The following is a 144,179-nucleotide window of genomic DNA, read 5'->3' as shown; positions in this document are numbered from 1 at the left end:
CTCGGGAAGATGGTGATCGATGACCCAAAACATCCAGTGACACGATAGTGTATTTTTTGTTGAAACTAATGAACACGTTATGATAAGTTTAAGTTACGTCAGCTGTGTATAAGTGCAGAGATTTTGTTGCTTGTAAGCAAAGGAAGACGTTTAAGAAATATATTCGTTTTGCAACAAAAAAACAAACATGGGAAATGTAACCACCTCGTTCTAGATTAAAAGTAGACCCGTGAAGATCCGGGATAGAATAGGTCTTCAGCAACCCATGCTTGCAGTGAGTGAGTGAGTGAGTGAGTGAGTGAGTGAGTGAGTGAGTGAGTGAATGAGCGAGTGAGTGAGTGAGTGAGTGAGTGAGTGAGTGAGTGAGTGAGTGAGCAAGCGAGCGAGTGAGAACACAGTCAAACATATTTGTTATAGTAGCCAGTAAATTATGCAGTTTGGACCAGTGTGTAACATGGGTTTAGTCGTACACTGTAATCAAACATGGGAAATGTAACCAACTCGTTCTAGATTAAAAGTAGACCCGTGAAGATCCGGGATAGAATAGGTCTTGAGCAACCCATGCTTGCAGTGAGTGAGTGAGTGAGTGAGTGAGTGAGTGAGTGAGTGAGTGAGTGAGTGAGTGAGTGAGTGAGTGAGCGAGTGAGCGAGTGAGTGAGTGAGCAAGCGAGCGAGTGAGAACACAGTCAAACATATTTGTTATAGTAGCCAGTAAATTATGCAGTTTGGACCAGTGTGTAACATGGGTTTAGTCGTACACTGTAATCAAACATGGGAAATGTAACCAACTCGTTCTAGATTAAAAGTAGACCCGTGAAGATCCGGGATAGAATAGGTCTTCAGCAACCCATGCTTGCAGTGAGTGAGTGAGTGAGTGAGTGAGTGAGTGAGTGAGTGAGTGAGTGAGTGAGTGAGTGAGTGAGTGAGTGAGTGAGTGAGCGAGCGAGCGAGCGAGCGAGTGAGTGAGTGAGTGAGTGAGTGAGTGAGCGAGCGAGTGAGTGAGTGAGCAAGCGAGCGAGTGAGAACACAGTCAAACATATTTGTTATAGTAGCCAGTAAATTATGCAGTTTCGACCAGTGTGTGACATGGGTTTAGTCGTACACTGTAATCAAACATGGGAAATGTAACCAACTCGTTCTAGATTAAAAGTAGACCCGTGAAGATCCGGGATAGAATAGGTCTTCAGCAACCCATGCTTGCAGTGAGTGAGTGAGTGAGTGAGTGAGTGAGTGAGTGAGTGAGTGAGTGAGTGAGTGAGTGAGTGAGTGAGAACACAGTCAAAGATATTTGTTATAGTAGCCAGTAAATTTTGGACCAGTGTGTAACACGGGTTTAGTCGTACACTGTAATCAAACTATATATCTCGTTCTAGATTATAAGTAGACCCGTGAAGATACGGGATAGAGTAGATCTTCAACAACCCATGCTTGCCGTAAAAGGCGACTATGCTTGCCGTAAAGGGCGTCTAACAGATTCGGGTGGCTAGACTCGCTGACTTGGTTGATGTATGTCATCGTATCCCAATTGCGTGAAACGATGCTCATGATGCGACCGCCGTCATGTAGCTGGAATATTGCTGAGTGCGGCGTCAAACAAATGTATGCCATCGTCAGTTAGGTTTGTCATTTGTCAACACTAAACTGTCTAAAGGGGGCGCGGGTGGCCCAGTCGTCTAAAGCACTGCGATTCGCTGTGCAGAGTTGCGCCCCTTGGACACACCAGAAACCTATGATTGTGGGTTCGAATCCCGGTTCGCCCCAATTATCTTTCTAGGTTTGTCAGCACCATACCCGTGCTCGTGGGTTTCGCCGAAGACCTGCATCACTTCGGGCTTTTCTCCCACATTAAGCTGACACGCCGTGATATAACTGGAACACTGTTAAAAGCGGCGTTAAACCAAACTCACTCACTCACAAAACTGTCTAAATATGTCAGTCTAACTATCAAGTATACTAGATTTCGGAAATACGTATCATACGAATATTAATACAGTAGTGTCATGATGGAATGTGAAACATCCTAAATGAGCCTGTGTACGAATCTTGAGCAAATACGTAAGCGCTCCTCTCCAGTGTGATATGGATTAGAAAGCTCGAGGAGGATCGCTGACCTTCCTTCACCGCGTGGGCTTCTAACACGATGCATTTTACACCAATGTGCAAACACTGAACCAATGGGCCAGGGGCCAGCCACTGAGGCCCACCGTGAGATCTCACATATCTGGTACCTATTCCCTGCTCATTTGAACAGAGGCACATTTGAACTACCGTATTCGACGTAATAAGCGTCCGGGGCGCTTTCAAAATTAGAAATAGGGGGCTCTTATTAAAATATTATTTAGGTGGAGAAAAAAAACAGTGTTGAAAGGTCAATTTCGTGGTTTATGCAGACAGCCTGAAATGTTTATATACGACAGATATAATTTTCCAGAATTTAATTGCCCATAATTAAGGGTGCATATAACACATGGGTGCGTATTATACGCGAATAAATCATTCTTGTGTACATTGATCAATCGGAAGGGGTGCTAATTGTGATTGTTCACTAGCCAATATATTAGCAAATATCGCCATGGGCGCTTATTAGAGCGGGGCGCTTATTACGTCAAATACGGTAAGTCACTTGGCCAAGGTGACATCACACGTTTGGACACTTGTGTTTCGGGGTGTAAGTACGTATTCGTGTTTCCAATATCTGGCCATCTACCATCGGTTCAGTGGATTCTTTTGTATGTACTATGCACTAGGGGTAGTGACAACTCTGTAAAGACCTGTAAACACTATTGGTCTTGAGGGTGAATAACAACCTGATCACTAGCGGGATAAGATCTCAGCACCTGGCGCTTGCTGTGTCGCCAGCTTGCTTGCCTGGCGCATTTGACCGCTTCTGAACATGAAGGTCCTGAAGAATCAGAGTGTGAAGAGAGGCGATTGAGATTCATGGTGAATTGTTTGTAACACTCTCTGTGGTATCCCCGATGGTCTGCTGAAGCATCCGGTTTAAGTTCATATGTCTCTGCCATTCGATGAACAGAGCCTGTGGGTTGAGATCGTCTCTTCTCTCATTCTCTCATTCCTCCTTCAAGTTGGTCAGTCTGTTTTGAGCATGCTTCATGGCAGATAATGGTTGGAATGTTCTATATTCCAATCCTGGGACGTGCACAAGGCATACAGGTTTTGCTTCTTCCGACATTTTGGTGGTGGCCCTACTTCCTCATGAGTCTCTCGTTTCAGACATCACTCACACTGAGTTGACATCAATCTGCATTATCTTGGCATACACATATGTATGGCTATTCTTCATCCACTTATTTAATTTTTTTCAAGACTGTAGTATTATACGGTTGAGGAATATAGTATAACAGGTTGTGTTGAGTTGCGCTGCGAAGAACATAAATTAAGAAAATTGTGAATGGCCTGCAAAGCATTTACACCGCCAACTCGTTTTCAATAGATATTTTCCAAATCTTTTCATGTTTTTAATCAAGGTGCTCACGTTATTTGATGCACTTCGCGATGTAAGACACGTATTATCACAATATATATCTTGATTATCGATCAGATCGGTTGACTGGGCGCCGCCATTTTGTTTGAAGCAAATTCAAGTGATACAAGAGGTGGAATCTGATTGGTCCATTGGAGAGACATAGAAGGGACATAACTCGTAATATCCACTGGTGGCGCTACGATCGATCCCAGGAATTCCAGCCTAGTTTGGCAAGGGTGGAAACTTGACTTTTAAAGTCAGTTAACTCTCTTGCCTCGGGAAGATGCAAGATTAATGATACATGAGCACGGGGAGGTGCACGGTGGACCTAAGTAGCCGATGGCCTACAAGGCTAAATCGAATCGCCCAACCTCGGCAGGTACAAATACTGAGTAGTTACAAAACAAACTTGCTGAAACAATGGACATAGCATACCCAGCAGTTGTAACATCACAAAGTATACTTACGGGCAGAAATACACTGTTCTTCATATAAATTTCAATAAAAAATAAATTTCATCTGAAATTAAATAATGCATCTTTCAATACATATCCATGACGACATCTCCTTGACTTTAAGGTGATGATTCATAATAAGCACCTGCATGTTCATGCACGACGCACAATTTGGATGTTTCCGTGTTTGTTGGTAGCATGAGACTCACACATGTGGTTTGTTTATGTGAACAGCACACACTGATTGTTTAGCTATAAGGTGCTCATAAAAAAACACTTTTGTTTAATCGGGAATAACACTTACGCAATGCCCCGGCTTGCTGAAAATCAGTGCCAACACGCCGTGGATGTGCTGCAAACAGGAATGGCTCAAAACGAAGTTGCTAGACATGTTAATGTTCATCGAAACACAATACCATCTCATTGGAGGCGTTATCTACAGCAGGGCAACATTCATGGCTTGCCGAGAGCTGGTCGCCACCGTGTGATGTCACGTCAATAAGACGCGTACAGGCGTCTAGGTAAACATTTTACCGACGCTTGCCTTACTCAACGTCGTCAGTTTGGGTCGGAGGTGTAATGATACGGGGTGACATCGACTCATGGGAGAACACAACTCGACATTGTTGATGGAAATTTGATTGGCGTACGCTACCATGACGACATCGTTCGTGATCATGTTCGACCTTTTGTGCAAATACAGGGACCTAATGTCACGTTGCACCAGGTTAATGCCCGCCCACATGTTGCACGTGTTGTAACCGAGTTTTTGAATCTGCATAACATTGCTGTACTGCCATGGCCGGCTGTTACGACAGACCACTCCCCAGGAAGAGTTGGAACGACGCCTACGACAGGACCAGAACCAGCCGATAACGCAAGAACAGTAAGCCCAATCTTTGCTTGACATTTGGAACAACATCCCCTTGCTGTGTTCAATCATCCGGTGTCTTCAATGCGCCGCCGCGACCTCGCCTGTATCAACGCAAATGGTGATCACACCCGATATTGACATTGTTATTTGAGTTGTCACCCCTTCCCTCTATTAGGGCGTGTGGCTCTGTCTCCTCTTACTTTGTATGGGTTTTGTCAATGAATTTATTATGACAAAACGTTGATAAGACGAATGACGAAATGTTAGGTTGTTATTTTAATATATAGAGAATATTTCATGTGTCGAGTGAAAAATCATGTTTCTCTTATCGAGGGACGGAGGGAAAGGAGATACTTACACACCTCCTCCTCAACTTAAACAAAAAATATTCTTGAAAACTTCGAGACCGCTGTACTAAGCGAAAGAATACACGCTGGTCAAGTAACAATAATGGTGCTTTGCGAAACGAACTGTCCCGATTGACGAGTTAAGGTAGAAATTTACAGTTTTATAACGGAACATTTTCAAGAGAATAACAAACTCCGTCAACATAGATTGACTCCATAAATGACCATCTGTCATTATTTTGCCTTGTCAATGTGGAACTAACATAAACATGGGCCAGACACTTACAACAATGGGAGACACTTTGAGGGGAGGTCACTCTTGTATGACAATAGTTCCGTCAAAGTGATAGGTTCACAGCAGTGAAATATCAAGTGTTATGTTCACTGCAGTGAAATATCAATTGTTATGTTCACTGTAATGAAAATATCACTTTTCTCAACTTCGGAAAGCTCAGTCTTCCACACTTAAGTATATAATAAAACATTTACAAAAACTTATATAGTTCTGCTGATGCAGCAGTATATGCAAATAAAAGCGACAAAAACATTTCCATAAGCATAAGAAATTTCTACTAAAAACAGAGTCCATTGTAAGCCTCCGACAATATCATGAGCATGTGTTTATGAATCACTATCAAAAAGTGATGATATCAGGTGTTCGCGAAAATGTGAGCATATCCTCCTCCGCCGGTGGCACCCGTCACAAACACATGCAAATGCTAGTCTATTGTTCACCTAAAAAACGGGAACATATAGTACTTTTCAAAACATGCAATTGCAGAGGACATATTTTTTGTCACTGATGCTTCAAAATGTCCTCTTCATGTGAAACTTTTTGAAAGCGTTACTGAGGCCTAGTTTGTTTGTTTGTTTGTTGTTTAACGCCGCACTCAGCAATATCCAGCTACATGGCGGCGGTCCACTGAGGCCTTGCATCAGCTTTGATCAAACGAACTGCCACTTTGCACTTGCCTTGTGTCCCTTTCAGAAAACCTTCAATCATGATTCAGGTTTCGCTGGTTTCAAACTTACGAGAGGTGACCTTATAAACAGACTACGGTCATTATTGTCGGGTCGATTTTCAGTCAGAATGTATTACTATTGCTCGAACATTTGATATTGTCTTATATTATTGTTTAATGTTTGTTGTTTAACGTCGCACTCAGCAATATTCCAGCGATAGTACAGTCTGAATCCGACAATCCAGTGATTCACATCATGAGCGTCGGTCTACACAATAGGGATACGATATACGATGACTTGCATCAACCAAGTCACTAAGCCTGACCACCTGATTCCGTTAGTCGCCTCTGACGACAAGCACAGTCGTCTTTTACGGCAAGCATGGGTTGCGGAAGACCTATTCTACCCCGGATCTTCAAGAGTATTATTGTATAATGTCCCGTCCCTTGTTTGCAGATTCTATATTTCTGTAGTTTTGAAATCTCTATGTCTTCAGGCCCTCAACAATGCGTTACATATTTGTTTAGCGACTTCAGCAACCTTTTCTACATATTTGACCAAACGTATCTTATTCTGATACTGGTTAAAAAGTATTATTTTAAAGGTTCTGGTGAATATAAGGAAATCAATAAACTAATGCGCCTGCATTTCAAAATGTGTCTAACGAGTAAAAGTGAGTGTTTATGAAAACGTCTTAAAGGTGTGACAAAGTATGCTGACTTTGTTGTCAAGTTCTGATCAATGCTGATTTAACCCAGTACAAGTATTTCAGTGTAAACGCACGTCAGATTTTGGACATTAAATTTGCTGGTAAAAATGAACATAGATTCTGTGGCTGATGTGAATAATATCCAACCTTCCTTAATGGGCTGTCGTTCATGCGCGTTTCCAATTGTGGGTGTTTTGGAGGAAACCATGATACGAATCACAATACCATAATTAATTAGATATTAATTGGGTTAATTACAGATGGTAGAGTTTTGTTTTGCCTTTTCGTTTTATTTGGGTTTATTTTGTTTATTTTGACAACTGTATCGACAACTGTATTGCCTTATTGTAGAACGGACGAAAACACATTTATATTTACAAAAAGAAAGATTTATTTTAAAAACATTTCAGAATTATTATTATTATTTTGCAGCTGGCTCTGCGTCTGTTATGAATCTTATGTAAAAGCCGAGTGAAGACCAGGGATCGACTATAGCAGCCATGAGTATTATCCTGACGTATGTGGACTAATGGTAAGACTTGTTCAAGCTAAACTTACGGCCAAAAGAATCTTTATTACTTTAAAAATGAAATTGCAAAAATGAAAAAACACAAGCTCAAACTAAATCAATGAAAAACACATCGTCCAAACACAACAATGCTCTATACAGAAAATGATACACGTCCACGTCACGTTATATTTTAGAAGAAAATGCGAATAGGTGCACACGTCCCGCTTGGGCAATCGAAACTGCAAGTGCAAAAAGGGTATATAGATGATACAGACGGAACAACACGAGCGGGTCCGGGGTACGATACCCATGCCACCATTGACCGAACCTTTGGTTGCTCCCGTGTTGACGTAACTAACCTGATGCAACGTTGCAGACAGACCGGGTAGGTATTAGACAGGCCAAGAACAGGCAGACCCTGGGTAACTACGCCCAATGAAGACCGGTACTTGCGTACTCTGCATCTCCGGAATCGATTAATGGCAGTGACGTCAACAGCGACGAATGTTTTAGGGCACATGGTAAGTCGACAGCAAGGCCACTCAGGCCTCGAGGAATTAGGGCTTACAGACCTTACAGAGGACAACTATTGACAGCGCAACATAGTCGTCAGAGACTGAGATGGGCCCCGGACTGTATGTCGCTGTCAGCGACGTAATTGGCAGGGGTCGTCTTCACTGATGAAGCCGGTTCTGTTTGTTCAGAGCTGATAGAAGACAACGTGTTTACCTCAAAAGTGGAGAACGAACGGCGGCATGTTGCGTTCAGGAGGTCGTGCCATATGGGGTGGGGAGTTGGGGGGGGTGGGGGTGGGGGTGGGGGTGGGGGTGGGGGTGGGGGAGCTGTAGAGTACGCTAGAGGTCTTCGTTAATGGAAATTTCAGCTTTACATGGAGGGCATTCTCCGTCCTACTGTGACACGTGGTGTCCTTTATCAGCATGATAACGCCAACCCCCATACAGCCCGAATCGTGCAGAACCTACAGCCAACAACGTCAACGTATTGCCGTGGCCTGCAAGTTCCACAGACGTCTGAGATGCCATGGATCGCCGTGTTCCACAGCGACCACATCTTCCAACCAACCGACAAGAACTGATCTATGCCCTCAAGAAGAATGGCAAACGTATACAACTTGACGTCATCAGACGACTGACGTTTTATGTGGAGAGTTTTGGCCTGTCTTGTTGCAGGGGGTGGTCATACATGCTATTCCAGTGATGTGTCATTGAACTTGATCTATATTAGATGTGTGTGCCCTTTGTCCATTACATTGAAAGCTTGTTTTTGCTACCCTACCTCAATTCGGGCAACTGTCATGCCAATATCGGATGTTGTATGACTGGCATTTTAAATGTTGATTTCGTTGAGATTTTGATCTTTCCAATACACGTCTTAATCGTGTGTTTTTGTGTTTTTTTAAACTATAGTAATTTAGAACTATGGTAAAGTTTCTTTTGCTCGTCAGTTTATATTTAAAAATCAAGCGAGATCTAATTGAAAACATGTTTGCATTATGAACACACAATGCCATTTAGAAAGTGGTCAAAAATTAGATAACTAATTTAGTAACATTATTGGTGTTATGATGTTAAATATTATGGTAAAAAAATGTCCACTTAATTAGATCTAGTAAATATTTTCTTTTTTTATAATACAAACACGTGTGCTCACCATGTTCAGGAACAAAACAAAGAAAATAGCATAAAAGATGACATGAAATAATCATCATTTTACATATCAAATTATTCACTGTAAAGTTAATTTTAAAGACGAAATTTCGTTTAAAAATATTACAATTCATTGATGGAGTTGAGAAGATTTACCTAGCAGTCATAAGCTGATCAGTTGCCCGAGTTGGTATTTATAGAATCTAGCCTGATCAATCCTGCTGACAGTTCCTATGGCCCTTGTTTTTCGTTAACATGTTACAAAAAAAAGACAATATTTAATTTCCTCATATTTGGGTTTATTACATTAGTTTCTTACGGACAAATAAACGAATAACGTATTTATATACACTCAAAAGGTGGGCCTATTTAGTGTTGCCCATTGAGAATGATAGTCACGGCGTGACGAATGCAAATGTAGTTATGCAACTTATGGGCCGAGTACTCTAAAGCCATCAACAAATATCAAATCACATTGATAATTCTCAAAACGTTATTCCCATCGACTTATAACAGTGAACAATGAACATAACATGAATGCTAACAAGTGGCTTGCCTGACACGGGAAAACTCGTGTGGGTTGTCTTCGCTAGATCCTTTTTACCTGTTTATGATGCAGTTGAAGAGCTTAGAGCTAAATTATTGCATATTATTGAATAAATAACATCTATGTGTTCTTGTCTACCTGTAGAAAAAAATACTGTATGTTTTCATTGATGCTTTTTTTAAATATAGCTACGTAAAATTATATAAAAGGGCCAAAGTCACTTTGCTCGATTTTGGCCCTTTTAGTTCTCATTTCCGTGTGCGGTTGAGACTGGTTGTCTGAGAGAGATTTTGAAAGTTTGTCACCTTATCATATTTTAACTATTTCAACAAAGTTGGCATTAGTTTAAATCATTTAAAAGTACTTCGATAATATGTGTTTGCACTTTCAGTAGTAGTTTATCAATCTCACATGTTAAATCCCATGCAACTGCCTCAGGGTAAAAAAGGGCCAAAATACAGACATTGGCCCTTTCAGCCCTTACACAAATTAAAGACATAAGTTTATTTCCTTTTTTGAATGTTTTTTTTATAACAACATTTATATCTCTGCTGTCAGAATGCGTTAATGTCTAGGAAATTATCGGTAAGAAAAGTTTATTGACATGCATAATATACACCTCGTCATACTTATAGCATCACACATTTTAAAGTAAAAGTAGAAAATATAATTTTCGGTTTTTTAAACTACAAGTACATATTTCATATACTACACCATCTGTGAACATAATATCACAAACACACCCTGTTCCGAGCTGCACGTGCATGCATGCGTTGAGCATGCTTGTACCGGGGGTCGGTTTGCTAAAAATGCAGTATGCACATAGCCTCTTTTGGCGTATGTTATGTTGGCAGACATAGCTAAAATTTGGTTTTAGGCATAAATTAAGCTTTATTTTGACCAACCAGTGAAATGTCCAAGCGTCCAGTGCCTCTGAACCAAAGATGGCAAATTAATGGTATGCACCAGACTGGCGTGTTATGTCGTGCTATTGGAGCACAACAGCATTAATCACACTGTCATCAGCAGGCTAATACGTAAGCATACTGCTTCCGGTGAAGTGAAGGATGCACCGAGGTCTGGATGTCCAAGAAAAACCAATGACAGGGAAGATCGTGCTCTCGTACGCCAAGCCAGACGAAGCCCAAAGTCTACTTGTACACAGCTGCGACATGGATGACATCCATACAACAGAGTGTCCATCAGCACCATCAGACGACGCCTAAATTCTGCAGGATTGAGAGCAAGACGACCAATCAGACGTCCACTCTTCACAAATCAGCACCGCCATGCCCGTTTAGCCTGGTGCCAAGCACGTGCTCCCTGGAAACTGAGGACATGGAGAAGGATCCACTGGTCCGATGAAAGCAGATTTCAGAGGAACATTCAAGCTGATGTTCCATTAGGGGGTGGATCCGTCATGGTGTGGGGGTGTTGTTCCTACGATTGTAAACCTGACCTCATCACAGTTCCCGGAACACTGAATGGACAGAGGTACCAGAACTTGATCCTGGGCGATGCTGCTGTGCCTCATTTCTTCATGGACGATAATGCCAGACCACATCGTGCTAGAGCTGTTTTTCAGCATCTTCAACTCAACGCCATTGAGACACTAACCTGGCCTGCCAAAAGTCCGGACATTAATCCTATTGAGCATTTGTGGGACATTTTGGCGAGCAAGGAATCCTCCACTTCAGAACCTTCAGGAATTGACCCGTGCATTACATGATGAGTGGCAGCAGATCCCCCAACAGAGATTCAGACGTCTGGTGACCAGCATGAGACGGCGTGTAGAACATGTTATCCAAGTGCGAGGCAGTTACACCCGATACTGAGTTAGCCAGTCATTGTGGACCTCACTAGTGTGTTCGACATTAATGAAATGTGAACTGTGTTGTGTGTCTGTTGTAACGACTCCGGCGGCCATATTTATTTCACCTTATTTCAAGGTGATTTTAGTGACCTTTAGTTTGCTACAATTAAACCCTCAATTAGTGCTCAAATTCGGCCTGTGTTGTCAATTTTCTGACTGAACGCTCACATGAGGCCATATAAACAGTTTAATGTGCTTTTCTAAGCACCATTTTTATGAGGTTGGAGTTCCAAAAAAAAGTGGGTGGTGCGATATTTATGACGATGTGTATATTATTTTTCAAAACAGACTCCACATGACGTTGGCCCTTATGGTTCTAAGCTCTTAAGTTGTCTTACTGAGCATATTCGAAAACGAGGCTGAGGTGAATCCCGAGTGGTCACTAAACACGGGAAATCTTCAACTACGAGCTCGACTTTTTATGGCGTATTGTTATGGGGGAAAAAAAGATTAACAATGAAGGATATTTACCATCCCCAAAGCCACGTTCCAATCGAGACAGATTAATCACTCGTGTGTAGATGTGTAACAATCGAACACAGGGGTTAATCCTCGTTGTATCACTATATAATTGTTTGTAAATGTATATTCCACGATAAGTATCACAACAGCTAACCAATCTTTCAGACGTCTATGTAAATTGAAAATGTAAGAAAATTGAACTATATACACTCTAACATTGCTTCTCCGGCAACACCGATATGTTACAATAACGAATTTAGGGTACTGTGCTAGTGTCCGTGAATTGACTGGCGTGATGGTATTGCACAGAAAAGCTTATCCCCATATTCGATCCTTCTCTTATGTCTTAATATTATAATTTACTTGTAAATTGCGATTTTGGCATTTACGTGGCTTAGCAAATTTTACCGTGACAGCTGAAACATATTGTTTGCATATCTACTCTGAATTCATGAAATATAGTACGCATACTGTCTAACATACACTTGTATACCTATCTGTAGCAGACCTATCTATAAACATCGCCGAGATCGGTATCCTCAGTATTCCTGTCGTTCTTGTTAATACATATATACATACTCCTTTGCAAAATGTGGAGATGCATGATAATCAGATAGAGCACCAGTGCCTGTCACCCTCCATTTTGTTTGTAATTATAAGCACGGTGAAAGATTAATATGTGCATTGTTTTACCAAAACAAAGTAGTATATACACACCAAAGGAGACCAGGAGATTAAAAACTATAGATATCAAATGCAATTACGCAAACAAAAATGTTGACATATGAACTAAAATGTCATTTGTTATTTTATTAGTTATGTCTCAAGATATTAAAAATATTTTCTGTCCTATATTTTATTAGCTAAACTACCTAGTGAATGAGGATACTTAGTACCCTAGTTTATAGTCACCTGATACATTCTGTGGCTAGTTCCATACCGAGAGGATAGCCGCGAATAGCTGGAATATTGCTGATGCGGCTTAAAGCAACATTTACTCACTCACTCACATACCGAGAGGAATTTCTGGAGGGTGGGATGTGCTATACTAATTACTGGATAACACCTTTACTGCTTTTGTAAGATCCTAAAAGATGAGCACTCTTGCATTTAGCCTAGGATACGACTGTCGTAAGTCCATGTTAAATAATGGGAGTTCCGATCACCATAGCGCTACGGTCGCTTTGTGGAACCGGCCCAGGGCCCACTCGCACAAAGCGATCTTAGTGCTATGACTATTGTAAGCCTATGTTAAAGTATGGGAGTTACGATCATATTAGCACTAAGATCGCTTTGTGCAAGTGGGCCCTGGAGACGAAAAGGCCCATGTACCTGGGAATGTCGTTAATACATTCATGCGCGGCACTTGGCTACCCAAAAGAGAACCATAGCACGGACCTGAATAACATGGATAGCGAGGGAAGGTTCCTGATCAATTCCGCAACGCTACCGCAGAATGTTTATCCAACTATTGCACGCCGCTGAAATAGTTACGCCTTGTCATCCAAGATGGAGACAAGTGAAATTGTGTGATATTTGACTGTTTTAGGTTGATATATGTCTTACTTAAATATCCCATTAAAGTCCTTAGTTACGCGGTTGAAAAGAAGCTTACAACTTCAAAACACTTGTTCATATCATTCCAATAGAGCTACCGCTCACAGAAAGCTGTAGTTATTATCACAGGATTAAAAGCCGGAGTTTTATACGCCATTGAAACAAATGCAAATACATCATGTAATATTCTCAGGTTGTCGTATCAGCTGAGAACTGCATAACGAACGCTGGGTTTGGTTAATCACTGTTTACTGAGATACTAAGAGACGTCTGTACTGGGACTCACGCCGCGCATGCGTATAGATGTACAATGCTGATAGTCTAAGATGCTAGTATCCTGACGGATAATTATGGATCATATATTATTATAGGTATATTAATGTTAATCCGTTACACATGTTATGACCGGATATGTACTAACTTTAGGTGTTTATTTCATAGCAAGCTACACCTTTGAAACATGATCATTGTGTATTGTCTTGCACGAGTATCATTGTCATGAATGCTATATTATCGGATTTGCAGACATTTCCAAGAACGAATTCAAAAGTTGATACCTCAGTAAATACTTGATCATAAAGTATGTCCTATGCATTCCTTTTAATTCCAATAGGTGTTCAAACACCAGACTCCTTTCGAAGTTTACTGGGGATTTCCCGTAAAAGGACGACTATGCTTGTCGTAAGAGGCGACTAACGGAATCAGGTGGTCAAGGCTTAGTGACTTGGTTGATGCAAGTCATCGTATATATACAAATATGTAACGCATTTTTGAGGGCCCGAAGACATAGAGATTTCAAAACTACAGAAATATAGAATCTGCAAACAAGGGACGGGACATTATACAATAATACTCTTGAAGATCCGGGGTAGAATAGGTCTTCAGCAACCCATGCTTGCCGTAAAAGACGACTATGCTTGTCGTCAGAGGCGACTAACGGAATCAGGTGGTCAGGCTTAGTGACTTGGTTGATGCAAGTCATCGTATATCGTATCCCTATTGTGTAGACCGACGCTCATGATGTGAATCACTGGATTGTCGGATTCAGACTGTACTATCGCTGGAATATTGCTGAGTGCGACGTTAAACAACAAACATTAAACAATAATATAAGACACTATCAAATGTTCGAGCAAGAGAAATATATTCTGACTGAAAATCGACCCGACAACTATAACCTTAGATCTAGTCTGTTTATAAGGGTCGCTATATGGCTGAGATAATGCCGATGCGACGTTAAATTTGAACTCACTCACCCCCACTGTTTATAAGGTCACCTCTTGTAAGAGACTGTTGGATTTTGGAAACCAAAATATAACGGGATCGGGTAGTCAGGCTCGCTAGCTTGGTTGGTGCATGTCATCGTTTCCCAATTGAGTGGCCGCCGTCATATGGCTGGAATATTGCTGATTTATTTGCGGCGTTAACAACACAAACCGTTCTGCTACATTTTTATGCTGCACGTGGGTGACCTCCCTTTATGCGAGGAGCTTGTTCCCCACAGCGCCAGAAATATAGGGCTCGCAATATCGCTGCCACAAGTTCCTTGATAGAATCCCACTATAAATTCGGTCATAAGTTGACCGCGAGTGACAGCGTTGTTGCAGTGTGGTATATCACGGTTTATGTGGACTGTGGTGTTTTGTTGTATCATAGTAATTTATTCTCCACTTTAATGAGGTATATTGGGCTTTTACCTCATCATATATTGACCAAGAAGTCACTGACGTTGTCATGTTGGGAGATTAACACTACCGGTACGACGATACGACAGCTTCGCTCCTACACTCAAGCAAGGAGCTTGTTGAATCGGGTATCCTTAGCTAACCGCCCTCTAGAATCACCCTCTGTCTTCAAAATGGGTAAGTCGGGTTATCTACACAATGGTAAGTCGGGCCTCGTAAAGTGACTATTTCATTATCGGTCCCAGCATGGGCCCCGCGGTTCACAAAACAATCGTAGAACTACGACGGGACTTACCTGTACATTGTAATTCCAGAGGAACTCGATGATAGCGTGCATTGGCGGATACAGAGGGAGGGGTGCGGGGGTGCGCACCCCCCCTTTTTATTTCGAAAAAAATCTTTATTTCTGTATAAATTACCACCAAAGACTATAAATAGATCTTAATTGTGCACACCCCCTTTTCAAAAAAGCTCTATCCGCCCATGGCGTGTATATAGATAATCTCACCCAAGTGTCTTTTGATATCAAATATATCAGTTGATAAAAGTGGGAAAACTCCAAAGCTAATTGACGGCAGTCGGGTAGCCCAGTGGTTAAAGCGTTAGCTCGTCACACCGAAGACTCAGGTTGGATTCCCGACATGGGTACAATGTGTGAAGCCCATTTCTGGTGTCCCCTGCCGTGATATTGCTGGAATATTGCTAAAAGAGGCGTAAAACCGATCTCACACCTCACTCACCAAGGCTAATTGATGCATAGTTAGACACGCGTGAGTAGGACTCTTGACCCCAGCAGTGACAATTCACAGAATGTCCAAATGCTAGTGTTTGAATGACATTGTCATATACTTGTTACAAGTGCTGCTCAATAAACAGTGATGTTGGTATTTCTGCTATCCAAAATGTAAAGTGAGGCCATCTTATCGTTGATAATCGTTTTGAGATATAAATGCGATGTTTAATCAATGCGAGCAAAGACCACTTGCAATTTTTTCACATTTACTTCATGCTTGCATTAATTTCAAGATTTACAGTATATTTATTTTTAACTGTGTTTACTACAGAATTAGACCGCCTCCGTGGTCTATTGGTAGAGCATCCGCCCGGAGAGCGGAAGGTCCAGGGTTCGATCCCCAGCCGCATCATACCAAAAGACGTTAAAAGATGGTACTTGTTGTTACCCTGTCTGGCGCTCGGCATTAAGGGGCTAAAACAAGGACTGGTCGGCTCGGAGCCAGTATACTGTGTCTGAGTAGGGTATTCATGTTAAACTGCGGCATGGTATCTCAGTAAGCTAGCACTATAAAGCGGCATCAGTCCGGACTAGTACAAGCAGCCACACAAATACACACACGTACATGCACGTCGCTATAAAAGTGCAATAATCTTGGACGCGACGTTAAACCCCATTTCACCTCACCTTACTACAGAATTGACCAGTAGAAGTATGCAGGTTCAAGTCCTCATGGACACTCACATATATGTAAATGTTACTGATCCCTTTGTGGATTCCTGATTAGGTAGAGCTAAAACATACAGGGACAGATAATGTGCCTATACAGGGACAGAAAATGTCCCTTTCAGCTCGCCTCAGTGAAAGTCAAGTGAGCTTTGTTGTGGCAACCACCTCCATGGTCTAGTGGATAGAGTGTCTGCCCAGAGAACAGCAGGTCTTTGCTTCGATCCTCTGGATCATGCCAAAAGTCACTATGAGATGGTACTTGATGTTTCCCTGCCTATCACTCTGCGTTAAAGGGACAAAACAAGGACTGTTCGGTTCAGAGTCAGTTTAGCTATGTCTGAGTATGGTTTCCATGTTAAACAATGGCATGGTATCTCCCTGGGCCTCACTTTGAAAATAACATTGGTTGCGGCATGTCGTCAGTTATCCTTCAGTTGTTGTAAGTTGCTGTGTCAACTTTAAAGTGAATCAACAAGAAGAGTGAACTTCTAATAAGCCTTCTTTACTTGGGACCATGTGTTTTCATACAAGAGCACGGTTTCTGGTGGTTGGCCATGTGCTGTGCAAGGGAGGTAACCCTAGCTGTAGCTGTATGGCCCTTACCGCTAGTTAAGATATAAATCTACATCCTTTCTCCTTGCACAACATGTATCCTGAGATACATCGTCAATACGATTAGCGTGATTAGTGGAAGATCAGTTGTCATTGTTATGGTTACCACTAGGGCTGCAACGAATAACCTATGAGGCGACTACGATTCGTATCATGAATATAGGGTAATAAATACGAATATTAATTCACGAACACAATAATAAGTCAGCAGTTTATGTATTATTTGTTATATTCAGTGAAACATTAACAACATAAATTATTTGACATGGTTTGTTAATTATCTATATTGTACATTTATATACTGCACTTGTCCAGGTACTTAGTCTTAGTATCTGCTCAAATGCTACAATGACCAGTGACCAAATTCCTGTCAAATTAAATATTATAAGAGTGTTGTCTTTAAAGAAATCTATGCATATCATATGTTCTTATGGATGTTTTAGGTACAGGGTATGCAAATGCACATGATTGCATATTCATAAATATTCGATTCTAGTGGCCACAAATAACGAATTCAATTCATGAATGGATACGGTTTGATTCACCGAATACGCGAGTGAATCGTAACGGCCCTAGTTACCACGACCATGACCACAGCCCCTGTCGCGACCACGACCACTGCTGTGACCACGACCTGAAGATCTATCATTCTTGGCGCTGCGAGAGCGACAAGCTCGCTGGATATGACCAACCTTATTACAGTTGTTACACACAGTGTTTTTGTAATAGCACTGACTGTTGACATGATTTGAGCCCCCACAGTGATCACACTTCCTGTCTGCATTATTTCTCCTGTAATCCTCTCTAATCTTGTGCACTGGCTTTGGCACCTGATCTCCCCCCTTATTATCATGCACTTCCTTCGCAGCCATTTCCATTCCTAAACACAAGGAGTAAGCCTTAGCAAAGTCCAATGTTTTCTCAGTTAACAGTCTTTTTTGCATTGCTTCATTGTTGATACCACACACTAGACGATCCCTTAACTGAGTCTCTTAATCAGTATATTCACATGTCGATGCCAAACGACATAACTCAGCCACATATGTCAATACATTTTCATTAGGCTGTCTATCACGCATATTGTACCTCCTCCTTTCCATCATAATAGTGGGTTTCGGGTGTAAATGTGACTTCATCAGCTGTACTAACGCATCATAAGAATGATCGCCAGGTTTCTGTGGCGTAGACAAGTTCCGTAGTAACTTGTATGACTTCGCACCAATCACACTCAATAGAATAGCACGTTTCCTACCCTGATCTGTAATTTCGTTTGCTGCGAAAAAATGTCCAAGTCTCTCGACATATTCATTCCAGTCATCAGTCTGAGAATCATATTCATCTATTTTGCCAAAGGTAGCCATGTTGTTTTGAATACCGAGGGAACGCACGTGGTCTGATCAAGATCGTTGTTACAGCTTGCCGGCACGACAAACTAGCTAAATTGACCTCGTCGCCAATATATGTGGTAACCCCAGACTACATACAGTCCTATCATCAACAAGACAACCCGGTATTAGAGGGATAGTCAAGATGCACATTTACTCTTCTTGAGTGTTTCGACATACAATCATGGCGGAAGCAGACAGACCGAGGTTCCCAGAAATCCCTGCTGAGGGAGCAGTTATTATGCTTAAGTGGAAATCGTGGGGAGTGGCTTATTGTTTTAAACTGTTACTCTATGACATCAAGTTATTCGGTTGAGTTCCAAGTGAATAGATCTGATGCAAGTATTTGCCAGGGCCTGGTAGGAATCTCATGACATTTGAGAGGCTCCTTCTGCTGTTGAGATTTGCAGCTGTTGCACACTGCACATTCAGCTACCCACTGTTCAATGTCAGAGTTCATGTTACACCAATACAGGACAGACATCTCTTGCTCTTCCTTTACACCGCTCTGCATTGAGGTGTCCTTGATGAATATGTTTCATGTAGTCATGCCGCAGTGATGTAGGGACAATGACTTTGTCTCCTTTAAAGAGAATGTTGTCGCATTCTGTGATTTCATCTCTGAATGAGAAATATTTCCATGCCTCTGAGTGTACATCTCATTTGTACTGTGGCCAGCCATGTTTGACATATTGGCATATTAATGCAAGTTCCGGATCAAGACCAGTTTCAGCCTTGAGTTGCTCACTTCTGGCATCTGTCATGGGTAAAACTGTCATTACCTCAAATTCCTCATAGTCCGGTACATTTGAATCATCCTTCAAGAAGGCTCTTGACAATGTGTCCGCAACATGAAGTTCTTCACCCTTTTTATAGACTAACTTCAGGATGTACTGTTGCAAACATAAAAGCATTCTTTGCAACCGTGCCGGTGCAGCAAAGAGAACTTTCTTGTATATGCTGATCAAAGGCTGGTGATCAGTCTCTACTGTGACTTCTTTTCCAAGGATATATAATCATGGAACTTCTCACAAGCAAACACAATTGCCAGGAGTTCTTTTTCGATCTGGGCGTAGTTTACTTGTGTTTTCGTCATAGCCTGTGAGGCATGAGCAATGGAACGACCGCTTTGGAGTACAGCCGCACCCAGTCCATTCTTCGAGGCATCACATATTAGTGTGACGGGTTTCTAAACATCATAGTACTGTAGTGTGTTGGGCTCACAAATGTCTCTCTTGATACCATCCAGAGCTTGTTGGTGAGTTTGATTCCAGTGCCACTGAATGTCGCTCTGTAGCAGGTCTCTCAAGGGTGCCACTTTCTCACTGAGATGAGGAATAAACTTGGCAAGGTACGTGACCATACCTAGACATGCTAGAAATCGTCTGAGTGATGGAACGTCATCTGGAGTCCGCATTTCAAAGATTGCCGTGATCTTTGCAGGGTCTGGTTTGACTCCTTGATCAGTTAACAAATGTCCAACATAATTGACCTCTTTCACTTTGAAGTGAAATTTGTCCTTGTTGAGTTTCAGACGTATTTACCCAGCTCTGTCCAGCACTTTCACTGCATTCTTGTCATGCTCGTCTTCGTTTTCACCCCATATTATGATATCGTCCATGATACTCTCACATGGCAGACCACTGAAAAGCATGTCCATGTTCTTCTGGAATACCTCACTTGCTGAGGTGATACCAAACGGCATGCGCAAGTAACGATATCTACCGAATGGCGTGTTAAAGGTGGTAAGCAGTCAAGTCTCATATGTCAAAGGTATCTGCCAGAACCCTTTTGAAGCGTCCATTTTGGTGAATATCTTTGCTGATGGCATTCTCGACATTATTGCCTCAATCGTTTTCATTGGATAATGTTGTCTCATCAATGCACGGTTGAGATCTTTGGGGTCAATACATATCCGCACACTGTCCGAACCCTTTTTCTTTGCCACTACCATTGCTGACACCCAATCAGTTGGTTCGTTGATTGGAGCTATCACTCCTTCTCCAATCATTTTGTTTAATTCTGCTCTTATCTTTTCTCTCATGGGTATAGGAACTCTACGTGGAGGTCTGACTACCGGAGATACATCAGGATCAAGTTACGCATTATACGACACAGGCAAGTTTCCAAGTTTACCATCAAACAATTTGGGGTATTTGTCAATAATGTCCTGTTTGGTCATTCTTGTTTCATCTTTCACATCATGGATGTCAAGTTTCACCATTCCCAAGGCAATGCTGTCTTGTATGCCAAGGATGGGTTTCACTGGGCTGTCAGTAATGTGGAATACTAGTTTGTGTAGTTTGCTCTTGAAGCCAATATTCATTTTGCATGTGCCCAAAGTCATCATGGTGTCACCACTGTAAGCTACAAGTTTGACTGATCCTGATCTGGAAATCAGTTCTTTGTCTCTCATCTGTTTGAACAAAGAGAGAGGCATCACATTGCATTTAGCACCGGTGCATGCTGCTTTGTAATTGTTGTATGTGCTTCTGATGGCATGTTGTCTATACCATCTATCTCTCTAGTGTCAATAAACAAGCACTTATTTTCATCTTGTTCATACCAGTCGTCTTGAGTTTCACAATTACCAACTGGCTGTAGATCATGGATGGTTCGCAATCCTTGATACTTTGGTGGCCTGGCTCATGCATGAAATCTACCCCTGCCTCTTGGACTTGATTTCCATGTCAAATTTCCACTGGCACTGTGACTGTATGTCTCCTGGCAAGAGGGACTGGACTGACAAACTGACTGGAAGTGGTTGAAATTGTGGCATCTGTGACACCTTTTTCCAAAGGCCTGGCACCGTCCTTGTGAGTGTTTCCACCCACAGCGTCTGCAGTCTCTCATATTAGTATTTCCTTGAATCGGGTGTGATTTAAAACTTGGTTTCTTTTGACTCACAAAGTCAACTTTTGTTAGTTTCTGTGTAATTTCTTGTACCCCTTTTTCTGATAGTTCGTTGACATTACACAAGGTCACAGCTTTAGTTAATGTCAGGTCTGTCTCCTTCAATAACAATTTTCTCAAATGATCTGATACTTTTCCACATACGATTCTATCTCTCAACATTTCATTTTTTAGAACTCCATAATTACACGTATTTGCTTTGGTGCGTAAGTCTGTGTAAAATGTTTGAAAACTTTCACCTTTCACCTGTGTTGAACTTGAATCTTTCGATTGTCGTGTTTGTCTGTGGCAAACAAAATTCTCCAAATTTTCATTTCAGGCATTTATATGATTCTCAGATTCACCTTCAAATGTCTTTTCTTTCTCTACTGCTTGTCTGCCGGCAATGTTCAGAAACACATATGAACGAGCTTTGTCGTTCTTGTCAGCGTGCGCCGCTTTCATGAATATGGAAAACCTGAGTTCAAATTGCCGCCAGTTGTCTGAGATGTCTCCTTCGAAGGATAATGGTGCAGGTTTGTTAAATGCATCAGCCATCCCGCTTCTGACACCATGTTAGTTGCTGTGTCAACTTTAAAGTGAATCAACAAGAAGAGTGAACTTCTCATAAACCTTCTTTACTTGGGTCCATGCGTTTTCATACAAGAGCATGGCTCTCGGTGGTTGGCCATGCTGTGCAAGGGAGGTAACCCCAGCTGTAGCTGTATGGCGCTTACCGCTAGTTAAGATATAAATCTACAGTCGTTACCTTTTACATTTTGACATCTCTGAAATGTCAAAGACCCTACTGGTATGTGGACAATGGGTATGAAACATCATTTTAATAATCTCAACTGTGGTGTTTTTAAAAATTGCTCACAGAATTCTGATCCGACTTTAAAAATGCCATTGAATATGTATTGCTCATTACTCAGGCATATCTGCAAGTATCATAAAAATATTGCAAAAACATGTCTTATTTGTTATGACATATTCCATGTTTTTTGGCATTTTCCAAACTTCTATCTTTGACTTTTGAGTGATCCTGCTTTAAACAATATTTTTTCATAATTCAGGCAAGCTGAAGAGCCTTTATTGTGGCTTATCTTTTGTCAAGGGTGCCACGGGGCACGCAGAGATGTTGAGATGTGCCCCTTGGAATTAAAGTGTGCCAACTAGAAGAAGAAGTTTCATCCATCATTGAACTTGTTGAATGTCTTTTCACCGGTGCTAAATAATAAGCAATTTTAGTTTTGAAAGTTAGCCCCAGCCTCTCTTTTACATTGAGACTGATCATATTTTTTTCAGTTTCTGAAAACCAAAATCTTAATTTTGTTATTCATACTGTGATTTTATGAAGATTATTCACAAGTTTAACACTTTCAGGGATTTATTTAGGATTCCAAACTAAGGGCCCTTGGCAAAGTTGTGAAGTTGTTCGAAATTTGATTATTGCAAATGATCTTATTTTCGTAAATTCTTAGAAAGTTTTAATTTTAAATGGGTTTTTTTAACTATCATTTGGTGCAGACTTGGAACCAAATATCAGCCTCTGAGCAGGTGGAGAGAAGCCGCTGAATTTCGATGTGTTTGTCACATCTATTTGTGGTTTCATTTGATATACATTGATTATGATCTCAACTCTATCTTTATGGAAATGCAAATGCTACAGCAAAAATTAATTGAGAAATTCTAACATCTGTTCATAATTTCATATCAGCCTCTGGCAGGTTTCCAAACTTTGTCTAAATGCTAACTATCGTTTAATTTCTCATGTTGCTGATTTTTGCTTACAGCATTTTACAGCACATTCAGAGTCGACAACTGTGTTTTATGCAAAAATAATACTTTATTACTTACCCTGGAATGCAGAGCTCAAAATAAGCTGCATATTTGCATAAAATATGCATAAAATATACTGAAATATGCAGACAAATCAAATCCAAGTTTACGCAGACAGGTATACTACTTTTCACATAGTTTTAAATGATTTACAGGGATTGCTACGAAACAGGTTTTAAGTTAAAAACCCAAATGTAAAGAAAAAGATCGGGGGGGGGGGGGGATTTGAATACCCTCTAAAACTTGTGGATACCCAATCATAATCAAACCCTTAGGTAAAATACCCAAATGGTACTAAAAGCTTATCTCGAGCTCTGCTTGAGTGTACATTATAACTGATGACAAAGTATGACAACTGTAGTGGTATTCACATAAGTCCTTACTAATTTACCAATCCAGTGTCACACATTCTGTGAAATAAATATGTTTAAAACACATACATTGTCTCACGGTTACTAAACAGGTTAATCTATAAGCAGCGACAAGTGTATATCTGGGAAATAAGCTATTAGTACATAAGCATGTTGCGAGAATTTGTGGACACCACATCAAATTTGTAAGTATGTTTCAGGTAAATGTAATATTAAATGGTGTGCTATCATGCTAATGAGATTTTATCATGCATTATCAATGCTATCAGAAAACATGCTGCAACATATGCTTCATTCATAATTCATTGTGTGATATGGGATCAACTATCTACAAAGTAGACACAATTTATAGATAAATTCTTTTTTTTACTGTAATTGCAACGAGGCGGTATAGGCCAAGGTGATGGTACAGAATATATATAGCAGGATTAACAGTAACAACAGCTGCATACATGAGAGAGAGAAACACGAGTAGGTTCCATAATAACATGAGTAGGTTACGTTGTCACGACCAGTTAGCAACCCATGCTTGCCGTAAGAGGCGACTAACGGGATCGGATGGTCAGGTTCACTGGCTTAGTTGGTGCATGTCACCGTATCCCAATGGATCGATGTTCTTGATGTCAATCACTGGATTGTCTAGTCCAGACTTGATTATTTACAGACCGCTGTCCTATAGCTGGAGTATTGCTAAGTGAGGGTTAAACAACAAACGAAAAACACAAAAGAAACAGACTCTGTCATAATTAGCCTTTGGAATTAAATGTTCTTTGGGACATACCGGGTAATGGACAATGGTTGTCCTAAATCAGTCCCTATGACAGTAGACAAAAGATTTAGACACAGTTTGCTGTAGACGGTTATCAAGGAGCAAGTTTTTTTGGTTCTATGTCTCTTTGAAGGTATATGAGACCTATAGTTTAACTTGTGTCTACTTTGAAGGTATATGAGACCTATAGTTTAACTTGTGTCTCCTTTGAAGGTATATGAGACCTATAGTTTAACTTGTGTCTACTTTGAAGGTATATGAGACCTATAGTTTAACTTGTGTCTACTTTGAAGGTATATGAGACCTATAGTTTAACTTGTGTCTACTTTGAAGGTATATGAGACCTATAGTTTAACTTGTGTCTCCTTTGAAGGTATATGAGACCTATAGTTTAACATGTGTCTCCTTTGAAGGTATATGAGACCTATAGTTTAACTTGAGTCTCCTTTGAAGGTATATGAGACCTATAGTTTAACTTGTGTCTCCTTTGAAGGTATATGAGACCTATAGTTTAACCTGTGTCTCCTTTGAAGGTATATGAGACCTATAGTTTAACTTGTGTCCCCTTTGAAGGTATATGAGACCTATAGTTTAACTTGTGTCCCCTTTGAAGGTATATGAGACCTATAGTTTAACTTGTGTCTACTTTGAAGGTATATGAGACCTATAGTTTAACTTGTGTCTACTTTGAAGGTATATGAGACCTATAGTTTAACTTGTGTCTCCTTTGAAGGTATATGAGACCTATAGTTTAACATGTGTCTCCTTTGAAGGTATATGAGACCTATAGTTTAACTTGAGTCTCCTTTGAAGGTATATGAGACCTATAGTTTAACTTGAGTCTCCTTTGAAGGTATATGAGACCTATAGTTTAACCTGTGTCTCCTTTGAAGGTATATGAGACCTATAGTTTAACTTGTGTCCCCTTTGAAGGTATATGAGACCTATAGTTTAACTTGTGTCCCCTTTGAAGGTATATGAGACCTATAGTTTAACTTGTGTCTCCTTTGAAGGTATATGAGACCTATAGTTTAACTTGTGTCCCCTTTGAAGGTATATGAGACCTATAGTTTAACTTGTGTCTCCTTTGAAGGTATATGAGACATATAGTTTAACTTGTGTCTCCTTTGAAGGTACATGAGACCTATAGTTTAACTTATGTCCCCTTTGAAGGTATATGAGACCTATAGTTTAACTTGTGTCTCCTTTGAAGGTATATGAGACCTATAGTTTAACTTGTGTCCCCTTTGAAGTATATGAGACCTATAGTTTAACTTGTGTCCCCTTTGAAGGTATATGAGACCTATAGTTTAACTTGTGTCCCCTTTGAAGGTATATGAGACCTATAGTTTAACTTGTGTCCCCTTTGAAGGTATATGAGACCTATAGTTTAACTTGAGTCTCATTTGAAGGTTTATGAGACCTATAGTTTAACTTGTGTCTACTTGGAAGGTATATGAGACCTTTAGTTTAACTTGAGTCTCCTTTGAAGGTTTATGAGACCTATAGTTTAACTTGAGTCTCATTTGAAGGTATGTGAGACCTATAGTTTAACTTGTGTCTCCTATGAAGGTATATGAGACCTTTTGTTTAACTTGAGTCTCCTTTGAAGGTATATGAGATCTATAGTTTAACTTGAGTCTCATTTGAAGAAGTGGGAGAGGGATTAGGAATGGGTGCTGTCCATCACTTTTTTTTCTGTGGCATAATTCAAGTCCATTCAATATTCTTAATTAAACTTTGCACAGATGAACTGGTGCCTTTTGCTTAAAGTGGGGGTCCACAACAATAAATTTAAAGGGTCCTTGCAGGCAAGATGAGGGTTCTGTAAAGTAATGAAATGGTGTCGTGTACTGTACATTTAGATCATTACTTTAGAGCCTGGAATGAATCTGTGATCGTGTGGACAGTGATAATGATTGAAGTGTGAAATGACAGACGCCCTAAACTGCTCTTGATGCACTGTTGGTACAATGAATATTGTTGTGCATTCCTCGGGACACAGTAGCCTAGTGGTTAAAGCGTTCGCTCGTCACGCCGAAGACCCGGGTTCGATTCCCGACATGGGTACAATGTGTGAAGCCCATTTCTGGTGTCCCTCGCCGTGATATTGCTGGAATATTGCTAAAAGCGGCGTAAAACCATATTCACTCACTCCTCGGGACACAGCATTTCCTTTTTCTGTGTCCATTCTCTACTTTTGCGTTCTGGACGTCCATTTGTGACCTTGAAAAATATCCAGAACTCAGTTGAAAAGCATTGCCCTTCTGTGACGTGTTTCTTCTTTTCTCCTTACAGACCCAATGGCTCCACCTGATGGGAACAGGGCGCTGCCGCCAATGAAGCACTTCTACCGCAAAGTCCTCCCGCAGTCCTGCATCTCTTTCTCCTCCGAGGATGGCAAGAAGTTCTTCAAGGCGGCCATTTTGGAAGGGAATATGGAATGTTACTTCAAGCTTGCTGCACAGTTTCGGACTCAGGATGAGCCTGCGTTTTGTGGACTGTCCACTATGGTGATGGTCCTGAATGCCCTTGACATTGACCCCGGTCGCATTTGGAAAGGGGTATGGCGATGGTATCATGAGAACATGCTCGACTGCTGTGTGCCCTTAGAAGTCGTGCAACAGCAAGGCATCAATTTTGACCAATTTGTCTGTGGGGCCAGATGTAATTCTCTCGACGTTGAACCAACGAGGATGGAAGAGGGTGTGATGTCTGTTGAGGAGTTCCGAGAACTGATCAGAAACTACACGAAGAGGGATGATGCATTCGTTGTACTGTCATATTCTCGCCGTACCCTTGACCAGTCTGGGGAAGGCCACTTCTCTCCAGTTGGAGGCTATCACCCTGGGAAGGACCTGGTGTTGATCCTGGACACCGCCCGGTTCAAGTACCCACCACACTGGGTGCCCCTGGACCTCATCTATAAAGCAATGAAAGAGATCGATCAGGACACAGGTGACTATTTTGTGTAGTATCCTCCACAGATGTACAGGGATGTTGGGATCCTAACTACCATTTAGCACATTCACTTAATTTGAACACAGGTAGCCTGTTGGGATTCCAGGTCAAGATAGGCTGATTCTGTTGGTTTGTTGTTTAACACTGCACACTACAATATTGACAGTGGTCTGTAAATAATCAAGTCTGGACCCAATCCCATTAAAATCAGATCTTAGTCCTCGCTACAGCTAAACAAAGATCTGAAGACATCCCATTAGGGGTCACGTCAGAACGACCTTTCATCCGATCAATCAGAGCATCGCTTACCAGATTATGAAAGTGACAGTTGGAATGTGATTGGGTGACACAGGGTATTCCGAACGTTAGTTATGGCTTTAACGACTGAATGCTTACAATCTAGACAATCTATTATCCATTCCAGAATGTTTTTTTGTTCAGGTTTCAAATTTGTAATCGCGAATTTGTCAAAATATGTTTTAAAGCATAATCGCCAATTTGAAATTAGTGCCGTAAAGCACGAGAAAGCTGCCTTCTGATTGGTCATTCCATTGGTTGGTCAAAGTTTGCACAAGGTTGGTCTGACATGACCCGTAATGGGATGTCCTCAGTTCTTTGTTTAGCGGTAGCGAGAACTAAGGTCTGATTTAATGAGATTGGTCTGGACCAGACAATCCAGTGACTGACATGAGCATCCATCTACACTATGGATATGATGACATGCACCAACCAAGTCACCGAATCTGGCCACCCATTCCTGTTCGTCACTTCTTACGACAAGCATGGTTTGCTGATGGCTGTGATCACTTCTAATCCGGGTTGTCCAATTCAGTCGCCTCTTTCGTGCTGGGTGCCGGGGACATAGTGGCATATCCTACCCTGTTCGCCATGGCTGATTCTGTTTCATCTTACATGGATTGTTGTTCATGCTTCCAGTCACTGGTTCGAATATTTACAGGTCGTCATGATATAGCTAAATATTGCTCCCTCTCTCTCAAACGCAACTCCGTACTTCAATAACTGCAACTCCATCTATGTGTGCAATTTTTTCATTACAAGTTTCATTCTACAATGTGTGAAGCCCATCTGGTATGCCACGGTCAGTCACAGGTATCAAATCACAATAACCACCTCTGATTTAAACAGCCAATGTGTGAGGCCCATCTGATATGCCCCTGTGCTGTATTGCTGTAATAGAGCTCAAAGTGGATTTCCATATGTCAATCAGAGGTATCAAATCACAATAACCACCTCTGATTTAAACAGCCAATGTGTGAGGCCCATCTGATATGCCCCTGTGCGGTATTGCTGTAATAGTGCTCAAAGCGGACCCCATATGTCAATCAGAGGTATCAAATCACAGCAACCACCTCTGATTTGAACAGCTAATGTGTGAAACCCATCAGTGGTATTCTATGATATTGCTCAAAGCAAACCCCATGGGGATTCCAAGTTGAACGCCCACAGCGTTATTTGCTAATATATTGGCTAGTGAACAATCCCAATTCGAACCGCTTCTGATTGATCAGTGAACAAAACACTTATTTATTCATGTATAATACACACTTGTGTGTTACATGCATCCTTAATTATGGGCAAATAAGTTCTGGAAAAATATATCTGTCATATAAAAACATTTCAGGCTGTCAGCATAAACCACAAAATTCATCTTTCAACTCTGTTTTTTTTTCACCAAAATAATATTCTAATAAGAGCCCCCTATTTTAAGTTTGAGAGCGCCCTGGGCGCTTATTACATCGATTACGGTAGTTACTTACCACAATGTTGCATCTTTCAGGGAAGCCCCGAGGCTTGATGGTGATGTCACGCAAGAAAGAAAGCCATCCCCTTTTGTTGTTCCGCCTGTCAAGCAACATGAGTGTAACCGCGCGGGTTCTGTTCAATCCAGCAGTCCCAGAGTTTATGATGAAATTGAAGACTCAAACAGACAGAACACTAGAGGAAACATTGTCCGTAGACGCCCTTGCCGACAGAGCTGCTCGGGACATGATTCAAGTTTTGGCTGAAATTAGCGGCCATGTGACAATAATGACCACCCAGCTGGACATCACCTGCCCACAAGATGTGGCTGAAAAACATGAATGTTTCATACAACATTTGATCAAAGCTCTCCAAGAAACTGTCATATTTGAAAAAGTGACGAATATTTGCAAATCTCTTCCAGAAGACAAAATGGAAGTAATGGAGAACTTGTTTGAACCGGCATGGCCTAGTTGTAATGGGAAATGCCAGCCTTTTAACAAGCTAAAATGTGAACACTTTATCACTTTCTTCATCCTCACTTGGCCGTACAGGACAGGGGTTTCAGGGGAGACAACTCTAGCAGCCCTCTATGACCAAATGGTTGAAGATGAGCTGCAGAGGATTTCTGTGGATGTTTTAAGTATGGAGGTGAAGTCATTGAAGGATCAGTTGCATGTTCTTATGGAATTTTATCAAAACAATCCCAAAGGTCCTGAGCCTTGTTGCAAGAAAATAAAACTTTGAAAGCCTTTTCCAATCTGAGGGAACAGTTTATTTTAATTAGTTTACATTTCATAAAAAAAATTAAAAATTTGGTAATGTCATTTTTCACAGTTCTGCATAAAAAAAATTAATAATTTATTCTGTTTTAATTATTTTAATTTAAAATTAAAAATTTTAAAAATTAAAACAGAATAAATTATGAAATAATTTTTTTTTATGCAGACCTGTAAAAAATGACATTACTAAAAAAGATTTGCATACCTAGTGTAGCGGCCAAAAAATTTTAGAGTCCTGTGATGAGATTCGAACCACGGACCTTCTGACGACAGGTCAGACCCCTTGTCCACATGACCAAAGAGGTTAACCCCATCAGCAAGCTGACAAGGTAAGGATGGGATGTGGGATGACTCCACGCCCTGCTACCTACTCCCTTATCAACAGAAGGCACGTCACGGGCCGCATAGTAGGGTACTGAGGCTTATTTTGCTCAAATTTAATATGAACGTGCTCAGCCCCACGCTGGGCGCCAATGTAGCGGCCCTCAAATTTCTGAGTCCTGTGATGGGATTTGAACCACGGACCTTCTGATGACAGGTCAGACCCCTTGTCCACATGACCAAAGAGGTTAACCCCGTCAGCAAGCTGACAAGGTAAGGATAGGATGTGGGATGACTCCACGCCCTGCTACCTACTCCCTTATCAACAGAAGGCACGTCACGGGCCGCATAGTAGGGTACTGAGGCTTATTTTGCTCAAATTTAATATGAACGTGCTCAGCCCCACGCTGGGCGCCAATGTAGCGGCCCTCAAATTTCTGAGTCCTGTGATGGGATTTGAACCACGGACCTTCTGATGACAGGTCGGACGCCTTGTCCACATGACCAAAGAGGTTAACCCCGTCAGCAAGCTGACAAGGTAAGGATGTCATCTGTGGGATGACTCCACGCCCTGCTACCTACTCCCCCGTCAATAGAAGGCACATCCCGGGCCGCATAGTAGGGAACTGAGGCTTATTTTGCTCAAATTTAATATGAATGTGCTCAGCCCCACGTTGGGCGCCAATGTAGCTGCCATACAATTTCCCCGTGATGGGATTCGAACCACGGACCTTCTGATGACAGGTCGGACGCCTTGTCCACATGACCAAAGAGGTTAACCCCGTCAGAACAGAACACAGCCACCTCAAAGGTAAATACCTATACATATATAACCTATATAAGTTCCAGCACTGAAGATGGAGCATCTGCCCATGCAGGCAGGCTTGAGGCTGTTGAAAATATGTAATTCACTTCCGGAATTAACAGATTGAACTGATTTCATAATTCAGGGTTGATATTCGATTCCTCTATAATTTTAATATTTTCATTGCAGTGAACATAAGGCTAAAAAAAAAATAGTCTTGGTTCTCAGGCACTGCCCGCATCATCCAAAAATATACCGCACGTTTCATTTTTATTTCCATTTTAAATTTTTTTTTAAATAATTCAAATACTTAAAAACAATGCGATCCAATGTAGCATGCAGTTACTTCCCTTTACCTGCCCACTGCTTTACTACACATCTCGTGTTATGGTCATGGCAGCAATAGGAATTTGTATGCTTTTTTATGTAGGGAGGCACTTTGCAAGGTTGATGGTACACAACTGTTTATTTGGTTACATACTAGTTTGAACAAGCAAAAAAAAAAAGAAATCACACGCCCACAGTATATTTTCAAAAGACATTGCCTGAAAACCAATTCTTTTTTTCTTCAGCCTAATATTTGATATTTCACTGCTCAATGGTGAGAATCTTCCGTGGATCCGTGAATTTTAGTGACCACAAATTTGTGAAAATATGATGGCTTCCCCCATAAACATCCCCAAATTATGGACCACGCTTCATTGCAAAGAAGTTTCAGCTGAAAAGGAAAATATCCATTCTCATAACTGACTGCCATGAACATAATTGATAATCACTGCAGTGAACATAACACTTTGATGAAACTATCGTGAGCCAGAGTTCCATATTGACAAGGCAAGATTATGACAGATACCGTATTCGACATGATAAGCGCCACGCTCTAATAATCGCCCATGGCGACATTTGGTTAGATATTGGCTAGTGAACAATCACAATTAGCACCCCTTCCGATTGATCAGTGAACTCAAGACTTATTTATTCACGTATAATACACACTCGGGTGTTATATGCACCCTTAATTGTGGACATTTAATTCTAGAAAAATATATCTGTCATACATAAACACTTCAGGCAGTCAGCATAAACCACGAAATTTATCTTTCAACTCTGTTTTTTTTCACCAAAATAATATTCTAATCAGAGCCCCCATTTCTAATTTTGAGAGCAACCTGGGCACTTATTGCATCGAATATGGTAGTCAATTATGGAGTTTTTTGGTTCTTGCTGTTTGTTCTTCTCTTGAAAGTGTTTCATTATAGACTGTACATTTCTCATTTAATCTGTCAATCTGTCAATCGAGTTCGTTTCACAAACCAACATTTTTGTTTCTTGACCGATGTGTGTTCTTTCGCTTCCAACAGCAGTATCATAGAGTTGAAGTATATTTTTTGTTAAAATTGATTTTGTACATAATCATAAATATATGTATGATATAATTTTATTGGCCTCAAATATTTATTGTTACTTTTGTTTATGTTTTAAGATTTTGCAAACAAAGAACTACTTTTTGAAATTTCTATTACAAAACGTAATTATAACTTTTTGTGATGCAGTCTGTGTATATATAGGGGATATAGGTTTTTTTTATTCAGCCTATATGTATATAGGGGATATAGGTTTTTTTTATTCAGCCTATATGTATATAGGGGATATAGGTTTTTATGATCCAGCCAAAACGTATAAAGGGATAAAGGGTTTTTTATGCAGTCTAAATTTATATAGGAATATATGTTTTTATGATTCGGCCTATATGTATATAGGGAATATAGTTGGGATTTTTATTCAGCCTATATCTATATAGGGAATATAGTTGTTTTTTTATTCAGCCTATATGTATATAGGGCATATAGGTTTTTATTATTCAGCCTATATGTATATAGGGGATATAGGTTTTTATTATTCAGCCTATATGTATATAGGCAATATAGGTTTTTTTATTCAGCCAATATGTATATAGGGGATATAGGTTTTTATTATTCAGCCTATATGTATATAGGGAAAATAGGGTTTTTTTATTCAGCCTATATGCATGATATGTATGTAGAGAATATAGGTTTTTATGATTCAGCCTATATGTAATATCTTTGCTCTTCAACTGTCGTATGTCTGTGTTAAAGAAAGGAAGTAACGTTTGTCGTAGCACTAAGAACGTCCTGGTGAGTTACTGTGTGCGGAATAGATCTCACAAACGATGTATCAGAGCATCTGTTTAAAATTTGGTGTGTACAGTCGATGTTGACTCTTGGACATACGTGTATGTATGAAGATCTCATATTACTCCTTTTAAACCTTATGTTTTACAACATTTCATTTCATTTCATGTACTGTTTATAAAGAAAGAAATGATTTTGCCATTTCCTGCCAAAACATTGCTGTATTGAGTCATTAAGCATTGTCCATTTTGGAATTGACTTCCAGAAGACAAGTGTTTCTTTTTCAGCATTGAACAGTGAACACCCAGTGTTCCATATTGTCGACTTCCAGCCACTACCTCTACTGTTTTTTTCATATTTCTCACCGGCACAGATTTAATAGTCCACGTCATCACCCGATGCCACTTAGCACTGAACACAAGTCAAACTAGTCAAGATTATAGTCCATAATAAACAAATTTTGAATCCACCCATCCATATTTCAATACTTTCAAAGTGGGAGTGTTGGTGCCCTTTCATAAATGGTGTTTCTATGTTCCTTTGAAGAAAGCCAACGGCCTGAACTTCAAGTGTATTTTTTCTCCACAATACTTGGCAAATAAGACAGTTATGTAATAAGCAATTTAGAAGCTTGATAGATTTAGAGATTGAAACAGCAAACCTTTTTTGGACCACAAATTATTATGCAAATTATTTGCATTCAGACATATTTTCTTAATGCTTAATGGAGAAATGGTGTCGTTCTTCACTCTTCGTGTGCACAGGTGGCCCAGTCGTCTAAGGCGCCACGATTTGCTGTGCAGAGTTGCGTCCCTGTGATTGTGGGTTCAAATCCCGGTTTGACTCGATTATGTTTCTAGGTTTGTCAGCACCATACCCATGCTCTTGGGTTTCACAGAAGTGGTAAACATCTGAGAGCTGCATCACTTCGGGCTTTCCTCCCACATTATGCTGGCACGCCGCGATATAACTGTAATACTGTTCAAAGTCGCGTTAAACCGGACTCACTCACTCATAACCAGATATCCTGGTTCGCCCCGAATATGTTTCTAGGTTTGTCAGCACCATACCCGTGCTCGTGTGTTTCACCAAAGTGGTAAGCGTCTGAGACCTGCATCACTTCGGGCTTTCCTCCCACATTAAGCTGACATGCCGTGATGTAACTGGAATACTGTTAAAGCAGAGGTAATCCCCACTCACTCACTCATTTATTTTTGATAAGTCTTCACATTAAGGTAAGCACATTTTGTGAAATTGTTGACTTTCATTTAAAAAATATCATGAAACATGAAAAACTATTTCCATTTGCATGTCAATCCTTTGTTTATAATAATTTGCATAATAATTTGTGGTCCAAAAAAGGTTTGCTGTTTCAATCTCTCAATCAAGTGCGATGTCAAAGCACTATAGTTACCTTGTGATACTGTCAAATTTATGTGAACATATATATATTTTCTGTCTCCTCACTGTTGAAGTAATGGTAGCATATCTTTATGATGCAAAACAATCTGTCCACACTGAAAAGGTTTTTCATATGGCTGGACTGCTGTGATTTCAGATAAGCATGTTTGTTTACAAACAAGAGAAAAGTCTGATGACATGATATGCGAATTAGCTTGTGGCAGTGGTATAATGCCAACTTAAACTGCAAAGTCATCACAACCCTGGTGTGAGACCCTCATGGAGCTTATCTTGCTTCTATGTACTCACCTCCAAAAGAAACACACACCGTAAAGTATGAAATTCCCAGAAACGAAAAGGTTATATATTTATATACCTTTTTGTTTTAAGACATTTCATACTTTAGGGGGAGGGGGTGGGGTTCACAGGTGGCATCTGAGGCGCTGTGATTCGCTGTGCAGAATTGCGTGCCTTTGGCACGCTAGAAACCTATGATTGTGGGTTCGAATCCCGGTTCACCCCAATTATGTTTCTAGGTTTGTCAGCACCATACCCGTGCTCATGGGTTTCACCGAAGTGGTAAACGTCTGAGACCTTCATCACTTCGGGCTTTCCTCCCACATTAAGCTGACATGGCACGATATAACTGGAATACTGTTAAGAGCGGCGTTAAACTCAACTCACTCAATCACTCATACTTTAGGGTGTGCGTTTCTTTTGGAAGCGAGTATACTCTTAGCTGACATTGAAGGTCAAAGGCAACAGTTTTATCTTGAATACAGTATTAAGTTTATTTCAACCCATGACAACAGTTATCATCAGGATGTTTCCATTGGATTATATTTTGGCTGATTTCTCGAAGTGTCAAGGTCATCAGGGGTCACATTGCTCCACATGGCTCAATCCCTCAGACTACTGTTGTATGCTTCATTTGCTTGATAGCCTTGTCTGTGTGATATTCAACCATCAGGATTGTTTTAACTCAATATCATTTCTGTGATGATAAGAAGTGTTTAACAGTGACACTATTTTCACAGAATTACAATTAAATGTTTATGATATGGTTGGAGATGGTATTGTTGTTTTTTTAAAAGGGGCAGAATTGTGATCAGCACCGGTTACAGTTTCAAATGGCTGTAATAGAATGTAGGACACATTCTTGTCGGAAATCATATCTTGCTTCATCAGTGAGCTGTTGCCAAGCCCTCTTAGGTGCTCTCTGCAGAGTTGTGAGGTTAGGTGAGGTGAAATGGGGCTTAACATTATTGCACTTATATTGCAACATGCATGCAAGTGTGTGTGCCTGCTTGTATTGGTTTGGACTGATGCCGATTTATAGTGCTAGCCCACTGAGATACCATGCCACAGTTTAACATGAATACCCCACTCAGACACAGCATACTGACTCCGAGCCGACCAGTCCTTGTTTTAGCCCCTTATTGCCGAGCGCCAGACAGGGTAACAACAAGTACCATCTTTTAACATCTTTTGGTATCCTCTCTCCTGGCAGAGGCTCTACCACTAGACCACGGAGGCGGTCGCAGAGTTGTGTCCCAGGAAAAGCGCCCAATACATGATCATCGTTCTGAATCCCAGATTTGCCCTGATTGTGTTGGTGTTGAACAGAGTTCATTGATTTCACCAAAATGCAACAGACCTGCGTCATGGCAAACTGACCCACCTTTGATAGAAGTAAAACAAATGCTCTGGGTATATTGATTACCTAATGAAACAGTTTGGTAACTGTTCCAACATAGAAAACATTAGTTGACAACCCTTTTATTTAATTGCTCTGCTTCGTTGCATTAGGATGACAGATGGTGGTTGTGAGCATCCATATAAATGTCCAGTGTTCTTGTGATGATGTCTGAGCAGGTGTCAGTGGCAGCTTGCCTGTTATCAACTTGAGGTCTGTATATGCTACTCAAAAGAAGTTAAGGAACACCTGCTTTTTGCATGTTACTGTAGTTAATCTGTTTGGGCATCAGAAACGAAACACCTGATTCTTTCACATTACTATAGTAATCTGTGACTTGGTTATCTGAAGACCGCCCGGAGAGCGGAAGGTCCGGAGTTCGATGCCCCACCACCTCATACCAAAAGATGTTAAAAGATGGTACTTGTTGTTACCCTGTCTGGCGCTCGGCATTGAGTGGCTAAAACAAGGACTGGTCGGCTCGGAGTCAGTATACTGTGTCTGAGTGGGGTATTCATGTTAAACTGCGGCATGGTATCTCAGTGAGTTAGCACTTTAAATCGGCATCAGTCCGGACTAGTACAAGCAGCTACACACACACAAACGTTCATGCACTTTGGTATATAAGTGCAATAATCTTGGATGCAACGTTAAACCCCATTTCACCTCACCTCACCTGGTTATCTGAAAGAATCGGATGTTCTTTAACTTTTTTTGAGTGGTATATGTAGATATTTCCAACATTGTCCAAAAGAGCAAGTGATATGAAAACAGAAGGGGCCGATGCTTAAGTTTCTTCTAATAGTATCTCGTGGGCTACTGGTCTGGAAATCACTATTGTGATAACTATTGATATTGCAAGCAACTATTGCAGTAAATATCGATAGTTTTCAGTGTATCATTTTAAATGGATTCTAGAGTTGAATTAAACCTTGGAACTGAAGTTTCCTTTGAATGTGATAACCATTGCAAATAAATAAAAAGTAAAGTTTGAGATATGACTAATTTGTTGTTTCTTTACCCTAATAATTTAAGAAAAAGAAATTTCAACATTACCATGTGTAGATTACTACCAGACATGATCAAAAGGAAATCAAATTTAAACAGCATTGCATGTATTTTATTGATATGGTAAATACAATCGAAACTATCAATATTCCTAACTGAAATCAATACTATTGATTGGAAACAGATTTAACAATCGATTTATTGACTTAAATGCTTACCAATAGCAATATATCGATAGATTTATCCTAACACCCATAGTATTTTGTGTATAATAATAAATGGATTTTAGCATCACTACAGCAAAATAATTTCAAATAAATTAATCTTTCTCCACTAACTCTCATGTAACTCGAGCCACACAGTGGGAACTTTAAGATTATTTGGATTTTCAACTATCAAAATATAATGGATCAATTGAATATTCAGTAAACACAGTTGAGAATATACTTGTAGTTGATAGAATTAGTGAGGGGTGAACACACTGCATATGCCGTACTGAGTTGTGTTCACAAGGGTTAATCAGCGGTGAGACATTACATCATGACATTATTTTCTTTTCGATATATAGTATGTGATGTTACCCTGCACATTTCGTAGTGTCTCCATGAGATCACAGGTGGAAACCTATATTGAAAGAGGCAAACGTAAAATAACCCTTGGCTGCACAAACATCACTGGTGACAAATCTACCGCAGATGCGTGCGTGGAGTGTACTATTTCAATAAATATCCTACATGGCATAACCACTATAGCACAATGGTGTTATGTTGATTCAAAAGGTGTGTCTGTCTGTCTGTCTGTCTGTCTGCGTGTGTCTGTGTCTGTGTTTGTGCGTGCGTGTGTGCTTTTTTTTTGCAGTAGCGGATCCGAGATGGTCATACCCCAAATATATTTTCGCAATTATTAACAAGCCACCGTCGTGTAGCTGAGTGTTTCGTTAACAAATAAACTAAGAAAATATACACTACCTCAAGACATGAGAGCCCTGAAAGAGGGTCTCCTATATACTGAAGCCCAGGGCCCACTTGCACAAAGCGATCTTTGCACTAAGATGACCGTAACTGCCATTCTTTAACATAGGCTTGCAATAGTCGTAGCGCTAAGATCGCTTTGTGCAAGTGGGCGCTGGTCAGCTTGTGAGGTCATCTTGGAATGTGTGCATCTTGTGTTTCTCACGTCTCATGTCCAGTATGGTTGTCGAAAGAGTCAGCCTAGTTGGGCATCGTGTGGTCCTGTGACATATAATTATTTGAATATAAAACTTCAATGCCAGAGAATAACCAGTCTCGATTATCCACCGAAACAGATTCCATTGGGCGTAAAAGGCAAACTAGCGGTTAAGTTATATTATGGATCACTGTTAATCAGTGATGACACCAGGTGTTCACGAAAAAGGGTAAACATGTCCTGCCCTACCGGTAGCACCCGCCACTCACACAATATGCATAAAAAAGTATGTGTTTTTTGCCTGACACCGCTCAGCAGTACTGCCATGCCACGAGCCACGACGGCCTGTAAACAAACCAGACAATCAAGTAATGATTTTTGGGGGGTTTGGTTTGGTTTGTTGTTTAACGCGCAGAACTAGCAGATCTAAATTCATTATGAATTGATTTTCCTAGAAGCCATGTGTTGACTGAACTACCAATGACATTGTTACCCTGGTAGGTTAAGTAATTGGCTTTAGATAAGGTTGTTATTAATTTAGGCCATGTCTTGACAATCTTGACAATCTTGACAATATGCTGACTCATCTCAACACAGTACATGATATTCAGGTGGACTTGCAGTGTTTGTTGTGGACTCGTAAGAAGGTTGGTTGGATGGTTTGTTTGTTGTTTAACGCAGCACTCAGCAATATTCCAGCTATATGACGGCGGTCTGTAAATAATCGAGTCTGTGCCAGACAATCCAGTGATTAATATCATGAGCATCGATCCACGCAATTGGACTCAATCACATGCATCAACCAAGTCAGCGAACCTGACCACCCGATCCCGTCAGTCGCCTTTTACGACAAGCATAGTCGCCTTTTACGGCAAGCTTGGGTTGCTGAAGACCTATTCTACCCCGGATCTTCACGGGTCATCGAGTAATGAACCAGATATCCAGTCACACGTTTGTTCATTTACTGCAAGGGTTGAAACTAAAAACAATTCTTCTACAGTGTAATGTCTCTTGTACATAGGCTGATCTTTTTTTTTTCATCACTGCTTATAAAATATGTGTATGTCTAAGTGGCCTTAATTGGAAAATAAGAGCTTCACTACAAAGAGCAAAATAACTCAATATGCGCAATCAGAATTGATGATTCAGCAAGTAATTAAAATTTTCGGATCCGGGCGATCTTTGTGGTCGGTGAGAAGCAAGGAACTATTTTGTTGTGACTTAGATAGTCTTCGTGTGGATGAAACCATTTTATGCACATGCGCACGTATACCTAATCTACAGGCGATGCCTTGTATAAACATGTGTTACATTGCTTTAATTATGGTAAATGGAGGTAGAATAAAATCAATATATGCAGGTTAGTTCGTTAATGTTTGTCAAAATAAATCATCGAGGCGAAACAGCGACAGTCACGTTTTCATTTATTATCGTAACGGTTGGTTCAGCTTTGATAATTTCACACAGTGTCGATGTATCCAACATATTAAGTAGGTTCAAAGAGATCTGGTTGTATAGGGAAAGTTCATGGCACTGGGGGAAAATAACAGTTTGGCAATAACAGTTTTTGGTCTCCAACAAAACCAATTAAAAAAAGCCACAAAAAACATTTCCACGATCATAAGAAATAACTACTAAAAGCAGAGTCCACATTACGCTTCCGACAATAAAATAAGCATGTGTGTATGGATCGCTATCAAATAATGAGAACAGGCGATCGCGAAAAGGTGAGCGTATCCTGCCTCACCGGTGGTGCCCGTCGCAAACACATGCAAAGGCACGTGAAAACAAAGTGTGCGAGTCTTTAAACATTGACAGGGGGCTCAAAGGGTTGTGTTGTCCAAATCGGCGTAATTGGTTGTGCAGAGTTTGCTCCCTTAGGCGTGCCATGATCCTATGATTCCTGATTCGCTCTGTTTGTCAGCACTATGCCCTCTTTGGTTCCTTACACGTCAGACCAGCTTCACGGAGTGCAACCCTTTTACATATATAAAGAGTAATATAGGAGCATGTGTGTCATGTTGATTTTACGAAACGAATGTACCAATTCTTTGTATTTCCCGAGCGAGAGCGAGTTTTGTAAATTCAGTTATCACATATTGATATAACTGAAATACTGTCCAAAATTGTTCCAAACAAATTCACTCACTCAGCCATCTTAACACTAACTGGTTGACCGTGTGAGAGTTTCTCTGACCTTTCGAAATTGCAGCAGTTCATTATATTACACTTTCTTGTCATCAAACGTGTCATCCTATTTCCTATAGTCAGCTTAATGTAGCATTCCCTGCATCATTTCAAACAGTGGAAATATTTGATTGACGCCATCAAGTTGTCATGTGTATCCGGCTACAGCAGTCGGTGAGTGAGTGAATGTTGTTTTACGCTACAGACACCAATAAAAGAGCTACATCACTGGGTACTGTAGCCATGTGCGGAACACCTACATAAGTGGTTGATTGTATTAAGGGCCCCTGATAGGGGGGTTACTGTGAATCAGCCACTTTGTAACCGCCTGACTCTCCGTTTTTGGCCATCTCTTGCGAAAGTCGGGGCGGTCGGGTAGCCTGGTGGTTAAAGCGTTCGCTCGTCACGCCGAAGATCCGGGTTCGGTTCCCGACATGGGTTCAATGTGTGAAGCTCATTTCTGGTGTCCCCCGCCGTGATATTGCTGGAATATTGCTAAAAGCGGCGTAAAACCATACTCACCATACTCACTCATTCACTCACGAAAGTCATGAAGGTCGTGCGGTCACGGGGTTACAGTCATGTCAAGTTTCTTTATTTCAGAATTCAAGGCCACGTGGCCATGAAGTCAACTTATATACACAATGTTTACAGCTATAGTGACCAATCGTGAAGGTTATGTCTGATGCAGTCATAGTTGTCAGTCATGAAGGTCCTATCGTGATGAAGTTGCAGTGGCCAGCCGCAAAGGTCATATCGTGGTGAAGTTACAGTTGTCAGTCATGAAGGTCATATCGTGGTGAAGTTACAGTGGCCAGCCACAAAGGTCATATCGTGATGAAGTTGCAGTGGCCAGCCGCAAAGGTCATATCGTGATGAAGTTGCAGTGGCCAGCCGCAAAGGTCATATCGTGGTGAAGTTACAGTTGTCAGTCATGAAGGTCATATCGTGATGAAGTTACAGTGGCCAGCCACAAAGGTCATATCGTGATGTAGTTACAGTGGCCAGCCACAAAGGTCATATCGTGATGAAGTTGCAGTGGCCAGCCACAAAGGTCCTATCGTGATGAAGTTACAGTTGTCAGTCATGAAGGTCCTATCGTGATGAAGTTGCAGTGGCCAGCCGCAAAGGTCATATCGTGGTGAAGTTACAGTTGTCAGTCATGAAGGTCATATCGTGATGAAGTTGCAGTGGCCAGCCACAAAGGTCATATCGTGATGTAGTTGCAGTTGTCAGTCATGAAGGTCATATCGTGATGAAGTTGCAGTGGCCAGCCACAAAGGTCATATCGTGATGTAGTTGCAGTGGCAGATTGTGATGACGTTGCAGTGGCCAGCCATGAAGGTCGTATCGTGATAAAGTTGCAGTGGCCAGCCAATCCGACAATGATGCAATTGCTTGAAGGCCTTACCGTGGTGACGTTGTTGGCTAATGACGAACCTGTTGAGGGACATAGAATAATATATCAGGAAAATACCTACATGGTATTCGGTCCTTTTATGGTTCAATTCAGCGGGCATAAATTAACTAGGTGTCTGAATCGGGCAAATCGGAAACACTATAAAATCCTCATGACATGCATAGCCTTTAGATCATTTTACTGGATTCATTGTTATTGATCCTCCCAGGTCGTTTTATTGAACGAGTACAACCTTTCAGGAATGTACATTTTTGGTAAATAACACACCATGAAGCAGACCGGTTAATCGTCGCATGTACACGTGACACAAACCTTCGCTCAAATTTGTCTTAAGTCCGTTTGATGTGTTTGGTGCAAATGGTCCAAGTGCCCCCCCGCCTTCATCCATATCAATATGTCAGCATATGCATGTGTGATCAGAGGCAAACTCGTCAATGTAGTGGAAACATCAATACTGCCGTCTGGAGACGGTGACACAATCGGCAAAATCATAACTTGAAGTGGGTGTTGAAATAACACATCTCAAAGGACAGTCAATCCTTTTGTTTATCATGTGTGTACATATCTGTATCCGGGGCTATATAAGCAGCCTGTTACGGCCATTTCTGTCAAGGGACCTAGCCTTCCCGGGAATCTGCTCAACGTGAAAAGGGCCATAGACCATGGATAAAACTAGTGTGCTCCTGCAAATAGATCAGCTTGCATGTTATTACCGACGTTCGATTGTTCACATGGGTACAATCTGACAGGCCCATTCTTGGCATCTACGCTGTCGTCATATGACCGAGTACAATGACAGAGGCTTAAGACATCATCATGTAAACAACACTGACACATGAGGCCCATCTTTTTCATTTAACGGTTTGCGGATTTTTCTTTACCGCTTGGGTTTGACGAAAGTTTAAAAGAATATTTTTGTGTGGTTTTATTTTTTTTGTATTTTGAATGAAGATGTTTCCGTCTGTCTGTTTGTTGGAAAAGATACACGCAAGTACTGTTGAAAGAGAAAGTCGTGTATTATTTTTACAGTTACGTGTACAAAAAAATTTTTAAAGTGTCGCCTTAGGTATACATGTACATTACCAGATTAAAAAATCCAAACACGCGTAAAGAGGGACGAACTATTCTTTTTTCTTAAAGTTTCAAATCCATTTCATTTCAGAATTGACTTTAATATACTCGTGAAGTTCTGGGTTAGAATAGGTCTTCGGGAACACATGATTTAAAAGGCGACTATTGGGATCGGGTGGTCAAGCTCGCGGAGTAGGTTGATTCATGTCATTGTATCCCATTTGCGTGGATCGATTGTCATGGATAGTCTGGATAGTCTGGTCCATACTCGATTATTTACAGACCGCCGTCATATAGATGGAATACTGCTGAGTGCGACGTTAAACAACAACAATGACTACATATTGTTATTATAGATGTATGAACGAACAAAATGGTTTACACTCGCGTAGAAACATAAACGCTTGGTGAGCCAATCAAATGCCATGGAATCACTTGCAATATATGTATAATGGACACACACAATACAGTTCTATATGCACACACACACACACACACACACACACACACACACACACACACACACACACACACACACACACACACACACACACACAGACACACACACACACACACACACACACACACACACACACACACATATATCTAGTCAAAGATACAAGCGTTACCTGCTGCAAGGTTGGAAAAAACATTTTTATTTTTTTTGTTCTCTAGTACTGTTTCATTTCATATGATCGCTATGCAGAGTTGCGTCCCTTGGGCACGCCAGAAACCTACGATTGTGGGTTCGAATCCTGGTTCGCCCCGATTATGTTTCTAGGTTTGTCAGCACCATACCCATGCTCGTGGGTTTCACAGAAGGGGTAAACGTCTGAAACATGCATCACTTCGGGCTTTCCTCCAACATTAAACTGACACGCCGCGATATAACTGGAATACTGTTAAATGCGGCGTTAAACCCCAACTCACTCACCCATATCATATGATCCATGGAAACAGGTAAATGTAGTAGTCAATAACTATTGTCATAAACAGTTATAAAACATATTGATTTCGGTCACTTTATCTCATTTTGAGGATGTATCTTCGTAAAAAATGCGTTTCAACAGTTTGGTGAGTGGCGATTTTACGGGCACTTCCAGCATTGCATATTTCGCACCCGGGAGAGTTTCATGTCCTTTCTCTGACCAGGGTGGTCATTGGTCTCAGGTGTAACTACTGATGACCGAATGGATAGAGAGTGTGACCTTTGGCTGTCTTGTTGTGAGTCATCGTGACACAACACGACGATCGTTTAATTGTGTTATTGTTATATAATCACTGCATTGCCAAGCCAAAGTGTGACAGAAGGCTCGAATATCGCTGACCGACATTCACTCACTCGCTCATTTACTGCACTGTACCATGTGGGTTAAATCTAGTCTCGTTTATTAAAATGTCTCCATATGATATGACCTGTAGGTAATGACATTCGTATAGCTGTATGTATGGGATTCAAGAATCCTTCAGAAATCCTCCTGTTTGCTTAAATGTCGAGAGGGGGCACGGGTGGCCCAGTCGTCTAAGGTGCCACGATTTGCTGTGCAGAGTTGCGTCCCTATGATTGTGGGTTCGAATCACGGTTCACCCCGATTATGTTTCTAGGTTGTCAGCACCATACCCGTGCTCGTGGGTTTCACCGAAGTGGTAAACGTCTGAGACCTGCATCACTTCGGGCTTTCCTCCCACATTAAGCTAACACGCCGTGATATAACTGGAATACTGTTAAAAGCGTCGTTAAACCCAACTCACTCACTCACTCACTTAAATGTCGAGTTTGCTAAATAAGTTGTTCATTCATGTATAGGTAGTATGTTCATTTATTGTTCCCAGTTACGAAATATTCGTTGTCATTTTTTTCGTTATCCGTTTAATTATTTTGAGTTTTGAGTCGATACAAGTAGCACGGACGAAAGATTCCTTAGGAATCCATGCAGTATAGACGCCCTATTTGTGTGTGTGTGTGTGTGTGTGTGTGTGTGTGTGTGTGTGTGTGTGTGTGTGTGTGTGTGTGTGTGTGTGTGTGTGTTGTGTGTGTGTGTGTGTGCGTGTGCATGCCTGTGTGTTATGTAATTTATATAAACATGTGCCTAAGGCGTTGGGGTGGGGGGCACGGGGCGGGGCACGGTGTCCTCCCAAAACGCCTACGTGCCAAAACACCTACAGCTTATAACAATAAAGTTCAAAGTTGAATGCACACCTAATCCCCTGCCTGTCATTTTAATGGAATAACCACAAGAATATTTATATACATTTTATTTTACTAATCAGTCAGATGATAATCACAATAATCAAATTTATTTAGAACTAATCAGTCAGATGATAATCACAATAATCAAATTTATTTAGAACTAATCAGTCAGATGATAATCACAATAATCAAATTTATTTAGAACTAATCAGTCAGATGATAATCACAATAATCATATTTGTTTAGAACTAATCAGTCAGATGATAATCACAATAATCAAATTAGTTTAGAACTAATCAGTCAGATGATAATCACAATATGTCACTTGCCAAGTTTGGAAAGAAGACCAACAGCATCCAAGTATTAGTATTGGATGGGTGTTTTTAATCCCTGGGCCAAATGTTCTTTCAAGCGGCACAAGCGATTCTCTTCCTCTCGTCTGAGACGCAGCAATACACTATGCAGAGTTGCGTTCCTTAATTAATTGTGCACGCCAGAAAACCTATCATTGTGGGTTCGAATCCCACTGTAGAATATGTTCAAAGCGGCGTTAACCCAACTCACTCACGTGTACCTATTCTTATTTCTTGGATTACTACATTCTCCGACATGTTAACTTGCACAAGAACGAATACAGCAAAACTTGATGGTTAAGAGGGCATATATTTATGATTAGGATTAACTTTCAATATTGAAGTTTGACAATGTACATCAGGTCAGATATATAGAAAATAAGTGTGGAGGTGCCGGTTAAAATATGACGTCTTGCGTAAATACACGAAAGGACGGATTGTTCGGTACAAATGTTTATCGAAATTGAGTAACTTAAACCCTGTGTTATACACGCAAGGTTAATCTACTTATATACTTTGTACGTAAAGAGCGGTAGAAATATTTTCAGGTTTTGGCACGAATGAAATTCCAGAATTGCAGTAAGTGCGTGACTAATCTTCCACCACTTCCGGGAAGCACTGACGTCATGCATGCAAGTAAAATATGGCGGACACAGTTGTCACTGCTGGCCAAAACCAAAAAGGTAAACGGTTTTACCTAGTTTCCAACTTTCTGAAAAGATATTGAACTCTGTAGATATGAAATCACAACACTAAATATTCCTTCTCGTTAGGTATTCTGTCTGAACTGTGCGTGAGATCTATGCTACGTGCAGAAGGACGCGGACAGTCATATCTCTGGTGACCGCGAGGGTTGAGCTGTGACCCAGGTCTCACATCTGTCAACATCAACAAATATGGTTTTTGAACCCTCTAGCAGTTTCGGTTGGTCACCTCTTGGTCAGTAGGAACTCTGTTAAATGTCTGCTTGAAAAGACCTACCACCAAAATGAATATTGAATAAACCTAGGTCAATGTGGACTAGATTTTGCCACTGTTGAGTCATGTTATAGTCAGATGATCTGATTCAACGAAGTAATAACAAGCCTGTCTCATTATGTTTAATGTTGTTCAAAATCAAAATTATGATAATCCTTTCACTGATCTGACCAGAAGAATACTTTATGGATGCCTCACTAAGTCGACAAATGTGAGTGCACCTCGACTTTAGGCCCATATTGAATATTCAGAAAGCCAGTATTGATTTTTTTTTAGAATACACCTTGATTCTGGTCATATGGTTCCTTCCTTTCAAGTTGTTGATGTTGTTCATGTTCATTCATTCTCTCACACCACCCTGATATCTGAGAGTAATCAGCATGCATCATTATCAGAACCTGAAAGCACTGACCTTCTTGATTTACAATGATGATTTGTAAGTTTTGGAAATCAATTTTAAGTTTCCTGTAAAGGATAAAGCAATCTGTTCTGATCATGATTATTGTTAACAGCAGCTGCCCAGTGGAAACTGTAACAGTTGGTCACAGTCTTACTTGATGATTCAGTTTAAGGTATTGAATATGTGCTTTAAACATGAAACATGAAACTGATCAATGAAGCACATGGTTGCATGTGACCATGCAAGTATCATGATGTAGCCAGTGGCCAGACATTGTCACCATAAGGCATTAGCTTATACATACAATGTCTTCATCATTGTCTATGTCGCCTCAAGAAATAGCATGTGATAGAAGTAATACTAGTAAGTAATACTATACAATATATATTAGCCATGTTGTCATGGTGATCGTTGAGGAATGTTTATATATCAAAGGATAGTTTTCTCTTTGTTATGTTCACAGATAGATACTTCTAAGAGTTTTGGAGTCAGTTGACATTATTTGATTTTGAGATTATTTCACTAACCAGTTCATGTGAGGATTTACAAGGGAAAGTTAATCTGTGATATCATGTATTAATCATTTGTTGCTGACTGGAGTTATAAGACTACAAGTGTTTACCATGTTTACCATGTTTGCTAAGTAAGATCAAATCTGATACAGTTTTGCAAAAAAAATGCAATTATTTATCAAGAGAAAACATGTGTAGGTGAGAGGGCTAATGCCACATATTTTTCTCCTTGCAAACATATGGCATTCTTGAGTATGAGTATCCTCAAATTTTGTTATGTCAAGGGTCACTTTGTGATACATACCATTACAATTTATATGCATAAATCATATAGTCACCCTGAACCCCGGCTTTCAGTGCTTTTGAAAAAATTCCCATTCCTACATACTATATGACATAACATCATCAAAATCCACATCTTATTCACGTTCCGGGTTGCAGATATCCCTGCTATTGTCCCACATCTAAATACATGAACTGTTGTCATTATTATTAGTTCATTGTTTAATAACTTCAATTCACACAAATTGATAGCACCACCATCATGTAGTTACTGGACAGCAGAATAATGTCAGTGTGTTAGCTAAATAGTGAAACTACATGTATGTAGTAACACAAACGTTTAGTTAGTATTGAGATCTACATATATTGTACATAAACATTACGCAGAAACTACTGCACTGACCTCTGCCTATTTGGATCTTAACATGTGTAATGGAAAGTAGAGTGTACTTGTAGTATTTACTGTAAACTAATGCTCTCGCAATATGTTGTCTTGTTATTTGGTCAAAGACCTTTGGTTATCTTAATCACCTACTAATTACCCGTTTATTGCCCTAAATGTGTAAATATGCACTGGCTGTTGTGGACTAATGAAACCAGAATATGGGTACACAAGGAATATTGACAGTTAATTGGTGTGATTAAAGCTTCTGGATCTTTTTGATGGTGCCTATCATTTATTTGTTCGTTAATTGCTTTTTTTCATGACTGGTATATTGAGGGATATTTGAACAAGTTCAGGCTACAAGGGATAACTGGTTCCAGTATATAGTTTGGTTTTACATACATTTCATGATTCGGTTTTTCACTACTGTGCATTTTAGTTAATGTTTGTTTTCTGAGTTTGTGCAGTAAGATGATTGTCACCCTGTGGAGAACTAATCTCATACCATTAACCTGACAGTAGAAGCTTAGCCCTGTGAATATTATGTTTGCAGTGTCTGATTAATTTACCGTGATCCAAGGTTTTTATTCACCATTTTCAGCTGTCTTTGTTGACATTGTTGAGTTGCTGAATGTCAGGCTCAGTAATGACATGCTTCTGAAACAAGTAAAATATCATTGGAAAGTTTTGTCATTTGGTGTAGTATCGTATATATACATGAAGGGCAATATGACCTAAACCAGAGCTCCAGATAACATTTTGAGCAATTGAGTTTTTAGTACTTTTTACTCTAGGGTTTCTATTTTAATTGTGTTATTACATTTTTCATTGGATAACCAATATTTATTTACTTATCTATTCATAACTCTATTGGGTTTTTACCCCATAGAGTGAACATTTTAAGTTTTAAAGAAAATGAAATAATGTTTTAGATGTATATAACCATGAAAACAGTTCTAAATATATAGGCTTGACTTGGAAAGTACAGTAGCTCGTAATTGTGCTTCGGAAATTAGTTCCTTTGTACACATGCTGAAAAATCATTGGGTATTTACGTGTGCTGTTTTTATACGGTTGAGTTTTTTATTTAAATAAATGCATGTGTTTCTGTATGCAAGTTAATTGAAAGTAATTGGGTTTTGAACATTTTTTGGGGGTACTTTATGCAAATACGCTGCTTATCTGTAGCTCTGTGAACAATGATGTGGTTCCGATTACCAGATCAACCCTCTTATACATGTTATAAGGAGCCGACCCAAACATATTTTTAGTGATACTCCCTGTTTGTGACATCTAAAAACAAAATCACACATAAAAATATGTACCACTGCCAGCCCTGTTTGGAAATTAAATGAAAATCTTCCAAACTAGAGCTGGGACAAGTAACTCGGGTACTTGGGTTGGGTGGGTACTGAGTAGGACCCGGGTACCCACAGGACTTCCCAAACCCGCGGATAGGCATGTGATATATTGTTTAATGACAAAAACTCACTGTAGCTCTGTGGTTACACTACAAGTCGCTGATGTTCGCATTTCTTTCTGACTTGTATATGTTTGAGTAAAGATAAAGCTTCAGTCAATTTTGTGTTCAATTGTGTTCAGTTGTTTTTCTCTGATCATCTGAAACATGTATCTAAATACTTTTGGCCATGGCCGCGGTAAAACAATTCCCAATCAGACATTTTGTTCCCAACTCTTCAGATCTGCAGTGGGTACCTGTGTAGGGTTGGGTAATAGGGGGTCAGGTACCCGGGTAGTAGATTTGGACTCGTCCCAGCCTTAGTCCGAACCATTGTTTTTATTAGTCCTAATCATGAATGCTGTTGATATAAAAAATGCTTAGTTCCCATGCAAGTTACTCATTAAATGATCAATGATTTTCTCAAATAGGTCACCAATAAAAACAGAACTTTTTAAGAAGATGAATATATATATAAAATAACCAAAGTTTCCATAAAGAATTGTGATTTCTCCAAGCTGATTTCGACAAGTTGTTTTCAGCATGAGGGTAAAGAAGTGTTCAACATAGCTACAAATGGCGACAGTTTTCCTTACTGACTGTTTGTCTTGTTCATTGATGCCTGTATGTGATGTAGTGAGGAATGTGGAGTTACACCGACTGTCCTTCAGTTGTGTTTTTGTGTCGACAGCCATAGTGAGTGGGCCTAATGGTACCCCCAGGCTGATGTGGCAGGATGGGTGTTGCCCAATAAGAACAGTGATGCTAATTTAAGGTTGGATACCTACACTCAGCCCTATTACTAGGGGTATACTTGGCTGAGCTAATGAAAAGATCTTATTCTTAATGTCTGATCGCAGATATTTTTTAGGAGCCCATTATTAATGCTTTGACGAGTTTGTCATATTGACATTGTAGGCGTTGAGGACCCTTGTACTGCATTTGGATAAAATTGTTGAGATATACAATTACTTTCTTTACATGCAATTAAGGAACAACAAAGGCATACCATGTTTGAAGCTAATTTCTGGTGTACCCTGCCCTGTTGAATATTGCTAAAGCTTAGTAACTTTGTTCACATGAAACTGTCTATACCACCAGTAGGGGTAATTGATTTGTTACAGTCTAGGTCATGTTGTTTAGTTCAAAGTGCAGGAACTAGCAGATCTAAATTCATTATGAATTGATTTTCCTAGAAGCCATGTGTTGACTGAACTACCAATGACATTGTTACCCTGGTAGGTTAAGTAATTGGCTTTAGATGAAGTTGTTATTAATTTAGGCCATGTCTTGACAATCTTGACAATATGCCGACTCATCTCAACACAGTATATGATATTCAGGTGGATTTGCAGTGTTTGTTGTGGACTCGTAAGAAGGTTGGTTGGATGGTTTGTTTGTTGTTTAACGCCGCACTCAGCAATATTCCAGCTTTATGAAGGCGGTCTGTAAATAATCGAGTCTGGACCAGACAATCCAGTGATTGATATCATGAGCATCGATCCACGCAATTAGAATAGATGACATGCATCAAACAAAGTCAGCGAGCCTGACCACCCGATCCCGTTAGTCGTTTTTTTACGACAAGCATAGTCACCTTTGAAGGCAAGCATGGGTTGCTGAAGACCTATTCTACCCCGGAATCTTCACGGGTAAGAAGGTACTCTGCATACCCAGTTTAAGAAAACTGGGCTACCTGCAGTCATTATCAATGATGGATGTCACTATTGACATTTTGGTGGGCCTTCGGGAGTTTCACTGTTCCTCTGATCTTTTTAAGATGAAAATATTGACAAACCTGGATTTCATATCGATTTTCTAATCATGGTTAGGCGTTCTTTATTATGAAAATTAGAATTATTGGTTTGATAGCATTTTATGTGGTAATTGTCATGAATGACTTGTATAATGACACTTTGTTTCTAAATGTCAGATAGACATAAGTACAGTGAGTGTTATTTTATGTTTTGCGTGTCATTGTTTCAATGATGATGAGTACAGAGATATTTGGGACCAAATATGTAGAAGGATTATACAGTCTGGTTCCATGACTAGTGTAGTGACCGCCTCCGTGGTCTAGTAGATATATGGCATCTGCTAGACTAGATGTTAGTCTGAAGTGAACATATTTTACGGTAAAAAACAGTTGTTAAATTAAACTTTTGATATATAATAAAAAAGAGCTCTTAGACTCTCTTCATTCCTGATACTGCAGTAGTCTAGACTTTCTAAATATTATAGACTTGCATGCGCTGTATTGGATATATTTGTCTCAGGGTATGTATGGCAGACTAGGCATCTGCCTGTAGAGCAGAAAGTCGTGGTTCTGTCCCCGTCGCGTCATATCAAAACTCAGCATTAAGTGATTAGGACAAGGACTGGTAGGCTCGGAGCCTGTATACTGTGTCAAAGTGGGGTATCTCAGTAGGTTAGCACTATAAAACCGGCATTACATTTGCATGCATGCCACTACTGAAGTGCAATAATCTTGAATGCGATGTTGCGCCTGTCTTGACCAGTGAATGTCTAGACATAGTAGTGAGTCCTGTGAACCTCGGACAATGTGTCTGTGTAATTAAGGTAATCATTGACTGATTGGATAGATAAATATCATAGCATGTGGGCGAGCAGACCAAAAAATGGTATTTGAAGGTTTCAAATAAAACTCCCAGTTGGTCCAAGTCCAGTCCCCCTTTAAATTGACATTATAAATGTTCACAAATATTTAGTATTCAGCAACCCTCGGTATCTGATTTCCATGTCTACAACAGTGTTTATGTGACCAAAATAGTGTACAGTTGGTAGTCCAACCTATCGATTACTGCATAAAGGTCGAGCCCTCCTGACCCACTCACTGGTCCACAGTGAGCCTGTGAATGAAGTGAGAGTTGGCAGGCTCCCAGAGCCACTGGTGTACAAGCTAGAATCGTGTGATGTAATGGAGAGAGCTGACTCCCAGCTTACTGACAGAGATGAACTATTCCCGAAGACAGACGCATCCTCCCAGTTCCCACTGCTGGCAAGATTCCTGGGTGGGACAGGTGCAAGGGGTGATCGCTGTTACCTGTGGAGAGATAGAGCACTGATATCAGCTGCGGAGGGTGGGATTGATTGAATTTTCTGGTCCTAGGGATGATAAAATGGAGCCATTGATTCACTGATGAAAGACATGGTCATGTTGGCTGATTGCTTCTCAGGGTATTTGAAATAGTGATTTATTTGGCAGAGGCTTGTTGGTTAAACATGTGGAAGGTACTTCCTGAATTCTTGGAACATTTGGCAATGCTGAACTGCCATTAAGGGCTAAAAGTCATGTTAACTTATGCCTGTGTTGTTAGGAGTATGACATTGTTTCAGCAGGGATAGTTAGCTAATAATAATATTAGTCTTGTGTTGAAGATCGTTAGTTTTAATGTTCACATGCCATACAGTCATTTAGGGATTCTGTTGTAGCTGGGAATTAACTTTTTAATAATAATGGTATTAGTGATTAGTGATTGATTGATACTCTGGAAACTGGTACAGTGATTTTGACAATTTGTATGGCATTTATGGGTCATTTTCATGATTTTCCAGTATTGATCTTCTACCATGTATACATCATTACCGAACTGAAAAAAATATGACGGTCAGTTGGACGACAGTCAGCCAATAGTCTAGTTGATGGACATATCTGCAACCTTGTGGTGTAGTATGTTCTTGTCACCAACAGTAACATTTGTACTATGGGATCATTTCACACACAGGGATTTATTTATCTAGGATTCAAAACAAAGTGCTCTTGGAGGGCAGATTTGGAAAAAAAATGTGATATTGTTTTTTATGTCCCTACTTTCATGAATTCTGCAGATTTGGGAAATTTTGAATTCAAATTGGAATTTTTTACTGTTGTTGGTTGCAGACGAGGGGCGGAATGTATCAACCTCTGATAGATAAACCCCTGACATACCATTGGCCTAAGTGGTGAATATTTACATTTGTATACTACAAAGTTAGAAATTAATCATGAAAGTCAATGGGTCCTTGTCACATTCCATGTGTTAATTTTCCTAGATTCAACCAAGATCCCTGAATCTACCCAACCCACCCCCAATGAAGTAGACAATACCTAGGGTCTGGTTAGGTTTGTAATGACATGACTTTGTACCACAGATGACACACAACACCTGAATACCCTGTAGTTATGTTTAATGACTATTACCAGGATAGATCAGGGTCTTACCTTGACTTACAGAACTGCAGGCCATGAGACCCCCAATAATAAATTTCAAGTGTCCTTGCAGGCAATATGAGGGTCCTGTAAAGTAGTGAAATGGTGTAGTGTCCTGTACTGTAAGGTTTGATAATTATTTTAACTACAGGACCTTTATGCTTCTTGTCAAGAATTTGGTACAAAGTATATTACTGTGCGTCCCCAGGATGCAATAAATATTTTTCTACGTCCATGCTATTAATGTTTACGCAGTGCACATTTTCACAGATTCATGTAAACCCTGCTAGTATGTTATTTTTCATACTTCAAATGATTTCCGGCATTGTCCAGTTACAGTTAGCTGCTGTTGAAACAAGTGTTAGTCTAAAGGTCATCCCCATCTAAGCTTCCGTATCCCTAATCAGTGGATAGTGTGATAAAACACACCAACACATGACATCAGAGCCACATCAGCAGCACACCCTGGACAGACAGGCCCTTCTGAATCTGAATGTAATCTGCGTTAGATCTACATTAAATCTATGTGCAATGTACATAGAGAATGCTGAGATAGCCCGGTGTATTGCTACTCAAGTACACGTACTCAGGTGTGGACAGCTGCCCCTTGCTGTTGTCACGCTGTTGTAGTGTCCTTAGCCTCTGACGATCAGCCTCAGCCTTAGCCTCGACACATTCCTCACGACTCAACACAGCCCCAGGCTGGGTCAGATGGTATGTGAAGTGTATGTAAGTCAAATATGTACAAAAACTGTATGTCACTATATGCCAGTATGTCAAGTTTGCGACATAAATGATAACACCGGAGATAGGATCATCCTGTTGATGGTTCACTGGCCAAATCTGTAGCCAGCAACCCTATTGTCCCTTATCTGTGCGGACATGCTTAGGGGTCAATTATCATGGTTAGGAAGTAGTATTTGTGCTGTAATGAGTTTTGTGATGGGAGATCTTTATCTGCATCTATGAACAGCATTGTGTTAAAGTTAACCACCCCAGACTCACTTTAGTTGTCATTTGATGTTTTGATTGCTCCAGATTCCTAATGTGTTGAGCATTATCAAGGGTGTTGGAAAATTATGTGACAACACCTGTGTCTTATTTGCATGAAGAAATAGGGTTAGTAGGTTAGTTTGTGGTATTGGCTATTGTATGGGGGATTTACTTGACAGGAGCAAGGCCTGGCAAACATTTACACCGATACCTGTAATGTAATATTTATTCTTATTATCCCATATATGTACATATAATTTACACCCTAACAGGGTCGGGTGGTAAGGCTCACCGACTTGGTCGATGCATGTCATTGTATCCGAATTGTGTGGATCAATGCTCATAATATTAATCACTTGATTGTCTGGTCCAGACCCGATAATTTACAGACCGCCATCATATAGATGGAATATTGCTGAGTGCGGCGTTAAACAACAAACCAAAAAATCCAGATATGTTTAAGGATATACTAATGTGATCCCAAAATTCATTTATTAACTGGACACAGCAATTTATAATCAAGTTTGGGGTTGAGAGTGACATTCACAGTTTACCACAACACAACATGGTTTTAAATGAACATGACTCCGCTAATCCGAGTAAAATCTATGACGCACTAATGACTTTACCTTGTGGGCTAGTTACCACTTTTCTGTAAGTTAGATGGCAACTACATTGCTTGTAATTTTTGCGGACTAGTGAAAATATAAATTTATGTTTGACCCTGCACAATTCACAAGATTCATGTTTCATTATCATGCAGCATTCTGCAACTTTAGCTGCTGGTCTGAAGCCTGAGTCTAGTAATAGTTTGTTTGGTCTAGTTAGCTCAGCTGATAACAGTCCATATGATAAGAATACACTCTCTATGTAATGGATTAGGTTGCTTAGAGCCATGTTCAGGCTGGTCACTATGACTCAAGTCTTTGGCACAGACTGTTGACGTGATAGTGATTGTGGAATTCTGCCCAATCAGTCATCTCCACAACTTTCCCTTTTGTGTAATAATCTTGTGAAAGCTTGAAGCAAGAAAATATTCTTTTTGTTTTCTCACTAATCAATCCATCTGTCCCACACTGTACACCTGTGCTGTGCTCTCCCAATATGTGTAGCATGATCAAAGTAATTACACTTTCATTAAAAATGCATGATAATAGGTTTGCACCTTGTTACACAGGTTTTTTCTGGAGGAGATATTGAAGGATTTGTCAAGTTCACAAAATCAAGATCAAATTTCGATTCAGATCAAATATCTCACAAACTAGACTCGTGAATGATTCATCAGCCATCAAACCTTACCTTGTTAGTTTTGTTGCATCAGGCAATAAACTCTGCCATTTGACCCTTTTTCCAACTCTGTCTTCACAACATCAAAATAAGGGGAAGCACTAGCATCGTTCTGCCTTGTCTGTCAGTAATGCCCAACCAAACAGTTACTGAGTCATTTTAATCCCTCTCTCTGTTTATACCTACCTGTTTATGCAGAGTTGTCATTCCAGCGCAGAATAGTCATGTTTATTAATCATTAAAATAGCTGTTACCGCCCCAAGCTAGCTAGAGACTCGTTACAGTGACAATGGGTCCATTCGACAGCTGGCAGACTTACGGTTGGTGAGTATTTCACTGACTGTTTCCATTTTACTTTTATGGGCAGGGCAGTTTCAAATAATTACCATTTACCTGAAGCTTTCAATACGTGGCTCAGGTGAGTGAAGCTGGCATCAATTTTATGTCTCGACTTGCGAACAAAAATCCATATTCTGCTTCATGTAGATATCGGACAGGAAAGTGACAATCATTTTGAAACTGACAGGTGTTTGTGATATATGTTCTGTGGTCGTGTAGCGGAGTTTGCACAGCGTTGTTGACGTGGAACACGGACTATTTGTTTGTATGGCGATTCAGTGTGTAGAATGTTGTTGATTAACGTGACAGCAGTAACTGACCACTAGATGACCATGGAGACGGAGCAAATTGTTGACCCGGACAAGTCGTGGAGACGATCCACTAAAAGTCTGTTTAAGTCTATCAAGCATGCATTCGGAGTGTCTTCGAAGAAAAAGCGTGAGTTAAAAAATTGGAATGCATGGGTTGGAGTTCTGGGTATTTTATCTGTTTTGTTGATCTTGTTGAACTTCATGTAGCATTGGTGCACTCGCTATTTTTAGTAGACTTCTACCAGGTACAGGCTTTGGATCAATCTTGTAAATTTATTTCTGATTTTATTAGCTAGAACATTTTAATTGCCACTTTATAAAATTTGTGTTGCATTTTTGAATTTAAGCCAATCGGCAGTACATCAGCTGTGAGAGAATAGACAAACAGTCAAGCATCACCTCATGCCTTAGGTCACATGATGCTGACTGCTGCGGCTAAATTTAGAAACATTGAAATGAGCCCCGGTCTTACTTTACCAGAATAGAGAAATATTCCTTTATCACGTTTATGCATCTAATTGGAAAGACTGTTGCAAGAATTGATTAAAGGGATATTTCATTACTTCAGTAGGCAGCATTGGAACATTAATAATTATAGGCAACTCACAGTTGCATGTTGGTCTTTTTGATATGCACTCGAAGATCATTTGAATAATGTGAAATGTCAATTTTTTGAATTAATATGGTATTAAATGAGCAGAAAAGTTGTGAATGTGTTTTATGAGAAAGAGATTTACTTTATCATGTTAATTGTACAGTAATTGAGGATTTGTGCCTCAATGCCAATGTTCCAGCAATATCGCAGTGGGGAACACAAGAATATGCCAACCAATCAGACAGCTAGCTCTAATATATTTTGGTATCATTACCATAGATTGTAGTGTGAATGTATGGATTATAATTAGCTGTTCTTACCAGATGGGAAGAATTTTACAAGACTCTGGCTTCAGACTTATAATAATAAGTTGGTAAGGTTGCAAAAGCTTATCACAGTATTTGTGTTGGATGGGTATTGGCCTGACTTTTGTTTGTCAATTTATTGCAGCAATGATTCATGTTTTGTGATACTTGCCACAATATATTACCTACACTCTACGATGTTATCTTTGATATTCGGATCATGTTCAGATGTAGAAGCTAACAGTTTTTGTCCACTAGTCCTTATAAAGATAACATATAGCAAAACCCTTAAAAAGGTCCAATTTCTACTAGTCTTTGTGATACCTTAACTATTAGCCAGTTTGGCAAGGACTACAGGACTAGTGCCAATTTCTAACACTGGTATCCCAATTGCGTGGATCGATGCTCATGATGTCAATCACTGGATTGTCTGGCCCAGACTCGATTAGTTACAGACTGCCGTCATTTAGCTGGAATAGTGCTGAGCATGCTGAGTGCGGTGTTAAACAACAAACAAACAACTTGATAGTATCATAAATCCCACTTTGAGTGTTTAACTGTATAATTTAGACAACCATTTAGGTCAGAAATCCCAGCCATTGAAGAGTTAAGACATTTCATCATCTGCATGTGTGCTTTAAATACTGAAAATCGTAAAACGTCAGAGTACTTTGCATCACTTTATTTGTTAATTTATTGGCGATGGTCCTCATAATATTTTATTTAGATCATATCAAGTGGGGACAGTTTCTTACCATTCACATGGGATGAAATGTGCGAGGTGAAATTGATTACATTGCATGTTCTTTTCACTAAACACAATACGGTTGTGACGAGCCTCATGTCAAGGGGAGCTGTATTGATTTGACTGGCTCAGACACTGCTTTGGTTGACAACAATTCTCAGGAGATTCTGACTGCAGTATGTCAATATTTCTGCAGCGTTTCATCGTTTTGGAATTAAATTACAGGAGGCAAGATTGATATTAATCTCTCAGGAAATTAGAAACTCAGTTCTCTGAGTCAACAGATTCATCATTTTAATCCGTGAATATGGCGTGGGTAGTTATTATTGCATAATTTTGTCCTGGATCTACCTTCAGGTAATGGCTTGATGAATCTGTCAATGTTTGAAATTGCTGGATTACTCAATCATGTCAAAATGGAAATATTTGCAAGTCATTCTAACTGCTATTTATGTATCCTAAGACTGAATAGAGATAACATTGCCAATTCACTGTCTTCTACATCAAATGACTTGTTGAAAAAATAGCAATAGCTGATGGGTGTGGTTAATTTCATTTGAAATTCATTCATCAAACCCAACACACTGTATTCAATATATTAAGCACTCTGATCAACTAAGGGTGTCTTTGTATTGAAAACAAATTCAGGCGTAAAATAACTTTCAGTATATATATTACAATGAGGTATTCAAAAGCTTAAACTAGTTAAATTAAGTAGAATAGTCTTGAATTAATAAGTATGTATTGTGACATTTAGGTCACATGATTCTTTAGGTCTTCCAACCTTTGTGTACGGCTCAATGACTTCCTTTAATTTCATTAATGTTTTATGTTTAAAGTTTTTCATTTGGGATCTCCCTGTGTGAACCGGCTTGCTATCTGATAGTGTTGATGAGGTTGTGCATCTCTCTGTGCTGCATCAAGCATACTCTGCTGCTGTTCTGAAGTCTCAGTGATGGTTGCTCCTTGGGACAAGCCAGACTTTACACACATGGCAACATGTATATCATTAGTTGTGTATGTGGTTCAGATTGGTCTGGGCACGACTCTGGAGTGTTCACACTCAATCCTATATTGAAGCTCCTTATTTGTTCAGCAAACAGATTAAGTAGCTGGAATTATGTAATTGCTGACAAAGTATGACATGGATCAGTGCAATGACGATATATATATTGCCCATTGAGGAGGTAATATTGAAGAAATTATTTACCTTTGTTCATAGTGTTACTCCAAGAGCTGTATATTGTTAAGATACTCTTATTGTGCAGTTGTTTCATAGGGAGGCATTGCTTAGGGACCAGTTCAAAAGTTTGATGTGGATAAAAAACCAAATTCTTTTAAGTGTTGAGACCTAACCCCCACCCACCCCTAAAAGACGTTAATTCTAAAAATGTTGAGTTCCTGAGTTTAGTGGCCTCTTTTCTTCCTCATTCTCATATTTTGCCCAGCTTTTCCCAGAATGTTTATCGACTTGAATTTGTTTACTTGGTGTTGAAAATCATTTGTATGTTTTTTATAGATCAGATCTGCTATTCTGTATTGTTCACTGTACTTGAATGACCTACCACTATGGCCGGTTGACCATAAAGCCCCACCTTGTAGAAAGACTGGACGTTTTATTGACAACTCCTAAAAGCATATGAATGAAAATAAGATGTTTTAGCTTAGTTGCTATAAAAAACATTGAGAAATCAGGTCAGTTGATTTTATCGGATGGAAAACTTGCTGGGCCATTAACCCCCTACCCTTAACCTTAAGGAAAAAGATTTTTTCGGACATTGAGCTTTTGAACTGGTCCCTTATCCATTTAGTTTGATATGTTTTCCAAAAGCAAATTCTGACAAAGCCAATGACTGATGTTGGCTAGACATGCGCTACTACTCTTTTAGGGAATTCTTGCTTTCTCCCATGTATAATGATTATCTAGTTAACCGCTGGTTGGAATTGAACTGTGCACTCACTTCACTGTTCTCTTGGACCCGTGAAGATCCGGGGTAGAATAGGTCTTCAGCAACCCATCCTTTCCGTAAAAGGTGACTATGCTTGTCGTAAGAGGCAACTAACGGGATCGGGTGATCAAACTCGCTGACTTGGTTGATGCATGTCATAGTATCCCATTTGCGTAGATCGATGCTCATGATGTTAATCACTGGATTGTCTGGTCTCTTGATTATTCCTTGATATAGCTGGAATATGGCTGAGTGCGGTGTTAAGCAACAAATAAATGAACAAAACACTGTTTTCTTTTTTCACTTTTTCCCCCAAAGACAAGGTTTCAAGGCTAAGATGAATCACAAGTAGGACATGACATATTTGAAAATGTATAGTAGCAAACTTTATTCGAACTATGCATGTATGGATTATTCAACAGTTGTTTGAATTGTCTTCGTTTGTTTAGATTTTGGTGTTATGGAGGTGTCAAGAACTTTAAGAATCTACTGACCCATATGTTTTCCTTCATCACCATTTTTAGTAGATTTTACTGTCTTACTAGTGAAGATTGGGCTGTGATTACAGCGATAGAAACTAACGTTTTTGGTCCACTAGTCCTTATAATGATAATATATAGCAAAAACCCTTAAAAACGGCAAATATCTACTAGTCCTTATGATACCTTAACTATTGGGCAGTTTGGCAAGAGTATAGGACTAGTGCCAATTTCTAACCTGGATTAAATAGCTGTACTTGGAGCTATCTGATAGTCTTATTTCATACAAATAGTTAAAATCTGCTGTTGTTATGACAATATTTCCTGAATAAAATAATGGTATTTGTTACCATGGTTACTGTTAGGAATTATTGCTATTTTGCTAAAAAATAATCATGATTCTAGCCTCAGGATGTTATGACAGCTGGAGTGGAAAGATAGCCTTGTGCAACGGCCACAGTTGAGAGTGGTAGTTGGATTCTCATTGTTCTGAAAACGAGAAACATGCTGAGTGAGATTTGAGTTGAATCATTATTTTAATATTATTTTATTATTGCTTTCCAGTAAAATGAAGAATTTTATTATTAATTAAATAGATATAATCTCTATGTGTAGTTTCTTCAAATTATGATCACTAACCCTTAACAGAATTAAAAAGTTAAGTTTTGAATGTCAACTCTACATAAATAAAGTACAAGTGATTCTGTGGTATATATTAGATTGGGTTGCCTGGCAATTTATTGCATTTATGTTTCTTTCAACCAAACAAAATAGGCCTCATCAAATTATGGCCTGCTGTTTCCTACTGATTATGGAATAGGTGGGGCTTGTGTTACAGTATTGTAGGTGAACAAGGTCATTGACATCGTATTGTCCACAGGTTTTGTCTGAAATGATTAAATAAGCAGTGTGTGAAGTTCATATTGTCAATGTATTGGTTTTTATTTGTAAAAATTTACTTCGATATATTTTGCATTTGGAGGTATAAACATGAACAATTGTGTAAATGTGTAACTCCATTTTATTGATTTCCTTATTGATTTCCTAGCTTACTGTTGTTGTTGTCTACATTATTCATGCGTTGAAGGACAGCTCAATAATTTACAATCAATATCTGCAACACATGCAGTTATGGATAACGGTGGCGTTGTTTTTTTTATTCCTTCATGCACGACATCACAGCTGATAGTTTTGCAGTGATGAACCAGGTTGACCAAGCACTGTTCATGTATGTCGCTTGTGCCTTGAAAAAGGCTGAACGTGCATTAATCTCGCGTACCTGACAGCACTGTGGCATGCTTGAAGCTGAGGGCTGTCAGGTCAAGAGACAAAGCGATGAGACCATCAAACAGGAAACTGTTAGTTTCATTCATGCTAAGAGTTGCCGACATTGCATTATGACATGCCTGACTTCATATTTTGATGGGAACAGTTTGGATCAAGTCTGTTAGAATTGATTTGTGGCTACAAAGGCATGAACATTACTAAATCTGCATGAACCAGTATATACTTATAAACCAATATATACTTATAACTCCAAAGAAGTTAAAGAACACAAGGTTTTTCATATTTTGTCATGCCATGAAACTTCTGTAATTTCTTTTGATTAGTGTTTTTGCTGTCAAGTTTAATATTGTTATTTAAAATACTACCTTCACTCTGAAGACATATTTCTGGCCAAATATGAAGGTTTTGAGAAGATAGGTTTGCTATGTTTAGTGAATAATAATTTTTTCAAACATGCAAATATGAAAAATTCGAAAATGATTTTACGAATATTGTCTATGCTAATTATCTGGAAATATGAATTAAAACAAATGTAGAAAAACGTATGACAGTCATGTAGTATTAAAAACCACAGTTACCAATTTTATACGTCACTGTATCAGTGTGTAAGCAGTAGGGCTGTTATGATTCACTCGCGTATTTGGTGAATCGAACCGTATCCATTCATGAATTGAATTTGTTATTCGTGGTCACTAGAATCGAATATTCATGAATATGCAGTCATGTGCATTTACATACCCTGACCCTTAAAATATCCATAAGAACATATTAGATTTCTTCAGTGACAGTATTTTAGTCACTGGTCATTGTCGGATTTGAGCAGACACTAGTACCTGGATAAGTGAAGTATATTAATGTATTTATAAATTAATAATTAACAAACCGTGTCAAATAATTTATTTTGTTATTGTTTCACTAAATATCATAAATAATACATCAACTGCTGACTTGTTATTATTCGTAAATAAATATTCGTATTCGTTACCCTATATTCATGATACGAATCGTATTCGCCTTATAGTGTATTCGTTGCAGCCCTAGTAAGCAGATTATAATTGGAAGTATTCTCAAGTTTTCCAACTTTTTCAATCATTGGACACACTGTGCAAGATTGCCATGCCAAAATTGCCACAATTGTTTTGCGTTCTCACCTTGCCAACGAGCCATAAGACTTTCATTGCCAAGACTGGGTTCTGTCTCATGCTGCATGAATCCTTATAAGACATGTTATACACACTGAAGATGTCTGCACTGTCAGGCTGGACTCGCGCTTATATAAAAATATATATATATAAATATTGATAGAAATAAGCAACTACATTTAACTTGAAAAGGAAAAGCCCAAATGAGTGATAACATAGAACAATACCCCCCCAAAAAAAATGTTTAAAATTTTGCTGTTCCTTAGGATATGTTCTAGCGTTAACAAAACTCATATGGGCTTGAGGCTATTGTTAATTTTCATCCTGTCATGTAGAATATCCAAATTCAAACCATAACGGATTATGATATTAAAACGTTCCACGTAATATTTATCTGGTTATACATTAGGAATTTTATTTATCCTGTGAGCCTGTTAAAACTGTATCCTGACTGTCAGCCTGTGGAATTTTGTCTTGTTCATTCATAGCCCTGTGATATATGTCTTCCTTGTGTAATATGTCCCTGGTTACATAGCCCTGTGTAATACAGTGTGCACTAATGAGCAGGGCTATTGACACTGGTGTGAGAACCTGACCTGCCTTGACAGGTGTCAATCATCCGTCTCCACCCAGCTGAGCTGGTCAGTGATGAGCCACACAGGAAATCAGCTGATGTTAATGTACTGAGCTCTGCTGGAGTCACGATGGTTTGGAGTTACTTTCAACATGGTAGGGCATTTATGTTCAGTGTCATCTTTCCGAGATTCTACAGCTTACTGTTTTGAAAAGCGTTTTAGCTTTTAATGAGGGAGCTAATGAGCTCAGTTTTCAGGGGAAGACACTGTTGGTCAAATCCAACAAGTTCTGCAGCTCCTTTTGGACTAAGATACCTAGATTTGGGTAACTAGTCTTTCTGGATTTTCACTAGTAATGGACTAGTGGCTCTCTCTTTCCCTTGTTTTGGATAGTATTTTGAGGTTTTTTCTTAATATGGATGCACTCTGTGTTTATGATACAAGGAGGATGATACTCTTGGCTGTGGAGGTACTTCTTGAACTGGATGTATGTCATACTATATTGTCATTGAGGTTGATTATTACGACTATCTGTGGATACATAAAGTCCTATGGTATAGGGCTGAAATAATGTTGATACAATATTAGGTTTTAACTCACTGTATCATGCAGGGCTAAACACAACCACTAGTCTGTTAGTCTGAGACAAGTGAATATCCTTTTGGACTAGTCGTCTACAAAAATCTTGTTTTTTACATTAACTACTAGTGCTGCTGAATAGTTGCATGTGATCAAAGGTGTCTACCCCTGCCATGTCTACTGTACTTGCTGTTTGTTGCAAACAGTACATGGATGTTCTTATTCTAGGTCAATAGCCGGTGAACTATTTCAGTTATGCAGCCGAAAGTAATGGCGTTTTGGACTACTGTAGCAGCAGTAATGATTTACAGAAACAACATCAAATATTTGAAATGCCTGTACACGACAGTTGTGAAGCGGTTTCTGCTAATTTACTGTGATCTGCCTTCAGCCAGACATCAGTATTTATCAGAAATGTTGGTTCAGTGGAACCTGGACCTAGTAATGAAGCCCAGGTTGCTGTCATCCCTTACAATGTGCAATGTCAGACTAAATATTATTATCTCCGACGTATACCTGACATGTCATATGGGCAGGGGATACAAGTATTTCATGCTTGTTCTTGTTTTGTTTTTTAAAGATTCTGCCTTAATTAGAATGATGGAAACTATTGTCACAGCAGCCTTGTAACACAAGCATCCTTCTCACAAAACTTACAATCTAGGATTCTAAACTAGCTCTTTACTGTAGATAGTTTGAGATTTTGAGATTGCATCCAACGCAATGCAATAAAACTAAGCATTAAAACCTCTTCCTTTTTGTTGGTCCTGTTACAGTTACCAGTGCAATACAGGTTACCTCTGCAAAGCCATAGAATTAGGTATTACATTAATTGAGGAATTAATTATTGCAATCTGGGACTTTTTGATGACATTTGCTTCAGATTTAGGCTGGCTATCATCCTGTGGGCAGGTGTAGATAACTCCCTGAGACAAATATTTTGTGTGTTGTAATGGCCTTTTGAAATCATGATTGATTAATCAATCCTGGACTACTGACTAGACATTTTTGAATCAATGAATCATAGAACATTTCTATCAACAGTATTGAGAAGGAGAACCTCCACTGGTTCGGAGACAGATTCTAGGCTGACATTCCACTGTTTCAACGGAATGTAGGATGGTTCATCATTTTTATCTCCTGCATAACCACCGTGGAAAGTGTGAAGGTGCACTGTAACAGCAGATATCTCTCTCTCTCTCTCTCTCTCTCTCTCTCTCTCTCTCTCTCTCTCTCTCTCTCTCTCTCTCTCTCTTTCTCTCTCGTAGAGTATTAATGTTGTGTTGGTCATCTACCCCCTACGACTCCACCTAGGTTAAACTGCTGATTATCTATAACGATCATCAATTATTTGGACCCCAAAGGTAGCATTGTAGCGAGGGCTCACTGTGTATATATAAACATATGTAAGAAGCCAATGTTACGTATGTTGAATGCCGTGTACTGTGTTACTCTGGAAAACCTGTAGGGGGTTTGATGCATGCCGAATTCCTCAGTGTTGTACAACCACGATGTCATCCACGACAGAATGAAATTAGCAGACTCCGTGTTGAGGAGAAGCTTATACTTGTCAGTGTGAAAGTCAGTCGAGTTTGTGGATGAAGAGAAACTGAGTCTTGTCTCTGTGGTGTGGGGCATTTTGACATTATGGGGTAAAAATAACCACAAGTTTGAGATATCAAAGTTTTGTGTGTTGATGATACTGCTATGTACTCCACGTCAGTGTTGACAGCCCCCACAAAATAGAAATGTGGTTGAGGAGATAGCTATTGACATACTGTATATTTGTGCCGCCATAACCATGATTACAATGCTATGGCAAGAATGTAGCATCAGGGATCATAATGCTTACCTACACTCAAGGTTGAGTCTCCCACAATAATATTGGCTGTAAAACTCTGTCTAACAGGTTCGCCTTGTCCCAAATAACTCACTTAAGAGTGCCTAGAGCTTGTCATTTTAAGGCCAGGTTGGGTTCACTGAACATTAAGCTTGAGTTCCTTGTCTCACGGCATGGAAATAGGAATATCTTTGAGATTGGAAATCAATAGGTGTTCAGGGTTGTGACATGTCGAAGCAGCTGTAAAAAATCTAGCTATTGTTTTGCCACTCAGTGAGGCATATATTCTGGAATTCTACATATGAGATCTAATGCTGTACAATAAGGTACGTAACTATGGCAACAGGTTGATGAGAGGAAGAAATGAGCTGTGATATGTTTCAAGTGTCTTTTGATGTATGTAATAAACAAGCTTGAGGGAATTCTGTTACTTCCATCGATTTAGCTGGTTGGTGTGTCTGATATCAAGTTTATCAGGAATAAGGAAATATTTGGAAAGATATTGAAAATGACAGCTTGTGTATTTGGAACATGACATATATGTATGTTCATATAGACCATCCATGGTCATAGATATTTCATTTTGTCTGGGCCAGTAAGTAAGTAAACCTATCGTGTTGATAAAAGAAAGGATGGTTGCATTAAATTTCCAGTCACCATGGTTACCAAGCTGATCCAGTCTTAGTCACTAGTCTGAAGCCTGAGTCTGGTAAAATTCTGTGTTGCCTAGTAAGCACTGCTTATAATCATCCCTATGATAGCACTATAATGTACTGAAAATTATTATTATAAGAGACATGTTTGGGCAAACAAGCACAAATGTTTGGCACCAACTGCACCGACAGCTAATTCAACACTATTATTATATGACAATGCAAAACGAATTGCTTTATATCACAAGCCTAATTTTGGAATCCATGTAAGACTCACAAACTATTCATCTCCATTGAGGCCTAATGATCAGAATCACCTTCCAGGGATAGCATTGCATCATCAGAGATGATTGTCCGCTGCACATGATGCTGGGGTATGCAACATTATCTGGTGTGACAGAATATTACAATGTAACCTGCAATTCAGCAAATCTTCCTATTGAATGGCCAGTGCAGTGAAGGCTGTGTGTGATTACTGTGTAGAAGCGGGAGGAATGTACACTGGGTCAAAGTGCAATTCACCTTTGTAATGATCTCCACCGCTCCAGTGGGTTGTATTGTTGTCGACCTTTCCCCTCCATTGCCATATGGGACCCTGTAAGCAAACTAGATGTGTGCTGGGTAGCAGTTACACAGGGCTTACAGATACTTTAACTGCTGTCGAAACAATTTAAGTGTGTGCTGTCTATTGATGTTAAATGTTATGGAATGCAAGAGTTAAACCTTCTTTTTTTGCAGTGAAAGAAAGGGTATTGAAACTTGCTACCGTAGTGCGTGAAATGGTGTATTAATGTCAGCTCTGTGTATGATCCTGTTGATGTGTTATTCAGGAGTTCAAGTGTTATTATGCTTGACAGTCAAAGGTTCCTTGTTATATTCCTAGTGTTAAAAGTTACAGATTTAGGGAATCTCCAGATTCAGATCCAAAAGCAGCAAACCTCAAGGACCCCTCATTGGAACCCCTATTGGAGCCCCTATTTGAGCCCCCATTGGAGGGCGCTTGTCATTGATCTTAAACCCATATGTAAGCAATTAAGGGGTCTTATATTTCTAAAACCTACTCAAAATGTTTTTAAGGTGATTGGGCACTAGACCAATATTTACTTAAGTCATTCAGAAGCTTCGATAGTAAAAGGTATATTTGTCCATTGATGCAAGTCTTAAATATATCCCGTTGTGTGGTCACTCACTTCCATTGCTTGACTTGCCTAAGCCTGTCTTGACCCTCCTATGTGTATGCTAGGTTTTACTGGTACTGGTGGTTTAGTAAATGTCTCACAATATTCTGCATGTTTTATCAAGTTTGTATGAAGATAAACCGAAAGATTCTTGTTGAAAGAGCTGAGCAGCTGTACATTGATATCTGTATGTGACATGTAAACTTTGTGTATAAACCTTTGGAACTTCAGAAAGGTAGACAAACAGACTCTTAAATACAGATATAGTTTATGCCTGACTTCCTCTCTCTCTGATTCAGGCTATGCAACAAAAATATCCGAAAATCCCAACCAATGCTTTGGCAAGTCTAGATTTCTTTAGAAAAGAAAGAGGTTCTCTGGGATCCTTTCTAGTTTTATGTTATCAGACAATTTATCAAAACAATAATCTTCAAGTATTTTCACTTCAGTCTAGACTTCTATCTATATCTGACCTGAATATTGGGCATTAGAGGTACTATTTCTTTAGTGCGCTACATGTAGTCACTGTCACATCTAAGCTCCATATCTCAACAGACGGGGAGCAGACCTTTGAGTAGACAACTTAGTCATGTTAGTGTCCTACATTCATATGTAGGGTGGGGGCGGTCGGGTAGCCTAGTGGTTAAAGCGTTTGCTCGTCACACTGAAGACCCGGGTTCGATTCCCGACATGGGTACAATGTGTGTAGCTTATTTCTGGTGTTCCCCGCCGTGATATTGCTGGAATATTGCTAAAAGCGGCGTAAAACCATACTCACTCACTCATATGTAGGGCTGTCATTGAAAAGTAAGTATTCATGTACAGAAACTACATATCTCCGGTTTCTGTATGACTATCAAATTCAAAATAAGAACATTGATGCAAGTAGAACTACATGTTTTAAATTTTTATTTTTGTAAATTTATATACTGTATTTGATGTAATAAGCGCCCAGGGTGCTCTCCAAATTAGAAATAGGAGGCTCTTATTAGAATATAATTTTGATGAATGAGAGATCGTTAACTTCGTGGTGACAGCCTGAAATGATACAAAAGAAAAGTTTATGCATATTATACACGACAGATATATTTTTCCAGAATTTAATTGCCCATAATTAAGGGTGTATATGACACACAAGTGCGTATCATACACGAATAAGTAAGTCCTGTGTACATTGATCAATCGGAAGGGTGTTAATTGGGATTGTGCACTTGCCAATATGTTAGCAAATATCGCCGTGGGCGCTTATTAGAGCAGGGCGCTTATTACGCCGAATATGGTAAATTTAGTTTGCATCAGGTCGACATGCTCACGTATCAATACATATTGTGACGCTGTATGAGACTTATAGCAATAATTTGCTCCCTGTTCGTGTGAATTTTTCCATGTTCCATGTGACCTGATCAATGAGAGGTATTTCCTTACCACGGTCCTGTTCCCATTCCACAAAGTGGTGTTAGTGCTACGGGGGTGGCGCGATAGCCTAGTGGTTAAAGCGTTTTCTCATCATGCCGAAGACCCAGGTTCAATTCCCCACATGGGAACAATGTGGGAAGCCCACTTTCCAGTGTCCCCTGTCATGATGTTGTTGGAATAGCGGCATAAAACCATACTGTACTCACTCACTCTTAGTGCTACGATGACCGTAAGCTAATGGTAAGGTATGTGAGTTTCGATGACCTTGGTGCTAAGATCACTTTGTGGAAAGGATCCCAGAATGTGTTAAAATCGTAGACTGGTAAATTATACTTGTTCTTATCAGTAGTATTTACTATTATGCAATCAGATTTAGAATTTGGTATTTTGCGATAGACCCGATTAGTTGTCAGGCTGGATTATTGCCAACATTTGTAAATATTACTTTTTGAAAAAAAGATGCAGCCTTAAAACATGAATTGTTTGTTTGTTGTTTAACGCTGAACTTGGCAATATTCCAGCTATAATGTTGGTTTTTACCTCTGCAGAATGCATGTCTACATGATCCATGATCATATTTCTTATCCTGTAGTCTTCCCAATGAGCATGATTTTACCACCATCAATAACATATGAACTGATGTCAATTTCACCCTTGCATCACAAACTTAACCTGATGATAGGATACACAGCATGCATCAACTCATGTTTTAAGACATGTGAAGATCCGGTGTAGAATAGGTTTTCAGCAACCCATGCTTGCTGTAAAAGGCGACTAAGCTTGTTGTAAGAGGCGATTAACAGGATCGGGTGGTCAGGCTCGTTGACTTGGTTGATGCATGTAATCGTATCTCAATTGCGTTCATGATGTCAATCACTAGATTGTCTGGACAAGACTAGATTATTTACAGACCGCCACAGAGCTCCAGATAAGCTTTTGGTGTTGTGGGTATTTTACACATGCATTTTAAAATCATTGGGTATCAGTAATTCTATCTGGGTATTCAAATTTCTGTTACCCACTAGTTTTCACACATGTGGGAATTTAAGTTAAATATTTAAAAACACTATTCATCTAGTCCCTGCAAATTGGTGTCGTCAGGGTTCGAGAGCTTTATAGGACTTAAAAATACCACGATACTTCCACAAGAAAGTGTGATGGCAAATGATCATGATGTTACTGTCATCGTGGAGTTTGGCAAGGTTGACGGAATTTTCAAAATAAGTTGCTGATTTGCTAATCGAATACGCAGGGTTACTTCACAATATTTTGATGATACGCACAAGTTTTATTCTTGTAGCGTATCTGTAATGTTCGTTGCATATTTGATACGCTTGGATTTTATTTTACTGCGTATTTCTGCATTTCTGATGTGTATTTCACGCAGATACGCAGCTTATCTGGAGCTCTGCCGCCATTATATAGCTGGAATATTCCTGAGTGCGGCATTAGACAACAAATAAACTTCCAAAACTACATCAGCCATACGGCTGTGGCTTTCAGTTTTTTGTAAGTCTGACTAGCTTGATGTAACACTCATGTTAATTGCATGTCCAATGAAGGTCACAACCCTTCATTTGACATGCTGTCAATGTATATTTCATGTCTATCTCACAAAGACAGGCGCACATATAGAAGGGATTAGCCTGGAGTGATTGGGTTGGCTGGTTGTAGACCTGCCAGTAGGTGCTTCTAGCAGTAGGGCCATGCTAAGAGGAGAGTGAGAGGGATTTGCCGGCTGGGTCATATTGCTCTTATCTTAATATCCTTCAGGTTATGGAGGTAGTAGCATTTGTTTCTTGCATATACAGATCAAGAGGCTTTTAGCACTTAGTATGACTTACTGTTGTAAAGCAGGGCTTAGTCGTAGATGGAATTTTGCGGACAATTTGCTCACAGTCTGTGCCAAATATTTTTCAGTCGACTAACCCGAACATGGCTTTTCACATCATTTTGAGTAGATTTTAGTGTTATCTGGTAATATCATAAGGACTTTTATCAGCTGAGCTTACTAGACTCGAGATTCTGACTTGACGCTAAAGATGCAGACTGCTCCTGTAAACAAGGATGTCATTGTAGATATGTATTGTACAAATTTATGAATATCGATGCTAAATTTACACTGAAAAGTTTGTTTGTTAAGATGACCTTGGTTTGGTGGACAATCAGAAGCATGAAAATCTAAAATTTAACATTTAATGGATCGGCCTTGTTGATATTAAGCATTAAGTTCATTGCAGGTCTAGATGGGGAATTTTTAACTAGACACATACAGAATAACTAGTTTTGTTATTGATCGATGTATCGTTATGTTGTGATAATTTTAAGTTGATATGTTGAAGCTATGATTTTAAATCAATAACCCCGCTATTGATTTTGCTCTTTACAGTTAGAAGTGGCAGACCCTTTGAGCTATGGTTTATCTGCACCAGTGTGCACCACAGATTTAAATGTTCCTGCTGATGTGTCTATTTCAACTGAAACAAGCTTTGCATTATCATATTGATGGAAGGATTTTGTTGGATTTCTTCCAGTCACCATAGACCTCGAGATGAGCTGCATATTTGTATAAAATATGCATAATATAAACTGAAATACACAGACAAATCAAATACCCAACAAGAACTATAAATACTCTACTGAAATAAGATTAATGTGCATATTATAACTTTTACATAAAACGACTGCGTTTAGTATTACAACTGTTAGATAAAATGATTGTGTATCAGCCGATCACCAATTTCAATAACCGATAGTAACATTCGGAAAGGCGTCTGTGACAAACATACTGAGAGATGCCAATTGAGAAACACATCGTGTCTAGTCAATGCACATATTGCATCTTAATTAACCGCTGATCGGTAATTAAAGAAAATGGCTTCCCGGAGAGGGAGCCGCAAGCAGACGCAGATGGGGATACCACTAATTCATACAGTTTTAAATGATTTAAAGGGATTGTTACGAAACAGGTTTTAATTTATATACTCAAATGTCAAGAAACAGGTGGGTAAAGAAAATTTGAATACCCTCTAATATTTGTGGATACCCAATCAAAATCAAACCCCTGGGTAAAATACCCAAATAACCAAAAGCTTATCTCGAGCTCTGCACCAGCTTTCCAACACTTGCACAGGGTAACATGACTCAGCGTATTGTCTTGCATACCAGAACCAGATCAATGCACTCCTCCTTCACTCCCCTCCCCCAGTGAACGATACCCTTATTTGCTTACTCAGAATCGCTTCAAGCCCTATTTGGCGAATTACAATTTTGTCAAATCAGTAAATTTTCAGAAATGTATTACATTTAAATATTTCAGTGATTTCAAGAGTTCATGATAGTTAGCAGGGTTCAGCTATGAGAACTATTTGATTTGTTTTTACGAAGATGCTTTTTTAACATATATTATTTATTTGGCTTTAATCATGTTAATTGAATCTTTTGAAGCTTTTAAAAAAATATATTTTTCTTTGAAAGTGAAATCCCCAAGTGACAGCTTCCTTTGATGAAGCCCCTCAGATCCCAGCTGTTTACACAGAGTCTTTCATCTCTAGAAGTAGAAATGAAATTCTTGTCTGACCTTGCCATCAACATAAAAACACTTAAGACTGCAACATATATGATGATCAGTGTTCAATACTAAAACTGGAAGTCAAGAGGCCTGTTACAAACAAAACATATGATATGTTACATTGCAAAACACCCTGAATTTTAGAACCCATTTCATTTACACATTATTTTAAGCCTCATAACTAAAATACCGTTCAAAGCAGCATTCAGCATTCATCGAAACTCACTCACTCACTCACTCACTCACTCACTCACTCACTCACTCATTTTGTGTTTTTACAGTGGGACTTTTTTAATGATGAAGGACTGCATATTTTTGTAACGTTTCAGCCACAAGTCCAAAGCCTGAGTCTTATAAAATTCAGATCAGTAGAGTAAGATCTGGGTTAGAATAGGTCTTCAGCAACCCTTGCTTTTCCTAAGAGGCAATATTGCTTGTTGTAAGAGGCAACTAACGGGATCGGGTGGTTAGGCTCGCTGTCTTGGTTGATGCATGTCATCATATCCCAATTGCATGGATTGATGCTCATGATGTCAATCACTGGATTGTCTGGTTCAGATCTGATTATTTAGAAACCGCCATCTTATAGCTGGAATGTTGCTGATCGTGGTGTTAGACAACAAACAAACATGTGATAACATACATGTACAAGTTCAGGCAAATTGACTCACAAGTTATTACCACAGACTGATATTTGGAGAATCATCAAACTGTTTTTTTGCAAAAGTAAAACAATTAATCATTTCTTTGATGACTTGTGCTTTTGTTCTAGCAAAGTACAACAACCTACACACCTTGATCAATAATCTGTCGTAGATGATATTATTGTGAAGAAAATCTCATCAGTGTAATTGTCAAGGCATTATCAAGTCAATAGTGCTAACAATACACCAAAGAGATGCCCTGTGTTATCAGAGGCTCATAGTGTTTGTGCATTGACCAGAGTCGCATTATGGACACACATTAAACTGTCGGCACCGATGCCTCGTCACAATGGCCTGATTGTCCGTCCAGGTAGACCATGTTTGTTCTACACGTCTCACCTGAGTGGCTGAGACAGATCAAAGATAGATAATGAGATATGTTCTCATTATGATAATTAGTTGAATTGCCAGCGAGGGATCAACTGACTTGGTGGACTCCATTATCACCTTTTGTATAGCCTTGGGACTGTGTCAAATGAATGTCCAGACCATTTGACACATCGTTATTCTTTTCGCTTCATGGATTTTTGTAATTATTTGGAACCTATGTTTACAACCATCTGCATGCGGGAGATATTGATTGTAGAAAAACTGTTGACGGTAGTGCTTGGCTGAGAACTACTTGTTGTTATTTTGGTTTCAATGTTGTATTTTTCTGCTACTGACATGGCTCATGAAATTTTAATCTCATGTTCAGATCTTTCAAGCGGTGGTTTGATAAAGAGAGGTTTTGTGTGTCCAGTGTTTGGGCATGGGTTCAGGGCAAGGGGGCCCTGATTCTGCATGTTTAAGAGTATTGATCGGTGAGTATCACCTGATCTGTAAGGGTAAAGGATGTTGTAGTGAACATGATACTGTGAACAGTTTCTTCACATTTCGCCTCATGCTTACTTAACGGATAGATGTGTAGGGAATAGTACGTGTAGAATGCAAAGCAGAATGTGCCTCCACCATGTCCAGCGTGTTCAATACAGAGTGGAAGGAGAGATCTTGAAAAACTGAAAGAGAGGAAAGCAACATTTTTAATATTCAGTGCATATGACTGAATATTAAAACAATTCCTTGTTATTTTCAAATTGGAGGGTATGGACTCGTAGCCCTGTCTCCCTTCCCTCCAACCCTCCCAAAAAACAAAAACACCATAATATCTTTCCAACTCAACATGCTCAATCTTAAGCAAATGATCATGTTTCATTTCATACCTGAAAATTGTGATGTATGTGGGTGTATTTACAGAATACCAAGGACACGGCAAACCGACTTGTAAATCAGTTCTCGAATAAAAGCGCGAAGGTCGTATTTCAAAACCAGAAATATCCTATCTTGGCCTCAGTGAGCTAATGCCTCAGGTCTTAATATTGAAGGAAAATGCAGAGCTTATGAGTGCCATGTCCCTCCCTACAGGTCAGTCAGTGTGGTGGTATTGATTCAGGGCTGGATAAACAAAAAGAAATCATTTCATTGTTGCAGGAAAGAGAAGTTGGGTCAATTGTCCGCAAAACCTTAATAACCTGCATGCTCTGATACCGACATCATTTGTCAGGTTATTAGCGCTGCACTCACCAGGATGTCCCAGGGATGTCTTGTGATGATCGGTCTTCTCAATGTGACCTGTGCATCGTGTGATTTGATGCCTTTCTAACAGCGATGCCAGAACGGAGGTTAGCAGTTTGGTGTTTGTCGTGCGGCACTTTGCAAGGATTTGCAAATCTCTGTTGTGTAAGGTGTGTTGTTTGATAGCGGCATAGTTTGGAAAATATGACTTGAGGATGTGAAACATGATTTGTAGGGTTGGCTTTGATCTGTTTGTCGAGGATATTTATGTCAGCGGTACAGATTCAGAGGGAGGATTTTGGGGATGTGAGCCTAGGCAGGTAGATTTAATGTGCAGTTCATCAGGATTTGTGCTTTTGATGAGGTGCATAACTTGTTGGATATCAATTCTTGCTACATCTGTTACAGAAAAGATGTCATGAAAAGTGAAACAGTGGACAGTTTTTTTTTCGTCACAAAAGTAAATAGTTCAACAGGTTGCCTTGACTTACAAAACTGGTGTTCCAGAGGACCTCCAATAATTAATGTAAAGTGTCCTACAGGAAATATGAGGGTCCTGTAAATTATTGAAATGTGTAGTGCCCTGTACTGTAAGATTTGACAGCTATATATTTACAGGACATATATTTCTTGCCAAGAACTTGTACAACATAATTTCACATTTGACCATTTTCTAAATGGCATTGTGTGTCCATAACATCATTTTATCTGCGTCCATTCTATACATTTGTGAAAATCAAACTAGCTCCTTGCATCACTGGAGGTCATTTCAAAGTCATTTTGGTGATTCAGAGTGAATACAGAAATCAATTCTTCTGAGATGCAGTAAGTACTAAACCTTTCAGTGTGAGATGTGTATTGAACATAGTGTCTGCTGTTCCCTAAACATGTCAAGGTGAGTCATTGTGTAGGTAACATAGGGGCCGTTTTGTCCAACTGCCTATTTGGCACAGCGATTGTGATAGGTCTGTCAGCAGCGTATCTGTATTAGAATATATTGTACCGATATTGATTGTGTGTCACAGCTGTTGGCATGTATTGTCATGTGTACTTGTAGCTCATGCTTGTAGTTGAACTGAATCGTGTGCATTTTCAGTCATGCAGACAGCAGATCGTGTAGGAAATGGTTAAAATGACAGCAATTGCATGAGTGATTGGCTCCCTGTTTGTTCCCTTGGGTTTATCGGGGATCGGTTTTCTGCTCAACTTGTTCTGAGAAATAGTTGATTAAGTCTGAACAGATATATGTTGAGATTTACGCATTTGAGTCTGTAGTGAAAGAAGATGCTTACATTCTTCCAAAGGTTTTTCCAATTTGATATCTTGGGACAGTATACAGCTTGCAAGTATATGCATATCGAAAATTTATTATTGTACGTAGATTATTGTGCTATACAATATTTTGTATTAGGCCAAAAAAAACTTAGCATGTTTCATTTTTCAAGGGGAGCCCATTTGTCTAAGGCACCACAAGAGTTGCGTCCCTTGGGCATGGCAGAAACCTATATAGCAGTGCTCGTGGGTTTCACCAAAGTGGTAAACGTCTAAGACCTGCATCACTTCGGGCTGGGCTGTTCTCCCCATGAAGCTGACATGCCGTGATATTAATTGAATACTGTGCAAAGCTGCATCAAACCCTTCTTACTCACTCACTCATGTTTCAAGAATGTACAGTGCTTGAGACTAGATCAGGCTATTGAGCTCAGTCAAACAAACAGGTCTCCATTTCTGACACCTGGCCAATAATGTGTCCTGTTATGTAATTGAGCCATAAGTATTCACATAAGCTGCACCCATTTCAGCATGTAAGATCTGGTGCATAGTTATGATGATGTAACACTACTAACAGTTTGTGCCCAAAACTTATGCAACTAGACAGAACATACCCTTTTTACTAGATCGTAGTCCAGGGCCTCGTTCCCCAAAGCGACCATAGCCCCAAGATTGCTGTAAGTCTATGTTTAAGTATGTGAGTTACGATGGTCTTAGCGCTATGATCGCTTTGTGGAACGGGACCCAGCTTACTAGACCTTTGTAAGGGATAGACATGTTATTACTAGACTAGTTAAGATTTGGAAGGAATACGGTAGTTGTTTTCTCCCCAAATCTGGCTACGAGTGCAAAATGACCTGATAGACATTACCTATGGTCTCTTCCCTTGTGTTATCCAGGCTTTGGACTTTTGCCTATTTACAGACTGGTGTTAGCATAGTAAAAATGATATAAGTTTATGAAGGGTTCATTGTACTGGCCATGATAGTTAATAGAGCATAACGCAGCAAAGACATGGCATACTTCACATATCAACACAATTAGAGTACAAAGATGACTACTGACGACTGCCATGTATCATCATGATGAGGTGAATAATCTGATAATATGGCTTAGTAAAAGGTATTGATCTTATTGTACGAATATTGATTTCTTGCTGAGAACATGGTGTCAAGGCTCTGAAAATCAATGCTATTGCTTATCTGTATTTATGTAACTGTGTTGTTGACGGGGTGAACGTGAACAGTTGTCTCCTGGGATTTGTGTTCACACCGAGATAAACTCAGTCAGTTAGTGCTGTCATGTACAGTGGCAATGGTTGCGTGGCTTCTTATGTTGTCACTAGCAACAAAATGGTGGTCATGGTTCCAGATCTAAGTGAAGATGATTTGTATTCAGCATGTTGAGATGTTTGATGATAATCACATTTGCTAGGGCAATCAAATGTAAATACAGGCCAATATAGGCGTGATTGGCTTTTTCCCCTTTATTTTGTGGTCTGATTGGATGTTATTGCCAGAACTGTTGCAGATGTTTCTTTGAGTTCATGAGGTCTTTTTTAAAGCTGGATAGAGCATCTGCCGTGAGTGTGGAATCTCGGTGGTTAGATCCCCTGTCTCGTCATACTAAAAGACGTTAAGAGATGGTACTTGTTGTTGGCCAATGTGGATAAAACAAGGACTTGTCAGAGTGGAGTCAGTATTATGTGTCTGAGCTGGGTATCCACCTTAAGCTGTGGCATGGTATCTCAGTGGGCTAGCGGTACAAAACTGGCAAGAGTCTGGACTAGTACACACACACACACACACATTGCTATGTAAGTGCAATAATCTTGAACATAGCATGAAGCCTCTTTTCGTCTCACCTCTTGAGAACATTTATTAATTAAGATGAAGGTGCAGCAGGCTGTGGCAAAAGCTTCAGAGTCTTCCAACCCGAATTTGTCTGTCAGCATCACTTTCAGTTAATTTGGCAGAATGTTGGCCCACTCAGGCATCTGACTTATGGCTGAAGTCAAAGACGGAAAGTGTACTCAGTGGTGTCTTTAATGCTTAGTCAACGTTCGGGGGGTTTAAATGTACACACTTAATTGTGAGGTATTTATTTTTGTTATTTTCTGTTTTATGTCCACTCGACCAGTTCGAGACAAAGAAACTGTCCAAGTGGACTTACCGAAATATTTTTTCCATAATAGGAATGCTTTCTCATTGACTTCCATTTCTTGAATCAATGTGTTTTATCATATGATTGCGTGTACGCATGTGTGAAACCCTGGATGGATTAGGTTCAACCTGACCGCCTCCGTGATCTTTGGTAGAGCGTCCACCTGGAGAGCGGAAGGTCCAGGGTTTGATCCCTGGCCGCGTCATACCAAAAGACGTTTAAAGATGGTACTTGTTGTTATCCTGCCTGGTGCTCGGCATTAAGGGGCTAAAACAAGGACTGGTCGGCTCGGAGTCAGTATACTGTGTCTGAGTGGGGTATTCGTGTTAAACTGCGGCATGGTATCTCAATGTGCTAGCACTATAAAACGGCATCAGTCCGGACTAGTACAAGCAGCCAGACACATGCATGCACGTCGATATGTAAGTGCAATAATCTTGGACGCAACGTTAACTTTCATGTGCACTCATCCTGTGCTTTTCATTCCAGAATTGCTAAATGCCGCCCTGGATGCCTCTTCAACAAGTGACGACCTGTCACAAGAACAGAAAGAAAATGTGTCAGCAGTTGACGACGGATCTTTCCTGAGCTATGAACCAGATGCTCAGAGTCAGAGTCCAACTAAAAGCAGCACAGACATGGGTGACATGAAAACTGTAGGCACACCCTCAAGTGAAACACATGTCGGGGGTGACATGAAAACTATAGGCACACCCTCAAGTGAAACACATGCCGTGGGGCCTGCTGGGGACTTCAAACGCAGTCCCCAGGACCGGGACTTCAAACGCAGTCCCCAGGACGGGGACCGGGCTGGGGCGGACACACAGTCAGTGGACACAGGCCTTTCTGGGGTGTCGGGGAGTAGCAAGGCCGACTCAACCAACTCCAGTAGACCCACATCAGCTGCCAGCTCGAGAAGCCCACTACATAAGGAAAAAGGCAAGGGGTTGGGACATGGAGGAGGGGGTGGGGCATGGAGGGGTTGGGTGGCACATGAAGACGCGATGGACATGGATGGGGAGGGGGTAGGACATGGATGGGATGGGTGGGACATGGAAAAAGGGGGTGGGATATGGAGGAAGGGGGTGTGACATGGAGTGGGAGGGGTGGGGCATGGAGGAGTGGGTGGACATGAAGGGGGTGGACATGGAGCAGGGGGTGGGATGTGGAATAGGGGTGGGATATGGAGGGGGAGCTGGTGGGACATGGAGGAACGGGTTGGAACATGGAATAGGGGGTGGGATATGGATTAGGGGGTGGAACATGGAGGGGGAGGGGTTAGAATATGGAGGAGGGACGGTATGGGACATGGACATAAAAAAATAGTTATCATAGTAAATAATTCTTAGAATACTACCTGTATTACATCGGGGTTACTCCCTTCAACCTCCCCAATCATGTCTCTTGTAGATTGACGTTTGGAAAGCTGTCAATGCTATTAGGTGATCAACTAACCATGTGTAGTTGACAGTAGGGCTGGGACGATACAAAAGGTCACGATACGATACGATACGATACGTACGATACGATACAAAAAATAATGTCACAAGCTGGTGGAAGATGATGAAAGTTTAATGTAAAATAGTTCTCATCAAATAAAACTCAAATTTTCCTTCAGAACATGTGTCAAACACAGCACATGTCACTCAATAGCAAGACTCAAAACACCTGAGTTAAGGAGCCTGACTAAATACCTGGATTTTCTGCAATAAAAATGCATTCTAAATGTCATCTGAACAGCAGAACTATTTGGTAAAAACAACCACTGGTTTGTGATTTTCTCTTAAAACACATCTGTGACGTCATTCTATTGTTTGAACGCTCCATTATTTTTCAGGAATGGAGAGTTGCTTGTCAACTGTACATTATCTTGAAGCAGCATTTGAATTTTTCTAATATTTTCAACTACAGAATAGTTTGTCAAAGTGTAAATGTAGGGATGCGTTTTAAGTAGGGGAATATCCTCGTAACTCTCCATTCCTTAAAAATAATGGGCCTCGGCCCCTGTGGGGCCTCTGCTCCATTATTTTTAAGGAATGGAGAGTTACTCGGACATTCCCCTCTACACAATGATCAATGAAAGGCAAATTGTCTGAAACTCTGAACTTGAATAATCAAAATCACACTTATTAGTAAATCACAAAGTCAGACATGTTTGACTGATGTCTGAACATTAACTCTTTCAACACCAGTCAACCAGAAGTGTTTACTGCTGGGACACCGAGTTACCAGAGACTCTTGTGTGACAGATGAAGCCAACATTTATCAAAGAAAATATCTGCTTGTAAAATATATTTGCCACTACATGTTATACACCATTTGAAAGGTCTGATCCTATGGTTTATAAATATGAAAGTTGTGTTTTTCACATTATTTAAAATAATGCATTTACAACTTAATTAAGTTCGTTTTAAATAAAAAATGTAAGCTGACACGTTGTTAACATCCAGATTAAGGACCAAGGAAGTGAAAACTTGACGATTTTCGGCAAATATAAGATTTCATAATATCCACTTACCTATTTCTGTTTTATTTTCATTGTTGACGTAATTGGAAAATCATTTTTAAAAAAGAATTATGAATAGTTTCTGTCATCACCCATTTCCCGATAACAGCGGCTGTGCGCTCAGTAAAATGAAGAAATACCCCCGTTTTCGAGGCTTCCTATGAATAAAACGTTCGTCGAAGAATGGCATATGACACATCGCTGGAAAGCTTATTCCTTCATCTACATTCTCGTAACATCGACTGTTTTTTCCCCGTAGGTATAACAAGCGATTTCATTGGATTAAAATTGGTTTCTAATGACGCTTTCTTGCCGAAATCTGCTACAAGTTTCGTGATTGGACAATTTTGAGCACGTGACCTAAGGCAGCCAATCAAATTACAGCTGTGATACATAGCTCGTGTTTGATAAATTTCCGAAGTTCGCGAAAGATTTTTGTTAAATCGTGCTATTCTAAACGTTTTAAGCAGGAAATCACGATATATATTAAAAATATGGAACTTCGTAAACGTATCGTGCTAGGTTACGAGCTGTGACAATGATTTTTCATGCATATATATTTGCATCAAACATCGTGTCCGAGCCGAGATGTCATTTGACTTACATTACACGCGATCGCACGAAAAGATGGAAATAATAACTTAGATGTAAGTTTGATTACTTTTAGATATATTTTTGTTTATATTATTTATTACTTTGTATAATATATTTAAAGATTTGTTTAAAACGTCTTTATTTTGCTCTTTGACATGTTCGATGTGGACCCGTATTTCAATAACATCGCGGGAATTAGTGAATATTTTTTTAATTTATCGATAAAAAATGATAAATTGAATTGGAATATGTATTTCAGACATTATGAAATGTGATATTTTTAATAAATGAATGATATTACAGGTAGGTCCATAAACATATATACTATTTTGACGTGACTACGGCTTGGCCCGTAAACCGGCCTACGGTGTCTGGGGACTCGATGCTTCTTGGCCGGAAAACCAGTCGCCACGTTTGAAGGCTGAAACTAATACGAGTCATTTGATTGGTCGTACTACGAAAATCAACCAATCATATTTGCCCTTATATCATCGCTTTATTTTCTTTACTGACTGCGTTGGAACAAAACGGACGATGTAAACAGCGGCAAATACGTTTTGTTACTTGTAGTATATCAGCTGTGTATCGTTTTGTATCGATACATAGACCCACGAATCGATGGTCGTATCGAACTGTAATGTATCGTGATACATCGATGTATCGGTGAATCGTCCCAGCCCTAGTTGACAGTGAAGAGGACTTCTGTTAAAAATCTGAAATTTATAGTGGGTGATTGCAGCCAAAATATAGGAATATTGCAATGACGTAATAGAGGTAGAATTCTTATAATTATTAACAATGATAACTATTGTTTGATGTTTCTCACATATTATGCTTCATTTCCCTTCATGATAACATCATTATTGTCCTCCTAGTGCCACTCAGCCAAAGGGCCCATGGATGGCCCAGTTGTCTATGGTGCCACAATTCGCTGTACAGAGTTGCGCCCTTGACACGTCAGAAACCTATGGTTGTGGGTTCAAATCCCAGGTCACCCAAATTATGTTTCTATTTTTGACAGTACCATGCCCATGCATGTTGGTTTCACCAAGGTGGTAATGTCTGAGATCTGAATCACATCAGGCGTTTTTCCCACATCATCCTGACATGCTGGTATAATTTGAATACTGTTCAATGCGGTGTGACCTGTGAAGATCCGGGGTAGAATAGGTCTTCAGCAACCCATGCTTGCTGCAAAAGGCAACTGTGCTTGTCGTAAGAGGCAACTAACGGGATCGGGTGGTCAGGCTCAATGACTTGGTTGATGCATGTCAGTTGCGTGGATCGATGCTCATGATATTAATCACTGGATTGTCTGGTCCATACTCGATTATTTACAGACCGCCGTCGTATAGCTGGAATATTGCTGAGTGTGACATTAAACAACAAACCAACCAACCAAATCAATGCGGCGTTAATCCCAACTCACTTACTTAGCTATAAGAAATGTAGGGCATCTAATTGCTTCAGTTGTGGAACGAGGGGCGGTCGGGTAGCCTAGTGGTTAAAGCGTTCGCTTGTCACACCAAAGACCCAGGTTCCATTCCCGACATGGGTACAATGTGTGAAGCCCATTTCTGGTGTCCCCCGCCGTGATATTGCTGGAATATTGCTAAAAAAGGCGTAAAACTAAACTCACTCACTCACTGTTTTGGAACGTATTGACTCAGTAAGGTTTTCAACCTAAGAAAGTGACCTATCTAGCTAAAGCTGTCAGACCATGATTACAGATGCAGCAAAGAGACTCAAAGAAAAAGACCGAGAAGAACGAGTTCGTCAGGCCCGAGAGAGGATGGCGGAAGAGAGACAGAAGAAATTTGAAGAGCTTAAGGAACAACAGCGTCTTGCCCAAGAAAACAGAGAGAGACAACTTGAGATGAGAAGGCGTAAAATTGCTGAGCTTCGTCAGCGTGAGGATGAACGTAGAGCTGGTGTAGAGGAGAGGAGAAAGAAAAAAGAAGCAACTGAAAGAGTGAGTGTTCTGTTGGGTAGCTGGTGCCTTGTAGTAGGGGTGTGTGGTATAACTGGACCCCTTAATTCTGAACACTGAATGATATCTTGTTCCATGCACAGACCAAACACATCCCTCAGTGGCCTGAACTATCTTGACACAGGCACCAGACCATGCCATTTAATGTGATGTTTTGCATGACGCACTTACTGACTTAGGTGCAGAAGCAAAATCCTGACAACACTTCATTCTCTATGCTAATGGTTACTGTCATCAGTGTTGCGTGTAATGAAACATAGATGCAAATTTCATTGATTTTTTACAAATAGAAATAAGCCCTTATTGACCAAATATACCGATAGAAATTCACATCACCCCGAAATCAGTTTGGTCGAACACACCAGCTGTGAAATAGTGGTACACTACTGTAGCCACCAAATACAAATGCATTATCCCCAAGTCCATGTCAGATCACCTCACCTGACTAAGTGACCTTGACCTTGTCAAGTATTGACTGACGGGCAACAAGCAAATGTGTTGCATTTCATAAGTAAGCTGCTAGCTTGTCAATATCCCACTGTGCTGAAGCCGTGACTCATTGTGTAGTGCACAGATGTGGCGGTGCTGCAGAATGGGGAATTAGGATGATGGTGTATGTGGGCTTCTGCAGTAATCATGGATGGTCTGGTTTTATCCAAATATACTACTCAAACAAGTTAAGGAACACCCAATTGGTTCATATGATATAGTTAATCTGTCACGACATGACAGGAAGAATAGTATTATGTTAAGTTATGTTACATCTACTGTGTTTTCAATTCAGGGGATTTGAACATTGCTTCGATGACTTTAGACCAGATGTGATGGAATAAGATTTCAAATTTGTATGTTTCCATTTATTAAGAATATGTTCTAAACCTCTAAGTTTAAAGGGGCGGTCGGGAAGCCTAGTGGTTAAAGCGTTCGTTCATCGTGCCGAAGACCCGGGTTCGATTCCCAACATGGGTACAATGTGTGAAGCCCATTTCTGGTGTCCCCCGCTGTGATATTTCTAAAAGTGGCGTAAAACACACTCACTCACTCACTCTAAGTTTAAAAGTTAGTTTGCTAGCCTGTATTCTACCATGCCTAAATAATCAAGAACTCTTCGTAGATAGAAGTGATGTGGTAATAAAGAAGTGATGAATGACCTTGGTTCAGTAGCTTGAAGTGATGAATGCAGAGATCAGTGAAAATAGCCATCCTTTTAGTTGGGTTCCTTTTAAGTTATCTGACACTGTTAACGTACCATGCTTTGGTATGCCCCATATGAAACACTATTGAAGTCATTTTCTGCACTCTTCTTGATCCCCACATGGGTACACTGTGTGAGCCCATTTTTGGTATTCTTTCCCCCTGCTAGACACTTGATTTAACTCTTAATCAGACATACTAATCGCCACAAGCTCTAAGAGTTCGAAACTATGAGTGAACTCAACTTGTCAGGTTAATATTCTCTTTTGCAGTCTCTCGATTACGTGAATGGATTGTCTGTACTAGTTCATGTTGCATCTTGGGGCGGTGGGGTAGCCCAGTGGTCTTGCTGAAGACCCGGGTTCAATTCCCCACATGGGTATAATGTGTCCCCCTCCGTGATATTGCTGGAATATTGCTAAAAGCGGCATAAAATCATACATACTCACTCACTCACTCACTCACTCACTCACTCACTCACGTTGCATCTTGAAACAAGGATTGAAAGACAAACAGGTTGATAGTGCTGCTGTTGTTGTTTTCACAAATACATTGATTAATTGGTAATATGAATTGCTTCTTCCACAGCAACGTCGGGAGGAAATCATCTACAGGGCGCAGGAGCGAGTGGCCCGGTATGAGCAGTGGAAACTCGGGGGACGCAAAGGTGGGAGTGGTCACGTTTTCGGCTTTGGTAGCCGCACACCTCGTGAGATTTGCCAGCCTTCTGAGCGACCAAAGCGGTCATCTTCTCATAGTGCGCTTATACGCCGCTCTCCTAATGGTTCCGACTCGGACTATGCGCGACCACAGCGTCGTGCTCTGTCTGCCTGTAGCACTGTGCGACGGCACTGTTGTATTGACATTAACCATATTACTGGTAGGTGTTTAACACACTCTAATCCATTAGTTTCTTTTGGGATATCGTCAAGGTTAATGGGTTTATTCTTTTGTCAATATAGCAGCAAGGTAAAGCTGGTAGCACTGGTGATGGGATATTTTTCTGCTCTTTGTAATTGCATCATAATTTAGTGAGATTTTAAAATGTTTTTTCAAAATAACTTTTCAGAATAATAACAATAGTTGTAAATATCAATTCGGATCATAGTTCTTTAATGGGTAATTACAACCTTGACATTAAAGTAAAATTGTTTCAAATTTGACAATATTGTTAACTTTTATGGGGATCCTCCAAGATTAAATTTTTAATTAAAATTTTCATTTAAAGAGGATCTCCTTAAAAGTACTGCCCTGCCCCTCCCCTTCCCACTTCTTCATCCCCTGAGTGACAGCATGGAAACTTATAAAGCAGTCCCTCATGTTATATGTGTATATAAACCTGACCAAATTATGAGATCCACAGATAAGTGCCGACCAACACAAGGTATCAAAACGACAACCCCGTCATTGTCATGTTGAGAACTTCCCTTCGTTCTTCAACCCCGGCATGAAGCTTTGTCACCCAAATCAGCAGGCTTGTCACAGAATGATTCTCAGGATGCTTTTGATGTTGTCATTACTGATATTAACAATTGCCACAGCCCAAAAACAAACTATCAATAAGGGAAATAGCGCATCTCTATATGAGAATGTGTATCTAAGGGATGCAGTTTTAAGTAACCTTGGTTTCATTATGAAAATCACAACTCACTAGGTTATATGTTTGCATCAAACGATACTCAAAGAATTAACATGACTAAAACGACTAACACACTAACCCAGCGTATCATCCAAAACTGGCCTCCACAGGAGATATCGTTTTGGTGAAATCGGATGATACCTCCTTGGAAATATTGATAACATTGCAGCACAGTGCTTTGCAGACCATTGTGACATCATCAGCTTCTATGACATCACAGTCAGATGACCTCACATGTCCCGAGGCAACTGAGACCCGTGAGGATTCCGGGGTCGAACAGGGCTTCAGCAACCCATGCTTGCCATAAAAGGTGACTATGCTTGTCGTAAAAGGCGACTAACGGGATTGGGTGGTCAGGCTTGCTGACTTGGTTGATGCATGTCATCGATCCCGATTGCGTGATTATTTACAGACCGCCGTCATATAGCTGGAATATTGCTGCGTGAGGCGTTAAACAACAAACCAACCAACCAACCGAGGCAACTGAAGTTGTTTAGCTGGACTTTTTAAACTCAAGACACTCATCTTTACTCAGAAATTGGAAAAAATAATTTTGGATGAGAAATAGAATTTGACTCATGTGTCGTTTGATATCAAATATCAACAATCGTTGATAAAAGTTTACAACATTTATTAACTTGTGTTGATATATTTGATATCAAACAACACTCGGGTGAGATTGTCTATGTATCACAAATATATCTAGTATCTATGTATCACGGATATATCTAGCATGATGGACCTTTCTTTGCTTGCATGTCCTCCTTTGCTTACTTAGCTTAGATGCTTGAGCTTCTTGTGTAGCAAGTTGTGTAGGTGTTGTTTTGTTGTTGTTTGTTTTGTTTCTTCAGCATACAGTTTGCTGTTGCACATATATCGTATTACTAGGACTGTAATGAATCTGATGATACACTGTGGCACAATGTGATTTGCATCATCAGTCTCCCATACAGTTGAGTCTACCACCCTGGACCTGTCATTTAATCATTTTCAGTAGACCGTAGTGTTAATGTATGACTTTTATTAGCAAAGCTTACAAGACCAAAAGACATTTTCTAGACTTGGCTATGTAGCTCGTGGCTAAACTCACAGACTGAGGGGCGGTCGGGTAGCCTAGTGGTTCAAGCGTTCGCTTGTCACGCCGAAGACTCGGGTTCGACATGGGTACAATGTGTGAAGCCCATTTCTGGTGTCCCCCGCTGTGTTATTGCTGGAATATTGCTAAAAGCGGCGTAAAACCACACTCACTCACTCACTCACAGACTGCATCATGAAACTGGTTTAAAGCTTGCATAACCATACAATAAACAAACAATAGTGTTTATCATGGACAAAATCAGTTCAGCCTACTGGTGCTGAAACATGTTCATCGTCATCCTCATCAAGTTGTATGGATTAATGTTGGCTAAACCTACAAGACCAAAAACAAATTCATTTGGGGCTTTATTGAAGTTGCAGGGACATGGTCAGCTAAGGTGCTGCAATTTGCTATGCAGTGTTACCTCCCTTGGGTGTGCCAGGCACTTACGTTTGTGGGTTCAAATCCCGGTTTGCCCTGATTTTGTTTCTAGGGTTGTCAGCCCCATGCCCGTGCTTTAAGTGGTAAACGTCCGAGACCTGCATCACTTGTGGAATTCCTCCCGCAGTAAACTGACTAGAATACTGTTCAATGTGGTGTTGAACCCAACTCACTCACGCACACTGTCAGAATGATACTGATGATTCATCCTCTTCTGGAGGCATTGCCATACTATTTACTAGTGTATTTAGTGTTCCGATAGTCATATTGTGCTGCAGTGTAGGATAAATACTTCAGTGAATCATTACAGTCCTTGAAACTACCTTGGTAATTTAGATCTGTGTATCTTACCAAGACCTGAGGGCATTGTACCAGAGTCTTCAGGCAAATGTTGAAGTAATCAAAGCGCAGTGATTACTTACTTATTAAAGGGCTACACATGCACTTGCAAATGGCCATTCTCCTGCAATTATCCATATACTGCACCAAGCATGCAGGTACTGTTTAATTGGCTTGAATGTACTTTCTGAACCTATATGCATATTTAATATTTAATGTGGTAAGAGATGCATTTCCACAGTAAACTTTGCCTGTAATTTCTTGAGCATGGTCGGACATCCAACATATCATTCCCTGAAGGGGATGACTTAACCATTGCCCGTACATGCTAACTGGATGAATAATTTGCTTGAATTACATTTTAACGAATGAGATTAAATGTGATGCAGTTTACTTTAACTCTATCTTCTGCATGTGAATGTTATAAAAATGTGAAGATAAATGTTTAAATTTTTAAACACGAATGTGCCAAAAGACCCTTTACACTAATATTTATTATTTCTATTCCTAATGATGCTTGCTAACAAGCCAACATGGCATTTTCATGCAACACGAGACACATTCTTTTTGGATCAGTTTTCAATCTAAGACATTAGAAACTAAGACTTGTTTCCTTGTGATGATAGAGAAGCAGGTGCCCTTCACATACAGAAGCTCACTCTCTTATAAGCTTCTTTGTGGGCACGGGTGGCCCAGGCGTCTAAAGCACCGCGATTCGCTGTGCAGAGTTGCGTCCCTGGGGCATGCCAGAAACCTATGATTGTGGGTTCGAATCCCGGTTCACCCTGATTATGTTTCTAGGTTTGTCAGCACCATACCCGTGCTCGTGGGTTTCACCAAAGTGGTAAACGTCTGAGACCTGCATCACTTCGGGCTTTCCTCCCACATTAAGCTGACACGCCGTGATATAACTGGAATACTGTTAAAAGCGGCGTTAAACCCAACTCACTAACTCACTATAAGATTCTTTAAAAAATCATTCCAATTACATTTGCAGCAAATTTGTAGGATTAAATACTTCTACAACCATATTTATGATTATGAGTGGGCAGAATTCAAGTTGAAAATGACACCTAATTTTCAGTAATTCTTGACACAATTTACAACAGTTGTCTTCCCTGGGTAATGTTTTTGCCCACCTAGCCTTGAAGAGTCTTACGCTTGTGTTTGATAGCTCTTTACAAGAAAAGATCCTGGAAAGGTCTGTAATTCTTTTCCTCACCCCTTTGAACATCTTTTGTATTTCAGCTAGATTTAACACAGCCAGCTTTTTGCAAACAAATATATAAACTGTGCATTATTTTCATGGGGAGTGTCACTTAATATGGGTGGTTGTATTCATTTCTTGCCCTTATTGAGCTCTTGCATTCCTATATATGATATCTTTCCTTGCTTTAAACAAGTACACAGGCACTTGTTTATTTCAATGTTTAACACAATGAAACAAGTCTTGGTATCGCACCTCTCGTCTATTGCGGCACGGGGTGTGCTCATTGCATTTTATAACATACACATGCAGCCTGTGAGAGATGTAGATTGCCATGTGCCTAGAACACATGGCAGGCATGGTGGTGCATTTTGCTTGCTTGTTACTGTAGGACCTTGCCCTGGTGAGAACCCCCCTTCCAAGCATTTGTCGGTCTCCATGAGTGTGCTTTATCACAAACGAAACCCAGACTTTGCTTCTTCGGGTATGCTTAACAACAGACCAGACTCTTTGTTGGGTAAGATGCTTTTGTTTTGTTCCTCCCTGAGATTCTCAGAGGAATATATTATATCCTTAGTTCCTTTTTTTTCAATATCAAACCTTGGCAAGCTTTTCGTTGTTTTGTCTCTTATTTTCATTTTCTTTGTTGTTGTTTGTGGGTTTTTAACATTTTTCTCTCACCAGGATTTACTTAAAATTACATGTGGACAAGACAGAAGAATAGAAGCAGTTATGAAATATGCCTCTATGCTCCAAATTTACAGCTAAAATTAGACCCTAAAGGAATCATGGGTTGGAATTGCTGGATTGTGTAGTCAGACTCGGTGACTGTATGGACTGATGCTCATGATGTCAATCACTTTATTGTCTGGTCCAGGGTCGATAATTTACAGACCACCGTCACATAGCTGAAATGTTGCTGAGTGTGATTTTAAATAGCAAACAGTAGAAAATAAATTGAACATAATTTAGCGTAGATCAACCCCACTGGGAGTTCAGAGTTGATTTATGAGGATCGGGTGGGTACAATGTCTGACAGCTGAGTGTGTGTCGTTGTACCTCGGCCGTTGCTCAGATTAGCCCTGGCTTGAGTGCTTACATGCTTACAGAAAACAAACAAAAAACACTGAGATGTAGCTGGAATATTGCTGACTGTTGGATGCATTCACTTGAAGTCTGCCAACCCAAATTTAAACTTATTGCCCCAAATAACTAAATGTGTACATTTTACACATCAATTTTGATGATGGATCAACACCTTCAAGTTGGATCCTTTTACAAGAGAAAAAGAATTTTTGGTTATTTCAAAAGTCCATTTGGGTCGTAGTTATCCATGTTTTGTAGCAGATCTTAAATATTAGTAAAGACCCCGGAGTTCCATCCAAGCAGTTACCATGGGGCTCCCAGCAAGGAAAGATAACTCCGGCCTACCTTTACTGCCACTGCATGGTGTAAAGCTATCCTATCCCATGGTTAACAGGTGCATCTGTATTAGCATTCCTGATCCCAAAGCATCAATGAGTTTAACCATTAAACCCAACAAACATGATACGCATGTGACAATTCCCCAAATACGGTTTGCAAAGGAATGGACACTGACATGCATGAGAGTGGATATCATGAATCATGCAAGGATTGCTATGGGTTGATGAAGATAGTGACAGTGCATTTTGTTCAATGTTTGTACATGTTATTATATTTAGTCGTCATGTATTGAAATGAAATTAGAATCTGTAGATGTACTTTTCTAATTCATCACATTTGCTTACCTTTTTCTTGTGATTTTTTATCTGTCTTGCAAAACTGAAGTGATAGAAATCATCCTTAGGAGTTTCAAACCATTCTATTCCTTCATCATCTTTACTTCATCATAATATTTCATGAAAATATTGAAACAAGACAAATGTCATCATAGTTGTCAAATAATGTGTCAGTAAAATTTGGAGACAATTGACATAGACTTTTGTCAGTGTGACATTTGGTTCAAATGCTGGTGCGTTTATCAAGCAAGTGGTCCATTTGTCAACTCTGGTACTACAGCTTCTAAAGTGACACAAAAAGATATAAACCCCAGTTTTTTCAAAAGAAGTAGAAGAACTGTCATTGGTGATGCGATGAGACAAACTGCAAATTAGATACTCTACCTTTGGTGATTTAAACACCTCAGTTCTGCATTCTTGTCACCTTTCATTGTTGTCATTAATCTTAGTCGTTAATTCAGTGATTGACAGTGTTGACGTCACCTTGACATGCATCACCGATTTCACGTAGCCTCATCAGTTAGTTGCACATGCTTGTCCAGCTCTCATCTCTCATCTCATCACTTCCACATGATCATCCAACAACTGACAATGGTGCTGGGTTCGTCTTGACTTGTCATACTGACACAAAATTCACCTGTTGTTTCTCTCTCCCTCCCTCCCTCCCCTGCCCCGCCCTTGCCCCGCCCAGCTCTCAACGCCATCCCAGAAGGTCGCCGATCTATTCTAGCACCCAGCATCCCTCCGCCTCAACGGCCAAAGAGCACAGTGGGTCTAAACTCGGTTCGGCTCAGGGAGCAGAAACCTCGTAAGCCACGCCCAGCCAGTATTGCTAGCAGTATGCCCAGCTTCATGCATGTGGAAATTCCAAACCAGGCATCCCCACGGAGCAAGAGCACTGACAGGCTCTCGAGAGGTAATAGGTCTTCTTGCACTCCAGGCTTCACAAAAAAGTCGGAGCTAACAGAAAAAGATGGATTTAAATCAAGCATATATAATGATCAATACAAGGCTTGAAAAGCGAGAGATTTCTGATGCCATTTTCTATTAGTTGTCTTTGGTTCATTCTTAGTACATGTATCCACATTGAAAGTAATTTTATCATGTTTATCAACTCTTTCTCACTTTAAGAAAAGTCATCCTTCCAATTTACTTTCTGTGCCTGATAGGAAAATCCTCTCTTCGGGCTCATTTATAGTTTAACTGTTAGTGAATTGAAATGCATGGACCAGATAAGTGGATGCTTTTAAATTAAAGGATATCTGTAGGGGCTTTTGTAAGCTTGAATAAAAGAATCTCACATTTACAATACCACATGCAGTTGCAGCTGAAAGTATTTGATAACACAGCAAAGTTCTGCTGATAACTGATTCATCTGAAAGATGTTGCGATGGACCCAACGCAGATATAAGACAGACAATGGAAACCTGCTCCACCAGGCTTTGACAGAAGATGTTTCTTTTATTAACTTCTTTTACTTTTCTAGGGATATGGTTCTACCTAACTGTAACAGCTACACATTATCTAACCAGTTTGAATTCTAGTTACAACTTACACGTTCTGTCCAAGAGCAGCTAGTTCTTTAAGAGTTGTGTCCCCTTGATAATGGCCGTCATCATCCATTTTGAAAAATGTTGTCCTTTGCTTCAAGTTGCTGATGCTCCTAGATTGTCTACCCATAGTAACTATATGTCTGTAATGATGTTGTAGATGTAGTGTTGGTTATGGGATAAAACAGTTGTTCTTTGACAGTAGCATTTAGATGGTGTAGGACATGAGAATGGGACAAGAGTCCATCAGGAAAGTGAATTAATTATAACTGAAATTAACAGTTTGGTGTAAAATTGTCCCACTGTTTTAGCTGCCTCTTGCCTTCTAGTTCTTTAGATACAAGTTTTTTCTAGACTATTTCTCACACCCTTAAAATGATAAACACCAATGTTGTTGTTTCTGGTTCTGTAACCTAAGAACCTCTTGCTTGTCAGCAGACAAACCTAATAGAACTCCTCGGAAGTCTTTAGGCAATCAAATCATGGAGAGAAAGAAGGAGGAAGAGAAGAAAGAAAATGGGACAGATGCAGAGAAGAGACAAACCCTCAAGGCTAATCGCCGGTCAATTGACAGGCTGTCTCAGCCGAAACAGATTCGAGAGAAGCCAGAAGCTGAGGCCAAGGCGGAAGGAACTCCCGCTCCTAAGGTTGGTGATGGTTCTGCTTGCTCATTTCATGCACTCGATGTTGATGTTTGTGCATTTGTAGCTGGAGATGTAGAAGAGTGACACCAGTATAGTGCATTTTTCTATTTTTCAACTAAAGTTGTTTCCCATTCTTGCAAGTAAATTAATTGTTGTAAGTAAATAGCGTTGGCATGTGTATGTTTGCTGTATTGCTGGACTGAAACATAATGTATGTATGTGAGCGAGTGAGTTAGGTTTAACGCCACTGTGAACAGTATTCCAGTTATATCACGGCATGTCAGCTCAATGTGGAATTAAAGCCTGAACATAATAGGATAAATGACACTCTATCTGAAGGAGGTACATGTATAATCTGTATTTTGTTAACTGTGAAAGTGATTGAAATAGAGGTCACGTGACCGAACAGAATTTTACCAGACTCGGATTTCAGACAAGTGGTTAAAATTGCAGACTCTATCTGAAGGAGGTATATTCTGAATTTTGTTAAAGAGATTGAACTACAGGGAGACATTCCAAGATAAGTACTGATAGGATATTCATTTCTTCATGTTTATGAAGCTCATTCTGTAGAAATTAACTGAATTCAAACTTATATCCCAGTCTGTGCCAAAACATGGAACTTGGTTCTAAGCATCATTTTGAATACTATTTATTGTACTCATATGTACTTTTATTAGCAGAGGTTACTATACCAAACAGAATTTTACCAGACTCTGGTTTCGGACTAGTGTTTAAAATCGCAGACTGAATCTTATCTTTATTGCTACGTTATCTCTAAACTCATGCTTTGAGAAGTAAAAAAAAGCTTTGACTTTGTAACAGTCTTCCCAGCTTTGAAACCCCTGTGTTTGGTGATGCTTACATTTGGCTTTTAAGATAATTCTTTAGCAGGGCCTGCATGAAGTACTTGAACCTCGCTTGACGGAACATGTGCATTTGACAAGCATGGTCGTATGTCCTGGAATGGACCACTTGGTCAGCCTCACAGTGGGTTCAAATGTTTCAGTTGTCCACCAGTCAGGTGGTAAGGTGCATGGCCGAGGTTTTTCAAGTTTGGTCAGTCAAATTTGCTTCTTACTTGCTTCTGTGAATGTGCTGAAATGCATGAGTCAACATGGAACGTAACTAGTTGAGAGACGTTGATGCATCATGCCCTGATGGTTGAGTTGAGTGCCTCCATTGCTAGTTTTCTGATTTGTCGTATGAACCTCCTGCATACGTCATGTTGCAGAAGTCGCCTAGAACACGATTGTCGCCTAGAAAATCTTTGTCCACCACAAATCTTGCCACTGGTGCAAGAAAGGTTTGTGTTTTGCATGCATCGCTTGCACGCTTCGCAACATATTGTCTGTGTATCCGTATCTCATAATCCTGCAGAGAAATGGAGTCATTGTACATGCAAGGATGCTCCTTGACCTCAACTGCTTAAACGAAAATCAAATAATGTGTTCACATGTCAAAATATCGAAAACCAGCAACCATGAATCTTATAAAGATTTAACGAGTGTTCAAAATTAAGAGAGTCCATGGACATTTGAGATCTTCTCCCATAGTATTTGAATTTAGCGACCTCTAAATCTTTAACTTTAAACACGACTCTCATGCTTCATTTCAAAGACTGATTAACCATTGAGCACATTGGATATAAAGAGTTGGAATTGTTGGAATAAAGAAGAAATTGGAATTAGATCATCAAGACAAAACTGATTTTCATGTTTACTGTTGACCAGGTCTTCTATTTGACATATATGTACTACTCAAAAAAGGTTAAGGAACAACAGATTATTTCAAATTGCTATAGTTATGATCTGTCATGCCAGATTAATAGATTGACAGATTTTCTACGGTAATATGAAAGAATGGGGTGTTCTTATGAATTCTTTGGAGTAGTATATAAATATGTATGAATATAACGAGCCAAAACTTGTATCTTATGATTTCCTTTCTCTGTTTTATTACATGAATGAACAGGATGATGCCTCTGTTAAATAGATGGTCCTCTTATCTGTGGCCTCTTGGTGACAGATCTAGACCATGGCTCTGTCCCACAAAGCAGCCTTGGTGCTGTGACTGTCGTAAGTCATGGGAGTTACGATGATGTTGGCACTAAGATCGCTTTTGGTACAAGGCCCAGGTGGATGTTCGTCACTATCCTTTTCATTCTGTAGTTGAGTTTGCTTGAAGTTTAGTTTTATTCTAATCAACTTGTTTTATTTCAGGCCTTCCGATTATCTTGCTTGTGTCATGTCACGCTTCAGATTCTAGGCTGCTTATAGGACAACTTTGAGTTATTTCTCCAACACTTTCACTCTTCTAAGTACTTTTCAGGAGATGGTCAGTGTTAGCGCTCAAAATGTCATGTGGTCATTGGAACTGGTCATTGTGTTTGTTTGTAGGAGATCTTGGGCTTTTCAACACAAGAAGGCATTGAATATTAGATATTTCTGACATTGCTAGCTCTTTGAGGATTCTGGGTTAGAATAGGTACCAGTAACCCATGCTTGGCCTACAAGATGACCAGCTTGGTTTTAGGTCAATTTCAGTGACATGGTTGATTACGTGTCGGGGTACCCCAACAGCTTGGGAAGATGCTCATAATATCAATCACTGGTTGGTCTGAGCCTGACTCAAGCATTAACAGGCCACAGGAATGTTGCTGGAAAAATACAATGTAAAAAATATGTAATACTTTAAAAAGACCAGGGTTCAAATCCCACATTTGAAAAACAGGATTAGTTGTTTTATGACATTGTCACTCTATCACAACCAGCGTATGCTGACAGGTATTCTCCCTGCTTGATGTAACACAGGTAGCAATCGGAAACCTCGCACTGATGAATACATGCGCTGAATTGAAGTACTCTGTTAATTGCAGTCACCGATCTTTAGTTAGTAACTTTTGCCTTCAGTAGTTTGCCTCAAGCTCACTCACATGTAGATAGACTCGTGTAGATTTGGGGTAGAATAGGTCTTCAGCAACTGATGCTTGCCGTAAAAGGCAACCATGCTTGTCGTATGAGTCGACTAACAGGGTTGGGTGATAAGGCTCACTGACTTGGTTGATGCATGTCATCATATCCCAATTGTGTGGATCGATGTTCATGATGTCAATCACTTTGTTGTCTGATCCAGACTTGATTAGTTACAGACTACTGTCATATAGCTGGAATATTGCTGAGTATGGCGTTAAACAACAAACAAACAATACAAACACATGTAGATAGACTCTAATGTAGACATCCATAAATAATTGTATCTCTTGACAAACATCATATTCGCCCTGATAAACATCTCAAGCGCTGAAATTGATGGGGCGGGTTGGGGGTGTGGACAGTTATTAAAACCATAAACAAGTTTATTCATTTTTTGGGATTGAGCTGCAGTCAACAAACCGTTCAAATGTCAATTAGGGTTAAACTTTTTAAACTTTGGTAACCAATTCCCATTTTACTCAGCGTTGAAAGTATAGTATAATCCCATAGATAAAATATTGATTTAGAAAAGTAATATGAAGCTTGCAGTCCCTTGTCAGAACATGATTCAGTGGCCTTGGACAAGCATAGTGTGATGTTTAACAGGTTTGGTGCATGTGTTGAAGCACAAGGTTGAGCCAGATGTTTTCAGTTTGGTTGAGTATTCTAGACGTTGGTTCAAAATCTGTGGTTGCACTGTTCATGTTGTATCTGTAGTTTAGATGTGTATGTATAGGTGTATATGGGTACAGTAGCCCTTGTAGCAAAACATGTATCTTTTAGATGTATAATGGAACTGATATCAGAATTTGATAGCTTATATATCACATGTTGGTGTATATATGTATATATATGTAATTATACATGGAATTAATTTATACAGTGTCACAACAATCAACAAACATTTACTGTAATGGTGAATGTATATTTGAACTTATATGAACTAAACATTTTGTAAAAACATTTTTCAAACAAAATCGTAAAATTGTTAGAAAGTTCTGACCAAATAAAATAATTTGCATAATTATTGCCTACCGCTAATAACGGTCCCTCCATAACAACCATGAACAATCAGATCTGAAATGTACTGTATACTCTGTAATGTATAATGGGCCTGTGGCCTACAATACATAATGAATAAAGACTATATCTGAAATATTGTCATGAAACGTTCAGTTCCGGTGTCAGGGCGAAGTAAACCCCCACTGGTATAATGAATCGCGAAACGATTCCTTTAAAAATGAGCGTAGAATGAACTCTGCAGTAGGTGTTGGTGGTAAAAATAATGATCAAGCACCCAGGACACTATCCCAGTATGAGTTCCCTTTGGCATCAGAACTTCGACATCTAGAACAGTTCATTCTTGCATTATGATACCTAAATATTCGCTGATTGACATGTGACCTGGTTTTGTCAGGAAGAGTTTGGAATGACCTCCACGAGATAACTGCATGAGCGTGATACAGGTTTTTCCCGCTGCACAGCAGTAATACTGAGATTCACGATTCAGAACTCAATCACTGTAACTGTCAGAAGTCATCCTCATACTGATTTATTATAGTTAAAGTCCCGCTACTGTTGATAAGTAAGGTAGGTTATATCTAAGCTAGATTGTAGACCATTGAGAGTTTGTTACTCACCAGAAAACCATTCCATATAATACCACCACGTTCTGTCAGTATACGTGTTTGTATGCTCATACCATTAATAGCTTTTACTAACCCTTTGTTAATTTCAAGTTCAAATTTTAATGTTTGCACACGTTATCTTCAGAATTATGTTTTTATCAAGCGGTAGAAGTGAGTTTTCTTTTCAATTCTCATTTTGTATTTTCAAAATGTAACTGCAAAGTAAAGAGTTTGAAAAGAGAATCCTGCATAATAATTCTGTTTCCATGACAACATGTGTGTACAAGAAATTCCCTGAATGTGCTTACTGGGTATATTTGCCAAAAATTGTTTTTCAGCCCAAAACACTTCAAGAGTTTTTTTTTGAGAATGAAAATATGAAATGATTCATCAAAATTCAGAAGTTTCAACAGCCTGTTCACCATCCTAAGCTCTGAGTCATCAAATGCTTTAACCTGCTATTAACTGTTTCAGCTGCCTTCCAAGCCTATCCTGAAGGACAAGTCTAAGGAAGCACCTGCTGGAGCTCCTCATGTTGTGATAGAGGACGACAAGGCAGCCATGTCTCGATCTGCCCACGAGACCATGTCCCGGTCAGTGATGGACATCTCGTCCAAGCCCATGCCGGACATCATGTCCAAGTCTGTGGACATGTCCAGCATGTCCAAGTCCACCCAGGACATCTCTGTGGAGGAGTACAAGGCCAAGCTTGCTGAGAAACGTCGTCAGGCTCGGGAGAAGGCTGAGAAGGAGGCAGAGATTGAGAGACAGAGGCTTGAGGAGGAGAGGTAAGGGACATACCTCTGTGCTGGTCTCTAAAATGTGAATGAAAGTTGAACTGTTCTTGGGCCAGTTTCACAAAGTGATCTTTGTTCTAAGACGATCTTAACTCCCATACTTTAACATAGGCTTACGATTGTCGTAGCGCTAAGATCGCTTTGTGGAATGGGCCCCTGGAAGAGTGGCCTCTTTTTGGATTTGTTGGTGTCTTGCATACCATCATTGTACTTTGACCCATAGAAAAGATATAATTTTCTTGTGTGATGTTTTCTTCAAAATTTCGTGACAGAAGACCTGAAATGTAGTTTTTAAGAAAATAAGGAAAACATTTATGGATAACAACTTCTGGTTTATTGCATTTAGCGATGTTTGGATGTAGATTCTTACCCTGTTATCCAATCGGAGTAACTGCAACCAGGTAATGAGAGGTTATGCACACTGAAATGCAGCTTAATGCAATAAACAAGAAGTTATCCATAAAGTCGTGTAGTTTTTTATTTACTCACCCACCTCTAGAATTCCAATCAGTTAATCTAAAGAAAAGTTTGGAAATGAATAAAAAAATAGATAGAACTGGTATCATGTCATCTAGTGTTTGATAATATTGGTATGATTTTTTAAACTTTGGGGTTTCAGTTGAGGATTTATTAGTTCATTACAAATATTTTGTCATTATTTACCATATAATGTTTGTAATTAAGAAATAAAAGGGTCTTTTTCATAACCATAAAGTTAAAGATTGAAGGGGGCATAGATTAAATCACCATATCAGAAAACTGCATATAATAATATTGATAAGCATGATAAATCCATTCTGTTCTATGTTTTCATCACTATGGATTGCCTCTGTTAAATATAAAAGAATTGGTTCTCTGGCAATGACTTTGAAATTATAGTGCGGTCGGGCGGTGGTTGGTGTTTTTTTGTTTTTTTTTGGCTTGTTCAAACTGGTATGTAACCAAAAAAACATTTGTGTACATTCAACCTTGGACAGGGTCTCACTACATAAACAAGCATACAAACTTCTATTGCCGCCATAACACGAGATGTGCAGTAAAGCAGTGGGCATGTAAAGGGAAGTAACTGCATGCTATATTGGATCTCATTGTTTTAAGTATTAGGATTTTTTGGGAAAATGAAAAGTAAAACGAAACGTGGGGCAGACTTTATGATGATGTGGGCGGTGCCTGAGAACCAAGACTATTATTATTCTTTTTAGCCTTAGGTGATATGCATGACTGACATGCCCTGTCTGCAGTGGGTATGTGATTTTACACCTTAGGTGCAAAAATATTCACAACACCCAGACTAAGAATTATAGAAGTATTTAACATCTACGTCATGGTTGGTGCCGAGATAGATCTGCTTCTGTGTAAGGCAAGCTACAGTACCTTCATGTTGTTGTGCAGGCGGGTAGAGGAAGAACGTCTAATAGCAGAAGAAGAAGAGCAGCGTCGCCAGGAGGAAGAGTCCCTGCGTCTAGCTGAGGAGGCTCGCAAGGCTGAGGAGGAGAGGCTCAGGAAGGCCATCGCGGCTGAAGACTCTCGCAAGAGGGAGGAGGCTGAGAGGCTGGAACAGGATAGGATCGCTGTAAATACAACTTTGAGAATACTTGCTTCTTTCTAAAATATGGCTGATTTTCAAATTTGGATGTTAGGCCATTTCCAGGATTTCAGGAATGTCAGTCTTGATTTATAGGAAAAACATACCTGACTACTTGTCTAGATAGAAACACACCTGACACCTGTCTTGATTGAAACAAACATAATTCTTACAAATATACACTAGCACACAGAGGAAAGAAGTGAAGTTTGCCCACCTTATGCATGCGCAAGAGGTGTGGGTAGCGAGGCACTGTTACCTGCACAACTCATTATGGATAATTGGACTGAAGAGGACTTCTGTTGAAAATCTGAAGATTATATTGTGTGATGACAGGCTTTGATGTAATAGAGGTAGTCGTATTCTTTAAATTATTATCCACAATAACTATTGTTTGATATCTGGAAACGATATCAGCAAATAAAACCTTCATGCTTTTGACCTCTCGTTGTACAAATTGTTCACTTTCTAAAAAACAAGCACAGGAACTATTCATACATAAGAAAACATTGTATTTCCGATGACGTGACAATATATTTTTGTAGGGAAAATCATGAAATCCATGGGAGCCATGGATTTCTCTGTGGTTTAACTGATTCTGTGGTATCGTGAAGGGTGTTAGAACAAGGGATGACTGTACCTTCACATATCATTCTTCACGTAATAGTAAAGGGTAAACAAACCAGGAGTGAAATGCAGCTAGTCCCATGTTCATTGTATTTGTCATTACTTGATTTACTAATTTTGCCAGGAGTTTTAAGTGGCGCAGAGAAATTGTATATGTATCCAGTGAGATAAAAAAAAATTAAATATCACTGAAGGTTAATAAAGAAGTTGGATCATATCTCATTGTTAGTACTTAAAAGGGATAAAGACCTTTATCATATAATGGGTAGGTTTCTCGGCAGGATAAAGCCAGCGGATAAAAACGATATCCGTTGGGGTCATATGCGGATAGAGATGCAAATATCAAAGGTCAAGTAGGGACTACTTTCACTGTTTATAAACAAACATGGCGTCGCCGCGATCGAGTCAGAATTAACCATCGGGAATCTGGATAAACTACAGGGATAATTGCTATCATTATCAAAAGAACAGTCTAATATACTGAAAATCAGTGTCTAACTGTGACGTAGCTAAGGCATTTTATAAGTTTTGGCAATTTGGATATATAAATTTCGAAACAATTTTGCGAGGGCACGAGGCCTAGCCAAGCGGGATCAGTAGCCATATCTGTGCTTGTAGACCTCTTCGGCTTGAAACCTTCTCCACAAATTAAAATAGTTGGATTTGGCCGAAATATGTTTGAATTGTTACCTTGTTTCGTTTTGTCGCTGTGTGTACATCTGACTGCACTTCTTAACGTTATGACAGGACAGACCGACTGTCAACACCGTCTGACCGTGGCTGCGACGTCTCATAGACTAGGGTAAGAGTAGCTTCCCTTTGACAAAGGGCAGTTACTCTAGCGGACAGACCGATGGATTGCCGCGAAAGGCAATTAAAAACAATTGTTGTTTTGCGTATATGTTGCTTCGCCACTGTATAAGAAACAGATTTCAGTTGGAACTATATTGGCTACTGTCACTGTCCAACTGACACAACACTTACCCTGTGACGTAATAAATATTAATGCGCGCATTCTAGGAAAACTCACAATGTTTCGGTAATGTTTGTGAGAGAGGGAAAGCGATTTTCAAGCACAGAATTAAAGAATGACATTATATGATAAAGAGGTTATCACGCTTGTGTGTTTGGGGATGGTAAATATCCTGTATTAGGAATAAACACTATGTATTTAGCTCGCCAAGGCTCGCTAAATACAATGTTTATTCCTAATGCAGGATATTTACCATCCCCAAACACACTCGCGTGATAACCTCTATTGTCCCCACACAGTTTTGGTTGTCACCCTTCCAGGGTCATGGTCTTGTGTCTACACTTTTGGAAGCATACCGCCTCTGTGGTCTAGTGGTAAAGCGCCCACCCAGAGAGCGGAAGGTCCGTGGTTTGATCCCCGGCCATGTTAAACCAAAAGACATTAAAAGATGGTACTTGTTGTTACCCTGTCTGGTGCTAAGGGACTAAAACAAGGACTGTTCGTCTCACTTACTCACCCATTCTCACATAGTTTTGTCAGTATACAGTGCCACCCTGAAACATGACTTGTTTCATCTGAAGCATGTGTCATGAGTATGTTCTGCACACATGTGAAGACAGGTTCTTTGTGTTCTGTATGTTAGGATGGAAGTCTTCCTTTAAGATGCATCTGATTGTCATGGACTTTCTCCTTTACAGAAAGAGGAGGCAGAGCTGCGAGCCAAGGAGGAGGCAGAGAGGCAGGAGAAGGAGAGACAGGAGCGGATGAAGAAGGAGGAGGAAGAACGTCAGGAGAGGAAGAAGGTATGGCAAATCAGATATGGGTCAGAATGGGCCTCAGTACCTCATGGAGGAGCTGACTGTATGGGGAATTGGGTTTTGTGTGTCAATATCCCTGATGGCATAGATCGTTGCTCATGCTCTCAGTCACTGGTTTGTCTGTCCAGAGTCACAGAACTGGCCTCCGTAGTCTAGTGAATAGAGCGTCTTTCTGGAGAGAAGAGTGGTAGAGCGTCCGCCCGGAGAGCGGAAGGTCTGGGGTTTGATTCCAGGCCGTGTCTTACCAAAAGACGTTAAAAGATGGTACTTGTTGTTACCCTGTCTGGCGCTCGGCATTAAGGGGCTAAAACAAGGACTGGTCGGCTCGGAGTCAGTATACTGTGTCTGAGTGGGGTATTCATGTTAAACTGCGGCATGGTATCTCAGTGCGCTAGCACTATAAATCGGCATCAGTCCGGACTAGTACAAGCAGCCACACACACGTGCATGCATGTCGCTATATAAGTGCAATAATCTTGGACGCGAATCTTAAACCCAATTTCACCTCACCTCTGGAGAGAAGAGCATCCTGGGTTCAATCACAAGCGGTGCCATACCAAGAGACATTAGAAGATGGTACTTGTTTTCACCCTGTCTAGTGCTCTGCATTAAGAGGCTAAAACAAGGACTGGTCGGCTCTTTTAGTGGGGTATTCATGTTAAACTGCAGCATGGTATCTCAGTGGGTTAGCACTAAAAACTGGCATTAGTCCGGACTAGTTCAAGCAGCCACATAGATACACACACGTTCATGCACATCACTATGTAAGTGCAATAATCTTGAACGTGATGTTAAACCCCACCTCACAGTACTGGCTAGAATGACACCTACTAACCCACTGGGAAATATTTAGATGTTTGTTAATCATAGCATTAAATCTGATTGTCTCACATTGTTTCAGCGTCTTGAGATGATTATGAAGAGAGTCAAGACTGACGGAAGTGAATCACCTAAGGTAAGCTGCTGGTGATGACAATCCCTTTCACTTAGGTCTGAAACAAAGTTTTCTCAGTATGCATGGTATAGATTGTTCTAGGTGTATTTCCTTGTGACCGATGTTTTGTAAGTTGCCGTGTAGCAAGTGGAGCTGTGTGCCTCCAATCTAGGGCCGTAGAGTTGCTTCCCTTTGCCATGGGAGGATCAACGGACATAGTGTGATCAGATCCCAGAACAACTTTGATTTATGTTCCTTGGTCTGTCAGCAACATACTGGTGCTCATGTGTTTCATCCACATTGTATGTGTCTCTGATCTATGTCACTTTCATCCAACATTAGGTTGACATCCAGTGTCAAGGGGAACACAGGTGCGCTGTGTAGAATTGCGTCCCTTGGACATGCCAGAAACCTATGATTGTGGGTTCAAATCCCCGATTATGTTTCTAGGTTTGTCAGCACCATACCCGTGCTCGTGGGTTTCACCGAAGTGGTAAACATCTGAGACCTACATCACTTTGGGCTTTCCTCCCACATTAAGCTGACACGCCGCGATATAACTGTAATACTGTTAAAAGTGGCATTACAACTCACTCACTCACTCCAGTGTTAAGACTGAAATACTTTTCCACTAACCACGAATTAAAGATGTCAGTTATCAGAAACCTTGGAAACGGGGGAATCTGATAGCACTAGGTCCATGTTTTGTAATTGTATATGATTTCATGAATTAGCACAAGGACATAATGATCATGCACTCATCTCTACCTACAGACTCAATCTCCTGCCAAGTCAGCCACTAGCTCCCCCAGCAAGAGCGGCGAGTCATCGACTGAGAGTTCAGCCGAAGACGGCACTGAGGAAACCATGACGACAACTGTCACAACAACCGGTAGTGTGACCAACATCGTCACCACCATTTCATCGGAAGACAGCAGACCTGACTCAGGTCCCAGTTCCCCCCGTGGGTCATCCCCCCTCCCCTCCACACCCAGTGAGAAAGCCGAGCGTCAAGATGGAGGTGACACACCCAAGTTCCGTTCCCCCCTGCTCCAGCAGCTGGTGGAGAACAAATCGTCCAGTAGTTCCTCCGACAGACCCAAGTTCAAGTCACCATTGCTGCAAAACCTCCTCGGCAAGAACAAGCTTGGTGCTAGGAACAATGAGGAGAAAACCGAAGAGAGGAAGATGGAGAGTTCTCTGGTGGTTAATGGGAAGCAAGGGTCTGATACTGTGATCAATTCTACGTGTGATACTGACACTAGCTCTGTGAAGGAGCAGCTGAAATATGATGATGCTAGTGATGAGGACAAAGATGTCGACACGTCCCAGAAAAGCGATGGGCGCAGAGACTCGACAGAACACATTGAGGACTTTCCTCTGGATGTAGCTGTGAAAGGCTCGACTGAGAGTGCTAGTGTCAATGACTTGCAGGAGAACAAAACTGAAGTTCCGTCAGCCACCGACTCTGGGATCCTCCTGGACTTAGGTACCAGCAGTTCCAGCCTAGCTCCCGGACCTGTCAACGGCCTCTCTCATAACGGAGACGCCAAGGATCTGGTGGATTCAAGGTAGGGCATTCCGATGGATTCTTTGTATAAAGGATTCCTCATACTACTTTCCTCTTGTAATTTCCTCTAGATTTCATCAATATTACAGCAATAAGCAGAGGGACACTAGAAATGGGCTTCACACATACCCATTTCAGGAATCAAACCCGAGTTTTTGGAATAACAAGCAAACGCTTTAACCACTACACTACCCCATCGTTGTAAAAAATTCTCAAGCTCACAATGCTAACAATACACAATTCAAGGCAAGTTTGGAATTTCAGTTTGAATCTTTTATAAGCCTATTTGGGTTTGAGTTATGAACTGAAAAAGTATGCCCTTGTGATGTCTTATAAGACATGTACCCATCTACTTTTTCCTCCCATTGAATATTAATGTGTACATCTTCCCGAGGCAAGAGAGTTAACTGACATCTAAAGTCCAGTTTCCACCCTTGCCGAACTAGGCTAGTATTATGGAGTTACATTTTGGCTGGACTAACGAGTCCAATCAAAATCGGGATTTGAAACTTAGTGAAAGACAATTGCAATAGTTTCATGGTGCATTTATTTTTTCTATGCTTTTGTTATGACAAATAATAAACAAAAAACATAAGGAGGAATATTTCTGTTCGTCACATCCACACATTGTCATCCAGCCAGTTAGTGTTTACATAGATAATCCTCACATCCTAAAATTCACAAACCTGCTCCATCTGTCCATCAAGCTGCTTACGTAACACTGTGCAGTCCAGACAAACTCCAGCCTTATCATGCTTATACAACTCCTGTTTGATAAACACGCTGCTCCAACCTTCTTTGTCAACAACAACACATGCATCTGAGAAAGAATTTGTTGATGTCAGCTTCTTTATTACATGGGTGGATCCAGAGTGGGGGATTAGGGGATTTTGGTTTTTTTTGGTTTGGGTCCCCCTCCCATTTGAAAATGCTGAATCTTCCCTTGTATTATGAGAAACGTTTTAGAGTACATGTGCTTTCTCCTTCAGTTTTTTGTTTGTTTGTGTTTAACGCCACACTCAGCAATATTCCAGCTATATGAAGGCGGTCTGTAAATAATAAAGTCTGGACCAGACAATCCAGGGATTGACATCATGAGCATTGTTCCACGTAATTGGGATACGATGACATGCATCAGTCGAGTCAAAGACTTAACACATGCATCAGTTTCATGTTATGAATACACAATGCCTTTTAGAAAGTGGTCAAATTGGAACAAATCTAATATTTGGGATAACACTTTCTTAATAAGGTACAGATTCTAGTACTCTGTTTGAATCCACATGCATCTGTTGTTTAAAAAACACCTCTGACACTGAGTTAAGTTTTCATCACACCGCTTTCTGCTCATAAAAAATAACATGTGCGAAAGTAGCTTTGATCTTTGGTAATCTCAACAGGGTGTCACCAAGTTGTCCAGTAGATATCTCCTCCTCGTCCTCGCTTAAAAAACATCTGTAGAAGTTAAGGGTGGGCAGGAATTGCCACAGGGAAACCAACTCTCGACAAGTTTTCCAGTAGATATCTCCTCCTTGTCCTCACCTGAAAAGATCTGTAGAAGTTATGGGTGGGCAGGAATTGATTCACTGCTTCCCACAGGGAAACCAACTCTCACCTAATCACTACTAATTATCAGTGATATTAAAGCTATGTTGTGTGTTGCTGTCGCTGCACAGGTGCATCAATGGTGGAGGACACAAGTGGGTTAAAATAGCATGATGTTGTAATATCGAAGGAGTTGTTTAGGACCACATGTAATTTAGAACCAGTGATAAAGATGTGACACTCAACACAGAAAGGTTGCAGTGTGCAGGAGTTATCATCCATATGCAGCGATAGAAATTGACACTAAAGTACTCACGGAAATGGAAAAAAACTGTTTTTTCGATCTCAGATTTTAAATAAATGCAGTTAATATACAAAATATATAAATATGCAAACAGCTCAATTAGTACTAATTGGGCCTTGGCACAAATACAGCGTATCAAAGGATTTTATGTCTTTTTACACTTAAAAGTGTGTAAAAATATGAACAAAACAGACTATTGTGAAACTGAGCATAACCAGGTGTTTGTAGATCAAGGTGAATGTCCATGACCTATGACACCTTGACGACATGTGAAAACAGGTGCTTGAAACCCACGTACATGTGATTTGTCAGTGGTTAGTGATTTGTGAGTGGCATTGTGGGATAGTGAATCATCGTCAAAATATCAGAACGTAAAAGTAACATATTCCCTTCTCAAACAACAACTTACATATTATTATGTACATAAACATAGCTGTTATTTTTATTGTTGTTTTGATAACTTTTTTCCAGGCTAATTTGCATAATGCCTATAGCCTGTTTCTGCCATGTCAATTTGGACTTAGTTTTATTTTTGAATGTTGAAAGTGCTTACAAATTACCTCCTGTAAAGTACATTTTGTATTGAGCACTGAGATAAAACTAGCAAATCCAGAATAGTACTTTTCCAGTTGTTTTGTTATTACGTATTTCCATCTACGTAATGCTTTGTGTCGATTATTAAATCCAGCAAAACAGTTTTTTTTTCATTTCCATGAGTACTTTAGTCCTGTAGTCCTATCCAAACTGCCCAATAATTAAGGTATCATTAGGACTAGTAGAAATTTGCCCTTTTTAAGGGATTTGCTATATGTAATCATTATAAGGACTAGCAGACTAAAAATGTTAGTTTCTACCACTGATATGTCAAGTTGTTTGTCACACATTTCATACAATATGATCTGATGATAATACCATAGTAATTATTCAAACAGAACATAAATTAATTGGATGAGGTATTGAGTAAAAGATTGTATAATTTGGTTGGTTTGTGACTGACATACCTACTGACTTGAATGGCGAAATGTTTTGAGGAAACCATTATGCCCTGGTATTTTCATAACAGAGTGTTACTGTAGACTGTGAGAAGCAATGTAGACCAAACACCTATATGCATATAACCAAATTTGGTTTCATGTAATAAATGAAGAAATAATAGTCCATATTTGAACGTGTTCAATATTAATTGTTTGATTAGCATAACTTAGACGTTAATGGATGACAAAGGAGACACAATTTATGGATAACAACTTTTTTGTTTACTTTAAAAAACATGTTGTTATCCATAAATTGTGTCTCCTTTGTACAATATTAAAACTGCTTAAAGATCGGTTAAAACTTTGTAGTTTTTTATTCAGATTGTTGGTACACGTTGTAATTAACTTGGTGACTGGTATTTAGAATTTGTTACTCTTGGTCTACCTTCACTTAATTAAAACGAAAGTAACAAAAAACAACTTTTTTTCCAAAATATTTCCAAAATTAAAGTTTCTTTGAAAAAATTAAGGTACTGAAATAAATGTGTGGTATTGACATAAACAAATGCCAAATGATTTCTTCATTCTATCATTTTCATAGTTAATTACTGTAGCTACACAGGTACCAGTGGCATTGTTTTATTATTCAACAATGACAAGAGCAAGGTCACATGTATTATGTAAAAGTTCTCTCCAGACATTGTCATATATTACCTCGTTGTAACAACACTTTCCGTACCATGTTGTCTGTGGTAGTACACAGATAAAGTCTAGGGATTTATACCCCAAGTGTCAGTCTGCATGTAATGGACTATCTAGAGTGATATAACAGTAAACACAGGTAGTAAGAGTAGGAGAGCCTGGCCGACATGCTTCATGCCTGGGTAACTAAACCACAGTCCCTCATGTGATGTGCTTTCAATGATAAGGCTTGGCCTATCCCATATGCTGACCTCATGGGATGTGGTCCACCGAGCACTCTCCCTCAACCTGCAGTGCAAGTCTAAATCAGGACCATAGACTAGAGCCTGTGAAATGTTTGCTTTCTAGCTTAACTAGGGACCGGTTGTAATGATACAGGAAGGCCTACTCGTGTAACAGTTGATAACTACATTGTCATGTACGACGTCTATCAAACCAGTTCACCTGGGGTCACGTTTTCCCGGGTAAGTTTACCTTGCTGGTTAGCTGGTAGTGAGTGTGCTTGGTGTGTGTTGGTACAGCCTATCACTATTCACCTGTAGATGGGACCACGTTAGCGGCACGCCCTGGAATGTCTTAAGATTGCTCAGGTAAATTGTAAGTCAGTCTCGAATGGTGGCTGTGATCGTCTGAAAGGAATCGATATGATATTGACGTATGCGTGGCCATATGGATTTCCTGGGAGGCATTGGTGTAAGGAGTAACTGAGTGACATTGATTGATATCTACACTGGTCAGTGTCGGGTTGGGTGACGAGACAGGCTGGAGGGTAGCTATGTCAGGTATGTACACATGTGACTGTCCCCTGATAGTTGGATGTACGAGGTGCTGTGGTTTATCACTATCAGTTGCGTGCTCAGTGAATGTCATTGTGTACACTGAGTGATGAATCGCCTTGATTCATGGTTATTAGAAGCTTTATTACTCTCTCGGCATGAATTTTGAATCTTCATAAGGCCTTCGGTGTGAGGTTGGTATCATTTAGTGTTGCTGTTGTGAACATTTATGGCTCCTCGTGTAGACTTCATGTTTCAATGTTTCAGAGCTGTGATATAAACGGTGACCTAGATTGTTTGTGTCGTCTGAAGATAGAGAAATCAGTTTGGTGCGGTATCTTAATAGTGGACAGCCATTTTGCCAGCAGGATGAATGGAGTTCAGTGATACCGTCTTTTATGCAGAACAAAACTTGAGATTGCAGCATATGTGACATCGTCATGTCAGACTTGATGAGGAGGTTTGATTGATTTGTCCCAAATTTTTTGTACCAATTTAGATGAATTACAAGCTATGTCTTGAAAACAAACTCATTCTGTCTGTGCTACCCAGATCAGAAAATCCACTCATTCTATATAGGGCTGCAGCGATACACTGTAAGAGAAAACTCCTGCCAGGATCCCCCTTACTTTCAAAAACTGAACGTACAATTCATTGAATGTGATCTCAAGGTAGCTCAAAGGAATTTTGACACCTTTATGGTAACATGAGACAATGTGAAGGTTTGCGATGACTGCGTGCAGTATGGCCTGTACAAGGAAGTAGTGAGTGTTTTACCCGTGACCTATGCTTCGCTCTGCTCTGGAGAGTGTGATAAGTCATCTGTGGAGGGTTATGTCATGCACAGCTCCTACTGTCCTGGCTGTGCAGCTGGCGTGATTAGGCCTGGGAGTTCAGGGTATAATCGGCTTAAGGAAGGGATTACCATGGTCACTGTATTAAGCACCCTGCTCCAATAAGTGCCCTGCTCCAATAAGTGTCTAACTCCAGTAAGCACCCCCAGGGCTTGGAAAATTGATTTAACCCAACATGTCCTGCAGGGCAAGTAGAAAATATTTTTACTCGTCCTGCAATATTTTCTCTTGCCCTGTTAAATTTTAAAAACTTTGATGTTCTCAGTTATTATCTATGGCTGACAGTACAAAATCTCCACCATCTACATTCAACTCAACCCGTCAAACTCGCTCAACCAACATCTTGCGCAGTTCTTTTCTTTTTCTAGTCATACTGTTTTCGAGAAATGTTTCTTTCTTCGGCCTGTTTTTTTTATTAAATGATGTTTTTTGTCGTTAACCCCACCATTCCAGATTCAAAACTTCCATATGCTATGTCAGCTATTTCCCTCACAAAATCAATCATCAGCTGTTTGCTATCACTTTGACATTTGAGAGTGTGTAACGAGTCTCTTGGAACCAAACTAAGAAATTTAATTATCTCCCTTAAACAACTAGTTTTGAAACCTGCTGCGCAAACGCACTTCCTGTTTATTTCTGTAACAGATAGTTAAAATATGTGTACTTGCCTGGCAGGACGAGCGTTTCTTCAATTCTTTCTTGCCCTGCACATGCTGCCACTCGTCAATACAAGCAGACGAGTTGATTTTTTTACGCCTTCTCCCCCGCCCAATGTTGACCAATTTGTAAGTAATCTTTATAAAATTATTTAGACTGAAAATTTACACAACAGTCCAAATTTTCTTGTGTTATTTGACCCGCGAAGTTCCGGGGTAGAATAGGTCTTCAGCAACCCATGCTTGCCGTAAAAGGCGACTATGCTTGTTGTAAGAGGCGACTAACAGGATTGGGTGGTCAGGCTTGCTGACTTGGTTGATGCATGTCATCAATCCCAGGATGAAATAGCAGGATGAAAATATGTCTATTAGCGATGCTCTCGCCCTCATATAATTGCAGTTCATCTTTTTAGTAATATTCATTTAAAAGGGGGGTAAAAAAATGAAATGTGAAAGGACACCTCAAGGAAATATGACAAGTACCTGTAGTAGTTTTAGACCCCAGTGATCATTCCAAGCCATAATCAGCAGGGAGGGAAATTAACCAAGAATGTCTACTAGCCTGGATAGTGATAACGTATAGCAATACCCCAAAAATTGTTTGAAATTCTACTAGAGCTTAGGATACCAAAACATTGACAAAAATTATCTCGCCTAGTGCTTATTTCCATGCTTGAATCAGCTTCCCACGACCCTTTGTGGGTGTAAGAGTTTACTAATAAGGATTGGCCAGTTAGTTTGTGACCTTGTCATACTCCAATGGCGTGATTGTTGATCATATTACCTGTTTGATATAGCTAAAATATTGCTGACTTGCATAAAACAACATTCACTCATTTATTGATATGTTTCAAATGTATGAATTAAACAGAACTAATACATGATGACGTTCATAGGACCGAGGCGCCACTTCACCATATGATGCTAAGCATCTGATTAGTCAGATCTTCCCCAGTGAGGGGGGTCCTTACAATAATGCCAATGTTGCCCCATGTTAACAGTAAATATGTCCCCAGTAGGAACTGCTACAGTTGTAAACCGTATGGAGACGGTTAAGCTGGCCGGTGTAGACACATGCTTGACATTGTTGATAATGCAAACAGCCTCTCAAACACTGAGTTTGCTGGCGACCCATATGGGGCCGGACCAGGATTTATTGTGTAGTGGTGGTTGTGGACAGACACACTGACCAAACATGTCTGTTGAAAATATTGGATTGAGGGTAATCAGTTATAATCAGATATGGTATTCCCAGACTTAACATGTTGCTGCAAGGTATGTGCACATTAATGTAAGGAATAAAACCAATCTCAGTTTGTTTGGCAAGGGTTTTGGTTATGTTCATACGTTAAAATTACTTATTTTTGTGGACCTGTGGAGATCCGGGGTAGAGTAGGTCTTCAGCAACCCATGCTTGCTGTAAAAGACGACTATGCTTGTCGTAAGAGGCGACTAACGGGATCAGGTGGTCAGGCTTGCTGATTTGGTGGGTGATGCATGTCATCGGATCCAAATTGTGTACATTGATGCTCATGATGTTAATCACTGGATTATCTGGCCGAGACTCAATTATTTACCGACCCTGTGGGGCGGTCGGGTAGCCTTATGGTTAAAGCGTTCGCTCGTCACGCTGAAGATGTTCGATTTGATTCTGACTTGGGTACAATGCGTGAAGCCCATTTCTAGTGTCCTCCACTGAGATATTGCTGGAATATTGCTAAAAGCGTAAAACCTTACTCATTCACTCACTCACTCCAGACCACTGTCATGAATGCTGGAATATTGCCGAGTGCGTTGTTAAACAACAAACAAACAAACAAACAAACAAACTTACATTTGTGAGCACATTGGCCAGATTTGTTGCGCCAGGATGTTAAGCAAGAGAATGGTTGTTTCATGTCAAGGTAAATGTAGGCTTTGTGGCTGTGAAGTTGAAAGTGATTGTAACATGTATTTGCTTGTTTTGATCTTCCTGTGTACCAAAGATGTACATGCAGGTTCTTGCTATGGTAGGGTAGCGTTAAAGCATTTGCTCGTCCCACCGAAGACCCGGGTTCGATTCCTCATAATGTGAAGCCCATTTCTGGTGTCCTTATTCGTGATATTGCTGGAATATTGCTAAAAGCAGCAAAAAAACATACTCACTCATTCTTGCTATGGTACATACAAGTTTGCATATCTGACGTTTGATGGATGGTGTTTGCTTTACTTAGACACCATAGGCCGATATTCGTATCGTGGGGCAGAAGTGTGACATTACAATCGAGCAAGTTCTGGCACAAATTCTTGACGTGTATCTCAGTGACCCAGTAGGACCTAGGGTGGAATGTGTCCCCCCCAGCATCAGATTGTTGGTTGTAAGAGGTGACTTACTTTGGAACCCTTGTGGATTATGGGCTAGAATTGTTTCATAGCCTACGATGGTTGTAAGCTGTGACTTGGATCAGGTGGTCAGGACTCCGTGACTTGGTTGTTGGCATGGCAACATACCCCAACTTCGTGGATCGTTGCTCAGAACCTGCAATGATATTGCTAGAATATTGCTAAAAGCGTAAAACCTAACTCACTCACTCGCTGCTCAGCTGCATTGTCTCGTCCAGACTCAATTATGAACAGGGTACCATCGTAATAGCTGGAATATTACTGAGTGATGCGTTCGGTGCTATAGTTTTTATGAGATAATTGTGTTTGATAGGAGCCAAGTGTTTTTTCAGGATCCCTCTGTGATATTTGGGAGCACCTGAGGCAAAAACTATTTCAACTAAGTAAAGATTTGAAATGTAAAGAAAAGGTTTGTTTGTCACAGGGCATGAAGGTTTCAGTGGAACAACATGACAGCAAATATTTAACATGTGTCATCCATAGATAGTTGTATGGGGACATCGATGAGTGTAATTATTGCTTTCCGAGGATAGACAATATGAAAGAATAATCATGTAATGTTGCCATCTGGTTTGGTTTGCAAGGGAAAGAGGTGGGGACTGCTTCTGTACTTTGGGCTGTGAGAGTTTATTTTGCGTTGCAGATGTTTCCAGTAATTTTTGTTTTTGTTTGTTTGTTTGATGTTTAGTGCCACACTCAGCAATATTCCATGGCAGTCTGTAAATAATCAAGTCTGGATCAGAATCCAGTGATTGACATCATGAGCATCGATCTACGCATTTGGGATACAATGATATACAGCAATCCTCTTAGTTGCCTCTTACCACAAGCATAGTCGTGTGTCCAGTAATGATGCCTTAGGGATGTCATGGTACACCTGCCTCATGTACCAATGCATTTAAAGAGACGAGTTTGTGCTGGGTTTTTTCATGAACTTCCCCTTGTTCAGTGTGGCAGGCCAAAGCCGAAGGTTGCTCTATATATAGTTGGTGTTAACTTCACATGACTGGTTAGTTTAGACTCCTTATTGTTGTTATTATGCAATCAGATTTAGCTTTTTGTTTTGCAATAGGCTGTGAATAATACTCACCCGAGGGCCCCATTCCATTGTAACTACCATACTTGAACATAGACTTACGACAGTCGTAGTGACCCGTGAAGATCCGGGTAGATAATAAGTCTTCAGCAACCCATGCTTGCCATAAGAGGCAACTAATGGGATAGGTTGGTTAGGCTCGCTGACTTGGTTGATGCATATCATCGTATCCCAAATGCGTAGATCGATGCTCAGGATGTCCATCACTGGATTGTCTGGTCCAGACTCGATAATTTACAGACCGCCATCATATAGATGGAATATTGCTGAGTGCAGCGTTAAACAACACAAAAACAATCGTAGCACTATGATCTCTTTGTGGAACAGGGCAAGGCAGGTTATTGCATAAATTTGTAAATGTTACTTTTTAAAAAAAAAGATTCTACCAGCATGAATCAATACATAGGTAGCATATGGTGTATTGTATCTGCAGTTGACAATTTGCAATACATGACTACGTCGGTGACAGCAGGCCTGTTCTGGCATATGGAGCCAAGTGATAGGAAGCAACTATATAGGCATAGGAAGCGACTATATAGGGATAGGAAGCAACTATAAAGGGATAGGAAGCGGCTATATAGGGATGGGAAGCAACTATAAAGGGATAGGAAGCAACTATATAGGGATAGGAAGCGGCTATATAGGGATGGGAAGCAACTATATAGGGATAGGAAGCGGCTATATAGGGATAGGAAGCAACTATATAGGGATAGGAAGCAACTATATAGGGATAGGAAGCAGCTATATAGGGATAGGAAGCAGCTATATAGGGATAGGAAGCAACTATAAGGGATAGGAAGCAAATATATAGGGATAGGAAGCAACTATAAGGGATAGGAAGCAAATATATAGGGATAGGAAGCAACTATAAGGGATAGGAAGCAACTATATAGGGATAGGAAGCAACTATATAGGGATAGGAAGCAGCTATATAGGGATAGGAAGCAACTATAAGGGATAGGAAGCAACTATATAGGGATAGGAAGCAACTATATAGGGATAGGAAGCAAATATATAGGGATAGGAAGCAACTATATAGGGATAGGAAGCAACTATAGGGATAGGAAGCAACTATATAGGGATAGGAAGCAACTATAAGGGATAGGAAGCAACTATATAGGGATAGGAAGCAACTATATAGGGATAGGAAGCAGCTATAAGGGATAGGCGGTATACTGGTTGTAGTGTTACGATAATACTTATAATGGTAACCTGAAGATAAAGTTGGGATGGATGTGCCAAGACCAAATAGCATCAGCCACAATGTACCCTGATGGTCACCGCCTGTGCCAAAAACCTTTGAGATTACTTGCCCAAATTTTGGCTCTCAGCATCATTTTCAGTATTTATTGTATTTGCTAATACTAGCTGAGCTTGCTGGACCAAACAGAATTTTACTAGACTCAGGTTTCAGACTCGCACACTGTAGTCCCTGGTTCGACTTGTCTAGACACAAGGACACTTGCAGGCTTGTCAGATTGGTGTAACAGTTCCTCCGATTAACGGGGTACATTGCCCCTGAAATAAGACATATTGAAGAAATATGGTTTGTCAGTTACCTCATACCTGAAATGTCTACAGAAATATGACAGTAATGTTGCTGATTTGGGTATAACCCCTGTCCTCTTTTGATTCACCCTGAATTTACGATGTGTGGCATACCATATTTCCCCTGTTTGACACCGGAGCTTCATGACACGCTGGATCATATGCTGTCAAAACTCGCAAGCCAAGCATCTGTAAGACCATGGGTCTCTTTTACTGTGATATGTTGGTGATTAAAAATGACTTTTTCTTGCAAATGTATCATCTGTATGACTGAGAAATTGAAATTGAAATTGCCACAGTGCTAGGCCTCTAATAAATGCCAGTCTGTCAGAAGAAATATGGTATTTTCCTGCATTAATTAATAATATGACTATTTGTGTTATGCCAGTGAACATGACTACCGTATGTGGATTGTGATGGGCTATTTATGGTATATGATTGTCTTTTCAGCATTAGTATGAAATCAGTGGAGAGTGTGACAGCCTCCATGAACGATGGCATGACAGAGAGCGGACTGGTCACCTCACAGAACGACTTTGAGGAAATCATCGACCTGTCGGTTACCAATAGCAACAAGAACATCCAGCTGAACTGCGGGCAGGAGTCTAGGGGAGACAACTCTGAGGATCTTCTCAACTTTAACAACCTGGATGGTGCCAGTGAGGACAACACCAACAGAACACCTTTAATTGCTTTTGAAGAAAACTCAGCAGCCAGACAAGATGTCACAGGTAGACAGACAGAATAGGAAGAGTGTAGATAATTCCGTCAGTGAGTTCTGCCAAAGAAAGCTGGAGGGTGGAATGTTATATAATGATTGCTTGTTGTTTAATAGTATACTGCTCTTAGCAATTATCCAGATCCATAATGGTAGCCTGTAGTAAATCGAGTCTAGACCAGACAATCCAGTGATTAATGTGATGACCAATAATCCTTGCTATCGGAATACAATGACACGCAATTAACCAAGTCTACAAGCCCTGACCATCCATTTAGTCACCCAGCATATGACCAGGATAGGGTTCTGGGAATCAATTCTAACCCAATTTATGGATCTGTTGATTCAAATACTACAACAAAACTTAGGATCCTAGAATTTCTAAAACTGATTTCCTGTGCTATTTTCAGATCTCCTCTCATGATCCCAAGGAGGCTGAAGGCGTTTCATCTCAGAAGGAGGCTGCCGAACAGACTCCCAGCCAATCACATTTAGCGACTGAGCCTGGGTCTCAGCCTCCTGCTACACAGCTGTCCTCTGCCAGCACCAATCTGACCTTCATAGGCTCCGACTCTGTGCTGCCTCCGCCAGCTGGGGACAGTCATATGCTTACTATTAACATGGCTGACGATTGCCACTTGGACAAGTTATGGCAGCAAACAGAACAACTTCTGATGCAGAAACAGGGTAACGTGCGGCAAATACTAGAGGATTATGGGATAGGCGAGGGAGAGGATGGGGAGAGCGATGAAGCCCAACTTTGGCAAACCGTGGAAAACGGAACCGGTTGTAAAAACGACCTGGTATAGATAAGGCATACAGTGTAGCGACAATCTAACTTATTGAATATATACAGAGGCGTTATCTGCAACATAGCTGTATTGTATGGATGTCCAGGGTATATCACACTCCTATCTACACACTTCCTAACCAAAGTTCTATTGGTGCTTTGCCAGCTCACTCGACCAAGCCAGTTGTCATAATTCAAGGCTGATAATTGACTTTGAGTTGTGTTTGAATTCATTCCAAATTTTGATTTCGGAACCACAGGCTCAAATGAAGCATTATCATCATCAGGAAGATCGATGATCTGGTGCTATATTATTCCAAAGTACTTTTTTTCTATAATATTCCTACAAACATTATACCTCCAGGTTTATGAATTCGTACAAGTACTGTGATATTTTAATTGTCCAAATTTAGGGTAAATTCCTTTGAAGTACAGTTAGAACTGGTTGCTACATTGTATGTATCTATCAGATTTGTTATATGTAAATAATTCATGATGTACAAATGTAGATATGAATCTCCAACTGATGCAGTCAGATTGTGTGTAAACTATCCCGGACGAATACGAGTCTGTGTATATGTGACAAAAACAACTGTACATATAGTCTCACCATGACTGAAATGCCACAAATTATAGTAGGATTACAAGTAAAAACATTGTCTTTCATTTACAAATTTGGTGTCAGATTTGATTTCAAGATTATAGAAATTTGTGTCTAGTTTTTACCTATGAGGTACACAGTACTTAATTCTGTTAAATTTTGGAAATACTTAAAATGAGTATTTATAATTTGGAAATACTTATGAGTATGTTAGAAATATACTTAATTGGGGAGGATTATTAAACGTGATTGTTCTTGCTGAAGCTGTGTTGATTGCTCAACAAGGAAGTATAGTGCTTTCTATTATCTCAGCCTGATGCCCTGACCTCCACATCTGTGCAATATCGCATGTTAATCAATGATCTGTGGACGTATACACGTGTATACAAAGATCCTGTACATTCTGTATATATGGTAGGCCTAGGTTAGACTAGAATGCTTACGAAACTTATAAAAAGAATAAAAAGTATTGTAGAGCTTGTAGAGAAAACATGTATGTTCAATTTTGCTGCCATAACTTTTCCCCAATGTGGAGGAAGACACGACGACTTGAGTGTCATTTTCTTCAAACACGTTTCATGGAAGTGCTTGTGTATCGACGCCAACAGACACAAAGACGAGGGAATCACATTCTGATGAAGAAAAGATGTTATCGAATGTTATTTGTGACAGGATGTGGCTCGGATGTGCATGCCGCTTGCCGCACTGTGATAAAACTGTCCAAAACAATTTCATAATGTATGGATTTCCATGTTGTGTGTATATCCGAGATTGCCCGTCGTTCGGTTGTAATACTTCGCTATCTCCCAATCAGTCGTGTTGTGCTCTAGTCGGGATCTTTGTTCTCCAAGTATTGTTTGTCTGTTACCAGACCAGGAGATGCTGATCCAGGCAAAAGGGGCGTTACAGCATATCAGGGGGGGCAGTTTGTGAACGCTGTAACTGTACTGTAGCAATTCTTGCTAACTGCCAACTTGTCTTGATTAAATACTTGTTTTCTTATCCGATTTGTGTGTTTCATCATTATCAATTCGATGATGGGTTTCTTTATTCTGCCATTTGCTTTCACACATGCTATAGGGTATTCAGTTTGATGCTTGTTTGGGGCTGAAGTTCAGCCAAATGTGGCCCCAAACCTGGATTCTACCTGAAAATAGTACCCTGTGCTGTGGATTATTTTTTCCATTATAGACATTCCTGTTAGTGAACTAGTTGCAGTTTTATAAAATATATACGTTTGTAGAAAATCAAAATTGCTTTTGGGAAACAGCTCCATGTGTTGGAAATCATACTTGCCATTAGGAAACATGTTCTAAGGTAGTAAAACTGAAACAACATGCATTTTAATGTTTTTCTAGGAACACATTATTTAAGACATTTTAAATCAAAATTTTCACATCTCTGCTTTAGTGATCTTGTCAGAGGAATTAGACTCAGGGAGACAGAATAGAATTGTTGATTATTTGCTGTAAAGTCACTTTTGTTTTGGGTCAGATGATGACCTGGGGGATTCTGGTGTTTTGATCCCAAACAAACTCCACCATGTTTTGTAAGAAGTGGTCATTTTTTTCAGTTAGAGGTGACATGTAAATCGGTTATCGAAATGTGCATGCATTTATGTAAATAACACTTTTAATGTTATTTTAAAAAGAAAAAGTCATTAATTATTTGCTATTTGTACAGAATGAGCTGCAGGTTAGAATTGCAAAGTAAAATCTTTGTGATATACCCACACAGCCTGCAAGTATTGATAAGTTAACGTATGTTGCAGCCATTGCACTGGATGTTGTTTATGTGCTTATTTCACCATGGTCCATTGTTGAAATTGATTCCAAAAGGTGAGTCTTTTCAATGAATAATATTGTTAAACTATGATATGTATTACAGTTGGTGCCCATTGCAGTCAGGCTTGTTAAGACTAAGACTGTGTTGATAGAGCGCAAAAGTGCTTGATTTCAGTGCAAATGGGTTGACTTTGATAATTTATTTGGTTGTCAAATGTGATTGGTTAACTGATAGTCTAACATGATCAAATTGTGTTTAAATGCATGTAATAAATATGTATTGTAGAATAACTCAGTGGTGTATTGGTCTCCTGCTTGCATATCAGTCCTGAGACCATATTTAGATATCAAGCATAATTCATGTATTACTGTATCTGAAATACCCCATACATTTCAGTCAACATTTGTAATGCTCTAACATATTTCTCATTCGGTGTAACTAAATGAATGTGAAGTAATTAGCTAAGCTGGTAAAACCTCAAGAGGTTATATAATCAATCATACAACAAAATACTCAGAAACTAACAAGTGTGTATTTGATCTTTATTAGCATATCTATAAAATCAACGATATCATAGGATAGATTAATATATTTCCAGAAAGTCTATTTAGTTTATTTAGAGATAAGTTTTAGGTTTTAAAGATTAGGGTAACTTTATATATTTTTGTCACCAGAGAAATTGTTTATATTAGATATTCTTTCAAACACTATTTTTATCCTTATTTCATATTTGAACGACCTAAATTCCAATTTATCAAATTCTGTCAAGGAGATTATTTTGAATAGTGCTTGCCTCTTAATGAAACACCTTGACCTTTGACACTAGGGATGGATGAATGCAACTTGCTGTTTCTACTTTTGTACATCTATGAACCTCTTCAGTTGTTTCAGCGTGTGAGTTGGTAAATGGGTTTTGTAAGAAACTGCAGGCTATTTACTTTTCGCAGTCATTCTTTTCGCTCGTGTAAATAGCCGAGGGAGTCAGTTCTGTAAGCATGTCAGCCATATTAACTTTTCCTCAAGCAGTTGGCTTATTAGGGTATATTATAGCAAAATCACTCAAAAACTCCCTAATGATTTATCCATAACAAATTATTGTTGTAAAAGTAATTTCCCATTGTTTTGATACTAAAAACAATGAAAGTAATCTTGATATTTATTCATTTGAATTGACATATGTATATATCAAAGCCTCCTGTTTGTAGGTATAAGAATGTATTTAATGGTTCAAGTCAGTATGAGATCCAGTTTTGTAGGTTGTTGGTTAACTTGATAATCTGAGTGTGAAATGCTTACTCTGAAATTTCTGGCAATGTGAGTTGTATTATGGATGTGATGACACAACCTCTGAGTGCGTGGGTGTCAGTACTTGGTATCCTTACCATGCTCCAATATTGTGTTGTCGTAAATGATAATTGTATAGGCTACCATGGAAAGCACTTTATTTATTTCTCAATCTGGAGTCAACATCTTGAACTGTACTAAACCATGCTTGCCGGTCTGAAGATTTTACTGCAATAAACCTGTCGTAAATTATGAATTCATGTTTTGTTTTTTGTTTTTTAAGTCTGCATAGATTTTCTTGAATAGAGGTAATCATGAAGAATGATTGAATTTGTGCTATAACATTTGTTCAAAAAAATGTTTTAGAAAATTATTTGTATTTTTCATATATAAATCAGATTTTAGCACTCATTCAGCATGTAGGAATACAAGAATATGTTTGGTGTAACAATAATTGAGACTAGCATCAATTAAAGATTTGTGATATTAGTTCCTTGTTGATCATGTTGATCAGGCGCTTGTAATGGCGCCGTCTCCATTGCCATACTGTCTTAGCTGAAATATATAGTCTTAAGAGTTACCTGACTTTGTCATTGAATTCTCAACGTTAATGACTATCATAGGATCTAAAGACAATTGAATTTTTTGTTTTGTCACCACGAGCACAACTGGGAATTGTCACATTTATAATAAGATCTTGGATGATGCCTCCGAGTTCTGTTTGGGGTTGAGTGTTTTCGCCAGAGGCAAATTTACAGTTTGGGGGCACACAATATATTCAGGAAGCATTCATAAAATCACCAGGCTCCCAATCTTTGAACTGTCGTTACAACATAAACTTTGCCAAGGCGGACCAGAGTAGTTCGGTTTCATTTTAATGCATGTTGGAGTCCAAACGAAAGTCACACCCACAAATATGTTTCTTTATGAAATGGCTGTAATTTCTCATGGGAAAAGAAATTATTTAGATAACTTGAGTTTGGTTAAAGGATTCTGCCGACCCTTATAAAATAACATTTTCTTTCTTCTTTCTGTCCACTGCACGCTTATGTGTTCATCACAAAAATGTTATGTATACAATCCGTTAGGGGCGGGCTATTTGATATTTGGGGTAATAAATGAGGGCTGAGATATAATAAAGCATTTTTAAATAGTAAAAGACCATACGTAAGGAGGTGTTAATTGACATTTATAGATGGTGCTTGGGATTAAGGGTCCTGTCTGGAGGGGGTTATGATCAGAGGGGATACGCTGAACGTTTGCTGTATACTTTTAAAACAAAAAGGAGATAGAATTTCCACTGACATCAAGCTGTATGAACTACTGACATAAAAACTGACAGACAAAAGAAACTTTACCACTTGAAAAACAAAATTGCAAACGGTTAAAAACAAATTTAAACTAAACACATCGTGCAAACACATCAATGATCTGTGCAGAAAGTAGACACGTCCACGGCACGACCAGCCGGAAATACACTTGCAAAAAGGGTATATAGATGATACGGACGCATGTCATACGCTCACACTCATTAATAAAACACACCATAGAAATGCCTCGACTGACACCCGAACAACGCCAGCAGGGTCTGTGTATGATATAGATGGAAGCCAACCATGCCCACGTTGCCAGAACGTTTGGTTGCTCCCGTGTTGCTGTTACTAACCTGATGCAACGTTATAGACATACCAAGGGTAACTACGCCCAATAATGACCGGTACTTGCGTACTTTGCATCTCGGGAATCGATTCCTGAGCGTGGCGTCATCAGGGAAGAATTTCTTAGGACATATTGTTAGTTGACAGACAATGTCCAGGCGACCCAGGCCTCAAAGAAGTAGGTCTTCCTCTACTCGTCAGAGATTGATATGAACCCTGACTGTCTTCACTGATGAAAGACGGTTCTGACTTTTCAGAGCTGATAGGAGAGTGTTTACCTCAAAAGTGAAGAACGAACGTCCTACCTTGGCCAGCATGTTCACCTGGTATTAATCCAACACTTATAGGATCACATGGGCAGGCAGATAATAGACCAACAACAGCAACCAGTCAACAGAATTCAGCTCGAACATACTTTTCTGGGGAAAGGCGGAGAATCCCGTTTGATGTCATCAGGCGTCTGAGGACATCAGTAAGAGGACGCGTGGAAGCGTTCCTTAATACAGGTTGTGGACACACACGTTATTTGTCACCCGGAAACAACACGAACAGGAACAATTTCAATTTTACAAGTTTATTTCCACGTCAGGGTAAAATAGTCTTTTTTTAACCCCGTGTTTGATCCCGACACATCCACTCGATTCATTGAGTCGTATCGATTTTTATTAATGTTATACTATCAGATGATGACCTAACTGATTACAGTCATGTGGACAACTATATTCGTCTTGGTTTCCTCTTACCGACATTCAAACTGACTGAGAAGTTTTATTATGCCCGTCAGGTTATTAACTCGCCAAGGTCCGCGAAATGCAGTGCCTTTTCCTGATACATATACTCAACAACAAAAGTTCCTGTGACACCAATATTTTAGTTAATTTTCCAACAAGTAAAGTTTCGTTTTCAATATTGTAGTTCATGTATGGAATCAAGTCACAAAAACGCAACTGCTACAGAAAAGCATGCATTCCATGCAAAATTTTACTTTTATGCAAGCCCCATACATTTAAGTACCCAAGAATGGGTATAAAAACATGTGCGTTAACGTGATTCCACATGCATTGTTTAGCATCGTGCTGACAACAACCACTCAGAAAAACAACAAAATTACGCAATTATTCAACATTACGAAATGCCACGCCTGTCAGAAAATGAGCGTCTGTGAGTCATTGGTATGCTTGAAGCAGGATCGTGTCAACGTGATGTTGCATGACAATTTAACGTCCCCAGAAACACCATTTGGTGTTTATTGCAACGTTGGCAACAGACGAATGCAGTCACAGACCATCCTCGGAGTGGCAGGCCACACGTAACCAATATTCAACAAGACAACTGGATTCGAACAACACACCTACGAAATCGATTCCAGCCAACAACAGTGACTGCAAGAAGCATCCCTGGCCTTCGAATATCTTCACAAACCGTACGTCGTCGCCTCATGTGTGCAGAGTTTGTCGCCAAAAGACCCACAAGACGTCCCATTTTGACAGGTAACCACCGACCAGTACGTCTACAGTGGTGCAGACAGCGTCTACGCTGGACGGCCATGCAGTGGGGACAAGTTCTATTCACTGACGAATCTCGTTTTCACCTCAGCTCGGATTCGAGTCTACCGACGTCGAGGTGAACGTTACGTCAATCATTGTGTCATGGAAGAAGATCGGTTCGGGGGCGGCTGTGTTATGGTTTGGGGTGGGATTACAGTAAGACAGAGGACGCGTTTGATAGCGGTAGAGGGAAATGTCAATGGACAGCGCCACCGCGACGAGATCATCGGCCCTGTTATTCTACCGTTTTTGCGTCGTCATGGCCCAGGCATTACCTTTCATCATGACAACGCCCGACCTAATTTTGCTCGACTTGTTCAGGATTCTCTTCAACAAAACAACGTGAATGTCATCTCCTGGCCGGCCCGCTCCCCTGATCTCTCACCAATCGAGCACGTGTGGCATGAGATGGATCGGCGCCTTCGACGTCAACCACGTGTTCCACAGACACTCCAGGAACTTCGAAACATGCTCCAGCAGATATGGACAGATATCCCACCCACAGGACGCCTGGTCCATTCCATGAGACGAAGATGTGTTGCTTGCATCGCAACCAGAGATGGACCACACGCTATTGATTTGTAAATTGACATTTTGGCATGTTCATGGTTTGGGTTTTTTTATGAAATCACGCATTTTCTGAAGTCAGTATGGCAAATTAAACCATTTGAACACTTTCAGAAGTCTTTTATCTGATGCAAACTGAGATTGTTTCAGATTTGGTAAAAAAACATAACTTTGCATTAAATCTTATTCAATGTCACAGGAACTTTGTTGTTCAGTATATTATTTGCCATCCCATTATGACCTGAAGGTCAGTTTGCCCCTGTACTAAGCGCCCTCGCTGTTTGTCTGATGGCAAAAAGTAGGACATTGTGCCCTTGTATGGAACGGCATGTCAAATTTGGGCAGCAAGTTATGTATTATTTATGTTTGTGGTGAAATGTGTACATGTAAAGAAGAAGTTAATATCTTGCTTGTAATAAATAGTGTTCGAAAATAAAAGATTCGAATCTGCCATCTTATGGCATGTACAATGAGAAATCCATTTTTCTCGGTCAATGCACACTGATCATGTTAGAATTCCCTAACCAGAGACAGCATTGCGGCGCCATATTGAAACACATATAATCTGGAAGACTCGCCATCATGTTCAAGGACACTCGCATTTTAATACACAGCTGGGTTTAAACCTTGATTATTCGAACAACAACATGACCTGCCTGTAACATACTGATAAGGGTAAACAGATAAGAATTTAACGTACAGACAGACAATGGCGGCCCAAAGGAAAATGTTGATCCTCGTCGTCTTGTGCATCGCTGTTCAAATATCACATCAGCTGATTGCGAAGGTGAGTTAAAAAAAACGTGTTAAAGGAAGAATAGCAAAATTAACACACCAACAACTCCTTTAGTCGTTGTAAACATCAGATAACTCGACCCAATCACATGGTACACGCCATTACGTTATAGTGTAGCTGACGTGTACAAAAAGTTGGAAAAACAAGAACAATCATTATGCAGCCCAAAGTCTCCAATGACTCTCCTTGCGTCCATTGTGAAGCTTAAGGTTAAGATTGGTGTTGGGTCAATAAGGTCATTCGTCTTATTGATAAGAATTTTCGACTAACGTGGAAATAATTTCCGCAACCGAGTCGACAGTGTAGAGCAGGACATGCTTACTCGTTTCGAGAACACCTGGCGTCATTACTGACTTTAATTAATCCATTCACAAAATTTCCACCGTTTTTTTTTACTTATACGCCCAATGGAATCTGTCTCGGTGGATGATCGACACTGGTTATTCTCAGGCGTTGATGTTTTATGTATAGTCAGGATATATTAGTAAGAGTTAGTGATCCATGAATGCAAATAATCAAATATGGCTGTGAAAACTGGTGCGGGGTTGCATAAGCAATGGACCTCTCCATCGGGATACGGTCAATAGGAGGAACATAGAAGGGACATAACTTATAACTGTCACTGGTGCGCTACGACCGAGCCACGAAATTCCAGCCTAGTTCGGCAAGGGTGGAATCTGGACTTGCATAGCCAGTTAACTCCCTTGCGTCGGGAAGATTGTGGCAACAGTCCTATCATGTTTTTTCCTATTTTGCAGCAAACCATCGATATGAAATGTGACCCAACGCTAAGTAAACGCATGGACGACTGTCCCACTGGTTACTGCTGCGTCCGTGACGAGTTTCTCCCCACCTACGTCTACTGCAAGAAGATGGGAGTCCACAACGAAGACTGCACGACAAGGTTGACCGAGTCCGCCTGTCCGTGCGTCAGTGGTCTGCATTGCCGTCCCAACATTGAGAGTGCCACCTTCCACTCACTGTATGGGAAATGTCACCCTAACACAACAGCACATGGCAGTATCACTGGGTGAAAAGATGTTAGAAATATAAAAATCGATATCGACTTCAATGATGTGCACTGAAAGTATTTGAAAAAAGTACAAATAAATGGTTACAAAGAGACTGAAATAACATTTTATGAAACGTATGTGTTGCGTTATAAGTAACTATTCTAGTTGAATAAGTTAACTAATGGACTACTTAAAGGAAACAGTTTTCACACAATCATGTCAATTGTTATGATTTTATGTATGTACACGTTCATTGAACTGCTATCCTTTCGCCCGTTGAGATCCGGGTTAGAATAGGACTTCAGCCATCCATGCTTGTCGTAAGAGGCGACCAACGGGTGGTCAGGCTCGCTGACTTGGTTGATACATGTCATCGTATCCCAAATGCATGGATCGATGCTCATGACATTAATTATTGGATTGTCTGGTCCAGACTCGATTATTTCCAGACCGCCGTCATATAGCTGGAATATTGCTGAGTGCGGCGTTAAACAACAAACAAACAAAGCTATCCTTTCGTTATGGTCCAAGTGGCCTGCAACTGATAACTTATATAGTGTCCCCGTGGTGATTCCGGGTTAGAATAAGTCCCCAGCAACCTGCATTGGTCCTACGATTGCATGTACCTTGATCGGGAAGTGAGACACGATGACTTGTTTGATTGCGTGTACAACGACGGCATGGGGTATGCTGATAATTTCAGTCACGGGTGTGTCTGGTCCGGACTAGTTGACATGCCGGTAACAGATCGCCTCATACAGTTGGAATATTTTTCTGAGCGCGGCGTTGAACAAAAAACATCAACTGTCTGTGAAAGGGGGCAACGGTTGTGCAGAATCTGATGGTCGGGGTTCGAATCCCTCTATGGTCTTTAATTTGCGAGCCAAATACCCGTGTGCAGTCAGCATCTGACAAAAATTGAAAGCTCGACAAACAACCTCATGCCGACATTGGATGGCAGCCAAATTATCAACAACTCCGTAGATAACCTCTGTGCCTCTACTAAAAATACATGCGGCTAGGGCACCTGTCAGAGTACACACCTGTTAGTGTAGGTTCAAATGGCGGCTTTTCATGCGAGGGTTTGATTCAGTGGCCTTTTACACCGTGGTCAGCAATGCATGCGGGTATATTGTGGAAGCCAAAATGAATTATATTCTGGACACACCTGTTAGTGTGGGTTTCAAATGGTTGGTTTTCTTGCGAGGGTTTGATTCAATGTCCTTTTACACCGTGGTCAGCAATGCATGCGGGTATATTGTGGAAGCCAAAATGAATTATATTCTGGACACACCTGTTAGTGTGGGTTTCAAATGGTTGGTTTTCTTGCGAGGGTTTGATTCAATGTCCTTTTACACCGTGGTCAGCAATGCATGCGGGTATATTGTGGAAGCCTAAAGGAATTATATTCTGGACATACCTGTTAGTGTGGGTTTCAAATGGTTGGTTTTCTTGCGAGGGTTTGATTCAATGTCCTTTTACACCGAGGTCAGCAATGCATGCGGGTATATTGTGGAAGCCAAAATGAATTATATTCTGGACACACCTGTTAGTGTGGGTTTCAAATGGTTGGTTTTCTTGCGAGGGTTTGATTCAATGTCCTTTTACACCGTGGTCAGCAATGCATGCGGGTATATTGTGGAAGCCTAAAGGAATTATATTCTGGACATACCTGTTAGTGTGGGTTTCAAATGGTTTGTTTTCTTGCGAGGGTTTGATTCAATGTCCTTTTACACCGAGGTCAGCAATGCATGCGGGTATATTGTGGAAGCCAAAAGGAATTTTATCCTGGACCAGACAAACTGGTGATTGACGGTATGGGCAACCACCGCGTTGTACGATGACACACAACATTGCAGGTCAAGTGGTGGTGGCTTATCCTAACGTTTATCCATGTGTATGGTTTAAACATTATTATATATTCCTAATTGATTGGTCAACAGACCGATGTCTATTTGAAGACTTCTCCGATACAAAACATATTAATATAATATATCACAACACAGTGGATGGTAAAAGGTTAAACATCAATTTTATATATACATGTACAAAAAATGTCTAATAAATTTTAAAGGCTTTCAAAGCATTTTGTTAAGGGTAAAATATGCATGGACAGATTCCATGCATTAGTGCTATGTTTGAGTGATATTTCCAAGCAACTTCATAACCTTGTATGTAAAAGAAACCATTTGATCTTATGGCCGTATATGTTTACATTGAAAAAGATAATGAAGATTTTTTCGAAATATTCACAACTACACTTAGGATCTATAGCAATAAAACGATCCAACTGACGTCCAGACCCGTGAAGATCCAGGGTAGAATAGATCTTCAGCAACCCATGCTTGCCGTAAAAGGCGACTATGCTTGTCGTAAAAGGCGACTAACGGGATCGGGTGGTCAGCCTCGCTGACTTGGTTGATGCATGTCATCGATCCCAATTGCGTAGATCGATGCTCATGATATTAATCACTGGATTGTCTGGTCCAGACTCGATTATTTACAGACCGGCGTCATATAGCTGTTCGAGAAAGTTTGCCAAACAAATAACTTAATATGCACAGAGACATTTTTTTATATTATTTATGCCATCACAGAAGCTGTGAGGAGGAACCCCGCTGCTGAGGACTCAAAAGCCACAAACAAGGTCATAGAGACCTGTGTGAAATAACGGCTTAGAGGAGGAATTGCACAAGGAATTGCGGTAACTTTTTTTACACATTCATTGGGGTGAGGTGGGGTGGAGTGTCACCAAATGTAATGAACAGCTCCCTAATGAAACTGTGCATGCTGACTTGGTTCATGCATGCCACCGATCCCATTTGCGTGGATCGATGCTTATGATATTAATGACTTGGTTGTCTGGTCAAGACTCGATTATTTACAGACCGGCGTCATATAGCTGGAATATTGCTGAGTGCGACATGCATCAAACCAAGTCAGCGAGCCTGACCACCCGATCCCGTTAGTCGCCTTTTACGACAAGCACGGGTTGCTGAAGATCTATTCTACCCCGGATCTTCCCGTGTCTCCTTCTCGGTAAAACCACTAATTGGCCTGGCGGGCCCGTGTCGGAAAGTCGGAAAGCGCACGTAAAAACATCAATTCTCTCTCTCTCTCTAGTTTATCCGATGTGATGAATCTTGTTTCGGTATTGAACTTTCAGACACAGCAACATGGCAATATTTGTCATATTTTTCCCGTCAATAAAACTCAATAAAATTATGGTCACTGTGGAACTGTCAGTGTTGTCGCTTTCCCGGAATACCGAATCATGGGTACTTCCAAATGTCCTTTTCAAGTTTGCGTTCAACACCGCGAAGATCCGCTTTGGAACTGGTCTTTAAACCTATGCTTTTCGTTAGAGACAATCTCATGAATCTCAGATCTTATTTCTCGCTTCCGCAAAACAAAGACCTGAGGTCATCACATTACAGGAGTCTGTAAATAATCGAATCTAGACAAGACAATCCAGTGATTGATATCAAAAGCATCGATGTACACTATCTAGATACGATCACATGCATCACCCGAGTCAGCGAGCCAGACCACAAATCCCGGACGTTGCCTCTTATGGCAAGCAAGGGTTGCTGAAGACCATTTCTAACCCAAATCTTCACGGGTTAGTAGAAAGAAAAATCAAAATAATAAAACAGTTTTTTAAGAAGATGCTCATTTTTTATCATAGTTAATACTTAACAAAACCTTGAAAACCAAGAAAATCAACATTAAGAAATATATATCTCACCTTACAATACAATCAAAATACTTACTGTACTTTATGTACCCTAATACATTAGTTATTAATAATCATAGACGTAGACACCTAGAAAGCAGAATAGAATAATGAACATAAATACATCATTTACAAGAAAACAGTTTTATCACTATGTCATAAATAAATTCTAGATTTTGAAATCAGGTTAGACAAAGTTCTTTCAGATAAGCATTTCATTTATTAGCCTCAATATTTTCGAGAAAACTAAAGTCTTCCGATCGAAGGCAGTATGTTCAAGAACATCAAGCATGGGTCATAAGTTTGGAGCTTTGTCTGGACAAATACCCCTGAGATAAGCATGCATAGTTTCATTAGGGAACTGTTCATTACTTCTGGTGACACCCCACCCCACCCCACCTCACCCCAATGAATGTGCAATTTCTTTACCGCCATTCCTTGTGCAATTCCTCCTCTAAGCCGTTATTTCACACAGGTCTCTTTGTCCTTCTGTGATGGCATAAATAATATAAAAAAATGTCTCTGTGCATATTAAGTTATTTGTCTGGCAAACTTTCTCAAACTGATTCATGTGATTACAAGTTGAGTCAAAACAACTTAGTTGTAACATAGTGGAACATAAGCATAATAATTATAAAGATGTCTTCTCAGAAATAATATTAGTCATTGCTATTTTTGACAAACTGTTTTCAGTCATAAAGGTGAAAAGGCTCATTTTCCCTTCTCCCCTTCAGTCCATATATATATAGAATTTGTGAAGCCCATTGCAGGTGTCCCCCGCCGTGATATTGCTAGAATATTGCTAAAAGCTCACTGAGTCGCAAAGGGTCATCATAGGTCATCAAACAGCGACAAGCTAGTGACAAGCTTAACAATTACTTTCGTTGGTACTTTTGAACTGGCATTGCTTCATTTGGCAATGGTTGCACAATAATAAATAAATGATAATACAGTGTATAAGCTTTACAGCTACAGGTTGTGAGTTTGTAGTGAGAAACCACCAGTGTATTTTGAGTCCCGTGATCAAAGTATTCTTTGTGGGTTAGAGTTGACAAAAAGGTTGGTGCTGGGCTATGTAGACATTTGTATGTGAGGCAGATCACTTTATATTGGATTCGGAATGCAACAGACAGCGAGTGCAGTACCATCAATACTGACGTAATGTGTAAGAATTTGGATACAATAAGAGCTGCAGTATCCTGTACCTTCTGAAGCTTTTGAAGTGAAGATTTATTGATTCCATACAGTAAACTATTGACAGAATCCTATCCAGAGAGTACCGAGGACTGAAAAAAGGATCTTGAGATGATGAGATGACGTATTTCCCAGTGCATCTTGGGTGGTAATAGCGGGACGTCATCAAAGTGTCAACGTGTGCATCATTTGAACTGTTTCAAAAGTGACTGATGCCTAATATATTTTCCAAGACACGTTTCACATATTAAATTCAAAATAATGGCAAGGTTGATGAGGAAAAAGAAGTCCAGTTGAAGAAAAACACTCTCAAGATCCCCTAAAGGGTATATTATTTCTGTTTATTATAGGCCCTCTACCAGTGTCTGCCAGCTAAGTAATTATGTATAAAATTACTCACCCCTGATACTTTCCATACAAGTGTTCGTATGTACTTTCGTAGCAAAACTCTGGAAGGATATTTAAGTGTTAGCATTCAAGGTTCACCGTGATATACATTCATCGTGAATTAATTTTCTTATAATTAAAATCTGTTTTGTTGTGACACAACTTAACTGCGTTTGTTTAATTTATTGTTAATGTGGGGATTATCTCATTTTATTTCAGTGGAATGGCGATTTTGTACAATAAAACTAGCTTCCGCAGATATATATTTCTGCTACAAGGCTCCTGATCAGGGCTATATGTTGAGATAGAAAGTGTGCGATACAATGATGTATAATTATGGAAAGTATCTGATGGCCTAAACATTATTATTTACAGATTGATTTGACACGTTTATTTATTATTTCGAGCAATATTCCTCCCAGTCTCATTGACATCATCATCATGATCCTACGTGCCAACTGTTGCTACCTCTTGCAGTGCATCTTTTAGTAAGTAAACATTTATATATGGACTGCATATGGTGCATTGCTTATTGAAATATACTACTCAAGGAACACGCTTGGTAATCAATATTTGTTGACAATCTAAGAAACCCTTTCGATGTTGTACGACCTGACATGAGTGAATTCGTTGTGCTAAACAAACTTGTTCCCCATCTATGTTTGTAAGTAAGGTTTACCTATTGAAGGGGTACTACCAGAACCCACTGCCTGAGTGCTTTGAAAAAGGTACTTTCTTGGAACTCATACTTAAACAATGACAAATAGGCCTGCTGTCTAACAAAATATTTATATATAACATACATCACCAAGTCCTAACCATAATCATGTTTACAACCACGAGTGCATATTTGTGATGGAATTTGAACGTCAGTTCATTTTCCTTATTCATGATATGATGCTGTATCTGGTACAATACATACAACTGGACGACATTATACGGAGCCTTACAATTATCAACCAATTTCAATGACCATCTGCTTTAAAGACATGGTTGTTTTTTTATCATACGGACAATATAAAGTTCGTGTGGGTTGTACCCTGTCTAATCGTGTAACAAGGATCAGGGTGTCCCATAAGGCAGTATTTTGCCTTTCAAGTGGTTTGGTATATAACATTAATAGCCTCTATAACGTTTCAAACGACCCTATTGATGGATTTGTTTTCGTCTTTACACTCCCTGCAGGGGTTCGAATATGAATACTGTCAAAAGGTACCTACAGTTATGACTAAATGAAATTCATAAATGGTCATTAGAAAATTGTTTCAGATTAGTATGAAAACACTTACTTGTACTGGATTGCATTCCCTTTAAGGTTAAATGAATTGAAAAGGACAGCAAGTTCGTGGGCATTCTTTCGTATCATCGTTTAAGATTTTTATCACATACTAAATATTTAGAGAACAATACCTGAGGGCTTTTCAAATGCAAAGTGGGAAGGGGGTCTGAAAAACCTCCTCCAATAATACAGAGCTCTTATATGCTCCAAACTGAATTACGGCTTCATCTTTTATGGAGGAGAGTGCAACTGTAGCTTTATGATCAAGATTACCAAATGATAGTTAAACCTTTACAGCAGAATTTAAGGGCTCTAAAATAAATTAATGTTTTCATACTCTCTTTCGTGTGTTTATGTCATGTACACATTAACGTTTTTACTTGAAATTGTTGAATTGTTAAAATATCTTGCTACTGGTCAATATGACATTGTCTTCAGCTGGTTACCCAGCCATGCTGGAATCATTGGTAACACCATAGCTGCTGTGGCAGGACGTAAAGTACTCAACAAACCATACTGTGAATCAAACCTGTTACGAGGTACATCAGAGATAAAATGAAAAATAAGATGATATCAACAGATTACATGAATTTAACTTTTTGAAACACCTTACTAGATTCCCAGTCGAGATTTATTTGTTTTTTTTACACATGAATATTTGTTGAAAGAATCAGTTACGATGAAGCATGACCAGCTAGACTGGTGATCTTCTACTCACAAGGGATTAATAATTCCAAACATCATCTGTCAAATGTTCTCCTTTAATGATTTGTTGTTTTAAAAGAAAATACTTGTGTGGTACATTTTGATGAACAAAGTTAGATAGTTAACAAATTGGCAGTAAAATAATTATAAACTGAGATTGGTCGTGGCTTTGCCATCGATGGGGGATGAAGTAGTGTACAATTAGTATCTCCTTGGGAGGGTTTTGTAAGACCATGTATGTTTATTTGTACCACGTTTTAAATCGTAGAATATTTGCTCATTCCAATTTTCAGGTGAAGGGATGGTGTAACAGAAGTTGTATGTACCTAGTATGGTGGCCTCACATTTGCAAACGCCAGGTGTCATCACCATTCAGTGATCCGTTCATATCATTTCCACCGCTGTTTTGCCATTTACATCTCAATGGAGTCTGATTGTCCTCTGGCGTTTTGTATTTGGTTGCTGGCGATCTAGTTTGTTCTTTCAAATAATAGTCATAACTATTACTGCTCCATATACGAGTTTTAAATAACATCTGTGATAATCTAGTTAGTATACTGTTCATCGTTAACAAGTGTTTAGATATTCTTAGTGTACGATTTGTGCTAGTCACTGTACAGCTGGAATAGGTAAGAGTTAAACTCACTCACTCAATTAGTAGGAATTAGGTGTATTAATGGGTTAAAAGTAATTTGGGACCATTCATAAATTGTAGTATATAAACCATACAATAACGGTACGAGTTATGTTATTACCACAGTGCTCAGGTTTGTTGAACTTTGCATATTGGCTTATTGCAACATCTTCAGGGACATATATACACTTAAATTACCACTGCATAAGTGCTGTTTCCAATCCTTAAGTGGGCAAGGCCTTTAGTATATTTGCAACAGCTTCCTTCCTTCCTGTAATATTGTTTTACACACATTTCTACCCACATTTAGCTATTACCATAGATAGTTTAATTGCCGTTCATGTAGGATGTTTGCGTTGTGTTAGCATGATTGCATTGTGTTGAATGTTGTACATAATTAAATTTTAATGAAAGTAACTATGAATCACAACATCAAATATAACTAAAGTATATTTAGCCACACTGGTTTGGCAGAGTCATATACACGTATAAAGTATATGTCATCCCCGAGTTAAACTTCTCGACCCTAAAGCGGTCACATTTTTATGTAAGATGGGTACTTACTGTTTTTAACGTTATCATCAAACATGAAATATCTCTCTGAAAAGTGCTCACTGATTAGCTGCATTGAACTAATGCAGTAAGATTTCAATGTTATTCTTGATAAATACCTAGCTAGAAGCAAAAATAATTAAAATATCATGATTATCCTTCTAGATCTGTACACGACATAATTAATTACATCACTGATTTTTATGAATGTTTTTAGTTAAACCGGTAGTTTGGTTGCTTATATGGTGTACAGAGACCACCGCTGACATTTTAATAATGTGCCTTTGAGACCCATGGGGATTCTGGATTTAGAATAGGTCCTCAGGAACCATTGCTGGTAGTAGGAGGCGATTTAATGGATCGGGTGACATGGTCACACTCGGTTACTTTGTTTCCCGCTAGCCAATGTACCCCATCGGCTTGGATCGTTGCTCACAATGTTATTCTCAGGATCGTGTGGTCCAGATTCACAATATCAAAATTATTTACAGGTCATACAGCTGAGTGCTGTTTTAAACATCAAGCGAACTTGCACATGTACGCAGTGATGTAGATGGCTTGTTACCTTGAACATGTATGTGTATGTGTTGAGTACATGAATGAAAGCGAAATAAAAAAATGTCCATGGTGTGAAGAAGTCTGTTGTTTGATTCATTGTACGGCTAAGTGCACAGAAAAATATGTTGAAGATTTTCACATTTTGACAAATGTATCCTGTGTATTCCGTGGGAGTAACTCTGGCCAAATTATGACAAATTATCTGTCTGAAACTGACTTCTTTAATGCAAGAGGTACAGGTTACTACTGACAGCCATTCAGATAGACGTCGAGGTACTGCACCAGGGTCACCTTAGCCGTGAAGATGAGTTGATATCGGTTAAAGTGCCAGATAACCATCTCAGCATCCTCTGGTTTCAGTGCCGCAAAATACATCATCTACAAGGAAAAACACAACCATAATCAATATTTCTTCATACACTACAAAGTTATTAAATGTGTTTTTGTTAATATGGCCTGAATTTATTGTAAGTTAATGTGATCATTCAAAAGGCACAACTTAAATACTAGACACGAATTGGAAAGTGAGCTATTGAGAATTCTACTTTGGTTCATTGAAGTGAGTGAGTGGGTGTTTTGTTATGCAATCTTCCATTTTCAGCAAATTCCGGATGATAGTTGATCGAGCTTGGACCAGGCAGTCAGAGACAGAACGCTGAACCAACGACCAAGACTCAAAGACAAGCAGTGCCTTATCAAGACTCACTGACAAGCAGGGCCTTATCAAGACTCACAGACAATCAGAGCCTTATCAAGACTCACAGACAAGCAGAGCCGTATCAAGACTCACAGACAAGCAAGGCCTTTTCAAGACTCACAGACAAGCAGAGCCTCATCAAGACTCACAGACAAGCAGGGCTTTATCAAGACTCACAGACAAGCAGGGCTTTATCAAGACTCACAGACAAGCAGAGCCTTATCAAGACTCACAGACAAGCAGAGCCGTATCAAGACTCACAGACAAGCAAGGCCTTATCAAGACTCACAGACAATCAGAGCCTCATCAAGACTCACAGACAAGCAGGGCCTTATTCAGACTCACAGACAAGCAGGGCCTTATCAAGACTCATAGACAAGCAGGGCGTTATCAAGACTCACAGACAAGCAGGGCTTTATCAAGACTCACAGACAAGCAAGGCCTTTTCAAGACTCAAAGACAAGCAGAGCCTTATCAAGACCGCAATGGTAGTCACTTACCTGAATAGGAAACTGTCCGAGAACTCTGTACATCAGATTCTGGTGATTGTCCAGTCTGTACTTAAGGGTGTTCTCCAGATTGTCTCGGATTTCCTCTTTGTATTCTTCACTGCTTAGACCTGAATTTTACACGTTAACATCATAACACAGGTATCATTTGTTGTTTCTAAATCACTAAAATGTATAAAGAGATTCCATATATTTTTTGTTTGTTGTTTTACGCCGCACTCAACAATATTCCAGCCATATGACGGTGGTCTGTAAATAATCGAGTCTGGACCAGACAATCCAGTGATTGATCGCATGGAGCATCAATCCACACAATGGGTGAGTGAGTGAGTTGTGTTTAACGCCACTATTAACAGTATTCCAGTTATATCACATCGTGTCAGCTTAATATGGGAGGAAATCCCGAAGTGATGCAGGCCCCAGACGTTTACCACTTCCGTGAAACCCACGAGCACGGACGGGTATGGTGCTGACAAACCTAGAAACATGAACAGGGCGAACCGGGATTCCAACCCACGATCATAAGTTTCTGGTGTGCCCAAGGGGGCGCCTTAGACGACTGGACCACTAAAAAGTCAACGAGCCTGACAACGCCATCCCATTAGCCGCCTCTTACGACAAGCATGGGTTGCTGATGACCTATTCTTACCCGGATCTTCACGGGTAGAGACGCCTTTTAAAAGAAATACACCATGGCACCATTGGTCCTGTATACGTAGAACCTGATTTGTATATTTGAAGCACGACACTGCAACCCTGTACAGTCAAACTGACGATAGGTTTTACCTTCCATTCTGTATATGGCATCCCAAAAGTAAATGTAGTCTCCAGTCAGATTGGTTGGGGGTGGGGCACTTGCAATGAGGGCTTTGTTCACCCCTAGATCCTCTGCTAGTTTTTCACCCGTGAAAAGCGAGATCACAGTGATGTCCAGATTAGCTGCGAACAACTGCTCTTCGAGAGGACGAATATCGCACAGAACAGCAATATTCAGGACTGGAAAATAATTATAAAGACAAAAAAATTGAGACAGATATGCAGAGCTCCAGATAACCTGTTTAACAATTGAGTTTTTACTCTAGGGTTTCTTTTAATTTGGTTATTACAATTGGGTAACCAATATTTTTTCACTCATCTATTCATCACTCTGTTGGGTTTTTCCCAAAATTAGTGATAATTTTAAGATTTAACAAGAAAATAAATAATGTTTTAGAAATATATCTCTTGTAAATATATAGGCTTGACTCGGGAAGTAAATTAATTCTGTTTCGAAAATTAGCGCTCCTTTGTACGCTTGCTGAAAAAGCTTCATTGGGCAGGTCTGGAAATCATCAGCTGTGCAGCTACACGACCGACAAAACGTAAGGGAACTAACGAATTGGTTGCAGCTATTGTTGAGGTGAACATTAAATTGCCATTTTTTTATAATACCAAGGCAATGTATCTGAACACAACACTAATGAAAATAAAACTAAGCACACGCTTAAAATGCCCCCGAGACAGTCACTCAATGAACAGGCAAAATGGCGAATTGTGGGAGGAATAGAGGGAGGGGGACGTCAACATCCCAAGTTGCCCGAATGTTTGTTTAATCAATAAGTGTAATTTCTCGACTAGGGAGCAAGTACCGTCAAAGGGGTGGGGTTGCAAGGAGGCCTGGGCGTGTCAGGCCTCAACAAACGAGATCTAGACCAGATTGTCTGATTACATGAATTGCACAATGCAAGAGATTTAAGTCTTACAATGGAGAATTCTGTACAATAACAGGAAGGTCTATTTCAACGTCTACCGCTACAAACCGGGTCTATGCAGCCCACCTGAGAAGATGGCGTCCTGTGAAGGGTGTGACCCACACAAGATAACATAGACGGCACAGATTGGGGTGGGTCATGCGACACCAGGAACAGACTGTGCTTCAATAATTTACCACCGACTCACAGATGGCAGAAAAAGTTGCTGGTGATGTAGCGTCGAGCTGTATCCCCGGACAACAATGCTTGACCACGGTCGGTATTTGGACAGTAGTTTCATGGTGTGGGTATCACACATTGCAGGCGAACTGATTTGTTATTATGAATGGTCTATCATATGTTGACGAAATGCGCCCTGTCGTTGTGCAAACGCTAGTATTGTCGGTAGAAATTTTAAACTGTGTGATGACAATGCCCGACCAAATCGTGACAAGGCATACGGTCCTCTGGCGTGTCCTCAATGAAGTTTCTGTGGGATGTCCTCGGGCGTGGAGTGCACGCCACAGACCCAGCACCCTCCCACCGGAAGCGTTTTTGGCAGAAGGGCAGGCATTAGAAAGGTGAGGTGAGGTGGAATTGGGTTTAACGTCGCGTCCAAGATTATTGCACTTCTATAGCGACGCATGCACATGTGTGTGTGGCTGCTTGTACTAGTCCGGACTGATGCCGCAGTTTAACATGAATACCCCACTCAGACACAGAGTCCTTTTTTTTAAGCCCCTTAATGCCAAGCGCCAGACAGGGTAACAACAAGTACCATCTTTTAACGTCTTTTGGTATGACGCGGCCGGGGATCGAACCCCAGGCCTTCCGCTCTCCGTGCGGACGCTCTACCACTAGACCACGGAGGCGGTCCATTAGAAAGGGTAATTATATGCAAGTCTATCAATAGTTTATAGACATTTATCCTCATTGCACCATGTCGTTCACTATCATTTCATCAGTCCCCCTATGTTTTGTCAGTTCTATATGTAACTGGAAAAGCATTAAAAAGATAAATAATTCATAGTTTGTGGCAATGTCAGAAAAATACTATGAGAACATATCGTCAAAATAGGGAATTGGATGGGACATGATTTTTGTCACGAATTCATCAAATTGGAAACACAATCTTACAACGTCAGCAGTGGTGTCAGTACATAGAATAGCACTTATAGTGCCAACTAAGTAAGAGCAAACTCTATCGTCACGCTAAATGTAAACATGATGCATTGTTTCGGCCTGAATAGGTTTTACTTTCTACCATTTTCTGAACTATTGATTGCCATGCAAATTGTCACTTACACGTTAAATCATCCAGTAAATGACCTTAACGCTAGCTTTCGATTGGTTGCACATATGACTTCAAAATGTATTCACGATCTTTAAAACTCTCTTTATGATCACATCACACTCATTATCAAGTTTGTACTTACTCACTAATACTCTTGGTTCGCCAACCTCCTGCAATAAGACACACAGATGCATCATTGTGTATTGTTAAAACTGTTTACCCCTTCAACATGATTTTTGTAGTTATACTTCAATAGATAAAGGAAAGTGAATATCAATTTAAATTCTTCCAAATCCACACAATGCATTTTGAGCAAACACAGCATATCCATTTGAACCAACCTTGAACATGAATTCAACACCCTCTGTTTTGTCCAAGATCCTCTTCACAGTGGCCATGGTGGTCTTCACATCAGTGACACCTGTTGGCTCAACGATTTCAAGAAGGAAACGAGTGTGTTCTTCGCATCTGGCAAGGCCCGACATAAGCATTACAGCTAATACGACAAGACCGAGATTTCCCATCGCTATCTGTTGCAACAGAACAACCGATTCACTGCTTCAAAACAGGTGAACTCCCTATATGTATATAATTTATCAATAGGTAGGTCCATTTACAGAAAGGGTGGTTAGGTACGTTGATGTGCAAACAATCAACGTTATTATATTATCACATGAGGAGACGCCCATGTAAGTTGTAATGAACTCTACCTATCTACATCCAGTACGAGCAACCATTGGTCAGGCCATTGCTTTGCCAATTTGTGACCACAACCAATCATATTTCGAAGTTCACAGTATGTTTCCTGCTAGTCCAATCAAACCCGTGTAATGAAATCGACGTGTGGTTCGTAAACTGTAGATTTTTGTCCATTTTCAAGCATGTGTATCGTCAACTGGGCGTCGACATATATTCTCTAAATCTTTTCATGTTTTTACTCAAGATGCTCATGTGATTTAATGCACTTCGCGAAGTTTCATCCAATATCTGCTTATTATCTATTTCTGTTGTTGTCTGTGTTAATCTGCTGCATTTCACATCATTCCATGCACATAAATCGCATCACTTGGTTGTTGTCACTCCAGCTTGATAACGGTGTAAGAATTTACATCGAAACGTTGCTATATGCATGAACCAGAAGTTATTATCCATAAAGTTGTTGTAGAGTTTTCCTTACTTATTTGCTTACTTCTAGAATGCCAATCAAACAGTTGAATTAATAACCAACCTAAACAAAAAAGTTCGTAATGTTTTCTTTTCTCTCTTTCGTGTCTCTATCCACTTTTTACTTGAAATTGTTGATTTTTTAAATGATCTAGCTGCTGCTGGCTGGTGCTGCAGAACAAACTGCACTCAAAACATATGTGACAACTATTCTCATACAGTGATATCAAACCTGTCACTACGTGCAATTGAGATCAAATGCAAAATAATTGAAGATAAACAAATAAACTTTTGGTAACACCTACATTGATTGCCAGCATCATCTCTTAACCCTTACTTGTATTGGATGGCATTTCTTTTAAAGTTAAATGAAAATGAAAAGGACAGCAAGTTCGTGGCCATTATTTCGTATCATCATTTAAGCTTTTTATCACATACTAAATATTTAGAGAGCAATACCCAAGGGCTCTTCAAATGCAAAGTGGGAAGGGGATCTAAAAAAACCTCCAATTAAACAGAGCTCTCATACGCTCCAAACTGAATTACGACTTCATCTTTTATGGAGGAGAGTGCAACGGTAGCTTTATGATCGAGATTATCAAATGATAGTTAAACTTTTACAGCAAAATTTAAGGGCTCTAAAATAAATTAATGTTTTCATACTCTCTTTCGTGTTTTTATGTCATGTCATGTACACATCAACGTTTTTACTTGAAATTGTTGAATTGTTAAAATATCTTGCTACTGGTCAATATGACATTGTCTTCAGCTGGTTACCCAGCCATGCTGGAATCATTGGTAACACAATAGCTGATGTTACAGGACGTAGAGTACTCTACAAATCATACTGTGAATCAAACCTGTTACGAGGTACATCAGAGATAAAATGAAAATAAGATGATATCAACAGATAACATGAATTTAACTTTTGGAAACACCTTACTAGATTCCTAGTCACGATGAAGCATGACCAGCTCGGCTGGTGATCTTCTACTCACAAGGGATTAATAATTCCAAACATCATCTGTCAAAGGTCTTTTGAAAAATATATGTTCTCCTTTAATGATTTATTGTTGTTTTAAAAGAAAATACTTGTGGGGTACATTTTGATGAACAAAGTTAGATTGTTAACAAATTGGTAGTAAAATAATTATAAAATGAGATTGGTTGTACGTAGCTGTGCCATCAATGGGGGTTGTACCAGGCGTTTTCCTTTTGATTGCTGCCGATCTATTTCGTCCTGACAAATAATAGTCATAACTATTTACTGCTCCATACGAGTTTTGCCTATCACTGTACGGCTGGAATACGTAAAACTTAAAGTCACTCAGTTTGTAGAAGTGTATAAGTTGCATTCATGGGTTTCGGAACATTCATAAATAATTATTATGTTTATTAAACAATAACGGTATGTGTTATTAATTACATTTAATAATTTGCATATTGTCTTATGGTTGCTAAATCTTCAGGGACATACATACACTTAAACTACCATGTTTGCATTGTGTTAGCATGGCCGCATTGTGTTGAATGTAGTACATAATTATATTTTAATGAAAGTATCTATAAATCACAATATCAAATCTATCTATATTATATTTAGCCATTTATTTAAGGTGAACTGTGGGTACGATAGAGGGTAGGGGGACCTCAACATCCCAAGTTGCCCGAATGTTTGTTAAATGAATAAGTGTAATTTCTCGACTATGGAGCAAGTACCGTCAAACGGGTTGGGTTGCAAGGAGGCAAGATCTTCTACTCGCAAGGGATTAATAATTCCAAACATCATCTGTCAAATGTTCTCCTTTAATGATTTGTTGTTTTAAAAGAAAATACTTGTGTGGTACATTTTGATGAACAAAGTTAGATAGGTAACAAATTGGCAGTAAAATAATTATAAACTGAGATTGGTCGTGGCTTTGCCATCGATGGAGGATGAAGTAGTGTACGATTAGTATCTCCTTGGGAGGGTTTTGCAAGACCATGTATGTTTATTTGTACCACGTTTTAAAACTTAGAATATTTGCTCATTCCAATTTTCAGCTGAAGGGATGGTGTAACAGAAGTTGTATGATGCCTACTATGGTGGCCTCACATTTTCAAACGCCTGGTGTCATCACCATTCAGTGATCCGTTCATATCATTTCCACCGCTGTTTTGCCATTTACATCTCAATGGAGTCTGATTGTCCTCTGGCGATATTTATTTGGTTGCTGGCGATCTAGTTTGTTCTTTCAAATAATAGTCATAACTATTACTGCTCCATATACGAGTTTTAAATAACATCTGTGATAATCTAGTTAGTATACTGTTCATCGTTAACAAGTGTTTAGATATTCTTAGTGTACGATTTGTGCTAGTCACTGTACAGCTGGAATAGGTAAG

The 144,179-nt window shown here is 39.8% G+C and overlaps 4 protein-coding genes and 1 long non-coding RNA gene across 25 annotated transcripts; 3 read left to right on the top strand and 2 right to left on the bottom strand.

The window, feature by feature from the left end:
• Window positions 1-14,994: 14,994 nt before the first annotated feature.
• LOC124138280 (glutathione gamma-glutamylcysteinyltransferase 2-like) lies at window positions 14,995-29,946 on the top strand. The gene is made up of 3 exons (XM_046504865.2): window positions 14,995-15,314; window positions 26,769-27,428; window positions 29,230-29,946. The coding sequence occupies exons 1-3, from the start codon at window positions 15,128-15,130 to the stop codon at window positions 29,937-29,939; spliced, it is 1,557 nt and encodes a 518-aa protein (XP_046360821.2). The 5' UTR covers window positions 14,995-15,127; the 3' UTR covers window positions 29,940-29,946.
• A 16,409-nt stretch (window positions 29,947-46,355) lies between these two features.
• LOC124138279 (myb-like protein X) lies at window positions 46,356-122,030 on the top strand. Of its 21 annotated transcripts, XM_046504844.2 has the most exons (16): window positions 56,643-57,030; window positions 79,400-79,570; window positions 79,619-79,849; window positions 83,741-83,982; window positions 85,783-86,074; window positions 90,290-90,415; window positions 92,350-92,574; window positions 93,644-93,855; window positions 95,087-95,158; window positions 98,930-99,243; window positions 100,645-100,825; window positions 103,136-103,240; window positions 104,157-104,210; window positions 104,964-105,760; window positions 117,047-117,327; window positions 117,725-122,030. In XM_046504844.2, the coding sequence occupies exons 1-16, from the start codon at window positions 56,919-56,921 to the stop codon at window positions 117,736-117,738; spliced, it is 3,429 nt and encodes a 1,142-aa protein (XP_046360800.2). In that variant the 5' UTR covers window positions 56,643-56,918; the 3' UTR covers window positions 117,739-122,030. The 21 variants fall into 21 exon arrangements, with proteins under 21 accessions (XP_046360801.2, XP_046360800.2, XP_046360808.2 ...); XM_046504845.2 differs by lacking the exon at window positions 56,643-57,030 and adding an exon at window positions 46,356-46,430 and having other exon boundaries at window positions 79,400-79,849; XM_046504852.2 differs by having other exon boundaries at window positions 79,400-79,849; window positions 85,783-85,861.
• On the bottom strand, window positions 51,972-56,571 carry LOC125372966. The gene is made up of 3 exons (XR_007218296.1): window positions 56,266-56,571; window positions 53,986-54,060; window positions 51,972-52,827 (listed from the first exon to the last, which is right to left on the bottom strand). It is a non-coding gene; the product is annotated as an uncharacterized LOC125372966 (long non-coding RNA).
• A 4,195-nt stretch (window positions 122,031-126,225) lies between the features above and the next one.
• LOC124138327 lies at window positions 126,226-127,488 on the top strand. Its single transcript, XM_046504920.2, has 2 exons — window positions 126,226-126,333; window positions 127,101-127,488. The coding sequence occupies exons 1-2, from the start codon at window positions 126,256-126,258 to the stop codon at window positions 127,374-127,376; spliced, it is 354 nt and encodes a 117-aa protein (XP_046360876.2). The 5' UTR covers window positions 126,226-126,255; the 3' UTR covers window positions 127,377-127,488.
• A 9,155-nt stretch (window positions 127,489-136,643) lies between these two features.
• LOC124138303 lies at window positions 136,644-141,172 on the bottom strand. The gene is made up of 5 exons (XM_048383850.1): window positions 140,972-141,172; window positions 140,773-140,800; window positions 138,393-138,602; window positions 137,598-137,716; window positions 136,644-136,778 (listed from the first exon to the last, which is right to left on the bottom strand). Exons 1-5 carry the CDS (start codon window positions 141,152-141,154, stop codon window positions 136,644-136,646), a joined length of 675 nt encoding a protein of 224 aa, XP_048239807.1. The 5' UTR covers window positions 141,155-141,172.
• Between the last annotated feature and the right edge of the window lie 3,007 nt (window positions 141,173-144,179).

This window comes from Haliotis rufescens, unplaced genomic scaffold (genome assembly GCF_023055435.1).
Source record: "Haliotis rufescens isolate VD_foot unplaced genomic scaffold, xgHalRufe1.0.p SCAF_5, whole genome shotgun sequence".
Taxonomy (NCBI): domain Eukaryota; kingdom Metazoa; phylum Mollusca; class Gastropoda; order Lepetellida; family Haliotidae; genus Haliotis; species Haliotis rufescens.
Note: the sequence above shows the minus strand (reverse complement) of the source record. Positions and strands in the feature narration are given on the sequence as shown.

Bases quoted from the DNA above. Each gene is read 5' to 3' on its own strand.
- LOC124138327 (XM_046504920.2), top strand. From the start codon at position 126,256: ATGGCGGCCCAAAGGAAAATGTTGATCCTCGTCGTCTTGTGCATCGCT. The intron at 126,334-127,100 runs GTGAGTTAAAAA...CCTATTTTGCAG, and splicing joins CACATCAGCTGATTGCGAAG to CAAACCATCGATATGAAATG.
- LOC124138303 (XM_048383850.1), bottom strand. From the start codon at position 141,154: ATGGGAAATCTCGGTCTTGTCGTATTAGCTGTAATGCTTATGTCGGGC. The intron at 140,801-140,971 runs GTTGGTTCAAAT...GTCTTATTGCAG, and splicing joins GTGTTGAATTCATGTTCAAG to GAGGTTGGCGAACCAAGAGT. The intron at 137,717-138,392 runs GTAAAACCTATC...TGTAAAATTCAG, and splicing joins TGCCATATACAGAATGGAAG to GTCTAAGCAGTGAAGAATAC.
- LOC124138279 (XM_046504842.2), top strand. From the start codon at position 56,919: ATGACCATGGAGACGGAGCAAATTGTTGACCCGGACAAGTCGTGGAGA. The intron at 83,983-85,782 runs GTGAGTGTTCTG...CTTCTTCCACAG, and splicing joins AAAAAGAAGCAACTGAAAGA to CAACGTCGGGAGGAAATCAT. The intron at 100,826-103,135 runs GTAAATACAACT...TCTCCTTTACAG, and splicing joins TGGAACAGGATAGGATCGCT to AAAGAGGAGGCAGAGCTGCG.
- LOC124138280 (XM_046504865.2), top strand. From the start codon at position 15,128: ATGAGGTATATTGGGCTTTTACCTCATCATATATTGACCAAGAAGTCA. The intron at 15,315-26,768 runs GTAAGTCGGGTT...TTCTCCTTACAG, and splicing joins ACCCTCTGTCTTCAAAATGG to ACCCAATGGCTCCACCTGAT. The intron at 27,429-29,229 runs GTGACTATTTTG...TGCATCTTTCAG, and splicing joins AGAGATCGATCAGGACACAG to GGAAGCCCCGAGGCTTGATG.